At 32.2% G+C, this 121896-nt stretch overlaps 3 protein-coding genes across 5 annotated transcripts; 1 reads left to right on the top strand and 2 right to left on the bottom strand.

Annotated features, from left to right (window-relative positions):
- Nucleotides 1–1491: 1491 nt before the first annotated feature.
- Edc3 (Enhancer of mRNA-decapping protein 3) lies at nt 1492–12030 on the bottom strand. The gene is made up of 5 exons (XM_072523684.1): nt 11639–12030; nt 10384–10579; nt 7187–7449; nt 5306–5605; nt 1492–2129 (listed from the first exon to the last, which is right to left on the bottom strand). The coding sequence occupies exons 1-5, from the start codon at nt 11788–11790 to the stop codon at nt 1655–1657; spliced, it is 1386 nt and encodes a 461-aa protein (XP_072379785.1). The 5' UTR covers nt 11791–12030; the 3' UTR covers nt 1492–1654.
- Nucleotides 12031–16700: 4670 nt separating this feature from the next.
- Nucleotides 16701–55115, top strand: LOC140435024 (dynein axonemal assembly factor 10-like). Of its 2 annotated transcripts, XM_072523688.1 has the most exons (5): nt 16704–17061; nt 22004–22134; nt 25715–25932; nt 28586–28818; nt 50166–55115. In XM_072523688.1, exons 1-5 carry the CDS (start codon nt 16778–16780, stop codon nt 50371–50373), a joined length of 1074 nt encoding a protein of 357 aa, XP_072379789.1. In that variant the 5' UTR covers nt 16704–16777; the 3' UTR covers nt 50374–55115. The 2 variants fall into 2 exon arrangements, with proteins under 2 accessions (XP_072379790.1, XP_072379789.1); XM_072523689.1 differs by lacking the exon at nt 22004–22134 and having other exon boundaries at nt 16701–16988.
- Nucleotides 55116–57449: 2334 nt separating this feature from the next.
- On the bottom strand, nt 57450–113961 carry LOC140435021 (cytochrome P450 4V2-like). Of its 2 annotated transcripts, none has more exons than XM_072523682.1 (10): nt 113687–113961; nt 84145–84251; nt 83998–84091; nt 79145–79330; nt 79006–79075; nt 78563–78689; nt 78327–78461; nt 71898–72138; nt 69195–69371; nt 57450–57815 (listed from the first exon to the last, which is right to left on the bottom strand). In XM_072523682.1, exons 1-10 carry the CDS (start codon nt 113832–113834, stop codon nt 57643–57645), a joined length of 1458 nt encoding a protein of 485 aa, XP_072379783.1. In that variant the 5' UTR covers nt 113835–113961; the 3' UTR covers nt 57450–57642. The 2 variants fall into 2 exon arrangements, with proteins under 2 accessions (XP_072379783.1, XP_072379784.1); XM_072523683.1 differs by lacking the exon at nt 113687–113961 and adding an exon at nt 103510–103619.
- Nucleotides 113962–121896: the final 7935 nt, after the last annotated feature.

The following is a 121896-nucleotide window of genomic DNA, read 5'->3' as shown; positions in this document are numbered from 1 at the left end:
TAGATTATTTTAAAGTGTCTGAATGTTCAGTGGGTTTGTTTAATTGCTTTAATGCTTTTAAATAGAATCTATAAATAATCTTAATAGTTTTGAAGACTCGTAAGTTTTAATATCTAAATTAAATAATGCTTTAACATGATTATGATCAAGAAGTATTTTATTATTATAGGTTCACAACGCAAATTCCATGCTACAATGTAATTTACCCCACTAACCTCTAAATGACTACCACTAAATTTCGGTACCTCAACTGGCGGTAGACGAAACCCATTGAACTTGTGTATTTGACTACCCATTACATTGTCAAAATGTGAACTGTTTTTGGAAAACTCTGTATATAACCCGAGAAAGTTTAGATTGTAATCGTTTGCTTCTGGCCAATTCGCAATAAAAAGATTTCTAAAATTCTGCGCGTTCGTTATAATAAGTTTCTAATTCATCCTCATCAACTTAATCATCTAATTCTAACTGCGACTGCTCGTTCATTGCAAATCATTTAAAAAGTTTTTAAAATTGTTTAATTTGGTCTTTACTGTACCCCGTTTTTGTTATACAATATTTATTTGCTCTTCGATATTCGTCCTTACTAAAGTTGTAAATACAATTATTAAACTATTACTACAAATTAAGAAACGCAAAAACAAATTCGTATAATTTTTTTCAAACCAACGAAATCTAACAAGAACCACGAAGCAAGAATCAATCAAGCAATATTCACACAGAAAAGATTTTTATTTTTGGAGGAATAAATTCGGAAAAAAGGACTTATTCACTTTGGTTATTAGGTAAGCTCTGCTTAGCGGCGGTTGGATCTTCTCGTTACGCTTGCACTTAATAATTATTGGAACTGTCTGTTTTCGCGTACTAAATCACTTTAGTTTTAAAACGTTTATTTACGCCGATAACATCCGGCTCGAAGGATCACAATATTAGATAGCTAGTGGACTGTTTGTTCAACTTATTTATTCGTATTAAAACGCGTACGCTTTGAATTTAATTTTATTTGTACTTAACATTGAAATATATTACAATACAAATTTATTATCAAGAATATTTGATAATTATTCAATTCTCGTCAATCTATACATGACATTTGTCATCAAGCTTCGTATTTCATCAGTCGACTTTACATTATGAAATTTTCATGCCATGCAATATCTGTGCTAGACAAAAAATTAGAATCTGTTCTATTTTCATGCTATTTTGATGCAATTTATCGTCAAAATTCATGTTGCCAATATTACAAAATTTAAAGTTTAGGATAAAACTTAACCTAAACTAAACTTTATTGCGTAAGTGTAAATGTTATTTATTGGATGTAATAATTTAATTACATGTAAAGTTATCTATAGAATGTAAACGGGCAGTTTTTGAATACCTGAGGAAAACGACGTGCCAAGGTAGATATGTCAAAGGTAGATAAAACCGAGTGAATGATTTTTGTGGTTTTAAAATTAAAAATGTATTAACATGTAAATAAAAACACCATAGTTGAAATTTATATTTAATATTCTGCACAATATGATCAATCTTGTTCCATCTTTCAAAAGCGTAGTCAAATTTAGTAAAAAATAATAAATTGGAAGAAACAGGGATCAAGTGTAAATATAAAAAGGGATCAATAAATCCTTAAATTATACCAACATAAAAATGTTCAATCATCTTTAGGATGTAAAGGAATAACAAATTTTGGGCCGAATGGTGATTTGTACTTGATCCCTACTTCATTGAAAATATCCACAGGAAATCCCAAGTTACACAAATATAATTTGCCATTATTCGAAGAGTGTGGTAGAGGTAGTACTGGCAGCAATGAACATTTCGGGGTAATTCCTGGTGTTCCGACTGGGGGTGGGTCCAAAGCAAAAATAGGAGCTTTATTTTTATTTACCCAGTCCGACAGTAATGGATAGTGTTTAGGATTGTCAGCATCTTCACAAAGAGCTACTATTATCAGATCTGAAATAGGAGGCAAATCTGAGACGTTGTTAAGTACACGATTTCTGGTTAACATATAAAGTGAAAGTTCTTTTTTAATTATAGGCGCGTCCATAGATACTGTGAATACTATAGTTTGTACACCATGACTAGCCAATTGTCTTGCTGTATTCACTCCAATAGCTCCTTGCCTGAAACAATAAATAAGATATTAATTCCATTTACACATTTCGAATAGCGCAAAGGACATAACAGACATCAGACACTGTCTGATGAGGCCATGTGAAGTCGAGATGACGTCAAAACACATGTTGATTACCAATTCAAATACGAGAGATTGACGAATTGTGTTCCTACGACATACATTTATTTATAAGCTTATTAAGCTTTAATACAATAATTCCACTGTTACCTTTTTTAAAATAATATCCCACATACTGGCGGATAACTGCTCTAGTTCGTCGACTGGAAGAATTATCCCCTCGCTTCTTTAATTCGCCAATGATAAACAAATAAATATTTCTTTAATTTGCTTCATAATGAAAATTACACGATATTCACATGAGAATATTTTCATATCTATAGTTGAATATTCTCCTATTCGAGAAATTCGCAATAAAAAAGAGAGTTAGACATGGATGTTAACTTTTTCTAATGGTCTTAAGTTTATATGTAGAAAGAACATTCAGCAAAGAAATGAGGTATTGTAATATGGGAATTAAATTTTGAACGGCACATTTATTAATAGACGATATTACACTCAGGGCAGTATTATGACTTAAGCATATAAAATAAGTCGAGATAGAATTTTGTTCTAACAAACGAAAATGAAATGTCATCAATTTGAATGAATCGAATAAAATAAAACACAACTCAAGTAAAAGGGAATTACTCTTCGAATGTCTTCCACATAGTTCTTTTCGATGCACACAGTCCGCAAGTATTCATTAAAACAATATATTTCTGTACATAAACTGACAGTTATAGTGCAAGCTAAAGTGAAATGAGAAAACTTGCCATGTATAATTTGACATTTTTATATTTAGGAGACGGGGCGAGCGTCCAGTGTTTCATATGGGATGAAAAGGGGGAAAACGGGGTCGTACCGAAATTGCTACATGGATATTAATTTAAATACATCATATCTTACCCCGATACTAAACATGTCAAAATGATATCCCATAATTGCTGTGAATAACAGAAAAACTTTTGCTTTTTCTGCCATGTGTCCGTATGTTGTTAATTGTCAACCAAATTTAAAAACAATTGACCTTGTTTTTTGTACCTGGTCACTCAGAGATGGAATGCGATTCTGTTTATTCAAAAATTGAATTTAAGTTAAAAAATTTCCCTGTATACACCCTGGAAGGATGGGCACAAAGGCTTTCACGCACTAAGCCATGCCCGTTTGAAGTGACATACCTACTTCATCAAAACCAAAATGAAAAAGAAAATGAAGCAAAATATGAAGAGCAAACAATTAATGGAAATACTAATTTTAAATATATTGATGGTATAAAGTACCAGTATCGGAAAAATGAGAATAACTATGAAGACTAGCATTGACGGAAACTTCTTTATCTCTTGGAACCAAACACAAAAGAGGAAAACAAAATATAAACCCCGTTAAAGCATAAGAAGAAATGCTCCCAATAACGGATGCAAAGTCATGTAAAAAAATTTAATATCTAGGCCAATACCATTAACATCTACTACTGCCAGAGATTGCCCTCCAGAACCTGATGTAACTGAAGACAATGATAACGTTTCAAAATTTAAAACCTTTAATTTACCAGTATTTTACAACAATTGACGGTCATGACTGAATACTTGAGCTATCAACATAACGTAAAGTTCCATAATTAATGTATTGTGGCTATTTTTAACTTTTATGTTTTGTATCTAGTTACATTAATTTTTTAGTAACACCTAATTTCAAAAAAAATATCTTTAATAATATATTTAAATATAATTTCCCCATTTTATCCTACCACTTCAATTTTTAATTAAATGATTTGTAATAAACTTTTTTAAGAACATTAAAATTATTTTAATCTTACTCCTTTTCAATTACGAATATGAAGGTGTTAAAATTTGAATAATATAAACTGTTGAAAATGCCACATTCGCAATTTTGAAACATTGGACCAAAACATATCGTTGATTAATACAAAAAGCAAAGTAACGAATGCGATTTTTTGGAAAGAAAAAACGCTAAGCATTTCAATTTGTTATCAATCTGACAAGGGTTAAGCATTACATACAAAAAATATAAAAATTTTCTCATTTGTCAAGGAGTTGATTTTGGATTCTCTAAAAAAGAGTTATCTTGCTCTCCTGAAAAGTACCACTTTCACATTCAATAGTTGAAATTGGTAGGGGCGATATTTATAATTATGTATACTGTAAAAAAATGAAATTTTGCCCTAGGCTTTCAAGGCTTGTTGCGTGTTAAAATTAAAATTTTTGATGTACTATAAATATATGTACTTATAAGTCTGCAAATCTTCTACAGTTAATCAAAACTACATTTTTCTTTGCTTACAGCATACAGTATCTATTTTGTCACTCAAAAAGTCTCACATCTCAAATTTAAGTAACGTCCATCTAATTTACAAACCGTTGCACGTCATTATCTACGTCAGAGATCGAAGTTGACATAGTTGCCAAAGTATAAAAAAATCCTGAATCCATTTTAAATCAAATAGGTCACATAATTATTATTACACTCTTTACTACAACTATTTAAATTCTTACGTGACATTTTTGAAATAAAACACACTAATTTTGTTCTAAAAAGAACAGATTTTATTAAATAGGTAAAAATATAAAACAAGAGGTATTCACTTTAAAATAATAAAGTACAAAAAGTGTCAACACCGCAACTGCCAAATAAGTGTTACCAATTTATGCCAAAATTTTACCTTCGTTCGATTACAGTTACAGTGTGTTCCGAACAAATGTTCTTCATAAAAACGGTTTATAATGCATTTATACAAATTAAATGAAACATATTGTTGTCTATTTCTTTAAGTTAACATTAATAGAAATATTTAAATATTAGTTCTACGCGTATATAATAAAATATGTCTAGTGGCTGTAATGCCAGTGTACTCGGCAAAGTGATTCTAAAAAAGAACACACCTACCGCCTAAATATTTCGTGTTGGTATCATGTGACGTCACAGGCTATGACGCCGATGACGTGCAACGGTTTGTAAATTAGATGGACTGTATGTCTGTGATACAGCCATATTGAGAGATAAAACCAACAAATTTGAATTTCTTATGATGAATTTAATCCTACATACGAAATATTGTGTAAAAAAATTTAACAAATAAATGTTAAAGATATAAATGTTAATTACTTGTGAGGTCCACATAAAACAACAACCGTAGGCCATTGGTGTGTATTATGTGGATTCAGTCTATGTCCCCCTCCACATAATTGAATGGAGATCTCAGCAGCTGCTCTTCCTATAAGGTCTATTCTCTTTTCCCACGTAAGACCCACTCTTTCGGCCACTTCAAACAGTCTTTTCCTCAATGCTCTAGAAATGCTGGGTATTATTAGGCCATCATCTGTTACATATTCACAAAAATCTTGTTTTGGGACGGTTATTTGCCGATACGATGTTGGAATTGTTGAGATTATATTTTCGTCATGCCTGAAAATACAAAATTGTGAATTAACAATAAAATTGAAGGGATGGGTATATGAAATGACATTTAATTACACTTTGAGTAATCAAAAAGGCATCTCCTGGTTATCTAATTTCTTAAGTTTCTAAATCTTTCACTTACTTTATAAATACATTTATAAATATGTAATGTAGATAATTTACTACATTAATTGTGAAATGAGTCACAATTTAAGTCGGAAATTAATTTTATTGACATTTCGACTTTCACTTCAGAAATCCAATATGTTGCTAAGAAAATTTGCTAGCATTAACCATATTTATAAACAATGTAGATGATCTGTATAAAAAAATATAAGACACATAAATAGTATTTTTGTTTTATTAATTTTTGTCCATTATGTTGGTACGAAAATTTGCTAACATAAAACATACAATTGCCATTTTTTTTAGCCAAGTTTCTATTTTAATTAGGTTTTCTTGTAAATTTTTTGATACTGTGAATAGAGTGAAATTAGTTAGTATTGCGGTGTCAATAAGTCCTAGTACGCTTCCTTGTGGAACACCTGCTTTGATAGGGTGGAGCTGAGTGTATTTGTCGTGCTGCTTTAACATGAAGTATCTATCTGATAGGTAGAAGTTTAGGAGTGCAAAGAAGGGATATGACAATTGTTTCTTTCTTATCGAAGGCTTAACTGACGTCTATATAGGAAGGCTGTTGAGAGGTAGGATTTACTTTCCAGCACGAAGGAGATTTTTTTTACTATTCTGTGCACCTGCTCGATTATCCCATGCTTAAGCCTGAAGCAGAATTGATGGTCGGGAATAAGTTTAGTTTCTTTAAGATTGGAATCAAGAATATTTATGTATCTTGATTATATTCAGGAGTAGGGTAAATATTATTTTGTAAGATAATGAGTTACAACAAAAGGCAACAAAATTATGTACAAAATAAAAAAGAGATGGAAACATTACTACTGATAGAACCAAAATCCTTGAGGTTATCGAATCCTTTTATCGCGAAATATATGAAAGCACCGAAGAAAGGCAAGATCAGCCCCTGCTCAAAATCACAAACCAGGAATCAGAATTAATGCCAGAAATAACTCCATACGAAATCAAAACATCACTTTTAGAAATGAAAAATAACAAATCCCCTGGCGATGACGGAGTAGTGATCGAAGCGATCAAACTAGGTGGAAATAAAATTATCCAGGCTTTGGCCAAGCTTTTCACTGAATGCATCTACCAAGGAAAAACTCCTTTTCAATGGAATAATGCATAATGCAATAATTTATTACACAACAGAATAAAGAAGTAGAAGGGAAACTTAAAAATGTTCATCAACACAATAATTATGCTGGAAAAAAATTACAAAAATATTTAAATGTTAAAGAAAGTATCATGCCAAATTTGTCTGCAAATTCAAGCTAGTTATTGATCTTCTAACATTTTTTGTCTCAACACCTTGCGTGTTAAAATGTGCATAGGGAAAACGTTTGGAACAACCAATACAGTAAATATCACTGAATGATAATCTCAATATATTTTCATCATGGAAAACAAAACAGAAAATGATTAAAAATACATATCATTTTATATACATACCTGTACTTAGTAGGTTTTCTAGCATCAATATGTTTTACCACATCTGGTTTTTGGGCGTTAATTTCATCCCAAATAGCTTGTTTATTGAACAATGCCAAATTTTTCTCAAAATCGAAGTCTTTACCGATATTGCTCTGCTCCATAGGAGAACCAAAACACTCTTCATCCCTCCAACCCTTTGTCCACTTTCTATTGTTCTTTTCTTTTTTATTAGGAGTACTGTTTTTAAAAGAATTACTTACTGGCTCATGAGTTTGTTTTATCTGTTGAACATAACAGAAAAATACTGTATATAATAAATTAGCAAAAAATGCAAAAAACATGTTTGAGTACAAAATCAAGAAAAAAGCTGTCACCATAATGCATTTATCAAATTTAGCCTTTCTATAATAATGTTTATTCAATTGACATTTTATTGATACCCATTTGAAGCTAGTATTATAATAGAACCAGTTCTCATATGAGTTCATCTCCTGTTATAACAACCTCTACAATTGGTTGTCATTACATATGACGTTAAAATCAGTGTCCCTTTCGTAGGTATTTCAGCTGAAAACTGTTTTGGGTCTTATTTTTTTTTTGTACACAATTGCTCCCATTTTTAATAGTCTTGATAACGTACGAAACATCAATTCTTTAAAAAGACTACATTTTCAATCAGCAATAATAGGTACTGACCGACATGATTTTTGTAGCACAATTTAACCTATGATTTTGACATACGTTTTGACAATACGTTTCTAATAATTCCACCATTCCCGGTAAAGTTCTGATGAGAAAAAAGGAGAATAAACAGTTAGTGGATGGCCCTTGGCAGCAGTAGCTATGCTAAGGGTTGCTGCCATTAAATGTTAAGCAACGCCTTAATCGACAGATGTTGATGATACTAACAAATTGTACTTGTCATTGGATGAGTGAAGGCGAGTTTCCTGTATTTTAAATCTGGATCCCACAGACTAAAGTATGGCAACCTTAACAGAAAAATCCCGGGTCTCCCAGGTTAGGGATTGGTCATAGTTTCTACCCAATAAAAAATCTTCTGTTACGAGTACTTAAAGAAAAGAAACCGGAATAATTGAATTACGACTACTACACCAGCAAAAATATATGAGTTAACGATTGCGACATGTAATATCCGATCCCTATAAAAACTAAAAGATCGCCAAAATCTGATAAGTGAGCTAGACAAGTATAAAATGCATGTAAAAACCCTGCAAGAAATTAGATGAGTCCGGATTGGCACTATAGAAAAAGGTATATAATAATTTATAGTTAGATGATACAGTTACGAACTGGCTTAATAGTAAATAAAAAAATAAAACCCCATATAAGAGACTAACGTGCGATAAACCCTAGAATGTGTATAATGAACCTGAAACTAAAAGGGGCATTTTTAAATTACAGCTTCTTAATATGCATACTCTTGCAGAAAAAATAAGAAGAGGTTAAGGAACAGTTTTATGATGACATCAAAATTATTTATGGGGACCTCAAAGCAAAAATTAGAAAACAGCAACAATTCTTACTGACCATCAGTACCCACAATCTTCTAACAACCTAGTAACTTCTTTCTATGGACATTGTCAGTACATGCTTCCTGTGAAAACTTAATCATAAGGGAGTATGAAAAAAACGAAAAGTATCAAAATAAACAGAATGCAAAATATAAAAGAAAATATAAACAAAAAAATAGAAAATTGACAAAACAAGAATACCCAAACAAATAATGAGAAACATTTAAAAGCAGTATTCAAGAATTAAACATTACTTTGATGAAGAATGTTGTAATATAACAGAAATGTAGAATAATGCATACCGACGATTCCAATAAGGACATATGACGTGACAAACAGAACAAGAATATAGGATGCTGAGAATGAAAGATAAAAAAATACAACACAGTCCTTTCGTATTAAGGAGAATTTGGATGCTGTCAGTAAGAAGCATGGTGAAAAATTCCATCAAGACATAAGGACAGTGGAAATTCGGTGCCAATGACGATGTAATGCCACCAGTTTTTGGTTTTCAAAGAGAGAAGATTTGTGTGTGCTTTTTCAGGTTTTCTAGCGTTTTAACTCCTGGTAGGGTCTATTTGAATTTGTGACAACCAGCCGTAAGTCGGTTAAACTAATTCGTTAATATGTTTGTTTCTTTGGCAGCGTCGTGATTTAAACTGTGTTTCAGATATCCTAATCAGATTAGATAAATCTGAAACGAAAATATGAAACACTAGTTCACGAAAAGGATGTCAATACAGGGAAAAAAAACTTTGAGTAATTGAATGAATAATTTGACAAAATTAATCATTTAATTCTCTAAAACTGACAAAAAGGCAAAAAAGGAAAATGTTCAGATATTTAACACAGATTTTGAAAACATAATACAGATGTGGATAATACATAGTACATGAAGAAGCATTATATTAGTACTTGTTTACAAACAAAGGAGATGTTAATATACCTACAAATTACAGGGTCATAAAACTACTTGGTCATACCATGAAAAGACTACCCTGAGGTGAAGAGTTGCTGAGTGCAAGACCATGGAAGCAGTAGGAGATAAAGACGAAGGAGGTTCTGGTGTGAGACGCTTAGGCAGAACATGTCTGTGAAGGGGTATGACTCAAGGTACAAATTTATGGAGAAATATAATTAGGGAAGTCTGCATTGGGACAAAGACCAAAGAGAATAATAACGATGTAGTTGTAGAACATTACTTTGTATGTCTGTGTACAAATGTATCTGTGACAAAGTTATGTAGTACTCTAATATTTTATTTTGAAATATTTGAATGGTTTTTCTATTAATCTTACATATGTGTTCCCATAAAATTAAATTAAAACATAGTTATGCCCTTGACAAGCTTATTTCACTTATATAACGGTACAATATATTGATTATGAGAAGAAGGAGCTGAATGAAAAGTTTATTTACATTTCCCACCAACAGGAAAATAATTTGAACTGTTAAATAAATAATACTGTCAAATCATTGAATTAAATAAATATACAAAACATACATTAGTGAAACAAACATAACTCTATTCAGCCAGATCAAGAATTTGTAATACCATTTTAATATTTGTTATAAATGTTGAATTAGCTGAAAGTAGTGGTTTCAATAATGCATTAATAAGAATTTTGACTAGGAAATATATATATTCATCTTGTGCTTAAACTTATTCCAAGTCATAATTACCTCAATGTCTATTGGTTTCGACCTATTATTTAAACTAGTGCTTGCTGCAAATTTATTTCCAGAACTATGCGGTTCTGAAGTACTGTGTGTCCTTCCAGCTCTTTTGGCAATGGGTTTTGCTATAGTAATTGTACTGCGTTCATCCACATTATCCTTTTGTTTTTCAATTAATTTAAGATCTAATATACTGTTTGCCCTAAAATTATTGAAACATGTTAAAACAGGTAGTAAAGCAATTCATCGAAGGTTAATACAAATACAAACAATCTGTTAAGTTGTAATATTTTGATTTATGAGTTTCGTTACCCAGCTATGGTTTTGTACTACTAGTCTGTCCTGGGGTGGGGAAGGCAGGTGACAAAATTATGAAAAGTAAACAAACCAAATTTAGAACACCCTTAAAGCTCAACTTGGCTACATATAATGCTAGATCCCTAGCAACAGAAGAAATAATCATAGGGAGAGAAGCAGAAATGTCAAAAATAAAATGGCATGTGATAGGCGAGGCAAAACAACGAGAGACCAGATAATGACTGATGCAGATTCTGTCACCTAGAATCAGTTCAGTTTTGAAGTTATTAGACCTTTTAAAATGGTTTAGTCTAGAGGACCACAACAGATCTAAAAAGTTTGCAGTGGAATAGTCCAAAATCCACATCATTGAATCTACCTAATACATATTTAAAACCTTTTTGCTACTTTTTTAACATATGTGGGAAAGTTATTCATCAGTAATGTAATAAACGTTATATAGAAAGTCATTTAAAGTTAAACCTCATTTGCCTATGTGCAGTCTATTTAAAGTATTTTCACAAGTTCTGAATCATATGGAAATACTGCAAAATATCTACTTTAGAATAGAGAATTCCTGTGATCACATTTTGTGTTTGTGATGAAGCAGCAGTAGCTGATATATTATGTATAGGATATTCAGAGATCCATTGAGTTCATAGCTCAAGCTGGATCAAGTATGATGTAGCTATCAAATACACAACCTATGGAAAATAGAAAGACATATTTAGCAGAACAATGCTTAAGTATACAGAAAGTGAAACATAACGAAAAAGAACATCCATGCTTGCAATACAGAAAAACTTGAGAAGGTGAAAATCTAAAGCTGTCAGTATAATAATGAATAGTAACAAATATCATGAAATAAGCTGGATGCCTAGATCAGATTAGAAAGTACTTTACACTTATATTTCTATTAACAAATTCTTCAATAGTGTAGAACCACAAGATAAAGGTATTTTACCTGATTTTAACTTCATTCCGTTCACAAGGAAATCCGTTGCAAAATGCTTTTGTTAAGGTAATATGTGTTGTAGTTGCTGTAAAAATTTCTCCCTGATAAGTACTGTCGTCAGAACACTTAATAGAAACCATGTATCCAATCCACTGTGCCATTTTTTTATAAATACTTAGGCACAACAAATTTAGGTTTATCTTATTAAAGTTTAAGTATTGTACTTTGCAGCCTATATTTTACTATACTTTTTTTATTTCATTGAATGAGAATTCACTACACTCCTAGTAACAGCTGTTTTTACTATTATTGATATTGACATTTGACAATCTCAGCAGTGAAGTATGAAAAGAAAATAGGTACAGTGCAGTGTAGCAAAACTAAAATATGCTAAAGAAGCCAAAAAGCTAAATATAGAAATTTTATTATTATGTAGATGTTAAAAAATATATATACAATACAAGCAATTCAAGATAATTTAAAATAAAATGAAAATATTTTGTTTCTAAAATGAAAATTGAACATATTATTATTGAAAGTGATATTTTAAGAATCGATAAAAACAAAGTTTTGATCTATTCAGACTTTCTAAGTATTAAGACACAGAAGATATTCTGAGATTAAGGTACCCCTTATTAAAGGTAAACTTAATTCAAAGCGCTTCTTCTTCTTCTTCAGCTTTAAGTAATCCAGCTTTGGACATAGGCCTCCCCCAAATAAATCCAGTGTTTTCTATTTTGCGCCACTTGCTTCCAGTTGTGTCCTCCGATCTTCTTAATATCATCAGCCCATCTCATTTGTGGTCTTCCTCTGCTTCTTTTTCCTAACCATGGCCTCCACTGTTGTATTTCGTGGTTCCATCTCTTATCCTTTAGTCGGTCATTGTGTACTGCGAAGCTTCATTTTAATTTGGCAGCATGTTCTCCTGCGTCTTTTACTTTGGTTTTGTTTCTAATCCATTTGTTTGTTTTTTTTTGTTTATAAGTCTCACCCCGAGCATTGATCTTTCCATCGATCTTTGTGCTTTTACTATTTTATCCATATTAGACTTGGTGAGTGTCCACGTCTGTGAACCATACGTGAGTATAGGGAGGATACACTGATCATCAATTATGGTTTTCAAATATTGTTCTATTTTAGTGCTTTTCAAGATCCAACTCAGTTTTCCAAATCCTGCCCATATTAACCTTATTCTTCTGGTAATTTCGGCAGTTTGACATTCTTTGTTAACTTTCATTATTTGTCCCAGGTAGATATATTTGCTTACTGTTTCTAAATTTATGTCGCTCAACGTTATTTCTCTAATATTCGGTGTATTTGTCATTATTTTTGTTTTTTCCAAGTTCATCTTAAGACCTACTTTATCCGAAGCTTGAAATAGTTGCGTCATCATGGTGTGTAGTTCTTCGAAACTTGTAGCGAATATTACAATGTCATTAGCGTATCTCAAATGACTCAGTTTTCTTCCATCAACATTTATTCTTTTATCTGTCCAGTTAATGTCTTTGGACATGTCTTCCAGTCCAAGTGTGAATAGCTTTAATATCTCCCTGGCGAACTCCTCTGTTAATTGGTATAGCTTTGGTTTTCGCAGATATTACATCGGAGTACGCAGTGTCCAGTGCTTACTGTTTGATTGAACACCTATTAGGGGAAATGTGTATATCAATAATCTTTATTCCTTAAATTATCGAAACTGATAAACATTTTTAGCAAAAAATCTATAGAAAATTCACTTGGTCCTTATTCTTCCGAAAAAATGGCATATTGCTAATGGATAAATACCTAATAACAGCTACAAAATCATTGGCATAATTCGCAAATAATACGCTGAGTTCTTCTTGGAACATCTAATTATCATATTGACAGCTTGTAACGATAAGATTACTTTATCGTTACTGAGAAATTTAAAATAACTTAATTCTGCCTGTAAGGTATGCAACCAACTATACATGTAATCGTATTATCAATTGTTTATCAATTGGTCAAACTGCTTACCTGTCGCTTCCGCTTAGCTTGGAACTGACGGAAGCCGACGATTTTAAAAGTGTAAGACTCACTTGATATCGAACCATTGACCGAGGCAGAGAACGATTGGTTGATACTCCAGCGACCAACGCACGTGGCTCAAGTTATCAGAAAAGAAATTTAAGTTATTCAGAGGTGATATTAAGTTAAAGAAGGCGTTTTTTTTTTATATTAGAAGTTTTGGAAAAAGAAGATTTTGGTTCAATTGTTGAAATATTGTTGCGTTGGGTGAGTTTCATTTTAATTAAAGTACATCATTTTTTTTTTAACCATTATTAGTTTCATATTAAAATCATTTATTCAATAATTTTACCTTAATTATATTAGTCAAATCACGTTCAGAATTCTTTCTGTTAGAAATTCTCCTAAGTACACGTTCTCATCAATATCCAAGCAATTCGGTAATGTAAGGAGATCCTTCATTACTATTTGCCTATAATATATTCGTGATAAGTTAAATTTTAGTTCTTCAGTGAAATATTCATAGTAAATTCCCAACATTTTTTTTAAATACATAGTTTTCGATTAATTTTCCAAGGTCACAAAAAGTGTACGAAACCTTCACTAATTATCATCTTCTGACTAGTTTTTCTTGTCCTAACCGCCTTGTTGTTTACCAACTCTGAATAAAGCTAATGAGAGCTTCTTTGATTTTATTTTAGTCGTTGAAGGAAGAAAGAATATAAAGTCAATCCAATAAACATTATTTTGGATTTGGGGTAATAACTTTCAGTTGAGTTTAGTTTGGAGTTTTTTTTGGTTTTTCCCGAATATTGGAATAGCGGTTCAGTTTGGTGCTAGAACAGTGGGCTTACAGCTTTCACCCGAACGAGTCCCGGCGGCGTAAGGCGTCCGGAAGAAGAACCTTCTCGGCTTGAGAGTAGACAGGTTTTTTTTTACTGTTTGGTAATATCGTAAAAATAAGTTACTTAAATATTGCTTAAACTTTAGTGAGTGAACGAACCAAAACTTAAAAATAATCCTAGTCACTTTTCATAAATCATATTTGCGTATCATTATATATCTTACATTCAATTTTTTTCTTAACATCATTTGCTTATTTTTTTTGTGTCATTAAATATTTTAAATATATATATGTATTAGTAATAACAGGGTAGGAGTGGATTTTAATACACTTTGTAAGGTCATTTGTGCACAAAGGTCCATTTTGTATTTTTACAGCCCTACTGGTAACGTCACTGATTCATCTTGGATCTGTTCCTTTCTGAACAGACCAATTGAAATATATTTACAGGTTATCTGATTGGAATCAACTTAGAAATTGTCGAACTGATACATTGTGTTAAATATAGGGAAGGGTAATAATTGTTTTAATATATATAAATAGGTTGGTTGTAGTAAATTTTGTTTTAATTCATGAATAAAACTTCATAATAAAAGTTCCTACTTTTCTAGCATATTAGAGTGTGTAAATATATTGTAAATAGGGATCAATAGGGTTTTTGTATGATAGGGTATTTAAGTTAAATTGTATATTACGGTTGACAGGTTTTTCTATTTTATTATTATTAAATTGGGTTATAAGTAATAATCTGTTTTATTAAACAACCTTTTTTTTTAATAAAGTTATATCTAGTTACAGAAAACATAGTTAACAGCAGCAATAAAGTCACTAGGTGAAGTGTTTGTTAGACTAAGAGTCCAGTAAACATCTTCCCTGGCGCCCAAATCATTCTTCTCTCATATATTCCTGTTGTCAGTACTTACCCTTAGTTCGTTTTGGTTATTCTTATATTTCCTTAGTTAATATACATCTTTTCTATTCTTTACTGTTTTCTCAGGGCATGCAAATAGGCCTAACCCTACCTTGAGTATCAACTGGCCAGTCTCAAGCATACCCAGCTAGCCTAACTGCATTCAGTTTCAACTCTTATTTTAATTTAGTTTCAAACTTATCTTCACACTACTCTACAGATCTTATAACATCAGGGACATAGTCCCAAGGGATCTGCCTACTATATTTGTTACAGTAGCGCCCAAAGTGGAGAAATATCATTTTGTTACAAGCTGCCTAACAGCGACCGAGTCATAATAGCTGCATACGAGCGAACGGACAAAATGAATACTGCTAGGGCGCTGGCGCTGGTCCCTGCCTGTCGTAAGAGTCGTCTAATAAGAAGGAATGAGCGGTGTTAAGATGTCGTTTGAGACGTCGAATTAATAGCAACGAATGCAGGGCGCGACCTGTCTGACGTTTTTAGGTAACGCACAGTAACGTGGCCTTAACCGTGAGTCCATTAGACGCACTGGTTAACGGACTGCGTTCTTATTATCCGAAACGAGCCCACGTGGGACCACTCTACTTTCATTTCACATAACCTATGTGGGGAGAATTGCAAACTCAATACGGCCAGTCCCAAGTAGGATGTACCTCACTTTGGAGACTAGTGGTGGGCAGCAGGCTTCTCGGCAGTGACTTATCAAATGTGTGAAGTGGGCTGTTATACCCACCCGCGTTCACTTGTTTGCCCTCATAGAGATAACGGGCAGGTTTTCGTGTAGCAACAGAGGTATTGAGGAGAGGATGGAGCCCGACGCTTTGACAACGAGCTACCGTCATCTGAAGACGGACTCACAGGGCATTGGTTCTACCAGAATGGGATAGACTTCCTTCTGGGCGTTGGCTATATCCTTCATCCCCTGCTATACCCAAAATCGGTGCTTGTTGGGTTGTCAACATTCAGATATCTCCAGACTTTACAACCCGCGGGGAAATCTTCGTCAAAATTTATTCATTTTGACACGGATTCCTTGATGGCTATGAGATCTGTCTTTGCTTGGGTTTCCCAGGCTTCTAGGTCTGCGCCTAGGCCGGAAGATCGCGTAGTGTCTTAGTTGTTCTTGGAATGGAAATGCAATCCAAGTGATGACACCGCCTTCAAAACGATAACGATGCAAAAAATATGCCTCGTACTAAATACTTATATCCAGGGTTTTACATTTTGTACTGAAAAATCACGACAAGAAAATACCAAAGACCAAATAAATTATTTGGCGAAAGCTTGATCGAAAATCTCCATAACAACAAGTTTATTATATCAATATGTTGACTGATACCTATATTCCGTCCGTCATAATAACGCATTAACTATATTTTTAATGGAGGCTTTACAAAGACCTCAAATAATTTGTCATAATCAAAAAAATGTGGATTATTCAGTTCACGATGTTAAATGGATACCTTGTTCCGCTAAGTTCGTGACACTTGGAGGAAAATCGAATGGATCTGGGATTATTGAAGTATATTCGTTAACTAGTGAGAATGTTGAGAAAATACACGAGTTTGGCAAAAAAGAACATTTTAAGTGTGGTACGTTTGAAGCATCGAGTTTAAGAAATAGACATTTAGCTACAGGTGATTTCTCTGGGAGATTACAAGTGTGGTAATGTACTTATATATTTTTCTATAGTTTGTATCGTATATTAAACGAATTTATCAGAAATTTGTTACGTCAACTTGAATTTCTTCTCTTAATTGTAACTATGAATAAAAACAAATAATTCGATGATTCCTGCTTTTGGGATTATTTTAAGATCATCAATCTATTGAATTAGTAATTTTCCTACACTACGTTTGTTTTCTCTAGGTCTCTACACCTGATTTACCTGACCTGATGTTAAAAGAGCCTTTGCTGAACGTCTACGTTCCGGCCGTTGCTTTAACTAACTAACTAATCGCTTTAACTACCTGTCGAGTCCTTAATACAGTTTATGCATCCAGTCAACACTGAGAAATATATGTAGACAATACGACTTATAGTTAAGAAAACGAAACTTAAAATAGGACAAAACCTCTCAAAATTTTCGGAAAAGACTGATTTGAATAAAAATTTGGGAATAAGTTCAACTTACCCTTTACTTTAAAATCTATATTAAGCGGATGGGCGCTTTTTATTTTTTAAGGTTGAACTACCCCTCATTGCCAAAATAAATAAAAAAGTTTAAAAAGTGTGAAATTTGGTTTAGATGAATTAAATAATGATTGTTTGATACTCTAACTATAATTGTTGATTATTTCAACCCTTTCAAAATTTATTTTTAATGGTGAAAATTACCCTTGATTGCCCTCATAAAAAAAGGTTAAGGAGGCTAAAATTTGAATCGAATGATTTAGGTAATAATAGTTTGATATTCTTAATATAATTTCTAAGTATTTCAACCCTTCAAAATTTATTTTTTAAGGATGAAAACTACCCTTTATTCCGAACTCTTCAAAAAAGTTTATAAGTAGGTATATAAGTATATAACAGTGAAATTTGGTCAAGAAGAATTGAATATTATAATTTTTTGGTACTCCAAGTATAATTTTTAAAATGTCAACCCTTTTTTAGGGTTGAAAATTTACTTACACCAGTAAACACATCAGCAGATGTGTCTCAACTTTCACCTGGTGCTGCAGTCGTAGCTTGGTCGGGCCTAAAATTTACGGATACACGCATACACAAACATATTCTTCTTATTTAAGTTCCATCTTCTATCAAAGGTTGGAAATCATCATGGCTATGCTGACTCTGTTGACTGCCGCTCTAAAAAGTTCTGTACTACTGCATTCAAACCATTCCCTTAAGTTCCCTTAAGTTCTTAAGCCAGGATATTCTTCGTCATTATTCACAAACATGTATATATAGGTATTCGTATGTGTTCTATGGTTCCATGGGTCGAGTATGAATAAATGTATGTATATAAGTTTCTAATGTACAGAATCCAATAACCTCGATAACTTATATTATTATGCTTTCAATTGGATTTCTGTTTTTTCCAAAAAAATTTATTTTTTTTAACCATAACTTTTTTATTTTTTAACTTAAAAAGTTTTAATATCCACAAGAAAACTAAGTTCCTGTAGCTGGCTGTATAAAATGTATCACAAAAAATTTATTAAAATCCTTTATAAAAGGTATATAATTAAAAAACCCAATTGGGCTATATCAAAACAACAAAACTTTTCGGAATCCATATTCCATCATCAGTGTCTAGGTGTACATGTATTGAGCCACTAAATGTGTATAGTTACTAGTGGTAACTCTAACATCTTAACATATAAGATCTCATAATGTAAAATAAATTTAAACCAATAACTTTTAACGGGTTTTTACCCAGATTTAGTGGCCCAATACATGAACACCTAGACACTGATGATGGAATATGGATTCCGAAAACTTTTTGTTGTTTTGATATAGCCTGATTGGGTTTTTTAATTATATACCTTTTATAAAGGATTTTAATAAATTTTTTAAAAAGTTTTGCAAAAATGCATTTTGTAGGTTTTTACAAGAGCGAAAAGGCTATTTATATTTAATCCTTTCAAAACCTCAAGTTTCAAAAAGGAGTGACCTTAAAAGGGTCGGTAAAGGTAGTTTTTGCATAGTAGTACAAGATTTAATTCTTAATATTTCACTCAATTTTTGCCGTACAAAAAATTTTCGCAAATCAAATTCTTCGAAATTAAGAAACTACTTTATTTATTTTATTTATAAACTTTTTTTGTATCTCTATTGCTAATCTTTCTATTTTGAAGAAAAGGGCATTTTTACCAAACTACAAAAATTAGTTATTCACTTTTAATTTCAGTTTTTTTAAAACTTATTATTCAGAAGTCAGTCAAACTTCAAAACATAAGTAAAGAAGATTGAACAAGGCCAACGGCTAATTTGGATAATGATGGGGGGCTGTTTCTGCTCACTTTCTCGCTGTAAAAAATAGGGAATGATTTTGTTTTCATCATGTCACTAAATTTTTGTGCTAGAAACTTTTTTTCGAAACACCAAAGTTTAGCATTCGACGAAGAAGAGCTAACCTATAATAAAGTATAGCTCGGTTATTATTCATCATCATCATCATATGCGTCCACTGCTGGACATAGGTCTCCCTCAGCTCTTTCTATCTGTCTCTGTCTTGTGCGGCTTTCATCCAGTTATTGCTGACACGCTTCTGGTTTTCAGTCCATCTAGTTGGAGGGCGGGGTCTGCTTCGTATTGCTTCTTATCTTGGTCTCCACCCGAAAATACGTTTTGTTCATCGGTTGTCTGATAATCTTGTGACGTGTCCTGCCCAATTCTATTTTAGCGACGCGATTTTTTCGATGATGTCTGTTGTTTTTGTTCTACGACGTATTTCTTCGTTTGGGATTCGGTCTCTCAGAGAGACACCCAACATCTGGCGCTCCATAACCGTCTGAGTCACGCGAATCTTATTCACTGCCTTTTTTGTGAGTGTTAATGTAACTCCATAAGTGAGTACAGGTAACACACATGGGTCAAAGATTTTCCTTTTGTTTTTCCGATTTCCGATTTAAATACATAGTTTAATCTACCAAACGCTGTTCAGGCTAATCCTATATCACGTGGGAGCTCACATGTCTGGTTATCTCTGCCCAACCGAATTTCATGTCTTAAGTACTTATACGATGTAGTCTGCACAATATACCCTAACACTATTATTGCATCATCCATATGATCGGCTATAAGGATGATGTTATCTGCAAATGTCAAATGACTGAGCTTCTCTCCGCTTATGTTGATACCATTCTTGTTCAGATGTGCCTTCTTACAAGTATGTTGGATAGAAGAATAGCTTGGGAGAGACTGTGTCTCCTTGCCGTACTCCTCGCTGTATACAGAATTTATTTGTTTCTTGTTCAGATAGTCTTACGCTAGCTGTGGCATTTTGCTAAATATATTTGATTGTTAGTGTAGCAATAGTCTATTTATTCAGCATTCTGTCAATGCTTTTAACATTTTCTGATGGCTTATGGTATCGAATACTTTCTCGTAGTCGACAAATATTAGTGCCAATGATTTGTTGTATCATGCAGACTTCTCTATCAGGTTCTTTATCACTAGTAAGTGGTCGTTAGTGATGTATCCCTATCTAAATCCAGCTTGTTCTCTAGGGTGATAGAAGTCTAATTTGGTGTCCAGTCTTTTTTTGATAATTCTTGTGAAAAGTTTATAAATGTGTAAAAGCAAACTGATAGGACGGTAGTTTTTTAAATCTGTTGTGTCTCCTTGCTTGTGTAATAAACTAATGACTGCATTGTTCCATTGAGAAGGAGTTTTTCCTTTGTAGATGCATTCGGTGAAAAGCTTGGCCAAAGCCTGGATAATTTTATTTCCACCTAGTTTGACTTCGATCACTACTCCGTCATCGCCAGGGGATTTGTTATTTTTCATTTCTAAAAGTGATGTTTTAATTTCGTATGGAGTTATTTCTGGCATTAATTCTGATCCCTGGTTTGTGATTTTGGGCAGGGGCTGATCTTGCCTTTCGTCGGTGCTTTCATATACTTCGCGTTAAAATTATTCGATAACCTCAAGGATTTTGGTTCTATCAGTAGTAATGTTTTCATCTCTTTTTTATTTTGTACATAATTTTGTTGCCTGTGTTGTTCGTATTCCGCCTCAAAACTTTCAAACTTTTGTTTTCTTGAATTATTTTAATAATATCTCTTGTATTATTTTCTCTTACGTCTTTTTGGTTTGACCGGTGGATATCGTTATTTAATTTCTTCATTCTTGTGTAGTTGGAGCCATATTTTTCCGTCAGCTGTCTTCTTATACCTATTAGCTCTTTGGTATTTTGGTTTAGTTTTTCTTTATGGGTCAGAACGGTCGAGCAGCACTCTCTTTCCGTTTCTTTTAGAGCCTTTGTGATATCTTCCATTTCATCTTGCAAGTCTTGTATATGTCTGGTTAGTGTATCTTCATACAGGTCGTTGTTTTCTGAGGGAATCCGTTCGGTTATTATAAGTCTTAAAAAATTAAAATAAATCTATTGTGTTTATTTTTTTGAAAGGTACATTTTTGTTGATTACAGTTTTTTTTGATAAAACAAATAATTTTTGAGATATTAGCAGAAAACTGATTGAAAACATTGATTTTTTCGACATATAAAACTAAAAACCTCGATAGCGAATAAATCGAAAACTGGTAATTTTATCAAAACAATAGATACAGAATTTTTTGCTTAGAATTAATTTTTCTACCAATTTTTGTGGTCAAAATATAATAAAAAAAATTACACCCCCGAGATGGAGTGGCAAATACCCTCATGGTAAAATTGCCTTTCGGCATCATATAGATTTTGATCCTTGGACTATCCACTCCATATTCTCAAATTTTCAAGTAAATCGATCTTTTCCCCCTAAAAAATTGTGAGGGAAAAACCTTCGTTTCCTGGACTATACGCTTCGAGTCACCACTCTCTAATTAGCTCTGTAGAGCTCATCATCCCTCAAAACAGAGGGAGATTATATTTATTTTTGTATCCAAATGTACATGTAAGACGGTTTTTATAATTTATTATTAATTATGAAAAATGTTTTAGGGATTTGGAGGATCCTATTTGGCCAGTATATAAAAGCACTGCTCATACCGCTATCATAAATTCCATTGACGGTGTGGCAGGAACAAGTTCTGGATGTGGTGCACCAGAAATAGTGACGGGCTCTAGAGATGGTATGAATTTAAAAGCTTTGCAATATAGGTGAAAATATACCAGAGATATTGTTAGGTGGTACAAATAAAAATCTCTAAGAATTTTTCTCAAATATATATCTCACATATATTTGTCTTCAGATTATTTTGACCTCCATGAGTTTAACACTTTCTGCAGATATTTCAATTGAGGCATCGAGAGGACAAGGACGATAAGTGGCATTTTTGAAGTTTTTAAGTTGAGTGTAGAGTCGTGTTATGGAAGCCATACACGTTAGGGTTTGCATGATGGTTTTAACCTTGCATGCATAACCGACAGGTATAAAAGAGAAAAAACAAAACAGGCAATAGAGGCAAAACAGGCAATAATAAGAACATGATAGTTTTGAAGAGGAGCGTACAAAAAGGGAAAATAGAAATTAACAAACTGAGAAACAGAACTGGAGAAGAAACAACGAACAGAGATGAAATATTAAGAATAGTCGAAGAGTTCTACACAGAGTTATATAGATCAAGAAAAAAAGATAACAATACGGAACCTCCAATTACACTAAAAACTGGGGTATTAAACCAAGGATCAGATTTAATGCCCGATATAACAAAATCAGAAATCAAAGAAGCTTTGAAGAAAATGAAAAATAATCGAACCCCGGGTGAAAATGGAATAGTATCAGAAGCACTAAAAATTGGAGGGGATGTATTACTTGAAAAAATTAAACAACTTTTCAATATCTGCCTTCACAGCGCCAATATTCCAACAGACTGGAATAACGCTACTATGATTCTATTACACAAAGCAGGAGACAAAGCAAATTTAGAGAATTACAGACCGATTAGCCTCCTCAGTCATATATATATATATATATATATATATATATATATATATATATATATATATATATATATATATATATATATATATATATATATAAGTTGTTTACGCGAATACTAGTTAAGAGAATGGAAAGAAAATTAGAGACTTATCAACCAAGGGAACAGGCAGGATTCCGAAAAAGTTACGGAACAAATGACCATCTACAAAATATAAAAACCCTAATAGAGAAATAGAGAAATTAGTGGAATAAACCTCTAGTTCTAATATTTATCGATTTTCACAAAGCCTTTGACACAGTTGAGCTAAGCAAAATATCACAGGCGCTTAAAGAATGCAGGCTAGATTATAGATATACTAAATTATTATACAAAATATACCTGCAGGCAACAACCACTGTCAGATTACATACTAACAGTAATCGCATAAAAATAGAACGGGGGGTTAGACAAGGAGACCCAATGTCACCTAAACTTTTTAATACGGTGCTATAACATGCTTTTAAGAGTTTGGATTGGATGACAAAGGGAATAAAAATAGATGGAGAATATCTAAACAACTTACGTTTAGCCGATGATATACTTACCCGATGATATACGTACAGGAACTCGTTGTGGCTACAGAAAATGTAGGTTTAAATATAAATATCTCGAAAACAAAAATCATGACCAATTTGGTACCCAACCAGAACATGAGTATTGGTGGGAAAGAAATAGAACTCGTAGATAGATATAAATAACTGGGACACGAAATTATGATTGGCAGGGATAACCAGACTCATGAACTGAAGAGAAGAATCGGCCTTGGGTGGGCAGCATTTGGAAAACTGAGAGAAACTTTTAAAAGTGAGCTGCCCACATGCCTAAAGAGAAAGGTATTTGATCAGTGCGTCCTCCCAGTCTTGACGTACGGAGCAGAAACACTTACCTTAACAAAAGCAGCAGCTACCAAACTGAGAGTCACGCAGAGAAGAATGGAGCGGTCCATGTTAGGAATAAGTCTGCGAGACAGAATAACCAACGAAGACATCAGGAGAAGAACCGGAGTGACTGACATCATCGAGAAGATAGCCAGACTAAAATGGAGATGGGCAGGGCACATAGCCAGAATGACAGATGGGCGATGGACAAAGAGGTTATTCGAATGGAGGCCAAGGGAAGACAAGAGAAGCGTCGGTCGACCACCTACAAGATGGACTGACGATTTAAGAAGACTCAATAAAAACTGGATAACTGGGGTTGGAAACATGAGGAAGAGGCCTATGTTCAGCAGTCGACTCTTGAGGCTGGATGATGATAACCGAGTTCCATATTACACATACATGTTAGGGTTTGCATGCACAGTTTTGCCATTAACTCTTCTGTTAAGCTACGTGACGGTGTGTTCAGGACGCCTACGGTACTTTGTGCGATATATACCTACCAAACTACAATGGACGACAACGATGTGATAGCTGTACTTGACTTAAGACTTATTCTTTAGAAAAGAAAAAAAATAGAGACCGCACTGAATTGTCTAAACGCTGGTTATTAAAAAGAAAACATTTCTCCCATGTAAATTTAATAAATGAATTGAGATTTAAACCAACAGATTACAAAAATTATTTACGAATGGATGAAAAATTTTATTTAAAACTATTATCATTGTCTATTATCTTTGATTACTCCGTTAATACAAAGACAAGATACTGTTATGAGGAAAGCAATATCAGCACATGAGAGACTAGCAGTAACATTAAGATTTCTTGCAAAAGGAAGAATATACGAGTGTCTCAAATATTCTGCTATTATATCACCTCAGTCTTTGGGCCGAATAATACCTGAAACATGTGATGCTATGAGAACTATGGCAGGCAAGCTCGCTGGACGCCACACACGCTAGGATATGCTCGCAGGCAAGCAAAACCGAGCGGCATAAAATATGAATTTTCATATTTGCTCGGTTGCATGTATTATACACTGATAACTGTACAGTTTTATCACATACACGCTAGAGCTTGCCTGTCGGTTATGCATGCAAGGTTAAAACTATCATGCAAACCCTAACGTGTATGGCCTCCATTAGACATGTAATTTTTGTATATCCTGCTGTGTATCACTTTTAAAACCATCTTAATTAAATGACTCATCAGGTTAATTATTCTGTAGTCTTCGCATGTTTTTTTTTATATAGTTAGGAAGATCGAATTTAACGAGCATTGTGTAATTTACCAGTTTTAAAGCTTTTGTTAAAACGACAGTATAAGCTAAGTGTGTTTGTTTATCTTCCTTCTTGACTATGGTTTGAACCATTTTGGTTTTTTAGAGAGGTTTAGCATATTTGTTATTTTGTTTGGAAGCTTTCTTAAACCAATCTTCTCATAGGTCGAGTGTCGAGTTTTCCTATTTCCCCAAAAAGGACTAGGTTATGCCCTTAATTTTGTTTTCCTTTCTTTTAGCACGTGCAGTTTTAGCAGTTTTCCATCCTAGATCTATAGGACGTGAGTACGTCCCAAAGCTCACCGTTGTGTCTTTCAAAACACCTGAGCGCCGGCTTGCAAGGTGAACATACTTGTACCTAGAACTCTTTTTTCTCTTTTTTAATCCCCCCACTTCCCATCCTGACAAGTTTCGTTACAACTGTCCATACTAAAGTGATCTAAAATATGCTAAAACGAATAATCAAAAATAGCATTAAGTTCCATATAATCGAGTACGTGAGTAATACGAAAACTACTAAATGATCAAAAATATATTCTTTTATTTAAAATCAATTTATTTGTGTTTACAGGTACCGTTATGGTGTGGGATGTAAGACAAAAAGATACCCCTGTAGCTAAATTCGTACCATCAGCAGAAGCGTCTGCAAGAGATTGTTGGTCAGTAGCATTTGGCAACTCATACAATAATGAAGAAAGGGTTGTTGCTGCGGGATACGATAACGGAGATATTAAACTGTTCGATCTAAAAACTATGTCATTGCGTTGGTCTAAGTGTCTTAAAAATGGTGTAAGTATAATGTACATAGTAGCCATATTCTCTTCTTCCCCTCCTCTTCCTGTAATTCTTGCCCCCAGAAAATAACATACACTATAAAATAAAGTTGTACAGTAGGCGGTTCTGCAGACTATACAGTAATTTTATTATTTATAAATTATTTTAATTACACGAGTAATTTTAATAAATACGTGGTGAATCTTTTGATTATTCAAATAAACAGCTAATTTAAATTAACACAAAAAAAATTTTAGGAATTACATAAAACCGTTGTTAGTTAATATCCTAAGTATATATTTTAAAAAATTAAAAAAGTTTACCTACAAACGTTATACAAAAGGTTGTATAACGGACCTCGCCCGTCGTGTAAATGGACTCTTCCAACCGTTATAACTGTTACCAACCTTACCAAAATGCTTCTAAATAGGCTATTTCGTAATGCTACTTTCGTGACGCCGTGTCGTGGCGCTCGCCTCCACATTTTACTGTAGAGAAAAAGTAATACAACGTCAGTATATAAGCTTCGCTTTAAAAACGCGACAAAAAATAGCCAGAAAACTGCAGAAGTATAAACTTGTTAAATCTTTATTATCATCATCAACATGTGCGCGTTCACTGCTAGACATAGGTCTCCCTCAGATATTTTCATCTGTCTCTCTCCATCCATCTAAATCCAGTTACTGCTAACACTCTTCAGATCATCAGTCCGCCTGGTTGGTGGGCGGCTTCTGTTCGTTAGTGCTTCTTGTCTTAGCCTCCACTAGACAATACGTTTTGTCTATCGGCGCTCAGATAATCTAGTAACGTGTTCTATTAAATTCCGTTTTAGCGATGTGATGTTTTCGATAGCTTCTGCTGTTTTTGTTCTATGACGTATTTCTTCGTTTTGGATTCGGTCTCTCAAATAAACACCTAACATCTGGTACTCCATAGTCCTCTGAGTCAAACGAATATTGTTTACTATCTTTTCTCGTAATCTTTTTTATCTTTTTTGTAAGTGTTAATGTTTTCGCTCCATAGTGAGCATAGGTAACGCACACTGGTCAAAGATTTTAGTTGCCGAACTAAAATTCGGCAAGAACGGATAAATTAGAGGATAAGCTTAGTACAACAAGTTTTTTACTGAATAATCGTGTAAAGATACAGTATTCGTTATAAACCAAATTAGCGAGAAATCATTAGAGCATAATAGACCAGTGTTTCTATGTCTCATCGACTCAAACAACTATTCGACAGAGTCAGACTCAAAGATTTCTTTTGTTTGATAGAGAAGTTCCCTTGGATATAATACAAACTATTGAAGACATGTACGAAAACTACATAAATACCTACATAGGCAATGGAATACGACAAAAGAACTCATTAAGCTCTATGCTCTCTAATGTAATCGTCGATGAAGTCATCAAAAGTGACAACAAAGGTAGAGGATACAGAATGGACAATAAATAAATCAGAATACTCTATTATGTAGACAACACAATATTGATAACCCAAGGTGAAGGCACTCTACAATGGCTAGTTCGTATATTCAATACAAAAGCAAAAGTATTTAAGCTGCTATATTATACAAACTTTTAGGTTGTACAAAAAAAAACATCTGTAAAGATTATTGTATTGTCTGCATATCTAAAATCATTCAAACGTTCTTCGTTTATCAAAACGAACTCGCGAAAACTGAGCATCGAGGTCGTGTACGACAAGCACGGGCTTGATGGCTAGGCCTATCGATCGCCCAGTCGGCAAGGAGACCAAAACTTGTTTTGCCAAATTGACGACTGTGTGACCGAGCACACAACAGCCGAACAGGGGGCCGACAGTTTGCTGTCGACCCCCTGATCGGACACACATTTTTCTAGGGTCACAGAGCCCAAAGTAAAGCCATAATAAACTCAGTAAAGTAAATAGGGAGAAAAGCTACACTAAGCTACCCCTACAGATAGGTGGCCTAACCACAAGTCATGGAAAACGGAGGGTGTTTCTTTTCCCAAATCGCCCGACGTAACAGTTCAAGCCTCCTCTGCGTATGTCAGACGTAGAGGAGGGGTGGTGGAAAAACCTGGGGGTCAGATAGGTACCGAGCCAAAATGACTTGCTCTTTTGGAACGAGACCGGTCTGATCTTCGGACATGGGGGTCCCACTGTCCAGCAGTGGTACACTCATGTTCCATAGGGGTTGGGATGAACTCATGTGTGTGTGTGTGTGTTTATCAAAACGCTTTCATCGATGTCTTCCTGGGCTGCTTTAAATAACTTTTTACAGTTGATAATTATAAGGTAATTATCCTAAAATCTTTGCAATCGATGTGAGTGGTCAGTGCTTCTTTATATAGATATTATTTTATCGTATTCTATTATATGCTTCCTGGTAGTTGATGAAATATGTCATAGTTCTGCAGCGTTTTAACAGAACTTGTGTACTAAAAAGTGTTTCCTTTTTACCTAAAACATCCCTAAAACCAAACCGTGCGTGTATTAGTTGCTCTTCGCATTTTCTATAGATTCTGTTATAAATTACTTTTGAAAAATTTTTGAGTAAATAAAGTAGTAGCTAAAAGCTAATGCTTTTATATTCCTTACACTTTTTTGCTTTAGGTTTCTTCGGTAGAGTAACAAATTTCTTGTAGTTTTGCTTTAGATAATAATATTCCTTTTTATTTCTTTACAGGTGGTTGGAATTCAATTTGATCGAAAAAATATTGCCATGAATAAACTGGTCGCAACAACATTGGAATCTAAGATATTCTGTTATGATGTTAAGACTAAACACCATAAGAAAGGATTTGCTTGCGTGACAGAGAAAGCTCACTCTTCCACAGTGTGGACCGTTAAGCATTTGCCTCAAAATAGAGATATATTTATGACGACAGGTGGGGCTGGCAGTTTATGCTTATGGAAATAGTAAGTATCAAGTCATGTCTTATTTTTTTTTCAAACTTGTTCACAGTGTCCCTCCATTGCCGTCCTTCATTTTATCAATCTAAGTGTATTTTCCGCTTGTAATTCTTTTTATTTGATACTATTTAGTATTTGATTTTGAAGTGCCATTTTCTAATTACATATTTTGGTTAAGACACATCGAAAAGTATTTAACATTTTAACTGAGATTTAACATAAACTATTTAAATTTAAATTCACAGTGCCGAACATAAAATTAGGATTACCCCGTAATTTTAAGGTATTTTAGAAATTTTGATTTGTTTTGGTTGTAACATAGTTGACTAAGGGCCAGCGCCCACGGCGCAACTGTTTTAAAACGACGATCAGAAACCGATTGCCCTAGCAATTTTTTGTGGTCTCGGCAGCGTTAAAGCTAGGACATTCACTCACGAGGAAATCCGGCTTAAACTAGTTTCCAATTAGTCTAAAACCGTTTTCATTCGAGCCTCCTCCCGTAGTCATAGTTGCGCTGCAATTTGTTGTAGTATGTTGTAACCATCCTGCAAGGAAAAATATTTGGAAAACGAGGTCCAGGAAGAAGAAGAATATCTTCTTTAAAAAAACTCAGAATCTGGTTCAATACAACATCTGTGCAGCTTTTCCGCGCTGCTGCAGATAAGATAAAGATTGCCATGATGATCGCCAACATTCGTAACTGATAGGCACATCAAGAAGAAGAAGAATGTTATAACCCGAACATTTGGGAAACATTTTAGGATATAAATATTATTAAGATTAGTAAAATTATACGAAAGTTAAAGGCTCGGGCACACAGAACGCGATCTGTTGCTGCGGCTGTCAGCAATATATGACCGAGGCCGACGGGCGATCTACTTGTATTACACAATATAGCATCATCCCAGTCACATAAAGAGCGATCTGTCGCAGCAAGCCAGTCTTTAGGCGACTGCACAATTGCCCGGGAACGGCTACGAGAACGGAAACGGAAACGGAAAAAAGTTAACCCCTACGTAAATGAATGTTTAGATGCACAATAACCGAGAACGAGAAGCTGTCCGGTAACGTAAACGGGAAAGTTGCCCATGTTTCAACTTTCTCGTTCCCGTTGTATTCCCGGAACCAATCAGAAAGCAGTATTTAAAATACTGTCAAATGCCAAATAAAAATTTGTTTACATTGTGAGTGACCATTTTATAACCTAACCCTCTTGTTTATAAATATTTGAATGGTATGCTTTTTATCTTTATGCTTTATCAAAAACGAAAATATTAAAATCTCGTCCTCATTAAATAAATCCATATTTTCAGTTACGAGATATCCTCTTTTAATAAAATTAGAAAAAGATTGTTCCACAAAATTTATTTTGAGAAAAAAAAAATAATTTACAGCACAGGTGACAGTGACACAAAAATTTAAATATTCGTAGCACAAAACACCTTGTTTACCCTTAATTGTGAATCTACTAATGCTTTCATTTTCCGTTCTCGTTCCCGTTTCTGGTCAATTGTGCAGCCGCCTTTTATCGCTTTGCCGGGCGATACAATTGTATAAAATTACAGATTAGACTGGTCAAAAATTTTGTTTACAGCCGGAAAAATAAAAGTTTACCCATAAAGCATCATATCAATCACTTATTTTGTATTTGCTCTCTTTTTCAATAAAATACAAATGTTTGTTGTCAAAAAGACTAGAAGAATCAGTCTATATAAAAAAATCCCTCTCGGGGCTGTGGAACCTTCTATCTAATTAGCCTTCTTCGGCCCATCTTTGGACATAGGCCTCCCAAATCCTTTTCCATTCTTCTCTGTCTATTGCTATAGTCATCCACCTAGAGCCCACGTGCTTCTTGATATCATCTGCCCATCTCATTTGGGGCCTTCATCTGCTTCGTTTATATTCCCACGGTCTCCAACTTATAAGAATTTTGTTCCATCGGTCTTCTTTTTGTCTTATATTGTGTCCGGCAAATCTCCATTTCAATTTTGCAACTTCTTGTCTAAGATCCTCACTTTTGTTTTCTCTCTTATCCACTCGTTTCTCTTTTTATCCATTAGTCTTATGTGCAAGATTTGTCTTTCCATTGCTCTTTGGGTTTTTATGATTTTGTCCATGTTTGCTTTTGTAAATGTCAACGTTTGGGAACCATAAACGAGAACAGGAAGTACGCGTTGATTGTATACTTTGGTTTTAAGATGCTGTGGATATTTTTTGTTTTTAAGAATGTAGCTTAGTTTGCCAAATGCCGCCCATGCCAGTCTAACTCGTCTTTTTATCTCTGCTGTTTGGTTTTCTTTGTTAAGTTTTATACTTTGACCCAGATATATATATATATATATATATATATATATATATATATATATATATATATATATATATATATATATATATATATATATATATATATATAATCCTGAACTTGTTCTATTTCATCTTGTCCGATCCTCATTGTGATGTCTTCATCTGTATTTGTTATGATTTTGGTCTTGCTTTAATTCATATTAAGGCCTATCTTTCCAGCTTCTACGTCCAGTTCTTTCATCATTTCAGATAATTCTTCTTTTTTATCGGTTATCAATGTGCTGTCATCAGCGTACCTTAGATGGTTCAAGCGTTATCCACAAATTTTTATACCTTTTTCTTCCCATTCTAATCTTTTAAAAATATCTTCCAGAGCCTGATTGAAAAGTTTCGATGATATTGTGTCACCCTGTCTCACGCCTCTATTTATTTGTATAGATTTTGTTCCTTCATATACTTTAATTGTTGTTTTGGCTTCCTTATATATATTGGCTATTAGTTCCGTATATCTGTGGTTAATTCTGCTGTTAATCAAAGAACTTTTCACTGCCCAATGTTCGACACTGTGCAAAGCATTTTTGAAATCTATGAACGCTATATATAGAGGAATGTGGTATTCATTTGCTCGTTCTATAAGTATTTTCATACTTAGTAAATGGTCACTTGTACTGAATCCCTTTATAAAACCAGCTTGTTCTTTCGACTGGTATCCGTCGAATTTTGTTGTCAATCTATTGGTTAAAATTTTTGTTAGGAGTTTATACATTACATTGAGGAGTGTTATAGGACGGTAGTTTTTTTATATCTGCTTTATCCCCTTTCTTGTGTAGGATAATGGTTACGGATTCCTTCCAGTTGTTTGGGATTCTTTTTTCTTTTAATATTTTGTTAAAAAGGGAATGTAGAGTATTAATTACCACTTTTCCACCATATTTCAGCATCTCTGCAGTTATTCCATCTTTTCCAGGCGATTTGTTATTTTTCATTTCTTTCAATGCCTTCTTTATTTCTGATCTGCTTATTTCTGGCTGCAGCTCTGAGTTGTGTGACGATTAGGGTTTATAGAAAATAATTTATAAGTTATATACTACATAATATTAGATATTTGGTTGTTTTAAATAAGTTATATACTAGAGAATTTAATAAAAATATATTTATGTGAGGGCATTTTTAAGAAATTAGCATATAATAATTGTAAAAATATAATAGAAAAATATAATAAATTGTAAAATAATAGATTTAAGTGAGCCATGTGCCTAGGCAACCAACTATACATACTCCAAGTGTCAAATTAAGAATCATAATACGAATATAAGTGGGGTTATTATAATAATATATTGTTTGAAATGTGTATTTTATTAAATTAGAGTGTTAGTTACTAATTTAATTATATATTCTGATCTGAAAAGCCTAAATGTAAACAAAATTATTAATAGAAAAGAATGGAATTCTCTGGATCTCCGGAGATGGCCATGTTTGCGAAATGGTTTGTTCCAGAAAATTCAGACATGTATTAAATAGAACTGAATAGAACATGATATCTTACGAGATGGTTCTAGAATGTCCAAAAGATATAAATACCCGTGATTTGGAGTCAAGATGGCAGTTTTGGGAAGTTTTTAGCAGTTTTTAGTCTGAAGTCAAGCAGTTTTTAAGTTTTTTAGTCAGAAGGGAGTTTTTGAAAGTTTTTAGTCAGAAAAGTTTTAGATAGTGCAGTCAGAAGAGTTTTTAGGCAGTTTTGGAAGTTTTTAGTCAGAAGTCAAGCAGTTTATTATGAAAGTTAGTTGGAGTCAGTGAATCAAGTACAAATAGTCAAAATGTTTAATATAGTGAGTTGAATGAAGATTAAAAATTATGCATATAATTTAATGCACATTTATAATTATACACAAATAATTATTGAAGATAAAAAAGGTATATTGGAAGAAATTAAATTATATTATGGTTGGAGATTAGTATAAATCAACTTATAATAATTGGATATTGGTATATTGAAAAGAAGAATAAATATAAATGCTGTTTGCTGGTTTGGTTGGTGGTGTATACATGCTGGTGAAGAAAACTATATCTTAAATTGGTAGAAGCTGATAATTGGAAAAAGAAATTTCACAAAAACAAGGATAACCGAAGTACGAAGACTCTCAGTGGTGATTAGAATCTATATACTTAGTGGAAAATAGTTCATTTAGGCATTCAGTGAAAGAAAGGTACAAAATTTTGTTAATATAATTTAGTTAGTGTCATAACAATTTCAATTTTGAAGATAGTTTGTTTAAATTTTAGATTGTCTATAGAATTTAATTAGTTTTATAAGAATATCAGTTTAAAGATAGTTTATTTTAAATTTACATTGACTAGGTTAGATATATATGTGTGTTTCATAATAGTTATAATAAAGATAATTTAAAAAAGTACTTACAAGCTAATTCTTTGAGAACCGCGATAAAAACCCTATATATTATATTATTAAAAATACTCATTGCTCATCATTCAAACAAAAAACACATCATAACAATTTGGCGCCCAACGTGGGGCTCTCTATTTAAAAGAATTAGTTTGGGAAGATAAGTGCTCTCATATAATTAAAATAATTATCAGTAGAAAGAAAAAATTATAGATTTTATTTTTAATTATATTTGAACAAGTAAAGTCTCAAAATGAATTCAGAAAGAGAGGAAAATGTCAATATGGCAGCTTTGATGTCATTAATGATGCAGATGAACAAGACAATGGAAGAGAATTCAAAAGAAATCAAAGAAGACATGAAAAAAATGGAACAGAAAATGGAAGAGAATTCAAAAGAAATCAAAGAAGACATAAAAAAATTGGAAGAGAATTCAAAAGAAGTCAAAGAAGACATGAAAAAAATAGAACAGAAATTGGAAGAGAATTATAGAAAATTAGAAAAGAAAATAGAAGATAATAATAATAAAATTGTAAAACAAATGGATAAAAAACTTGAAGCTGCAGAGAAAAAAGTAGCAAATGAAATAAAAATTATACGGAAGGACTACAAGAAAAGGATAGAAAATGAGAGGACAGAAGTAAAGAGGATTATTCAAGATAATAAGATAGATATAGAACAGAAAATAGAGTTACAGAAATGTAACTTAGAAGTAAAAATTAACGAAGACAGGAGAAACACAGAAGAAAAATTAGATGATATACAACAAAATATCCAAATAAATAATAATCAAATAAGAAATGTGGAACAGAGAATAGATGATATTTCACAAATGAGAGACATAGGGAGACCTTACTTAAATTTAACAAATGAGACTGGGATTAAATTCTCTGGTAATATAAAAAATTTGCATCCTAGAGTATACATAAATAGTTTAAAACATAAATTAAGATTTGTGAATAATATTAATGATATTAAAGATTATATTAGAATGACATTAAATGACAATGCAGCAACTTGGTTTGCTAGTATTGAAAATGATTTAGATAACTTTCAAACATTTGAAAATAAATTTTTAAATTATTATTGGGGTGAATTAGAGCAAGCAAAGTTTAGAGAAATTCTATATTTTGGAAAGTATAATCAAAATTTAAAATCAAATATGGTAGATTATGCATTGAAATTGATAACAGTTGCAAAATGTTTAGAACCACCACTTAGAGAGGATGAAACAGTCTTAAATGTATCTAGACATTTTGATGCTGATGTTGTGCAAACCGTAACTGTACAAAATATTCAAACAATAGATAGTTTTATTAATTTTATTCAAAGAATACAAAGAGGCAATATGACAAGTAATAATAACAACAGAAAAAACAATAATAACTTTCAATATAATAAAAATGATATTCAACAATATAGACAATCATATAACATTAATACTAGGTATGGTAATAATTTACAAAATTTTAATAATAATAACAGTAATCCAAATAGACAGAACTTTAATAATAATACTAGTTATAATAGACAAAATTTTAATAATAATACTAATTATAATAGACAACATTTTAATGACAGTACTAATAATAATAGACAAGATTTTAATACTAGAAGAAATACAGAGCGACCTAACTATAACAGACAGGTAAATTGTGTTCGAAGGAATAGAAGCTGTGAAGACAGGGAACAAAATAGTACAAGGCAGGAAAATGTGAGTAGAAGTCATAGTAGGGAAAGACATAGGACATCAGATCCAAGTGGTCAGATACAATCTGACAATTCTAATAATCAAAATTTTGTGCAGTAAACTTTCTGAATTACAAGTTAGGCCATTGCTATTATGAAAAACCTTCTGAATTTATTTCTTTAGATGAAGAGAAAATTATTGAATCTATTAATTTAATTTATATAAATGCTTTGGCCAAAAATAAAATGATTAAGATTATGATAGATACTGGTTCAGAAAGTACTTTAGTCTCGGAGAATTTTATTTTTAATACATTAAAACTATCAGATATAATAAAGATTCCAAAAATTAAAATTATTGGTGCAAATAATAAGAAGTTGGGTGAAATTGATAAACTAGCCAATTTTAAAATTAATATTCTTAATAAAGAAATTAATATGCAAGGATTTATTGTCAAGGATTTATGTGTTGATATATTAATGGGAAATGATGAATTGGAAAAGAAGAAAGTAAAGATAGATTTTGAAGAAAAAATGGTAACTTTGGAAGGGCAAATAATTAAATTTATGCAGAAAGATGAGGTGGAAGAAGGAATAAGAGTTGATAGGATATTATTAAAAGAAAATAATGATGTTTATGAAGAAGAAATGTATTTTGATGAGAGGGATATGTCCCAAAAGAATGTAAAGAATAATTATTGTAGTGAATATTTAAGGAATGGAAATTTTAAGCAGATGGATGCCTACGAGGCGGAGTGCGTAAAATTGGAAGCAAGGAATAATGAGTACATAATGAAGAATAATGTTATTTGTAAAGAAGAAGATATGATGAAAGTTTTAAATTGCCCTGAAGAATATAAATCAATAGTCATTTCCATATTGCAGCAACACAAGGGACTTGTCAATAAAGAAAATAGAATTGCACAAAATTATATCCATAGTATAAAAGTTAAAGAAGAAAAAGATTTTAAAACAAAATCATACCCAATACCATATAAATACAGAGAAGAAGTAAACAAAACAATTAATAATATGTTAGAAGATGGAATCATTGAGAAGGCAGACACACATTTTATTAACCCCATAGTAGTAGTACGAAAAAGATCAGGTGAAATCAGGTTATGTTTGGATGCAAGGAATATTAACAAGATTACTGAAAAGCAATTTGAAGCACCAATGAGTATAGATGGAATATTAGGAAGAATTACAGGAATGTCATTTTTCACTAAAATCGATTTACAGCATAGTTTCTGGTTAATACCTCTAGAAAGAAAAAGTAGACAGTATACAGGATTTCAGATAGATGGAGTAGTATATCAATTCAAAGTAGTACCATTTGGACTTCAATCATCTTGCAGTGCTCTATGTAGATGTCTTCATGATATTTTGGATCAATATGAACATTTTGTAATTCACTACATTGATGATATATTAATTTTTTCTAAAACGGCTGAAGATCATGAGAAACACCTAAAAATTATAATAAATAGATTAGACAAAGTTGGACTAAAAATAAATCAAGAAAAATGTACATTTTTTCAAAAAGAAGTCATATATCTAGGTTATAAACTTAACACTAAGGGAATCGAAATGGATCCAGAACGGACACAAGTCATTCAGGAATATAAAACACCACACAATTTAAGAACTTTAAGAGGATTTATTGGAATAATTAATTATTATAAAAGGATGATACCAGATCTAAGTATAAAAGAAATTCCATTACTTGAACTACTGAGAAAAGGTGTAAAATGGAGATGGGATCAGAGAAGAGAACTAGCATTCCAAGAAATTAAAAACATTTTTCTGTCAAAGTTGAAAATATACTATCCTGACTATACACAGCCATTCATACTAAGAACAGATGCATCAATAGAGAGATTATCAGGGGTATTATTACAAATACATGATGGGGTCGAATACCCAATACAATTCATTTCAAGAATCACAAAGCCACATGAAAAGGGTTACTCAGTTTCAGAATTAGAACTAGCAAGTATAATACACTGTGTCACAAAATTAAGATTTTATTTGTTGGGTAATGAATTTACAATAGAAACAGATCACCAAGCTTTAACGTCTATATTAAATAACAAATATGGAAACAGTAGAATACATCGGTGGAGTCTAATACTTAGTGAATACTGCTTTGAAATCAAATACATTTCTGGAAAATCCAATATAGTGGCAGATGCTTTATCAAGGTTAGAAAATACACCACAAAAAGGGCAGCGCACAATAAAAATTGGATTAAATCAATTAGTAGAAAGTACTGGATTATATTCTAAAGAAGAAATTATAAGAGATCAGATCAATTTGAGTGAAAAACAAAAAGTCCTTAGGAAAGATGGGGTATATTATAAAATAATAAATGGCATAGAAGTATATGTAATAACTAGAACTTTAGCAAAGAAAATATTGAAAAATTTACATAACAGTTATATGCATATTGGTTCAAGAAAGCTATGGATGCTATTTAGGGACAATTATTTTGCAAAGAATGACATAAGTATAGCAAAAGAAATTACTACCCAATGCCCAATATGTCAACTAAACAAAGAAAAGAATTTCAAAAACCAGAACACATATAAATCTAATGTTGTATATGAAAAACTAAATACAGTTTCCATGGATTTTATTTCAAATTTAGTTCTCAGTCCAACAGGAAAAAAGCATATACTAGTGATAGTTGATTTATATACAAAATTTATTAAACTATATCCCTGCTCTAGAACAAATGTTAAAACATTAAAATTATATATTAATCAATTTTTCGAAGAAATAGGACCATTTAGAAATTGCATAATAGATAATGCTACATATTTTAACAACCAAAAATTTCAGACATTTTGTGAGAAAAAGGGAATCAACATTCATTTTACAAGTATCAGACATCCTCAGGCAAATCCTGCAGAAAGATATATTAAAGAAGTTATAAAATATTTAAGGATACTGTGTCAAAATCAACACGAAACTTGGCAGCAACATATACCACAAGTAGAGTATTTTTTAAATAATACACATAATTTGAATACAGAAGAAGTACCAGAATATTTAATGTTTGGCCATATAGGAAACAGAAAGTGGATTAGTGAATATAATCAGGATATGTTAGAACAAGTAATGCAGAAAGTGAATAACCGAATTAGGAGGAAAGCTGAAAAATATATCAGAAGACAAAATCGAAATATAAAAAAACCAATCACATTTCAAAAAGGAGACCTAGTGTTAATTCGTTCACTTAGAAAAAGTAATGTTAAAGAAAACCGTTGTAAGAAATTACAACCAATGTTTGAAGGTCCATATACAATTGAAAATCAGAATGGACTAAATAGTTATGTGTTAATAGATGCAGAGAACAGACTAAGAGGCATATTTCATATCAACGACATTTTTCAATATCATGAAGAGATTGAATAATGATTTCTATACCTTTAACACAAATATAATAACACTAATAACTTACTGATATATCCATTTTATTCAATAGACTTGATTTGTTAAATGGTAGATGGTAGATTTCATTATTTTGAATAAATTTGACATCATACTTGTTGAATTTTGTACATATGGAAATTGTTTGATACCCTAAAAATCATAATTTGGGGTTCGATACTAGAATTGCTATAAAAATGTCTTTCTAATATAATAAAGTGGAAAAACTTACCAATTTATATTGATGAAAGTTATTTTGAATGGAAATAATTCCTAGATTTTGTCTATAAATAAACAGAACACAATATCCATTATATTTTTAATTAAGGTTATATTTTATTCTCTCCATTTGACATGACAGTTTGACCATAGAATAGCCGAACTGTGCTCCGTTGTTCTCTGCTTTGACATAGACAGCGAACAGGGATGTATTTAACACACTTTAAATAATAAAAAAAAATTGAATTATTAATTTATTAAATTTAATAAGGTATGAGAAAATTAATATTTAAAAAAATAATAAGTAAATTATTTATTTTAAATATTATTTTTGGGGTATTGTGACGATTAGGGTTTATAGAAAATAATTTATAAGTTATATACTACATAATATTAGATATTTGGTTGTTTTAAATAAGTTATATACTAGAGAATTTAATAAAAATATATTTATGTGAGGGCATTTTTAAGAAATTAGCATATAATAATTGTAAAAATATAATAGAAAAATATAATAAATTGTAAAATAATAGATTTAAGTGAGCCATGTGCCTAGGCAACCAACTATACATACTCCAAGTGTCAAATTAAGAATCATAATACGAATATAAGTGGGGTTATTATAATAATATATTGTTTGAAATGTGTATTTTATTAAATTAGAGTGTTAGTTACTAATTTAATTATATATTCTGATCTGAAAAGCCTAAATGTAAACAAAATTATTAATAGAAAAGAATGGAATTCTCTGGATCTCCGGAGATGGCCATGTTTGCGAAATGGTTTGTTCCAGAAAATTCAGACATGTATTAAATAGAACTGAATAGAACATGATATCTTACGAGATGGTTCTAGAATGTCCAAAAGATATAAATACCCGTGATTTGGAGTCAAGATGGCAGTTTTGGGAAGTTTTTAGCAGTTTTTAGTCTGAAGTCAAGCAGTTTTTAAGTTTTTTAGTCAGAAGGGAGTTTTTGAAAGTTTTTAGTCAGAAAAGTTTTAGATAGTGCAGTCAGAAGAGTTTTTAGGCAGTTTTGGAAGTTTTTAGTCAGAAGTCAAGCAGTTTATTATGAAAGTTAGTTGGAGTCAGTGAATCAAGTACAAATAGTCAAAATGTTTAATATAGTGAGTTGAATGAAGATTAAAAATTATGCATATAATTTAATGCACATTTATAATTATACACAAATAATTATTGAAGATAAAAAAGGTATATTGGAAGAAATTAAATTATATTATGGTTGGAGATTAGTATAAATCAACTTATAATAATTGGATATTGGTATATTGAAAAGAAGAATAAATATAAATGCTGTTTGCTGGTTTGGTTGGTGGTGTATACATGCTGGTGAAGAAAACTATATCTTAAATTGGTAGAAGCTGATAATTGGAAAAAGAAATTTCACAAAAACAAGGATAACCGAAGTACGAAGACTCTCAGTGGTGATTAGAATCTATATACTTAGTGGAAAATAGTTCATTTAGGCATTCAGTGAAAGAAAGGTACAAAATTTTGTTAATATAATTTAGTTAGTGTCATAACAATTTCAATTTTGAAGATAGTTTGTTTAAATTTTAGATTGTCTATAGAATTTAATTAGTTTTATAAGAATATCAGTTTAAAGATAGTTTATTTTAAATTTACATTGACTAGGTTAGATATATATGTGTGTTTCATAATAGTTATAATAAAGATAATTTAAAAAAGTACTTACAAGCTAATTCTTTGAGAACCGCGATAAAAACCCTATATATTATATTATTAAAAATACTCATTGCTCATCATTCAAACAAAAAACACATCATAACAATTTGGCGCCCAACGTGGGGCTCTCTATTTAAAAGAATTAGTTTGGGAAGATAAGTGCTCTCATATAATTAAAATAATTATCAGTAGAAAGAAAAAATTATAGATTTTATTTTTAATTATATTTGAACAAGTAAAGTCTCAAAATGAATTCAGAAAGAGAGGAAAATGTCAATATGGCAGCTTTGATGTCATTAATGATGCAGATGAACAAGACAATGGAAGAGAATTCAAAAGAAATCAAAGAAGACATGAAAAAAATGGAACAGAAAATGGAAGAGAATTCAAAAGAAATCAAAGAAGACATAAAAAAATTGGAAGAGAATTCAAAAGAAGTCAAAGAAGACATGAAAAAAATAGAACAGAAATTGGAAGAGAATTATAGAAAATTAGAAAAGAAAATAGAAGATAATAATAATAAAATTGTAAAACAAATGGATAAAAAACTTGAAGCTGCAGAGAAAAAAGTAGCAAATGAAATAAAAATTATACGGAAGGACTACAAGAAAAGGATAGAAAATGAGAGGACAGAAGTAAAGAGGATTATTCAAGATAATAAGATAGATATAGAACAGAAAATAGAGTTACAGAAATGTAACTTAGAAGTAAAAATTAACGAAGACAGGAGAAACACAGAAGAAAAATTAGATGATATACAACAAAATATCCAAATAAATAATAATCAAATAAGAAATGTGGAACAGAGAATAGATGATATTTCACAAATGAGAGACATAGGGAGACCTTACTTAAATTTAACAAATGAGACTGGGATTAAATTCTCTGGTAATATAAAAAATTTGCATCCTAGAGTATACATAAATAGTTTAAAACATAAATTAAGATTTGTGAATAATATTAATGATATTAAAGATTATATTAGAATGACATTAAATGACAATGCAGCAACTTGGTTTGCTAGTATTGAAAATGATTTAGATAACTTTCAAACATTTGAAAATAAATTTTTAAATTATTATTGGGGTGAATTAGAGCAAGCAAAGTTTAGAGAAATTCTATATTTTGGAAAGTATAATCAAAATTTAAAATCAAATATGGTAGATTATGCATTGAAATTGATAACAGTTGCAAAATGTTTAGAACCACCACTTAGAGAGGATGAAACAGTCTTAAATGTATCTAGACATTTTGATGCTGATGTTGTGCAAACCGTAACTGTACAAAATATTCAAACAATAGATAGTTTTATTAATTTTATTCAAAGAATACAAAGAGGCAATATGACAAGTAATAATAACAACAGAAAAAACAATAATAACTTTCAATATAATAAAAATGATATTCAACAATATAGACAATCATATAACATTAATACTAGGTATGGTAATAATTTACAAAATTTTAATAATAATAACAGTAATCCAAATAGACAGAACTTTAATAATAATACTAGTTATAATAGACAAAATTTTAATAATAATACTAATTATAATAGACAACATTTTAATGACAGTACTAATAATAATAGACAAGATTTTAATACTAGAAGAAATACAGAGCGACCTAACTATAACAGACAGGTAAATTGTGTTCGAAGGAATAGAAGCTGTGAAGACAGGGAACAAAATAGTACAAGGCAGGAAAATGTGAGTAGAAGTCATAGTAGGGAAAGACATAGGACATCAGATCCAAGTGGTCAGATACAATCTGACAATTCTAATAATCAAAATTTTGTGCAGTAAACTTTCTGAATTACAAGTTAGGCCATTGCTATTATGAAAAACCTTCTGAATTTATTTCTTTAGATGAAGAGAAAATTATTGAATCTATTAATTTAATTTATATAAATGCTTTGGCCAAAAATAAAATGATTAAGATTATGATAGATACTGGTTCAGAAAGTACTTTAGTCTCGGAGAATTTTATTTTTAATACATTAAAACTATCAGATATAATAAAGATTCCAAAAATTAAAATTATTGGTGCAAATAATAAGAAGTTGGGTGAAATTGATAAACTAGCCAATTTTAAAATTAATATTCTTAATAAAGAAATTAATATGCAAGGATTTATTGTCAAGGATTTATGTGTTGATATATTAATGGGAAATGATGAATTGGAAAAGAAGAAAGTAAAGATAGATTTTGAAGAAAAAATGGTAACTTTGGAAGGGCAAATAATTAAATTTATGCAGAAAGATGAGGTGGAAGAAGGAATAAGAGTTGATAGGATATTATTAAAAGAAAATAATGATGTTTATGAAGAAGAAATGTATTTTGATGAGAGGGATATGTCCCAAAAGAATGTAAAGAATAATTATTGTAGTGAATATTTAAGGAATGGAAATTTTAAGCAGATGGATGCCTACGAGGCGGAGTGCGTAAAATTGGAAGCAAGGAATAATGAGTACATAATGAAGAATAATGTTATTTGTAAAGAAGAAGATATGATGAAAGTTTTAAATTGCCCTGAAGAATATAAATCAATAGTCATTTCCATATTGCAGCAACACAAGGGACTTGTCAATAAAGAAAATAGAATTGCACAAAATTATATCCATAGTATAAAAGTTAAAGAAGAAAAAGATTTTAAAACAAAATCATACCCAATACCATATAAATACAGAGAAGAAGTAAACAAAACAATTAATAATATGTTAGAAGATGGAATCATTGAGAAGGCAGACACACATTTTATTAACCCCATAGTAGTAGTACGAAAAAGATCAGGTGAAATCAGGTTATGTTTGGATGCAAGGAATATTAACAAGATTACTGAAAAGCAATTTGAAGCACCAATGAGTATAGATGGAATATTAGGAAGAATTACAGGAATGTCATTTTTCACTAAAATCGATTTACAGCATAGTTTCTGGTTAATACCTCTAGAAAGAAAAAGTAGACAGTATACAGGATTTCAGATAGATGGAGTAGTATATCAATTCAAAGTAGTACCATTTGGACTTCAATCATCTTGCAGTGCTCTATGTAGATGTCTTCATGATATTTTGGATCAATATGAACATTTTGTAATTCACTACATTGATGATATATTAATTTTTTCTAAAACGGCTGAAGATCATGAGAAACACCTAAAAATTATAATAAATAGATTAGACAAAGTTGGACTAAAAATAAATCAAGAAAAATGTACATTTTTTCAAAAAGAAGTCATATATCTAGGTTATAAACTTAACACTAAGGGAATCGAAATGGATCCAGAACGGACACAAGTCATTCAGGAATATAAAACACCACACAATTTAAGAACTTTAAGAGGATTTATTGGAATAATTAATTATTATAAAAGGATGATACCAGATCTAAGTATAAAAGAAATTCCATTACTTGAACTACTGAGAAAAGGTGTAAAATGGAGATGGGATCAGAGAAGAGAACTAGCATTCCAAGAAATTAAAAACATTTTTCTGTCAAAGTTGAAAATATACTATCCTGACTATACACAGCCATTCATACTAAGAACAGATGCATCAATAGAGAGATTATCAGGGGTATTATTACAAATACATGATGGGGTCGAATACCCAATACAATTCATTTCAAGAATCACAAAGCCACATGAAAAGGGTTACTCAGTTTCAGAATTAGAACTAGCAAGTATAATACACTGTGTCACAAAATTAAGATTTTATTTGTTGGGTAATGAATTTACAATAGAAACAGATCACCAAGCTTTAACGTCTATATTAAATAACAAATATGGAAACAGTAGAATACATCGGTGGAGTCTAATACTTAGTGAATACTGCTTTGAAATCAAATACATTTCTGGAAAATCCAATATAGTGGCAGATGCTTTATCAAGGTTAGAAAATACACCACAAAAAGGGCAGCGCACAATAAAAATTGGATTAAATCAATTAGTAGAAAGTACTGGATTATATTCTAAAGAAGAAATTATAAGAGATCAGATCAATTTGAGTGAAAAACAAAAAGTCCTTAGGAAAGATGGGGTATATTATAAAATAATAAATGGCATAGAAGTATATGTAATAACTAGAACTTTAGCAAAGAAAATATTGAAAAATTTACATAACAGTTATATGCATATTGGTTCAAGAAAGCTATGGATGCTATTTAGGGACAATTATTTTGCAAAGAATGACATAAGTATAGCAAAAGAAATTACTACCCAATGCCCAATATGTCAACTAAACAAAGAAAAGAATTTCAAAAACCAGAACACATATAAATCTAATGTTGTATATGAAAAACTAAATACAGTTTCCATGGATTTTATTTCAAATTTAGTTCTCAGTCCAACAGGAAAAAAGCATATACTAGTGATAGTTGATTTATATACAAAATTTATTAAACTATATCCCTGCTCTAGAACAAATGTTAAAACATTAAAATTATATATTAATCAATTTTTCGAAGAAATAGGACCATTTAGAAATTGCATAATAGATAATGCTACATATTTTAACAACCAAAAATTTCAGACATTTTGTGAGAAAAAGGGAATCAACATTCATTTTACAAGTATCAGACATCCTCAGGCAAATCCTGCAGAAAGATATATTAAAGAAGTTATAAAATATTTAAGGATACTGTGTCAAAATCAACACGAAACTTGGCAGCAACATATACCACAAGTAGAGTATTTTTTAAATAATACACATAATTTGAATACAGAAGAAGTACCAGAATATTTAATGTTTGGCCATATAGGAAACAGAAAGTGGATTAGTGAATATAATCAGGATATGTTAGAACAAGTAATGCAGAAAGTGAATAACCGAATTAGGAGGAAAGCTGAAAAATATATCAGAAGACAAAATCGAAATATAAAAAAACCAATCACATTTCAAAAAGGAGACCTAGTGTTAATTCGTTCACTTAGAAAAAGTAATGTTAAAGAAAACCGTTGTAAGAAATTACAACCAATGTTTGAAGGTCCATATACAATTGAAAATCAGAATGGACTAAATAGTTATGTGTTAATAGATGCAGAGAACAGACTAAGAGGCATATTTCATATCAACGACATTTTTCAATATCATGAAGAGATTGAATAATGATTTCTATACCTTTAACACAAATATAATAACACTAATAACTTACTGATATATCCATTTTATTCAATAGACTTGATTTGTTAAATGGTAGATGGTAGATTTCATTATTTTGAATAAATTTGACATCATACTTGTTGAATTTTGTACATATGGAAATTGTTTGATACCCTAAAAATCATAATTTGGGGTTCGATACTAGAATTGCTATAAAAATGTCTTTCTAATATAATAAAGTGGAAAAACTTACCAATTTATATTGATGAAAGTTATTTTGAATGGAAATAATTCCTAGATTTTGTCTATAAATAAACAGAACACAATATCCATTATATTTTTAATTAAGGTTATATTTTATTCTCTCCATTTGACATGACAGTTTGACCATAGAATAGCCGAACTGTGCTCCGTTGTTCTCTGCTTTGACATAGACAGCGAACAGGGATGTATTTAACACACTTTAAATAATAAAAAAAAATTGAATTATTAATTTATTAAATTTAATAAGGTATGAGAAAATTAATATTTAAAAAAATAATAAGTAAATTATTTATTTTAAATATTATTTTTGGGGTATTGTGACGATTAGGGTTTATAGAAAATAATTTATAAGTTATATACTACATAATATTAGATATTTGGTTGTTTTAAATAAGTTATATACTAGAGAATTTAATAAAAATATATTTATGTGAGGGCATTTTTAAGAAATTAGCATATAATAATTGTAAAAATATAATAGAAAAATATAATAAATTGTAAAATAATAGATTTAAGTGAGCCATGTGCCTAGGCAACCAACTATACATACTCCAAGTGTCAAATTAAGAATCATAATACGAATATAAGTGGGGTTATTATAATAATATATTGTTTGAAATGTGTATTTTATTAAATTAGAGTGTTAGTTACTAATTTAATTATATATTCTGATCTGAAAAGCCTAAATGTAAACAAAATTATTAATAGAAAAGAATGGAATTCTCTGGATCTCCGGAGATGGCCATGTTTGCGAAATGGTTTGTTCCAGAAAATTCAGACATGTATTAAATAGAACTGAATAGAACATGATATCTTACGAGATGGTTCTAGAATGTCCAAAAGATATAAATACCCGTGATTTGGAGTCAAGATGGCAGTTTTGGGAAGTTTTTAGCAGTTTTTAGTCTGAAGTCAAGCAGTTTTTAAGTTTTTTAGTCAGAAGGGAGTTTTTGAAAGTTTTTAGTCAGAAAAGTTTTAGATAGTGCAGTCAGAAGAGTTTTTAGGCAGTTTTGGAAGTTTTTAGTCAGAAGTCAAGCAGTTTATTATGAAAGTTAGTTGGAGTCAGTGAATCAAGTACAAATAGTCAAAATGTTTAATATAGTGAGTTGAATGAAGATTAAAAATTATGCATATAATTTAATGCACATTTATAATTATACACAAATAATTATTGAAGATAAAAAAGGTATATTGGAAGAAATTAAATTATATTATGGTTGGAGATTAGTATAAATCAACTTATAATAATTGGATATTGGTATATTGAAAAGAAGAATAAATATAAATGCTGTTTGCTGGTTTGGTTGGTGGTGTATACATGCTGGTGAAGAAAACTATATCTTAAATTGGTAGAAGCTGATAATTGGAAAAAGAAATTTCACAAAAACAAGGATAACCGAAGTACGAAGACTCTCAGTGGTGATTAGAATCTATATACTTAGTGGAAAATAGTTCATTTAGGCATTCAGTGAAAGAAAGGTACAAAATTTTGTTAATATAATTTAGTTAGTGTCATAACAATTTCAATTTTGAAGATAGTTTGTTTAAATTTTAGATTGTCTATAGAATTTAATTAGTTTTATAAGAATATCAGTTTAAAGATAGTTTATTTTAAATTTACATTGACTAGGTTAGATATATATGTGTGTTTCATAATAGTTATAATAAAGATAATTTAAAAAAGTACTTACAAGCTAATTCTTTGAGAACCGCGATAAAAACCCTATATATTATATTATTAAAAATACTCATTGCTCATCATTCAAACAAAAAACACATCATAACAGTTGACATGTTTTATTTTAGCCTTAAGTTGGTTTTTAATTTCTTCTGGTGGTTCCTTTTTTGTTTTATATAATTCTGAGTAGAAATTTTTTCTTCTTCTTTCTTCCATGTTTAATGGAAGAAAGGTATGGGGATCTAACAGGCTATGGAAAAACGGCGATGGTTACTTGGAGAAACATTAAGGTACCAGCTGCAGTGTGTGACCTGACATTACCTTGCTGGAAAATGGGGTTTTTTAGTTCTCGTAGATAGGGCATTGTAACAGATTCCAGGCATTATAAATCTAACCTATGGCATTCATACTTTTTTCTGGAAATATTTAATTTCATATGCTATGACACTTCAACCTATAAATCCTCTTTCTCTGACTCTTCGGCGACCCTGTCTTTGGTAATCGTTGATCCACAACATAGATCTGACACTAAATACGACCCGAATCGATTCCTTATTCCACTCGTCCTTGGTACCACTGCAATGTCATTCGGTTAACGGCAAGATGAGACATGGTCTTGAATTGAAGACCAAAGTTTTCAAGTAAATGGATCTTATATCGAGTTGTTGCCTTATAGCAACCAGCCATTCATTGCCAATTGATCTAGTGGGCTCAACGAATCACTAAGAGCATAGTTTTTAGCTCACATTTCCTATTATTCGTTCCCTTTTAAATTCACTTAATTGCTGATAATTATTGAACACGGAGCATAGACCAATAATGTTTTGATGGCAGTAGCAAGAATAAAACTCATCATAAAGGCCAAACTTTTAAACAATAGAAATAATAGATAGTATTTTTTTTAATAAAAACAATAAATAACATATAAGAACTGCTGCTAAATTCCTCTTCAGATTGTTACAAAATTTTAATGATTTAATGGTAACAGTTAATTAATAAAAAAATATTAAGACATATTTAGATGTAGGTACTAGATGGTTACAAACTGTTTATGAGAGTAATAACTAACAGGTTAACGTCGAAGCTCGATAGCTATCAACCGGTAGAGCAGACAGGATTCCGAAAAGGTTACAGTACAGCGGATCATCTTCTTACAGTCAGAACTCTAATAGAGAAAGCCAATGAATATCACTTGAACTTATATATTGGCTTCGTTGATAATGAAAAGGCATTCGACTCCATAGAACTTTGGGCAATAGAGAGAGCTATGAACAACTGCAGGATAGACTCCCGATACAGAATGCTCATACACAATATTTACAAGAAAGCTACAATGAAAATACAAATTGATGCCAAAACCAAAGCTATACCAATCAACAGAGAAGTTCGCCAGGGAGATATTATCTCACCAAAACTATTCAAACTTGGACTTGAAGACGTGTTCAGACATTAACTGGGCAGATAAGGGAGTAAATGTTGATGGAAGAAAACTGAGTCATTTAAGATACGCTGATGACATTGTAATATTCGCTACAAGTTTCAAAGAACTACAGACCATGATGACGCTATTTCAAGCTTCGGAAAAAGTAGGTCTTAAGATGAACTTGGAAAAAAACAAAAATAATGACAAATACACCGAACATTCCCGAAATAACATTGAACGACATAAATTTAGAAACAGTAAGCGAATACATCTACCTGGGACAGATAATGAAAATTAACAAAGAAAATCAAACTGCCGAAATTACCAGAAGAATAAGGTTAGCGTAGGCAGGATTTGGAAAACTGAGTTGAATCTTGAAAAGCACTCAAATAGAACAGTATTTGAAAACCAGAATTTACGATCGGTGTATCCTCCCTATACTCACGTATGGTTCACAGACGTGGACACTCACCAAGTCCAATATGGATAAGATAGTAAAAGCACAAAGAGCGATGGAAAGATCAATGCTAGGGGTGAGACTTATAGACAAAAAAAAAAAACAAACAAATGGATTAGAAGCAAAACGAAAGTAAAAGACGCAGGAGAACATGCTGCCAAATTAAAATGGAGCTTCGCAGGACACAATGCCCGACTGAAGGATAAGAGATGGAACCACGAAATACAACAGTGGAGGCCATGGTTAGGAAAGAGAAGCAGAGGAAGACGACAAATGAGATGTGCTGATGATATTAAGAAGATCGGAGGCCACAACTGGAAGCAAGTGGCGCAAAATAGAAGACACTGGATTGATTTGGGGGAGGCCTATGTCCAAAGTTGAAATACTGAAGGCTGAAGAAGAAGAAGAACTAGATGGTTGCACTTGTTTAATGTTTCATTTTCTTACGTTCTTTATTTTTTACGTTCATGACAAAAACGAAACTTTATTATTGCATAAATAACAATTTATATAGACACACTCTTTCTATGTTAGTGCAAATTACAATCAGTAGTTAAGCCAAGTAAGCAAACACTTTTTGCACTTGTTGCATAAATAAAAATCGATATTAACACACTATCTCTCTATAATTTGTACAGATTATCACAGTTTTACTTAATCTATATTTTATTTTTTAGCACATATCCCGATAAGAGGGTAGAAAAGGATGCAGATGGAATACCTTACGGAATTCCAGGAGAGATATCTTGTTTACAAAATTCCACATTATCCGATCAGCCCATAACTTCTTTCGATTGGTGTGTCGATAAACAAGGATTAGCTGTTTGTTCTGCATTTGATCAAACTATTAGAGTATTAATAGTAACTAAACTTAACTTATATTAAAATATAGATATTCATTTTAAGATTACTTCACTTTATTTTATATATTACTAAGATCTGACCTTATCTGGCATCAGATCTCGCTCTATATTTTCAAGAGGAGGCAGGCCTATATAATGTTCTTCTTTTCAGTTTGTAATTTAGTAATTGTTCAGTTAGTCCCTTTTTACATAATATTGTGTTTATATGGTGTGTTTATTTTGTTGTGTATTCTTTTACTTTCTCATTAATCGAATAAATATTTATCTCTTGTCTGACACCTTCATTTCTCTGTCTATATAATCTTGTAATGTTTTTTAATGTCATTTTATTGGCGTATATTCTAGAGTAAGTCGTCAAAATTTCAACGAAACAGAAGATTTCTCCATTAAAAAAGGAGTAAGGCAAGGTTGTATACTGTCTCCAATGCTGTTCAATTTATACGTAGAAAAAGCCTTCGCAGAAGCAGTGGCAGACTCTAATAAGGGTATTAAAGTTAACGGCATATTTATTAATAACATCAGGTATGCCGATGATACAGCCATAGTGGCAGATAACATCGAAGATCTTCAATGCCTTTTAAATGATCTAACTCTTGCAAGTGAAGCTCGGAGTTTGAAAATAAATATCAAGAAGACAAAAACAATGCTTATAAGTAGAAATGATTACCCCAACGCAAATATATATGTCTCTGGAGAAGAAATCGAACAGGTCAGGCAATTTAAACGGTCTCGGGGTCCCAACCCTCGTTTGCTGAACGAGGGTTGGGACCCCGAGAATGAAATAAAGAGCAGAGTTGAACAAGCCAGCAATGCTTTTTTGAGGCTTCGTAAGTTTCTGACTGATCGCAAATTGGACCTTAATCTCCAATACAAGATGCTTAAGTGTTACGTGTGGCCTGTTCTCTTGTACGGAATGGAAGCATGGACGTTAAAGGCCAGTTCCATTAACAAACTTGAAGTGTTTGAAATGTGGTGCCTGCGTCGAATGCTTAAAATATCATGGACGGACAGGGTTAGAAATGAGGAAGTACTCAGAAGAGCGGGCTTACAGGATAGGGAACTTTTTAGTTATGTAAAAAGTAAGAAGACTGCAAACTTGGGACACACATTACGAGGAGAAAGATATACTTTTCAGCAACTGATACTCGAAGGGAAGATAGAGGGTAGGAGAGGTCTGGGACGTAAAAAAATGTCATGGCTGCGCTATATTCGACAATGGACAGGAATCCACAGCTATGAAATGCTTCGCAATGCTGTTAAAAACAGAAATATTTAATCCTGACTATTTAACATCTCACCTGACAAGACGATGTACGGTGGACAGCTACGCAGAAATGCACGGCACCTTAAGAAGAAGAAGAATATTCTAGAGTTACCTCTTTGCATCATTGTCCAGCTTTTAGATCCTTATAATAGAGTGCTGTCTCTAATTGAGGTCTCTAATGTCAATAGAAAAAGACATTTTAGAAGAAGACTTACTAAAATTTATTTTGGTACCGTAAAACGGAGTTACTTTGCACCATAGTTTTTAGTTTCATTTTCTTAGAGTGGATATAACGTTATTCGAAAGAAGATCTGAACTTTTTATTATAAATATCTATTCAACAGATCGTAATATAGCTCTTATTATAACCCATTGTTGGTCGGCCCAGTTTTTTGCATATAAACCTACCTACATTTATTAAAGAAGCCTAACGGGAAATAACATTGCTACATTTTAAATTAACAAACTTTATTATAAGTACAATAGTGAAAATACAAAGTTTGAATTTATCCCACCAGAATTTGTCGCATTCTGGAACAATGTAAAATCCTCGTTTGGAAATTTTCTTGGGAGGATTTATGGCGCCAATTACATTGTTCCACGAATACCATATTTCTTCGCGTCTTTTTTGCCATTTCCAAAACTTTAACGATTTTGACATGGCGTTGATCATCGCTCCGTCATTTTCTATTGCTGTTATGACTCCAGGGTAAACATGATTTTCATAGACAAATAAAACGTACTCACCAATATTTTTTTTAACATGATCTAATGCAGAGTTTTTAATTTTTTCGGCAATATTTGTTCCAAGAGAACCTGAGGCGAGTTTTTCATTAAATTTGCTTTCTTCTTCCATCTCTTGCAGCTCATTTATTTCAACATCTGATAAATCCCTGCCTAGTGGAAAGCGGTCGTCCAAAGCAATATCGTTCTCTGAATCATCTACGACTTCTGGCTAAATAGCTTGATGAAGTGTGGAAGTAGATGCTTCAGTTAGATCTTCTAAACTAATTTCAGAATGAGCAATACTTTGTCATGCTGGAACATTTATTTTCTTTTTCTTCCCCCGTGTCTTAAACTGGGTGGCTTTCTTTCTTTTATCTTCTAAATATCGAATGAAAGTGTTTTCGATATCTGACGAACTTGATTTATTATTATTTGTTGTATGACTATCAGTTATCACACTAGATTGCTGAGTTATTTTTAATCGCTCCAAGAGCGGTGTTATATCACAAGGAACAATACCACATTTCCTAAATCCCGACTTTAATATCTCATCGCTATTCTTTTGTATTTTTTCGATTAATGATCGTAAAAGCGTTGGAAAATGCTGTTTCTCAAGTACATTTGATCTACTTCCCACATGAGTTTCCTTATATTCAGATAAAATTTCAATCCAGGCCTTTTTCATTGGGGCAAATAATGCAACATCTAGCGGTTGTGTAACGTGGGTGCTATTCGGAGGCAAACATATAAAATGAATGTCGTGTTTTCCACACAAATCTAGGACTTCAACCTAAAACGACCTTCTTTCCCTGAATTTTTTTAAGCCTAGGCAATAGAATAGTGTTAAACCAATTTGCAAATGTCTGTGATTCGAACCAACCAGACGCAGTATTTGCATAACGCGTACCAGGGGGCCATTTTCAGTCCAGGTGTCCAACGTTTGCTTGGATTTGTTTGGATTTGTACACCACATAAGGAGGTAGCAGCTCACCAGCTGGATTTCCACACATCATAAGAGAAATGCTACTTTTTGAAAAGTTACAAATTCGTTCTGGATATTTAACCCCACGTTTAGTTAATACCTTTTTTTGCCGGGATCATGTGTTAAGTTCGTCTCGTCATAATTAAAAATAACATGTGGCTCCACACCAGTTAATGTTTGTTTTAAATTTTGTATGTATTCAGCCATTTGGTCTGCATTGAGTACTGCTCTACTTCTTTTTATGTTTGAGGCTATATTTGCAGTAGGGTCCTTATAACGACTTGAAAATGATTTGACCCAATCCATACCATGAGTATTATCCTTAAAGCAAGTTACTTTTTTTCCTTTGCGATTTAAATGAGTCTTGATTATTTGTCGTAATTCCATTCCAGTAACAGGAAATCCAGCATCACTAAAGCTATGAATGCATTGTACTAAGCACCTTTCCTCTTCATGAGAGAATATTTATGGGTATCCAGGTTTTCCAGCGTGTACTCCTTTTAATTTGTAAAAAATAGTTTTTCTTGGAATGTTAAAGGATTCAGCGGCAACTCTTGTACTCATTCCATCTTTTATTGCTGATAGACATGCTTTCAAATCTTCTTCTGAGTAGTCTGCATATTTGCGAGATCCCAGTTTCCTTTTATAACGTCTGGGCATTTCCTAAAAACCATTTTCCTATTAACCTTTTACTCTTTGGGATACTTTGCACCACTTGCAAATTGACGGTTAAGTGCACATGTAAACAATGTTTTTTTTGTTATTGATATCCTGATTTAAAACCGTTATTTTAACAACTAAAAATCGCAATCGATTGTGGTATATGCCATTAGACGTGTACTTACCAATTTGTGTCCGCTGGGACTGTCTGCACAGTATGATTTTGCAAAGTTAGAAAATAATAGATTTTCGAGGTTAATATTTCAACCGTTGCTGATAGATAACTGGCGACCGCAGACAATCTCACGCGTCTTACTCACGTATTGCGATGTTGCCTATGTGCTCTAGAGGTAGTACAAATATATAAACAAAATTGAGCGTAGGTTTACACAAAATAATATACTTTTACACGTTTGGTGCAAAGTTACCCTGCTCAGTGCAAAGTAACCCCGTTTTACGGTACTTTAAAATAAATCTTAAATTTTCTTAAATTTAAAACCTTTCATGGTTCCGCACCAAAATATTCTTTAGAGAGTTTTTGTAATGATGTGTGTAGAGATTATCCCTTACCGTTTTGAATGAGTCAAGTATGCAATACTTGGAAGTTCCCTTTTCGTAATAAATTAACTCTGGGCGCAATTAAGTTAAAATTATTGAGGATTTTCCCAAGGGAACCAACTGTAGACTTCTTTCTAAAAAAATATAACTGAGATCGTCTTTAAGCTACCACTCTCAAAATTTAATTAGTTTTTACCGAACTTATAAAAGAGATAGTAAGACTCAATTTCAAGTTAGTTCCGAGTTGTCGCTGAAATGTCGATGTAATGTCTAATTAATTTAATCTCGAGTTCTTTATTGGTGTCCTAATATTTGCAGCTTAGCACTGTTTAGTATTTCTTGTTTTCCTATTGTCAAATTATTATCTAACTTATTTATTCTCTTATTTATCTATTTGTTATATATCTACCTTTTATACATCTGTTTTGATCTATTATTACTCTATCAACTACATCATTACCCACCCCAATGAAGCTTCCGGATTGAGCAACGAAGCATTCTTAAAATTTTGTGTACGATTAGCTTTTTATCATCCACTCTTGTTAGCTTTTTCGTTACAAAATGAATACTTTATATGAACAACAATATATTGTAAACTTATAAGAAATAAAATATATAATGTGAATAAGGTGTTTTTTTATTAATAAAGCTTTAATCTTTTCGTAATTGGGACGGAGTAATAAATCAAAATTTTAAGGCAATTTACAGCAGGGGCGGCTTAAACCAAAATATGTTTTTGAATAGAGCCTGTCGTTAAAATGTAAATTTAAGACTTTTACCTGTGCAAACGGTATTGAGGAAATTTAACAATAGTTGACCCATATTAACAATAACCGTTTCTTATTTTAATTCCTTTTAAGACTTAAATTAACGACCTTCAGCAATGATGCAATGAGAAAGAGGTAAATTCTTTCCTAACATAATTTAGTTTAGTGAATGAGTACTTAATCTAATTTTATTTAACTCAACTCGGTACATATTTTGGTTAACCCTGTAAAAATAAATATTCGAATAATATATTGTTGTAAAGGCGATTAGGAGACCTTTCAAATGAGGTGTCCCGTGACCTCGGTTTTTATTAAAAAAACCGTCAATTACGTTATTACGCCAACATTGATGACGTAATATCCAACAAATATAGAGCAATTGATGGTTCTTCAAAAATTAAAATTGACGTGTTTTAAGATATTTTAACTAAGAACATAATTTTATTTAACCGTCTAGAAACAAATAAGCCAATGATACATCGTTGCATATGCGATTAAGAGACCTTTCAAACAAGGTGCTCGGCAGTGGCGTGCCCTGACATTTGAAGAAAGGGATGCAAATTAAAGGAAATTATAAAAATACTTACTAACCTTTTTACTTGTAGTGCAGCTCTATTCTTCTGTGATCCTTGGCAAACTCGTTAATGACAGACTCATAAAAACTGGGATTTTCAGACTTTCTTGTTCTTTCAGACAAGTTCTTTTTTAATTGATAAAATCGCTAAGTTAGCTAGCCTCTCGTCACTTGTGGAATTTCTGACAAAGTTTTTAATCCGCTTTAGTACAGAAAAACTTCGTTCTACAGACGCACTTGTAGCAGGTATTGCCATCACTAAGTCACATCATTTTCAAACCTCACTATATGCTTCATCCAGTTCAGTTTGTTTAAGAAATGTCAGCATTTTAGAACTAGTATCAGTTTGTACAGCGTATTGAGGAGAATAAAAAACGCACAGTTGGGAATACAGGGAATGAATGTCAAAAAAGTTTGCATGTTTTTTTAGACAATTAAAAGCCTCTTCCGGGAAACTACAGTTGGCATATTTATTGAAGTTCCATAACTCCACAAATCTTAACTCACAAAGGTTTTTAAATCTTTCTTTAAGCTGCTGGGAAATATTATCTATTATTTCACAAAAAAGTAGATATTTTTGTGTCGCCTACATCGTCAATTCTAATGCGTTTTCTCTTGGGTTCCATCTCTTCGAGGTCGCAAGCTTTTGCCACATGATATCAAATTGCTCCCTCTGTCTGTTGGACTTCGAATTCGTTAATTTTTTTAATACAAAATCCAATATCATTCGATTTAGTCTGCAATACATCAAATAAAATGTCTGTATAAGGAAATATTTCAGAAAATACTTGAAGCAAAAAATTAAAATCAAAATCTCGTTTGACTAATTCCAAATAACCTCTTGAGGAATTCACAGTTTTAGGATCCCAACGGTCTTTATGTTCCAAAATGCTTTCAAATAACTCCTATCACCTATTAGGAATTGCCGATATTAGGAAACTGTTTTTACTAACCTCCCATTGTAGTTCCATCTGGTGGGAGCTGCTCGAGGGAACCTTTTCTGAAGAATGACATCTAAAGCATGTGTCCTTTTGAACGATTTAAAAAAAAAGCAGCCATTCCGCTTAAGGTTTGGAAAAATACTTTGCAAGTCTTATTGAGTGCGACTGATTGCGCTAGAACTAAATTTAGCCTGTGTGCAAAGCAGTGCACAAAAATTGCATTTTGAAACCTCTCCTTAACTTTGGTTTGAAGTCCTTCCAGGTGCCCAGCCATTACAGCAGCTCCATCATAACTTTGAGCGACAAGTTTGGAACCACAGTCCAGTTCCTCAACTATATTACAAACATGTCTATATATACCTTCTGCCAATCTATCTGCAGTTATATCCAAAAATCCCCAAAATCGTTCTTGTATTTCATCATTATTTTTGATGTAACGCAGAACAACTGACAATTGACTCAAATTGACGATATCTGTAGTTTCAACTAGAACAATGGAAATAAATTGTGCTTCTTTTATTTCTTCTTTAATGATTTCTTAAAAAACATATTTTATCTTTAAATATTTGAATTATTACAAATCAATTTGAAATATGATTATGTAGTTTTAACTAATGATAATAAATTTTAGATTTTAGGGGATGCAATGCATCCCTTGCATCCATGGACCGCACGCCTCTGCTGTGAAATATTGAATTTATTCCATACTTTTGCGTCACACTGTATAAGATTACTGGTATACTAAGATACATAATAAAAAATATAAATTTATTAGTTTTAAATTAATACCAAAACCAAATTATTTATTTAATTAAACTGTCAAGCGAAAAACTGTCTTTTCCTTATTTGAACGGGAAAACATTCATCTTTCGGACGGACACTAATGTCAGTTTTCAGTTTTATATCTCCCAATTTACCTACTGATTCCATTTCGAAATTCTGAAGTATGGTTACTAATATTATTTTCAGCGCCATAACTGCAAAAGATTTGCCTAAAATAATAAAATGAATATTAAAATTTGTATTGTGACAATATTACTAAAATACTGGATTTTTATTCTTCATTTACCTCTTTCTAAAACTTGCAAAGCAGACAGATTGATAAATTAGTCGGCTAGGGAATCTATAATTTGCATTCCTCATGCCGTTCATCACGGTACAAATTCTTAGTGAATTTAGTTTCTGGTACTCGAAATCGAGTAAAGAACTAAAATAGAAAGACGGTATTAAATTTAATTTTGATGCAGGGCATCTGCAAGCCGCTTATACGTATTTCAACCTCTTTAGGTCTCATCAGAGCGACATCGGAGCAACTGCATATGTCTGTCTGATGAGACCTGAAGAGATTGAAATACGTATAAGCGTCTTGTATCGAAATTAAATCTAATACCGTCTTTCTATTTCATTTGTAAATTTAACAAAACCTCTGAAATTTAACAAAACATGCCATTACATTTTACTTATATATATTGTGACGATTAGGGTTTATAGAAAATAATTTATAAGTTATATACTACATAATATTAGATATTTGGTTGTTTTAAATAAGTTATATACTAGAGAATTTAATAAAAATATATTTATGTGAGGGCATTTTTAATAAATTAGCATAATAATTGTAAAAAGTTGTATTTTAATATTGTAAATATATATAAGTGAGCCATGTGCTTAGGCAACCAAAAATACTCTCGGAGATTGACAGATATTTATACTCTGAAGTGACGTTTAAAAATATTTACGAATATAAAGTGGGTTATAATAATATATTGTTTGAAATGTGTATTTTATTAAATTAGAATGTTAAGTTACTAATTTAATTATATATTCTGATCTGAAAAGCCTAAATGTAAACAAAATTATTAATAGAAAAGAATGGAATTCTCTGGATCTCCGGAGATGGCCATGTTTGCGAAATGGTTTGTTCCAGAAAATTCATACAAGTATGAAATAGAACAAAATTGGAACATGATCTCTTACGAGATGGTTCTAGAATGTCCAAAAGATATAAATACCCGTGATTTGGATTCAAGATGGCAGTTTTTAGCAGTTTTATCATGAAAGTTAGTTAGAAGATAGATACATTTACTTAGTGAAGTCAATTGTTCAGAAGTTTTTGGAAGTTTTTAGTCAGAAGTCAGGCCAGTTTATTATGAAAGTTATTAGACACATTTAGTGAAGTAAATTGTTCAGAATTTTCAAGAAGTCAGTCAGAAAAGTTTAGTAAGAAATATGAAAGATTATTTGGAGTCAGAGAATCAGGTACAAATAGTCAAATTGTTTAATATAGTGAGTTAAATGAAGATTAAAAATTATGCATATAATTAATGCACATTTATAATTATACACAAATAATTATTGAAGATTATAAAAGTATATTGGAAGAAATTAAATTATATTATGGTTGGAGATTAGTATAAATCAACTTATAATAATTGGATATTGGTATATTGAAAAGAAGAATAAATATAAATGCTGTTTGCTGGTTTGGTTGGTGGTGTATAAATGCTGGAGAAGAAAACTATATCTTAAATTGGTAGAAGCTGATAATTGAAAAAAGTAATTTCACAAAAAACAAGGATAACTGAAGTACGAAGACATTCAGTGGTGATTAGAATCTATATACTTAGTGGAAAACAGTTCATTTAGGCATTCAGTGAAAGAAAGGTACAAAATTTTGTTAATATAATTTAGTTAGTGTCATAACAATTTCAATTTTGAAGATAGTTTGTTTAAATTTTAGATTGTCTATAGAGTTTAATTAGTTTTATAAGAATATCAGTTTAAAGATAGTTTATTTTAAATTTACATTGACTAGGTTAGATATATATGTGTGTTTCATAATAGTTATAATAAAGATAATTTAAAAAAGTACTTACAAGCTAATTCTTTGAGAACCGCGATAAAAACCCTATATATTATATTATTAAAAATACTCATTGCTCATCATTCAAACAAAAAAACACATCATAACAATTTGGCACCCAACGCGGTGGCTCTCTATTTAAAAGAATTAGTTTGGGAAGATAAGTGCTCTCATATAATTAAATTACATATCAGTAAAAAAAAAATTATAGATTTTATTTTTAATTATATTTGAACAAGTAAAGTCTCAAAATGTCTCAAGGAAAGAAAGGTACAAGAAGCAAAAAGAATGAAGAAGATGTGGAAGTAGAAACACAACCTATACAAGAGGAGAGTTTAGTTCAAGTTCCACAAGATACTGCAGAAATGAATCCAGAAAGAGAGGAAAATGTCAATATGGCAGCTTTGATGTCATTAATGATGCAGATGAACAAGACAATGGAAGAGAATTCAAAAGAATTCAAAGAAGACATGAAAAAAATGGAACAGAAAATGGAAGAGAATACGAAAAAATTGGAAGAGAATTCAAAAGAAGTCAAAGAAGACATGAAAAAAATGGAACAGAAATTGGAAGAGAATTATAGAAAATTAGAAAAGAAAATAGAAGATAATAATAATAAAATTGTAAAACAAATGGATAAAAAACTTGAAGCTGCAGAGAAAAAAGTAGCAAATGAAATAAAAAGTATACGGAATGACTACAAGAAAAGGATAGACAATGAGAGGACAGAAGTAAAGAGGATTATTCAAGATAATAAGATAGATATAGAACAGAAAATAGAGTTACAGAAATGTAACTTAGAAGTAAAAATTAACGAAGACAGGAGAAACACAGAAGAAAAATTAGACGATATACAACAAAATATCCAAATAAATAGTAATCAAATAAGAAATGTGGAACAGAGAATAGATGATATTTCACAAATGAGAGACATAGGGAGACCTTACTTAAATTTAACAAATGAGACTGGGATTAAATTCTCTGGTAATATAAAAAATTTGCATCCTAGAGTATACATAAATAGTTTAAAACACAAATTAAGATTTGTGAATAATATTAATGATATTAAAGATTATATTAGAGTGACATTAAATGACAATGCAGCAACTTGGTTTGCTAGTATTGAAAATGATTTAGATAACTTTCAAACATTTGAAAATAAATTTTTAAATTATTATTGGGGTGAATTAGAGCAAGCAAAGTTTAGAGAAATTCTATATTTTGGAAAGTATAATCAAAATTTAAAATCAAATATGGTAGATTATGCATTGAAATTGATAACAGTTGCAAAATATTTAGAACCACCACTTAGAGAGGATGAAACAGTCTTAAATGTATCTAGACATTTTGATGCTGATGTTGTGCAAACCGTAACTGTACAAAATATTCAAACAATAGATAGTTTTATTAATTTTATTCAAAGAATACAAAGAGGCAATATGACAAGTAATAATAACAACAGAAAAAACAACAATACTTTTCAATATAATAAAAATGATAATCAACAATATAGACAATCATATAACAATAATACTAGGTATGGTGATAATTTACAAAATTTTAATAATACTAACACTAATCCAAATAGACAGAACTTTAATAATAATACTAGTTATAATAGACAAAATTTTAATAATAATACTAATTATAATAGACAACATTTTAATAACAGTACTAATAATAATAGACAAGATTTTAACAATAGAAGAAATACAGAACAACCTAACTATAACAGACAGGTAAATTGTGTTCGAAGGAATAGAAGCTGCGAAGACAGGGAACGAAGTAGTACAAGGCAGGAGAATGTGAGTAGAAGTCATAGTAGGGAAAGACATAGGACATCAGATCCAAGTGGTCAGATACAATCTGACAATTCTAATAATCAAAATTTTGTGCAGTAAACTTTCTGAATTACAAGTTAGGCCATTGCTATTATGAAAAACCTTCTGAATTTATTTCTTTAGATGAAGAGAAAATTATTGAATCTATTAATTTAATTTATATAAATGCTTTGGCCAAAAATAAAATGATTAAGATTATGATAGATACTGGTTCAGAAAGTACTTTAGTCTCGGAGAATTTTATTTTTAATACATTAAAACTATCAGATATAATAAAGATTCCAAAAATTAAAATTATTGGTGCAAATAATAAGAAGTTGGGTGAAATTGATAAACTAGCCAATTTTAAAATTAATATTCTTAATAAAGAAATTAATATGCAAGGATTTATTGTCAAGGATTTATGTGTTGATATATTAATGGGAAATGATGAATTGGAAAAGAAGAAAGTAAAGATAGATTTTGAAGAAAAAATGGTAACTTTGGAAGGGCAAATAATTAAATTTATGCAGAAAGATGAGGTAGAAGAAGGAATAAGAGTTGATAGGATATTATTAAAAGAAAATAATGATGTTTATGAAGAAGAAATGTATTTTGATGATAGGGAAATGTCCCAAAAGAATGTAAAGAATAATTATTGTAGTGAATATTTAAGGAATGGAAATTTTAAGCAGATGGATGCCTACGAGGCGGAGTGCGTAAAATTGGAAGCAAGGAATAATGAGTACATAATGAAGAATAATTTTATTTGTAAAGAAGAAGATATAATGAAAGTTTTAAATTGCCCTGAAGAATATAAATCAATAGTCATTTCCATATTGCAGCAACACAGGGGACTTGTCAATAAAGAAAATAGAATTGCACAAAATTATATCCATAGTATAAAAGTTAAAGAAGAAAAAGATTTTAAAACAAAATCATACCCAATACCATATAAATACAGAGAAGAAGTAAACAAAACAATTAATAATATGTTAGAAGATGGGATCATTGAGAAGGCAGACACACGTTTTATTAACCCCATAGTAGTAGTACGAAAAAGATCAGGTGAAATCAGGTTATGTTTGGATGCAAGGAATATTAACAAGATTACTGAAAAGCAATTTGAAGCACCAATGAGTATAGATGGAATATTAGGAAGAATTACAGGAATGTCATTTTTCACTAAAATCGATTTACAGCATAGTTTCTGGTTAATACCTCTAGAAAGAAAAAGTAGACAGTATACAGGATTTCAGATAGATGGAGTAGTATATCAATTCAAAGTAGTACCATTTGGACTTCAATCATCTTGCAGTGCTCTATGTAGATGTCTTCATGATATTTTGGATCAATATGAACATTTTGTAATTCACTACATTGATGATATCTTAATTTTTTCTAAAACGGCTGAAGATCATGAGAAACATCTAAAAATTATAATAAATAGATTAGACAAAGTGGGACTAAAAATAAATCAAGAAAAATGTACATTTTTTCAAAAAGAAGTCATATATCTAGGTTATAAACTTAACACTAAGGGAATCGAAATGGATCCAGAACGGACACAAGTCATTCAGGAATATAAAACACCACACAATTTAAGAACTTTAAGAGGATTTATTGGAATAATTAATTATTATAAAAGGATGATACCAGATCTAAGTATAAAAGAAATTCCATTACTTGAACTACTGAGAAAAGGTGTAAAATGGAGATGGGATCAGAGAAGAGAACTAGCATTCCAAGAAATTAAAAACATTTTTCTGTCAAATTTGAAAATATACTATCCTGACTATACACAGCCATTCATACTAAGAACAGATGCATCAATAGAGAGATTATCAGGGGTATTATTACAAATACATGATGGGGTCGAATACCCAATACAATTTATTTCAAGAATCACAAAGCCACATGAAAAGGGTTACTCAGTTTCAGAATTAGAACTAGCAAGTATAATACACTGTGTCACAAAATTAAGATTTTATTTGTTGGGTAATGAATTTACAATAGAAACAGATCACCAAGCTTTAACGTCTATATTAAAAAACAAATATGGAAACAGTAGAATACATCGGTGGAGTCTAATACTTAGTGAATACTGCTTTGAAATCAAATACATTTCTGGAAAATCCAATATAGTGGCAGATGCTTTATCAAGGTTAGAAAATACACCACAAAAAGGGCAGCGAACAATAAAAATTGGATTAAATCAATTAGTAGAAAGTACTGGATTATATTCTAAAGAAGAAATTATAAGAGATCAGATCAATTTGAGTGAAAAACAAAAAGTCCTTAGGAAAGATGGGGTATATTATAAAATAATAAATGGCATAGAAGTATATGTAATAACTAGAACTTTAGCAAAGAAAATATTGAAAAATTTACATAACAATTATATGCATATTGGTTCAAGAAAGCTATGGATGCTATTTAGGGACAATTATTTTGCAAAGAATGACATAAGTATAGCAAAAGAAATTACTACCCAATGCCCAATATGTCAACTAAACAAAGAAAAGAATTTCAAAAACCAGAACACATATAAATCTAATGTTGTATATGAAAAACTAAATACAGTTTCCATGGATTTTATTTCAAATTTAGTTCTCAGTCCAACAGAAAAAAAGCATATACTAGTGATAGTTGATTTATATACAAAATTTATTAAACTATATCCCTGCTCTAGAACAAATGTTAAAACATTAAAATTATATATTAATCAATTTTTCGAAGAAATAGGACCATTTAGAAATTGCATAATAGATAATGCTACATATTTTAACAACCAAAAATTTCAGACATTTTGTGAGAAAAAGGGAATCGACATTCATTTTACAAGTATCAGACATCCTCAGGCAAATCCTGCAGAAAGATATATTAAAGAAGTTATAAAATATTTAAGGATACTGTGCCAAAACCAACATGAAACTTGGCAGCAACATATACCACAAGTAGAATATTTTTTGAATAATACACATAATTTGAATACAGAGGAAGTACCAGAATATTTAATGTTTGGCCATATAGGAAACAGAAAGTGGATTAGTGAATATAATCAGGATATGTTAGAACAAGTAATGCAGAAAGTGAATAACCGAATTAGGAGGAAAGCTGAAAAATATATCAGAAGACAAAATCGAAATATAAAAAAACCAATCACATTTCAAAAAGGAGACCTAGTGTTAATTCGTTCACTTAGAAAAAGTAATGTTAAAGAAAACCGTTGTAAGAAATTACAACCAATGTTTGAAGGTCCATATACAATTGAAAATCAGAATGGACTAAATAGTTATGTGTTAATAGATGCAGAGAACAGACTAAGAGGCATATTTCATATCAACGACATTTTTCAATATCATGAAGAGATTGAATAATGATTTCTATACCTTTAACACAAATATAATAACACTAATAACTTACTGATAGATCCATTTCATAGATAGATGGTAGATTTCATTATTTTGAATCAATTTGACATCATACTTGTTGAATTTTGTACATATGGAAATTGTTTGATACCCTAAAAATCATAATTTGGGGTTAGATACTATAATTGCTATAAAAATGTCTTTCTAATATAATAAAGTGGAAAAACTTACCAATTTATATTGATGAAGTTATTTTGAATGGAAATAATTCCTAGATTTTGTCTATAAATAAACAGAACACCATATCTATTATATTTTAATTAAGGTTATATTTTATTCTCTGATATCGCATCCATTGCTCCATTTGACATGACAGTTTGACCATAGAATAGCCGAACTGTGATCCGTTGTTCTCTGCTTTGACATAGACAGCGAACAGGGATGTATTTAACACATTTTAAATAATAAAAAAAAAAAAAATTGAATTATTAATTTATTAAATTTAATAAGGTATGAGAAAATTAATATTTAAAAAAATAATAAGTAAATTATTTATTTTAAATATTATTTTTGGGGTATTGTGACGATTAGGGTTTATAGAAAATAATTTATAAGTTATATACTACATAATATTAGATATTTGGTTGTTTTAAATAAGTTATATACTAGAGAATTTAATAAAAATATATTTATGTGAGGGCATTTTTAATAAATTAGCATAATAATTGTAAAAAGTTGTATTTTAATATTGTAAATATATATAAGTGAGCCATGTGCTTAGGCAACCAAAAATACTCTCGGAGATTGACAGATATTTATACTCTGAAGTGACGTTTAAAAATATTTACGAATATAAAGTGGGTTATAATAATATATTGTTTGAAATGTGTATTTTATTAAATTAGAATGTTAAGTTACTAATTTAATTATATATTCTGATCTGAAAAGCCTAAATGTAAACAAAATTATTAATAGAAAAGAATGGAATTCTCTGGATCTCCGGAGATGGCCATGTTTGCGAAATGGTTTGTTCCAGAAAATTCATACAAGTATGAAATAGAACAAAATTGGAACATGATCTCTTACGAGATGGTTCTAGAATGTCCAAAAGATATAAATACCCGTGATTTGGATTCAAGATGGCAGTTTTTAGCAGTTTTATCATGAAAGTTAGTTAGAAGATAGATACATTTACTTAGTGAAGTCAATTGTTCAGAAGTTTTTGGAAGTTTTTAGTCAGAAGTCAGGCCAGTTTATTATGAAAGTTATTAGACACATTTAGTGAAGTAAATTGTTCAGAATTTTCAAGAAGTCAGTCAGAAAAGTTTAGTAAGAAATATGAAAGATTATTTGGAGTCAGAGAATCAGGTACAAATAGTCAAATTGTTTAATATAGTGAGTTAAATGAAGATTAAAAATTATGCATATAATTAATGCACATTTATAATTATACACAAATAATTATTGAAGATTATAAAAGTATATTGGAAGAAATTAAATTATATTATGGTTGGAGATTAGTATAAATCAACTTATAATAATTGGATATTGGTATATTGAAAAGAAGAATAAATATAAATGCTGTTTGCTGGTTTGGTTGGTGGTGTATAAATGCTGGAGAAGAAAACTATATCTTAAATTGGTAGAAGCTGATAATTGAAAAAAGTAATTTCACAAAAAACAAGGATAACTGAAGTACGAAGACATTCAGTGGTGATTAGAATCTATATACTTAGTGGAAAACAGTTCATTTAGGCATTCAGTGAAAGAAAGGTACAAAATTTTGTTAATATAATTTAGTTAGTGTCATAACAATTTCAATTTTGAAGATAGTTTGTTTAAATTTTAGATTGTCTATAGAGTTTAATTAGTTTTATAAGAATATCAGTTTAAAGATAGTTTATTTTAAATTTACATTGACTAGGTTAGATATATATGTGTGTTTCATAATAGTTATAATAAAGATAATTTAAAAAAGTACTTACAAGCTAATTCTTTGAGAACCGCGATAAAAACCCTATATATTATATTATTAAAAATACTCATTGCTCATCATTCAAACAAAAAAACACATCATAACAATATATATATATATATATATATATATATATATATATATATATATATATGTATATATATATGTATATATATATATATATATATATATATATATATATATATATATATATATATATATATATATTCAGGGATTCTACAGTATTCACTGCCTTCCCTCGCTCAATCGTTTCCATCTCTCTCTGTTGTCTCATTCTCCATCGGTTAGGCCTCTCTTACTCATGGCGTCATCTACTTTCTCCAGGATCTTCGGGGTCGTCCTCTTTTACTCCTTCCTATGGGGCTAAATTGGGTTATTCTCTTTATCTGCTGTCGCTAGTTCTTCTTACATGTCCATATAACTTTAGTCTTTTTTGTTCTATATATGTTAGTGTGTTTGTTTCTATTGATGTTCTTTGCTTTATTTCGTCATTACTTCTTTTATCCATTCTTGGTACTCTGCAGCAACTTCGCATGTCATAATACTTCGCACTAATGTTTTATAAATCTGTGTTTTTGTCTTCATATTTAGGTGTCTATCCCATCATACTGAGTTAAATTGTCGGATTGCTGTTCTTGTTTGTCCTAATCTTTGCTTAATTTTTTCCTCTGTTGTTGCCTTTTTCGTGATTGTAAACCCCAAGTATTTGAATTTATCCTTTCCTTTGATTGTTACCTTGTCGTCAATCTCTAGATTTTTACGTATTCTTTACTTGTAGATAGGTACTCTGTTTTCGCGAGGTTAATATCTAGGCCAGCCTTGGTATATTCTTCTTGTAGTTTCTTCATCATGTAACTGAGGTCTTCTTGGTCTTGTGCAATCACTACTATTGCTATTCCTACCATCATCCAATAGCTTCCGGTAAGCTTGGATTTGTAGTTCACCTAATTCGCCATCGAAGGGAAGTCTCCTGACTTCTTGTTGCTTCATACAGACGTCGCTAGTGGCAATATAATAAAGTTGAGAATAGCGCATAGTTAAGAGCATTTCATTTCAGTTTACGCTAACATACATAATTGTTCCTGATGAGAGCTGAATAGCTTAAAACATGCGTAGAACAATGGTGGAGTTTTAATGGAAAATAAAGTTGCTTGAATCATAAACTTTGATCCGCCGAGCCATACCAATCGTTACTTGCATGCTAACTCTCATCATCCCCCTTCACAAATTAATTCAGTCATTAATACTCTTGTATCCAGATCAATACGCCTTTCCGATGATGCAAGTAGATCCGCTGAGCTTTCTTGTTTAAAACAAGCCCTCATCCAAAATGGCTACCGCGAAAATCACATCAATAGGAGCATCCACAGACATCAATCTCCCACTCAATCTCAATCCAAAGACTCAGACCCTTATCATACGAAAGCGTTTCTTCCTTACATCAAAGGTGTCACTGACAAAATCGACAAAATTCTAAAATCAGGAGGAATAAAGACAATATATACCCCCCAACAAAAACTTACATCTTTTGTCCGATCAATCAAAGACAACATTCCACATGAACAACACAGAATGAAATTCCTTGTGCACACTGCCCCCGATCTTATATACAGTAATACGCCAAACAAATATGGGGAGGTACATACAACCATTTGGGTAGGTTTAAGGGAACAAAACCGCCATACAAATTTCACTGTTATTTTTTTTAAGATATTCCTGCCATAAGAATGCCACATGTCAATTTTCAATATAAAATCTTTAACAGTTTTCGATAAATTGGAAAAAATCAATTTTCATTTTGTAACTTTTTTTATGAGTACATTTGTAATAAGGTAAGTTAAGTTTAATCGAACTATTTTTTTATGACCTACCTTCTTGTTACATCCTGTATAACAAATACGTAATTTAAAAAATTGTTTCCAATTAATAAGTTCCTTTTCAAATTAAACTTAAACTTTTTATGTGTTCTCATTTTTTTCTACGCAGATAGCAAAATCGCCAAGTCTTAAGCTATATTAGATGAGTAGTAATTTTCTCTATCGTCTCTATTCAGATTATTATTCTTAGGACTAACCTAATAATTAAGACCCTATGTAAAGATAAAACCGATTAAAGGTTTAAATGCTTTTTTTTTGGTATTTCGGAATTTTTATTTTCTAGCAGCTCTTATTCTTTCGGTATAGATTAGGAATGAGTGTCGCTGAACTCAGTTTTCTCCTTCAGCACAGCTAATGCACATTTAATTCTAAGACCTTTTAATATTTGTATGATTATATAATGCAAGTACATAAAATAAAGAATAGATAACGTGTACTAACCAATACAACTTCTTGGTCCAGCACTGAAAGGCATGTATGCATATGGGTGTCTCGTTCTCGTTGCTTCAGGGAGAAAATGTTCTGGATAAAATTCATCAGGCTTTTCCCAATACCTTTTATCTCGATGAATATTGAATATTGATATTATTACGCTGCATTTTTCTGGAATCAAATATCCTAAAAAACAATATCCAAATTATTTAAAAGAAAAAAACTTCAAGAAAAAAATATGTACTATTTAGTTAATAACTCAACTTCTTGCAGTTTATCATCAGCTTCTTTATTGTATACGAGCTCCTTCCCATCATATCAGTTGGCCCAACTATGGAATTTGCAGTTTATGTCGATTACCATAAACAAATTATACTCTGCATGTTTTTATAAGTTCCCATATTAATTAATATGGCATTTTTATTAATATTTATTAAAAACATTACCCTTACGGTTTTTTATTTATTTTCAACAATAAAAAAGAATTCACTAAACCCTGGTTATGCATTCACTTATGTCAACATACGTTGATTTTTTCATAATTACGTTAAATCCAGAGGTAGCTATGGAAAAATGACATGAAAATAATAATATTGTCAGTTAATGTCAAATGTATTTTGTAGGATTTTGTAGTATAGTAAAACTTTTTGCCGTTTGTGGATTGTACAATGGGTCGAGGTAAAGTTATCGATGAGAAAATTTGTTCAATCAATATTAGGTTTTTTAATTTTGGAAAATCTAATTCGGAAATCGCGAATATGTTGCAACTGTTACGCTGTAGTGTAAGAAATATAGTCAGAAGATACAAAACTACAGGTGCGGTTGTCACAAAACCTAGAAATGTACGAAAAAGTAAAATAACCGAAGCAGATCGAAGGGCATTAAGACGCATTCTAATGAAAAATCGACAAGCAAATTATATGGAGTTAAGCGTTGTATAGAGTGACGTTATTGGAAGACACTTTTCTAGATCAATATGCGACCGAAAGGCCCACATATTGGGATTTGGTACTTACAAAGTAAGTTTTATAGTTGAAAAAATTCGTACGAATTGTTTTTAATAAATTGCATTTTATTTTAGGCTAAGGAAAAGCCACTTTTAACATTACAACAAAAGAAAAATAGACTTAGATGGTCAAAAGAGCATAAAGATTGGACTCAGTTGCAATGGAATTTAATACAATGAAAAATGAAGCTTTCCTTCCCAACTGCCTGAAGAGAAAAGTCAAATTTCCTGCATCTGTCATGATCTGGAGCAGCATATCGTCTAAAGGTGTGGGAAAGTTACATTTTATCGATAGGATTGTAAACACGGACAAATATTTGAATATTTTAGAAGAATCTCTTTTACCGATTATGGAAGACCGTGTAACATCTGCGGAAGATTTTGTCTTCCAACAGGACGGCGCAGGTTGTCATACTTCAAAAAAAATTTAAAATGGATTGAAGACCATGGCATGCTACTTCTGGAATGGGTTTCTAACAGTCCCGACTTGTCCTCGAATAGAGACTTTGTGGCGCAAAATGAAAAAACCTTTGAGAAAACATCCTGCCAGGTCCGTCAACGATTTGAACAAAAAATTTCAAGAAATATGGGATTCGTTTACATTAGAATTTTGTCAGAACTTGGTAAAAACTATGCCTCGAAGAATTGTGGATGTCATTAAAAATAAAGGGGACGTAACTCAGTGGTAAACTTTCATATTTCAATTTTTTTTGTTAATATTACATATTCTATGCGTTTTTTTTTAATTTATTATTATTCTGTTTAATCAATAGTTCATTAAACATTCATTACGTTATAAAATATTTTCTATAATTAGGATATTTAAAAATGTTCGATGCATTAAAACTTTTAAAATGTACGCTGCGCTTTTATTTTTGTTCTCTAAAATTTAATTTTCTTATCAATCTAACGTTGGACCAACTGATATGCAAAGGGGCTCGTAAATTGGTTGTATTTATAGTTTTAACCATTCTTTCTGAACGTTTAAAATTGACGCAAACCTTTTAAAGATAAACTGATTGAGATGAATGAATAATGGCATATAAAGTGTGTGTTACCAACAAGCGGTTCCTGCACTTCTCTTTATTAAATTTATTTTTGAACATTGTCTTTTACAACTTGCATTTGAATGAGGTAAGGTTAACACAGACAATGCAAAAGTCAATCAAATTAGGATTACCGCCAAAATGTTTTATTTGACACACTTTAAAAAATAATTCAACCCGATTAAAATTCCATTGGCATATTTTTGGAATATAATATATTCTATTGCTGAAGTTTTATCTATTTGTCATCGATCTTTTACACCGTTTGTAGGTTTTGCGGATTACAAATTTGCTCGTACAAAATCCTTTGGCATTTGTTACAGCTACTTTTATTTAGAAGATGTACCTTGCCAATGACCGGATTTGCAAGATCAATTCTTGTTTTTTACTTCCATACAAGCTGTAATCAAGAAACACCTGCATTTTTCGTAAAAATTCTGTTTCAATTCATCATCTAAAGCTACGCATACGAGTTAATGTTAAATATAACGTTGAAACAAAAATAGGATACAAAGTAATTTCCACAACTAACTCTCGGTTTAAAAAGATATCATTACTCTATAACGTGGTTATTATGGATTCACATATACGCGTGTTTCATCATTTCAAAACATATAATTAAATAAAATTAAAATTTAAGATTTTGAGTTTACTACTTACCTTCTAAATCAAATTCTCGTTCTGATTTCCGAACAATGAAACTAGCAATCGGAAACAAACGCATTACCTCTTTAAGTACCATATCAAAATAAACGAACTTCTCTAAATGATCTTCTTTAATTTCATGTTTTTCATCACCCACTATCTCATATATTTCTCGCACTGTTTTTTCTTGGATTTCAGGATACATTCCAAGAAGAAGTAAAGTAAAAGAAGCAATCGACGATACCGTATCTTCAGACTAAAAGCAATATTAACATAATAATATTACATGCTATAATTATTGCTTACCAAAATATATATAAGGACAGACTAAAAAGGCGAGAAAAGTAGGTATTCTGAAAAACTTTTCATAGACCTGAATTAAGTAGTACTTCCTTTTTCTCTTCGTACCTTGTACATTAATGAACGTTGGCTATCATATATTGTCTATCATAATTTCATTCACAACAGCTCTGGAGAATGACGACAAAGTTTGTTTAAACCACTCCCGTATGTTACAAAGCCATAATGTTTTTCTTCTACTGGAACCCCCTTTTTATATATCTTATAAACACCATAACGGAAAGCATGGAGTAAGGCACACATGGTTTTTGCAATTTTAGCTGTTCGGCAAGGAGTAATGGGCTACATGAAAAGTGCGCGAACCCACAATATACCTTAAACAACCTTAGGAAGGTACGTTAAGCTGGAGAGGAATCCTGAAGACATAATATATCCTAATTTAAGACAAAGAATAGTATTTTCGGAAGAAATAGAGTCAATGCTCGGCTATGGCAATCACTGCTTAGAAATAGAAAGAAGATTTTTTGGAATTACATAAATATACGTGCGTAAATTGGCACACAGCTTATGCAAAGCAAATATTTTAAAACATTTATTCAGCGTGGCCAAAGAAGTGCTGGAAAGAAATGGTTTGCTGGATTTCTTGCAAGGCACAAGGAATTATCATTAAGAATGCCTCAAGGAATATTCTATGCGCGTATTAAATCATTCACCAAAGAAACGTTGCAACAAATTGTTTTTGAATTATATGAGCTACTTTTATAAAAAATAAGTTAAAATTCAGCATGAATTTTCAATGGTGATGAAACCGGTCACACCATTGTGCAACATAAATATCAGAGAATTGTGGGGAAAAAAGGAAAAAAATAAATTGGTGCAATCACCTCAGTCTAACGCGGACCTTTGTTAACCATATATATTTGTTTTAGCATAACAGGCTAATATATACCGCCCTTTTTAATTTTCCCCTCAAAGAATATTAAAATGAAACTAATGGATAATACTCCGCCTGGATCTAAGTATGCGTGTCATGTATCTGGCTGGATTTAAGAAATTTTTGTTGATTGGCTCCGCAACTTTATTAACATAACAAAACCTAGCGTTGACGATCCAGTGGTTTTGATCCCTGATGGTCATTACTCTCATACAAAAAATTTGGAGGTAATAACTCGTAAGCTGTTATAAACTTAATAAATAACTAGCGGACCAACTCGACATCGACCGGAAGTAAAAATATTTTTATCAATAACTCAAAAACTATAAATGATAATTTCGTGAACTTACATTTTTGAACTCTACGTTGAATTCTCTATTGATTTGACTAATAAAAACGAAACCGGAAGTCGACCTCAAAACCGGAATGCAATTTTTAGTTCATCAAATGTCGACATGGATATCATTTAGCAGTTAATTTTGCATGCTGATCACGAATCCGGTGTCAGATTTGCTCTATTTTGACGTTTTATGCGCGGGTCACTTCCGGTGTCGGATCGCAACCGGAAGTACATATTTAGATTCGTCTCGACGAGACCTTTCGATCCATATATACATTGTGAGGTCTAAAACGTAAAGTAAATTTTAACTTCCGGTCATCTGAAAACCGGAAGTGAATTTTTGTACCAAAAGTATATCTTGACAATCTCATACGTAATACTAATAATATTCCGAAAAAATATTTTAATTATCTAATATGGTTTTTGAGTAAAGTGGTGGACAAGAAAAGGGCCTAGCGTTTTAGTATATAAGATAACTGTAGCGCGAGAAAACCATATACACATAATTCGACAGATAAAAGTCAGCTATTAGACGTGACATTTATGTCATCGTTCAAAACATATTACATGCAGGAGATCTCAAACTGGCTTAGGCTTAATTCAGTACATGTTGTAACGGGCTATCAAGTAGGGAAACTTTTTGGAAACGCTTATATAAAAAAATCTGCTACCATGGATACAGCAATTAATGGGCTTAAGAAAACTGAGATGTTTTTCCCCAACAAAAATGTATTCAGTGAATGTGATTTTGTCGCAGAAATGCATGAAACAGTTGAAGAAAGAGTAGAAGAATAAACAAATAATGAAGAAGCAGTGAAAGAAGAAACAGCCAATAAAGAAATAATAGGAGGCCAACCAGTAGAGGAAAAGCAATTTTATAAGAATGTACCAGAAGAAAAAAACTCCTGAAAAACAGTTTACTCCTGCAGATTTGATGCCTGTTCCAACAGCTTCTAAAAATGTTTTAAAAAGAGTACAAGAAGTGGCAATGCTGCCATTATAACAAGCACTCCATACAGAGATGAATTAGAGTGTAGTATTGAAAAAAGGAAATTACCTTCAACTTCTGGCGTTAAAATAAAGGTTAATAATTAAAAAAAACTAAATTTACCCAATAAATAAAGTAATTGTCAGTCGCCAAAGAAAAACCAAATATACGTAAAAGAGGATCCAGCATTATTCATCTCTAGATTCGGCCCCTGCAGTAGTGTATCAAGATTGAGATGTAGATGACCTGGTAGAAAACTTTGAAAGAGATGCCGTTTGTATTTTTTGCGAGACTCCATATTCTGAAGATGTCAGAGGCGAACAATGGGTGATGTGTCAGGGCTGTGTTATATGGGCTCGCGTTGAATCTTCTGGGTGTGAAAAAGATCGACATATTTGTGAATTTTGCTCTTATAAATATATAGTAATTATGTGTTATTCTTAAATAACTAGATTTTTAATTCATTTAAGAAAAATACCTTTTTGTTAGACGTATTTTTATATGTCATTTATATAAATAAATAGTTTTAATCCAAAAAAAACCCAAAATAATTAAATTTATTTTAAAATTTTACATCCTAAATGATACCCCATATTAGTATACCCTATGTCTCTAATATGGGGTAGAAAACCTTTTTTAAATACTGTCTATTTCTTTTTGTATATTTTTTAAGCTGTGTCTTTTTACTAAACGTTTAAAAAGTGTACAAAAAAATCTAAAATTGAAAAATATTGCTTAAAATTAAAAAAATCAAAAAAGTACCCCATATTAGGCGAGTTTCTTCTAGCATGTACTTTTTCAGAAAGTTGGCCACAAAAATCGATATGGTTGATACATTATTGCGTTTGAAAATAGTAGTTTGAACCACTGGGAGGTTTTGTTTACTTTAGCAGAAAGTTGTTTCCGAAGAGGAGAACTATTACTATCTGTTCTTAATCCTGTTTTTTCTGTTTTGATTACAGAGAATTTAAAAATATTAGTGGAGTTTTTGAATAAAATTGAGATTTTTCTGTTCTTTTGGAAGACTGTAATGATTTTTCTGTTTCGATTTTATTGTTATTTTAGAAACATTAGTTTGAGATTGAACTTTTTATCTGTTAAGAGTAGGATGTATCACGGCGCAGTGGTTAGTCCTTATTTATTCTTATTAGTGTTGGAACAAGCGAAATAACAGGGAAACTACAGAGTACATTCCACAGTGCTTAGTAGTGTTAGTAGGAAATGCTGAAAATGATTTAGAAAAACTAGAATAGTGGAGACAAGCTTTTGAGAAAAAAAGATTTGAAACTTAGTAGGACAAAAAAAAGGGTATTTGAAATATTCATTCTCAAACCGTTGTGAAAAATAATAGTTTTTCTAAAGTAACTAGGATCTCTATTACAGAGTAATGGGAAAATATATGGAGATATGTGCAGTAGAATTAGAACGGGATGAAAAAAGTGGAAGAAATTTGGAGGTGTTTTGTATAACAAAAAGCTTGCATTAAAACTGAAAGGAAAATTCTATAAAACTGGCATAAATAACCATGACGTATCGAACTAAATTAAGTTCGATATTGCAGTTGAAAATAAAGAGGAATAAATATCTCGTGAAAATCATAAGGGAATGAGAATGCTCAGATTTATGAAGGAAGTGACAAAAAAATGATGAAATTAAGAATTAGTATATTACAAGTTTAGGGGTGGCACAAATTGATGCCAAAATGGCATGTTCAACATCTAGATATTAATTACCCAATCCGAAGAACGACTAATTTTTAAGTTCCTGTAATATCCAAGATAGAAACTTATGGATAACTGTAATTATAGAAGCCTGGAAATCATGAACTGGATAGAATCTATGCTCAGGAATAAAGTGGTAAATATCAATATTCTTGGAGAGATTGTGTTGGCCCGGGTCAACAAAGGATGTCCACAGGAGGGAGTTCTGTCCCCACTGCTGTGGAATCTGGTGATGAACGGACTAATAGGAACTTTAAAGGCAAATGGTCATAAAACAATTGGATATGCGGATGACTTGGTAATCATCTCGCAAGTACAATGCATTAGTCATAAATTGCATGAAAGAGGCCCTAGAACTAGTGACACAGTAGACTTATAATAGATTGGGGGGCTAACTAAGTCCTCACAAATCCACCATAGTGACCTTCACGCGCAGATGGAAACTAGAGGGAAGTTGTAGTGACTCAGTGAAAGGAAGAGATAAAGTATCTTGGGGTTATACTAGACTCGAAACTTGCAATGTGGCAACCTGGAACTGGCAATTAAAAAAAATAACAAGCAGTGCAGTTACAACACTTGTGAGGGCCATGCGTATACATGGGAAGAAATAAGGATTAAAAGCTGACATGGTGCACTGGGTGTACACGATGTTGATCAATTACCTATGCAGCGACGATGTGATAGACTAAGATACATCAAACAGCTGGAAAAGCCAAACTCAGCCAGGTGCAAAGACTTGCGTGTGTAGGAATATGGTGGGAATACTGGTGCCATGCGTACGATTTTAACAGCACCTATGGAGGATCTACTAGTCCTGCCTACCTTGCATTTTATAATAAAAAGAGAAGCACGATTGGGAGCATACAGAATAAAATAATCACTGAAACTTTGCAATGAAAGAACATACCATATCAATATCACCATGACAAAGGACATTTTTAATGAAAAACGAGATTACATGACAAAAGAATACAATTTTAAGAATTCATATAGTATGTCTATGTCTATTCATATAGACAGAAATGTATGGAGAAACGAGGAGTACCATAACCAAGAGGGTAAGATCGGGTATACAGATAAATCCAAAACTACAGACGGTGTGGAAGTAGGTAGTAGGTAGAAACTTCTGGAATAGTGTGGGACTGCATTAAAGAAGTGAATAAACTGAGAGACCGAAACAAGATTGAGCTTTTCTGGGTACCAGCACATCGGGGCATCGAACTCAACGAAAAATCTGATTAACTTCAGATTAACTAATCAGATGTAACTTTAGTTGTACCAAAGTTTTCAATTTGTAGGGTTATATAGGACTGGACCAGAGTCATAAGCGATATTGGGAGAGAATTCCAAAACAAACACATCGAAAAATCTTCATTAGTGGACCATGTAGAAAAAGAACAGAGGAGCTGGTTTATATGAACAGGAACAAACTGTGAACAGTACCAGGAATGTTGACCGGGCATACACCAGTAACAGAATTCCCAAATAAAATAGGCATTGATAATGGATAACTTAACCGCAGACTCTGTGACACGAAACTAGAAACTGTAACACATATATTATGCAATTGCGAGGTACTGGACTGTAAAAGACAAAAACTATATGAGAAATCAAGGGAAGATCTTGGTATATTTAGGACACACCAAGCAAAATACCTATACAAACTTTTATAGCGTACACAAAGTCTAGACTGGGTGTAGGAAACAACCATGGACAGCAAACACAATAAGCTCCAGCTTCAGCGATTACGGTGATCTTTTGGATTAGATGGCCCAGGGAAAAAAATAATGGAAGCCAACCTAGCATAGTGTTAAAGGAAAAGACAATGATGATGATTTTTGAATTTTGGAACCAAAATATGCTATTTCTTCTTGAATCTATTTTCCTATGTAATTATATATTATACAGATTTAAAACATAACATAAAAAATATAATTTGTATATTTCACATTGTATGTCACAACTAATGAAGTTTGAGGTGTTTTAAAATAGGTTATAGGATGTATTTATTTATTTATGTTGTTCAAATCTTTATAGTTATGTCCATCAGTAGAATCCTTAGTATATAACTAAATTATTAGGAAACAATTTTAATAAAAAACAGAAGAGTATATATCACTAAAACTACAAAAGTTATAGACAATGTAAAACTATGACTTACTGCCGAAAATAAAGTTGTAAGATGATCTCTTAAGTCATTACGATTACAAAATCCTGTTTTTTCGTCACTCATCTCTCTTAGCTGATCAATAATTGGTACATATAGTCTAGTGTTAATAGATTTATTATCGATCACCTACAAAACATAAATTTTCACTTTTTTTGTGCTAATTACTCATAAGATGTGAAACTTGCATAGTACTTGCAACATAAGTGTTGTATAAAGAATTTAATTACCTGATCTATAAACTCATGGAAAACTTTCTTTCCATGTTCATGTTCTTTCCAGTATGGAGACAACTGAAATAGCATATCATTCTGTAGCCAAACTTTAACAATTCTAGCATGGACAATGATATAGAGTCTGCAAATATGAGTAAAATTAAAAATTTTTCAAAGTTTTTTAAATATAGAGGAATTCGAAATAGAAAGAACGCTTCTCTTAAGTTTTACTTTTCGTTATATTTCCTTGAAAAACCAACCCTAATTAATTGAGAGTCCTACATGAAGATTTCTGTTCTCAGAATTCTTAGTAAAGTCTGTCAGAGTGTCCTCAAAGAGATACTTTTAGAATTTACAATCACCATATTCTCTTTAATTTTCAATTCGGCTTCCGAGAAGGTTACTTAAAAATAAATACTTTGACTAAAGTTATCACACACTTTCTAATGATAGTTTACCTTTGTACAACGTTACACAGTTCGTCAAGTTCTCCAAATTGAGCTCTGGTAGTAACCCCTAAAATTGTTGCTAAAAATAGATCAGATTCAGTAGTCTTGAGTAGTAACTATTCCAAAAAGCCAATAAATAAATATTTACCATTTACTATATCAACCGAACATTTATGGATGTAATGTCCAATATCAAAGGTTGGTTGATTCAGTTGTTTACTTAGAATTTTAGTCAGTAACTTCGTTTGATCTAAAATTGGTTGGAAATATTGTAGAATGTTTCTCCTGGCAACTTTTGGAGAAATTAAACGTCTATCTGTCTTCCACTTCAAACCTGTAAAAAATTTTGAAAGTTACAACAAATATTTAGGAGTTCAAGTGGTAATAAATTAAGATTTATGTGAACATTTTTAGACTTTAACAGAGGTTTGACTTCTAAGCTCTGGACTCTGAATTACCAAGCAGACATTTGCTTAATATCTTCCATCAAGAGTAAGTGAAACATAATTAGGACAGTAAAATAAATAACCGACCAGTTTAAATACTAAACCATCTTTAGTTATGCAAGTTATGCAAATACATATTTTTAGACAAACAGCTTCTTAAGAGCCTACCATACCAGGTATCTAGAAGAAAATTCTTCTTCTTATTGTGCCGTCTTCTAACGAAGGTTGGCGATCACTTCTTTAAAGGCTTCGATATCTTTTCTAACGTAAAGTATCTGTTCAACACTGAGGTTGGTCCAATCTGATATTCCTCAGTCAAGATTTCTTCTGTTTTCTCAAGCCTTTTTTTCCCTCTACTCTTCCTTACTTGATGACGTTCATGAGAGAGTAGTTATCGTTTCTGTAATGTAAACATAGCAAGGAAATAAAGAAGGAAAAATTAAGGGATAATTAGCCTAGTAAAGAGTAATAATTATTTAAGTAATTATTATATATTCCAAATTAATAAAGAATAAATTCGACACAGTTTAACGTATACATTTCAAATTAAAAACAAAACAATTGACCCAGTTTAACACAAGCCTGAATGTTTAAAAAATTACGACACTTAGACCTTGTTGGAAATTAATACAAGGTACGAATTGTTAAACAAGTAATAAGAATTGAGCTGACTAAGAAGTTTTACATAGCGTGATCCAGTTTAACACATGGAATAGATGGCATAATCAGCGAAAACGTAGAAACAAATCTCCACTTCGGACGTGACAAAAGAATCTAAGGTACGAGTTGGCAATAGATAAAAACAAACAGAAGTGGGTCAAAAGTCCAGTAAGAGCGCGGCGCCCGAGAGTAGCCCACGCATCTGGAGACTCGAAAGTTCGCGATCTTGAATCCCTGTAGGACTGGAGGCCTATTCATTAGCTAGAGCCTAAATACGCGAAGGTAACTAAGATCTATATACTAACCCAAGGTATATCTAATGATACGGAATTGTCAGCCCTTTAATTCCTTGCTTTGTCTCTTCTCGTCTCCCTTCGCGCCTGATCGAAACATTATTGGTCATAACTGATATTTTGTAGTGTACAGTCTATTTAATACATTGTAAACTCGAAATTTGTTTTTTTTTTTGTTATTCTCGGCCGTTACAGGTAGAGACTAGAAGAGATACACATTTCCGCTTATGCAGTGCTCCGGCTTCTAACGTAAGCCCATAGCCTCTCACTCTTTGCAGGACCTGAGACCGAGAAGTCATTAATCCCCTTCCTTCCAAAAATCTCCCTACCCTCTTGTAAATCCGCGAGGGCGGAACCAGTCAGTCCAGACTAGTGGAACCAGTAAGCCTTGCCCCGCTCGCAGGGATAAGTATCCCCTAAGAATTGTAGATGCATTGATAAGGATATTGAGACAGACGTCTTCTACAATGGTGACAGCCTTTATTAGAGTGGTGACAATTTATTAGAGGGGTTTATTAGATTTATATTTACAGCATCAATCCTAAATTATTACAGTAGCCACCCTAAATTATTATATTTCGAAGTATGTGGCCCAGATACGATGTTTTTACGATAGATATATATTTTTGACCCTGCGCCGAAATTCAATTTCTTATTTTCTTATAACTCGCAAACAGAAAATTCGCAAATAAAATTTCGAATGGAGGGATTATCCTCAAGTTAGAGGAAATATTTTAGCTATGGTAGAGGTAAAAAATATTATAAAAAATTAATTTCGCTAACTTTATAACGCTACCATATTCGCAATCGTGACTTTATTGACAGCAGTTCTAAATAATGATTAGTCGATTTTCCGTACCATTGTCTTAGATTTTTCAGTCATGATGTTCTTCTACTAGGACCGCGTTTACCTTTCTTTCCCTGAATGATCGGATGTAAAAGTTCATATTTTTCAGGGAGTCTCATAATGCGAGCGAAGTATTCCATCTTGCACCGCTTTATTGTATTGAGCAGTTCTGTTGTTTGGTTCAGGCGTCCAAAGACCTCCTCATTTCTAGCTCGGTCTACCCAGTTTATTCGTCGTAGTCGTCTATATAGCCACATCTCAAAGGCTTCCAAGCGTTTAAGCATCGCCTCACTCAGGTTTCACCCTTCCAACCCTTCACTTCACTATTATTAATAAAAAAATTCTTTTTTTTACGTTTTTTAAAGAATTTAAAGATTATGACTTATCTCCTGTTTGCATCAAGATACTCAATTATAAATTAATAGTTACCACAATCATTAGATTATTAAAAATAAAACAACTAATTTTATCTGAGAAGTCAGTACAATTAGTAGATAATTTAAAATTAAAAATTAAATCGGCACCTGGAACTAATGGTTAAATAATTAAAAAAGAAAATGAAATATTTTTTGACAAAAATGAAGGTTTTTCGTTTTTATCTAATGTTGCTAATGTTTTGAATGTGACATTTCCGAGGAATTACAAATTGAGCCAGATTTATTCATCATCATCAGTGGCATTACAGCTCGTTATGAGCCAAAGCCTTCTTCAGAACAATCTTCCATTCGCCCCTGTCTCTGGCAACTCTTCTCCATGCTTCAACTCCGATGGATTTTAGATCATCCTCTATGTTATCTTGATACCTAAGTTTTGGTCTTCCTCTGGCTCGTCTTCCCACTGGCCTCTTAGGTCGAAAATTTTTCTGATCGTTGCATCTTCATCTCGCCTAATTACACGTCCTATCCATCGAATACGTGCTAATTTAATACATTTTACAACGTCAGGTTCCCCAAAACTTCTATATAACTCAAAGTTGTAGCGCCACAAACCCTGTTCTTGGATTCCTCCATATATTTTCCTTAGAATTTTTCTCTCGAAACGTTTAAGCAATTCTTGGTCGTTCTGTGTAAGTGACCACGTTTCAGACCCGTATGTTAACACTGGCCTTATTAGTGTTTTATATATGGTAACTTTAATTTTTCTGGGTAGTTTTGGGGCCATATGTTTCCTCAAGCCATAATAGCACTTAAAGGCAAGCACTATTCTTCTTTTAATTTCTTCGCTGACATTATTGTCTTTGGTCAGCAGCGAGCCCAGGTAGACGAAGGTGTCCACACCTTCCAGTTCCAGATCATCAATTAATAGTCTAGGTATCTGGTTGCCTGATCTAGTACAATACATATACTTGGTTTTCTGTGCGTTTATTTTTAATCCCATTCTAAGTGCAGACGCCCTTAGTGATCGAAATGCTTCGATCAGAGATTCTGTGGACCTAGCAATAATGTCTATGTCATCTGCATATCCGATCACTTGTACAGATTTATTAAAAATGGTGCCATTAGCTAAACGAAACATAACACGGATAGTGTTATGTGAACTGACATATATTCAGTTTTATCATTACCATAATAAATTTGTAGATCATAAGTATAACCACCATCCAAGCAGAGTTTGTATATTTTCACCCCGAACTTATATCTCCTGTTTTTGATATGTATCTAGCCATTTATGAATTCTAGCTTTTGGATCGTGACCACCTATATTCAACTTTTGATATGCGTATCGATTAGTTTCTTGCACAATCCACTCAATAATATCGTCATTCACAAATAGTTGAAAATAGTCAAGGTGAGTTTAATCATACATCTCAAAAAAACTCAGCTTTGATACCTGAGTCTTGAACACTGGATGTAATATTTTTTAAGTTCTGACCATCTACATTCTTCCATATTAAAGGTGTGTTATCATCAATCGCAATGTCATCGTCTTCTAAAGAGCTTTCATCATTTGGCAGTCGATATTGGGAAATAACATTTTCAATGGTATCGTCTACTGGTCTTGAATTTTGTGATGTTGAAGGTAAATTTTGTAAATTGCTTTGCATTTTTGGTCTTTTGCTTTCCGGAATACCTTGATTTGATAAAGAACTACTTATTTTGTCTTCATTATCTAATTCAAAATTTTTATCCCGAACACTATCATCATTGTCTTCGTCTGAAATAAACTCTTGCACTAGCTTTTGCAAACGCTTCTGCTCGTTTTCATACGACATATTGGGAACTGATACACACTACAACCTCGCCTACCGACAACTAAATAATAAGTATTGTAACACATAATGCATTCGTCTAGAGACTGTAACGCATAAGATAAACAAGCTACGACAGGTTTTTTCTTAGCTTATACGAGAAGCAAGTGTGCATCACATGGCTCCATGAATCCAAAAGTTATTTGTGGCCACGAGATGCATACATACTTTTCGCTTAAAATAATTATAAAAAGCAATAAAAATTTAAGATTTTGTACTCAAACTAAAGCATAACTATTAAAAATGCATATACTTTAAATCCGTTTAATATTTTGGCCCACATAACTTTTTTTTACTATGCATTATGGCGTTTAAGGTGTTCAGACAAATAATTCTCATAATTACATATGTTATATAAAGTGTTATTCAAATTATGCCGAAAATTTAGGGATTTACGTAATTATAGCACAGTGATGCTAAAACAGTTTAATAAACGTAAAAATTTAGAAAACATTGTTTTAATCTTTTATGTTTAAAAACTAAATTTTAATAGTTAAAATCTCATACCACTGGCAGTTATTAAACCTTTTCCATTGAATTCTTCCACAAATCTGTATACGTCACGATCTTTCGTAGTGAAATTATAAGATGACATTATTTTCTAAAACAGATAATATTTACTAAAAAGTAGTAATATATTATTTGGGGCGTTACCTGAGCCTGCTCAACCTCTGAAATAACCATAGAAAATTTTGGGCCAAACCATAATCTAAACGGACTGGGATATTTTCTACAAACTTCTGTTGATCGGTCCAGTAATTCTAAAACATATTTTTTAATCATTTGATTATAATTAAATACAGGGTAGTATAAAAGACTCATCATATATTTTATTAGGTTTTTAAAAATGAAAATAAGATAATATGGTACAAATTCCCACCTTACTGCAATGTACCAAGGTTTTTAACACCAAATTCCATTAATATGTATCGACTTAAAATTTTAAGGGTAAATAGAATATACCTTTACAAGCAATTTATATTAAAACTAACCTCAATAATAGTTTTAAAAATATATTTTAAGCAAGTAATGTTCTATGGAAGTTTTTTCGCAAAAATCAATACTTTTAGACTTATTCGTGATCGAAAATTTCAATTTTTCTTATGTTTTCAATTAATTTTTTACTAATCACTCACAAACTTTAGATTTTATTGAAACCATTTTCATCAATAAAATGTAGCCTACAAAAAATCAAATAGATTGGAAAGGAAGGAAAATATGATTAAAATAATGTCGATTTTCATTTTTTTTTCTAAATTTGTTTATCAATATAAAAGGTTATCGTGACAAGTCACACCGTTTGTCCAGTAGGGTAACTACGCCACTTAGGAAAGAAATCTGAACTACCAACATTTAACATCTTAATCATATTTTGTTCTTGAAACGATGTGTTTGATTTATTGCTAATTCATTCTACAAATTAATGATTCAAATATTATTAATCAGAAATTTTACTTCTTCTTCTTCAGCCTTAAGTAATCCAACTTTGGACATAGGCCTCCCCCAAATCAATCCAGTGTTTTCTATTTTGCGCCACTTGCTTCCAGTTGTGTCCTCAAATCTTCTTAATATCATCAGCCCATCTCATTTGTGGTCTTTCTCTGCTTCTCTTTCCTAACCATGGTCCCCATTGTATTTCGTGGTTCCCTCTTTTATCTTCTAGTGGGGCATTGTGTCTTGCGAAGCTCCATTTTAATTTGGCAGCATGTTCTTCTGCGTCTTTTACTTTGGTTTTCCTTCTAATCCATTTGTTTGTTTTTTTGTCTATAAGTCTCACTCCGAGCATTGACCTTTCAATCGCTCTTTGTGCCTTTACTATTTTATCCATATTAGACTTGGTGAGTGTCCACGTCTATGAAATATACGTGAGTATAGGGAAGATACATTGATCGTAAATCCTGGTTTTCAAATATTGTTCTATTTTTGTGCTTTTCAAGATCCAAAGTCAGTTTTCCAAATCCTGCCCACGCTAAACTTATTCTTCTGGTAATTTCGGCAGTTTGATTTTCTTTGTTAACTTTCATTATCTGTCCCAGGTAGATGTATTTGCTTACTGTTTGTAAATTTATGTCGTTCAACGTTATTTCTCTAATGTTCTGTGTATTTGTCATTATTTTTGTTTTTTTAAAGTTCATTTTTAGACCTACTTTTTCCGAAGCTTGAAATAGTTGGGTCATCATGGTCTGTAGTTCTTCGAAACTTGTAGCGAATATTACGATGTCATCAGCGTATCTCAAATGATTCAGTTTTTTTCCATTAACATTTATTCCTTTATCTGTCTCCTCTGTTGATTGGTATAGCTTTGGTTTTCGCATCTATTTGTATTTTTATTGTAGCTTTCTTGTAAATATTATGTATGAGCATTCTGTATCGCGAGTCTATCCTACAGTTGTTCATAGCTCTCTCTATTGCCCAAAGTTCTATGGAGTCAAATGCTTTTTTATAATCAACGAAGCCAATGTATAAGTTCAAGTGATATTCACTGGTTTTCTCTATAAGCGTTCTGACTGTGAGAAGATGATCCGCTGTACTAAAATCCTTTTGGAATCCTGCCTGCTCTACCGGTTGATAGCTATCTAGCTTCGACGTTAACCTGTTAGTTATTACTCTAATAAACAGTTTGTACATTTTGGACAGCAGGGAAATTGGCCTATAGTTCTTTAGATCTTCTTTGTCTCCTTGTTTGAAGAGAAGTATTGTAAAACTTTCATTCTAATCATCTGGGATTTCCCCTCTGTGAAGACATTCGTTGAAATTTTTTTTTAATTCTTCGAGAATAATTTGCTTCCCCCTTTCAAGATTTCTATAAGTATTACATCTGGGCCCGGAGCCTTATTGTTCTTTAGTTGTGCCATAGCTTGTTTTATTTCGAAGGATTCTACGATAGGGAGTATTTCTGAGTTATCATTCGTTATCTTTCTCTTAAGATCTTCCTTTGCAGTGTTATCTGGGTTCTTGTTTAAGGAATATAAATCACGGTAAAATGTTTGAGTAACTTTTAGGATTCCTTCTTTTCTCTTACTTCTTTTCCATCTTTATCCTTCAATGAGATTATTATAGGCTTTTCTAAGTTTGATCTTGAGCATTTCAGGCCTCGGTTCTTTTCTATTATTTTTTCTACCTTGTTTTTATTGTAGATCCTTAAATCTTCCTTTACTCCCTTCTTTATTTGTTAATTATTATTTGTCTTCCTTTAGGTACTAGAGAAATTTTACTACTCCACGGTAATTAATTTTTTCGCAAAATTGCTAAAAATATAGGTTACTGTAATTGTAAGGTAAGATCAATGACGTATAATATATATTTATTATTTGTCATTGGGTAAGATAAACATACACTAACTATAAAAATAAAATGACGTTTAACAACCGCCAACGTTTTACCAAAATAAAATAAAATTAAAACTAAATAATATTAAATAAAATTAAATCAAATTAAATAAAGATAAATAGAAATAAATAAAATTAAATAAAATTAAATAAAATTAAATAAAATTAAATAAAATTAAATAAAATTAAATAAAATTAAATAAAATTACATAAAATTAAATAAATTTAAATAAAATTAAATAAAATTAAATAAAATTAAATAAAATTAAATAAAATTACATAAAATTAAATAAATTTAAATAAAATTAAATAAAATTAAATAAAATTAAATAAAATTAAATAAAATTAAATAAAATTAAATAAAATTAAATAAAATTAAATAAAATTAAATAAAATTAAATAAAATTAAATACAATTAAATAAAATTAAATAAAATTAAATAAAATTAAATAAAATTAAATAAAATTAAATAAAATTAAATAAAATTAAATAAAATTAAATAAAATTAAATAAAATTAAATAAAATTAAATAAAATTAAATAAAATTAAATAAAATTAAATAAAATTAAATAAAATTAAATAAAATTAAATAAAATTAAATAAAATTAAATAAAATTAAATAAAATTAAATAAAATTAAATAAAATTAAATAAAATTAAATAAAATTAAGTAAAAGCTATACTTGTAAAAACGCTGCTATACCGTTTCTGCTTCATTTCCCATGTAAAATCGCATAAAAAAATGCTAAGGTTCATTCTGCTCATTTTTTAAGCGTTTTGTAGTGAGGGTGGAATAGTTCGTCGGACCGTGACGTGCGATACATTATTGGAAATGAGAGGGAGTAGCGAATATGTTAAGACAGAAAAAAACACATTGCGGCATTGCCAAGAGGGCAATACATCATATCTCCTTTGTTATTAGTACGATTGAAGCGTGTGATGCGTTAAATGAAAAGGAAAGACATAACGAATACATTAAGAAAGAAAAATCAAACAATGCTCGTACCAAAAGGGCACTACACAGTGTTTTCATTATTAATGGATGTATAGTTACATACGAGATGTCACGGGGCACTATGCATTAACATGAATCATCCTATGGCAAAACATGATCTTGCAGGATATTTTAAACGTAAGCATCACCAGTTATCCGTCCAATCACTTCTACAAGTGCGGTGTGTCCCTCCCAACTAATACCTCCCCAAAGCATTATGCTAGTACCTCCAAAACTAACGGTCTGGACAAGATTGCAGGTGGCGAATCCTTCTACAACTCTGCTGTAGACGTGGTTTCGACCATCAGCATTTTTCCAGTTGTCGATATTTCAATGAATATGTCTTCTTGCAAATTCTTCTTCTTCTTAAGGTGCCATGCATTTCTGCGTAGGCGTCCACCGTACATCGTCTTGTCAGGTGAGATGTTAAATATTCTGGAATAAATAATTCTGTTTTTAGCAGCATTGCGAAGCATTTCATAGCTGTGGATTCCTGTCCATTGTCGAATATTGCGCAGCCATGACATTTTTTTACGTCCGAGACCTCTCCTACCCTGTATTTTCCCTTCGAGTATCAGTTGCTGAAAAGTGTATCGTTCTCCTCGTATAATGTGTCCCAAGTATGCAGTCTTCTTACTTTTTACATAACTAAAAAGTTCCCTATCCTGTAAGCTCGCTCTTCTGAGTACTTCCTCATTTCTGACCCTGTCCGTCCATGATATTCTGAGCATTCGACGCAGGCACCACATTTCGAACACTTCAAGTTTGTTAATGGAACTGGCCTTTAACGTCCATGCTTCCATTCCGTACAGGAGAACAGGCCACACGTAACACTTAAGCATCTTGTATCGGAGGTTGAAGTCCAATTTGCGATCAGTCAGAAACTTACGAAGCCTCAAAAAAGCATTTCTGGCTTGTTCAACTCTGCTCTTTATTTCATTCTCGGGGTCCCATCCCTCATTCAGCAAACATCCCAAGTATTTGAATTGCCTGACTTGTTCGATTTCTTCTCCAGAGACATATATCTTTGCGTTGGGGTAATCATTTCTACTTATAATCATTGATTTTGTCTTCTTGATATTTATTTTCAAACCCCGAGCTTCACTTGCAAGAGTTAGATCATTCAAAAGGCATTGAAGATCTTCGATGTTATCTGCCACTATGGCTGTATCATCGGCATATCTGATGTTATTAATAAATATGCCGTAACTTTAATACCCTTATTAGAGTCTTCCACTGCTTCTGCGAAGGCTTTTTCTACGTATAAATTGAACAGCATTGGAGACAGTATACAACCTTGCCTTACTCCTTTTTTAATGGAGAAATCTTCTGTTTCGTTGGAATTTTGAAGACGTACTGTTGCTGTGTAATTCCAATACAGATTGGCAATGATTCTTATATCCTTTGCATCCAATCCCAACTCTTGTAGGTATTTTATCATCAATTCATGTTTTACATTATCGAATGCTTTCTCGTAATCGATGAAACAGATAAAAACATCCTTTCTTTGATCTAAACAATTCTGTATCAATGTATGCATACTAAAGATCGCTTCTCTCGTGCCAAGTCCATTTTTGAAACCAAACTGACTCCATCCACTGACCTCTTCACATTTCTTAAACAATCTAGTGTGAAGTATTCTCAGGAAAAGTTTCAAAAAGTGACTCATTAGGCTTATTAGTCGGTGGTCCTTGCAGAAGTTCGCACGTGGTGTTTTTGGTAGGGCGATAAATGTAGATCGAAGCCAATCTTTTGGAATCTGGCCCGTATCGTAGATGTCGTTAAAGAGCTTGACAATAATGTCTAGGTTTTCTTCATTAAGTAACTTGATTGTTTCTGCGTACATATCATCTGGTCCTGGGGTTTTGTTACTTTTTAATAGTTTGATAGCGTGTACAATTTTAGCTTTCAAAATACTTGGGCCATACAAATGGTCTCCCAGTTGTGGTGGTTTTTGTGTTCTGTCATCAATGAACAAATTGGCTGTGTACATTTTCCAAGTATTAAGTATATCGCTAGGGTCCGTTATTAATTCATTTTGGTCATTATGTATACCAGTGACTTGTTTTTTCTTGAAGACACCAGCAATTTCCTTAATTTTCTTGTGAAGATTGAAGCTGTCGCCGAGTTTATATAGGCTTTCAGCCTCGGCGCAAAGTGTAGTCATCCAGATCTCCTTCGCCGCTATAATTTCTTTACGAATTTGACTGTGTATATTTCGGTACCCTACTTCGTCCTGCCTGATCTTACACTGCCTGCGTTGTTCCATCATCTCTAATATTTCTTCTGTCATCCACTCATTCTTGGTAGTCGTTTTACTCTCGAGTAGAAAAGTGTTGTTCAACTCATCAAATGATTCTTTTATGGTGGTCCATGACCAAATTCTAAATATTCTAAATTCTAAAAATGCTTTATAATTTTGGAGAAGACGTGGAACTTTTGCAGGGCGTCTTGGCTTTAAGTTTGCTTCTTTTAATCTTCGTCTAACTGTTTTTGAACTCACATTAACTTGTGACATGAACTAATAAATGTCTGACATTTATTAGTTCATTTCTGTCAATGATCGATTTCTTGTAGAATTAAGAACCAAAAAATGGTCATCAATTACGGTTGTGCACCTTGGGCGTCCTTGACCAGACCTTCGTACAAAATTGCCTGTCTCATGGTACCTTTTTAAAATATTTGAAACTATAGATTTACTACTCCTGAGACTCCGTGCGATATTTTTTGTTTACAAACGGACGCAAATACGCTACCTCGTACAAAATTACAATCTGTGCTGCTTGGGCTTCATCGCAGTGTTGAATTGGTGGCATATTTGTTTTAAACTTACTTGAATCAAAACAATATTTAATTAAACTTAATAGATTAAACTAGAAATAACCGAATTACTATGGTTTTTCATTTACGTGAAGAAGGTTTTTTATAATAAAATGTACGAATGACACTAAACGTTGAATAAACGTCAAAAAGTTTCAAACCAATTGAGTACATCAGCCTACTATATGAGTAAAATCAGTAATCTAAAATTATTTTGAAATAATAGTAACTACAAAAAAAGAATTAAAAAATTTCAAAATATTCGATATTCGTGTCCATGAGTTTATTAAGTAAGAAAAGGAGACTACCAAAGGGTACTATACAGTATCTTCATTATTGATCGACGTATAGTGACATACGAGATATTATAGGGCACTATGAATACAAATAGATATAAGATAAGATACATTTTGATTTATTGACTTAAAGAAGGGCCTCAGGCTGAGTACAAAATAAACAACTGATCGAATCCTAACATGCGACATAGCAAATGTAAGGGGAGGATATAAAAAATATATTTAGATAGAAAAACAAATAGAGACTACCAAAAGGACACTAAACATAATCTTCGTTATTGATCAATATAGCGACATACGACATATCACATAATACTATGGATGATAACAGACCTATTTGCTTTATATATATATATATATATATATATATATATACATATATATATACATATATATATATATATATATATAGATCTAGCGGTTAATGTGGGCCCCGTACTAAAACGGTATTATACTAACTCCAGGAGAATATACACCGTGTATATTATTATCTGGGTAGCGCTTTATGTAGACTCCGACCATCACGTAGGATTAAATGAACTCCGTAATAGGGTAAAACACTTTTGGGATCCGTATGTATTCTTCCCCGTACACAACTAAACTCCTCCGATGTTGCCAATAATTTGATTAGTCGTAGATTTTTAAATTTTACAGCAGGTACATTTTGGAACTTGAAATTTATTTAAATATCAATCAATTTAGTCATCCCGAAATTTCACAAATACTTGGTTAATGTAGTTAAATATTTTATGGTGGTAATTTATATTACTTGCTTTAATTATTTTTAAACTTAAGTTAGTGTCTGTTATAAGCTTGGAAAAGGCAATTTTTATGTATTAGTATTTTTTTAATGCATTGACACTGAAAAATTTATTATATAAATGTACGTTCCGATGTTTCGATTGCTACGTTTTATAATGTACAATATTTGTTTCATAAAGTAGTAAAATTTAAATTATAATAATTTGTAAATCAATCTTAAAATTATAATTTTTTACTGTCTAATTTCAATATTTCAATTTTTAAATGTAGGGAATTCAATATCTTACTATAATACTTTAGTATGTAACTTGTAACAGATACTAAAATAATAAGGAGGCATAACACCTAATTTCGTTTTTAACTATAAATGTATCGTATAACGTAACGTAGCAATCAGTAGTGAGTCATTACTCAGATAAAATATTTCGGTGACTTTATGGTAATTTGATTATAGCCAACATATCTATTACAATTATTACATATATGTTCGGTTGTTTTAAAAAATACCTTGTCGCTTGTAAATTTTGTATCTTTCGTTATCAGGCATACGAGTATTTTATTTTTAATTTAGAAGTAAATGTATATATAATATTCTTTTTTCTGTCACTTATTTTAAATATGGTTCACTTATATTCTTCTTGCTTATTTATTTTTATTCGTAATACTTATAACGTAAGTAATAACGTACCCGTTGTTGCAAAAAGCAACAACGGGTACGAAAGATATCAGGTATCAGGGGTGGTATTTGTCAATCTAAATGCCGCCTACGACACATTAAATTAGAGGACATTTCTCCAAAAACTGTATGACAAACTGTAAACATCGTTTTATTCGCGTATATCTACAGAACAGAAGATTTTTCGTATCATTCAATGGTAATGTTACGTAAAAATATGAGTCATAGTTTTAACCTTTAAAACATGTTTTTATTCTAATCTGTTGTAGAGTTTACGAGAGGCCTCGATTTACCTGAGCGACCTTCCAGAACCAATGCGAGGGAAATCCAGTTCGCCTTTACCGTTTCGCCATCGAAGGTTTTGGATTTTTCGAGATAACGGCACTGGTATATAATAACGGAACTTTATTTGGAAGAGACAGTTAATTCGGACGACGCGCTCGCGATAAAATGTTACGTTCGCTTTTTAATAAATTATGTATGTTTAGTGAAAATAAATAAATATCAGTCATTGTGCTTTTTAATGAATTAAGATAAGAACAAGACATTATAAATTAAAGACTTAACAATTAATAAATTTCACAACAAATGGTGTCAGAGTGAGATCGAACATAAATTAGACTTATAATAATAATACAAGTGAATATAAAATAAATTGTGAAAATGGCTACGATTTATGAGCTGACAGTGACTAATTTAAGACGACATCTTGAAGACAGAGAATTAGCTTCTACCGGAAAAAAGGCTGAGTTAGTCCAACGACTAAAGAACGCTTTGCTAGAAGAAGGACTAGATCCAGAGACTTATATATTTGAAGATGCTGTCCTCTCGTCGATTTCGAAAGTTTCTTCTGATGTAGCCAAAGTTTCTGGTGATGTAGCCAAAGTTTCCGGCGATATCGCTTCGTTGGAAGACAAAGTTTCTAACGAGATTTCTTCGCTGGAAAGCAAAGTCTCTGCTAACATCTCTTCGGAAATCTCTAAAGTCACTTCTGAGATGTCTGCCCTCGACGATAGAATATCTTCGTTAAAAAATCAAGTTGCTGCCGATATGTTGGCCTTCGAAGAAAAGATGAAAGAAATGGAAAGGAAGATGGAGGAAACAGGGACAGCAGAGAGAGGTAACAATCCGATTACAGTGGAGATAAAAGAAGACGAGACGAAATGTAAGTTGGAGACACGGCCGAAATTTGAAGGAAGTGGAGGTTCTATTCATGTTAAAGTCCCAACTTTCGACGGAAAATCATCATGGAACAACTACATGAAACAGTTCGAATCAGCCGCAAGAGCAAATGGATGGTCTGAAAAAGAAAAGGCGGTAAACCTGACTATCGCTCTTCGAGGAGATGCCTTAGATGTGCTTCAGACCATAGCCGTAGAGGAGACCGATGATTTCGAACAACTGAAGAAGAGGTTAAATATGCGATATGGCCACGAACATTTGGAGCATGTATATCAGTCACAGCTTAAAAATCGTAGACAGAAGAAAGATGAGGCTCTTCAAGAATATGAGGTAGATATTGCCAGATTAGTACGATATGCTTATCCAACAGCTCCCGAAGACATGATGGAAAAATTGGCCGTTCAAACGTTTATTGATGGTCTTCGTGATCATGAAATGCAGAGAACACTACGATTAGCTCGTCACAAGACGCTGGTTGATGTCTTATCCGCCGCCCTCGAATACGAGTCAGCTACGCAGGCCTCTGGCGGGTACAGTAAAGTTAGGACTGTAAAAGAGGAAGGAGATGAAGATAAACTTGACCAGCTCTTTAATTTGATAAAAAGCATGACATGCAAGAAAACGAAGACCATAAAATCAAGAAACTCACCATCGGAAAAACCAGAACGAGTCGGCTTTAGGGGAGCAGCTTCGACCCGGAACTTTTCCAAAGACCCTCTTATACTAATAGCTTCTTTGAAATGTCGTGAAGATAGTGTATATGTAGACGGAGAAATAAATGGTAAAAGACATACGTTGTTGGTGGATACCGGAGCGACCAGAACCATTATACGCCCGACAGTTATAAACAGCCGAAAGAAACTGTTACCAACGAGGTTACGACTTCGGACCGCTACAGGTGAAAATGCCAACATTCATGGAGAAATCCAGGTACAATTGGGAATTGGGGCAGAAAAGTTTGTCCATACTGTTATAGTTGCTGACATCGAAGAGGATGTTATATTAGGAATGGACGTAATGAATATGCATGGATTCCAATTGGATTTTAAGAATAAGGTAATCAAAGTTGGCAACGAGGAGGTATTTCTCCATCCACATAATGACAACACTGTGCAAGCAGCCATTACAGAAGATACAGTCGTGCCTGCGAGAAGCGAAACGATCATAGTAGCGCGACTACAGGGAATTGTAGACGAAGGGAGACCTGTTATGATGGAGCCTTGGAACCACGACGATGAGGTTGGCCGTGGAATCATAATTGGAAAGGAATTGGTGACTTCGGCTAAAGAAATTCCTGTGAGACTTATCAATGTCAACGACTACCCAGTGACCATAAAGAAAGAGACAAAAGTAGGAACTTGTGTACCTGTGACATCCATAATCCGTCAGGCGACAACATCTGATAATTCCAACGACAAATTCGACCAAATGGTTGCAGTTGCAGGACAGTCTCTAAATCAGATGGAGAAAAGGAAATTAAGGGAATTTCTTCGGCAGTATCGTGATATTTTCGTACCGAAAGGAGGGAAGACGGGAAGAACTACCGTTGTTAAGCATAAAATTGATACTGGTAATGCTAAGCCAATTCGTCAAACAGCTCGACGATTACCACAGGCGAAAAGAGAGGAAGCTGAAACGATTGTTCAGGAAATGAAGAAAGACGGGGTGATAGAACCTTCTACGAGCCCATGGGTCTCTCCGGTGGTCCTGGTTAAGAAGAAAGACGGAACGACGAGGTTCTGTGTGGATTACCGTTTGCTGAACAACGTTACCAAGAAAGATAGTTATCCTCTGCCTCGGATCGATGACACATTGGACACATTGGCTGGAAGTAAATTGTTTTCTACTTTGGATTTGAAGTCTGGATACTGGCAGGTAGAAATGGACCCAGTCGATAAAGAAAAGACAGCCTTCACCACAGGATCTGGATTGTGGCAATTCAACGTTATGCCATTTGGACTTTGTAATGCTCCTGCGACATTTGAGAGGCTTATGGAAAATGTGTTGAGAGGGTTATCTTGGAAAACATGCCTGGTTTATTTAGATGACATAATCGTCTTGGGGGAGACATTCGAAGACCATTTGAGGAATTTAGAAAACGTTTTTAATCGACTTAAAGCTGCCCAATTGATGTTAAACCCCAAGAAGTGCCAGCTATTTCAAGGTAAAGTCAATTATCTGGGTCATATAGTCAGTAAAGAAGGAGTGGCCGTGGATAAGGGAAAAATCGATTCCATTAAGGAATGGCCAAAACCAACTGACAAACATCAAGTGAGAAGTTTTCTTGGACTATGTACTTACTACCGGAGGTTTATTAAGAAGTTTGCAGATATCGCTAAGCCATTAACGCGACTTACGGAGGAAGCAAGAGATTACCGCTGGGATACAGACTGCCAAAATGCCTTTGAGACCTTGAAAAAGCATTTAATAACAGCACCAATTTTAGGGTATCCACTGCCAGAAGGAGAGTTCATCTTAGATACAGATGCAAGTAATGTGGGAATTGGAGGAGTGCTGTCTCAGATTCAAGGAGGACAGGAACGAGTCCTCGGATATTTTAGTAAAGTTCTTTCAAAACCTGAGCGGAATTATTGCGTCACGAGAAGAGAACTTCTGGCAGTAGTGAAATCAGTAGAGCACTTCTATCAATACCTCTATGGAAGGAAGTTTTTAATCCGAACCGACCATGCCGCCCTTAAGTGGTTGATGCAGTTTAAGAATCCAGAGGGTCAGATAGCCAGGTGGATCGAACGACTCCAAGAATACGATTTTAAGATTGAGCACCGAGCCGGAGTTAGCCACAGAAACGCTGATTCTCTTTCCAGACGGCCATGCCCAGCAGAGTGTCCCCACTGCAACAAAACGGAATCCAAGGAAGCAGCAGTGCTAAGAACGACGATTGTCAACGACGACTGGACGCCTACTAAGATAAGGGAAGAACAAGAGAGAGATCCAGTTATACAGAAAATCCGAAAATGGAAAGAGGAAAACCGTCGACCACCTTGGCAGGAAATATCAAACCTATGCTCAGTAGTTAAGACGTATTGGGCCCAGTGGGACTCATTTATCATCGAAGATGGCTTGCTTAAACGAGTCCTGGAAAATGATGACGGTTCAGAGAAGAGAAGACAGTTGGTGATCCCAAAGAGCAGAATAGCCGAAGTACTTCGTCAGTTACACGACAGTCCATCGGGAGGGCATTTTGGTGTAAGGAAAACCCTTCAGCGAATTCGGGAACGGTTTTATTGGATGAACAGTTCCGACGACGTAAAAGACTGGTGTAAGAAATGTACTATTTGTGCTACGAGTAACGGGCCTCACCGAAAAAGGAGAGCTCCTATGAGACAATATAATGTTGGAAGCCCGTTTGAAAGAATAGCTTTGGACATTGCAGGGCCATTTCCAGAAAGTGAAAATGGGGGCAAGTACATGTTGGTAGTAATGGATTACTTCACTAAGTGGGTCGAGATTTACGCACTTCCAGACCAGAAGGCCGCCACCGTTGCAGATAAGTTGATCCAAGAATATATCAGCCGATTTGGAGTGCCTTTGGAGATCCATAGTGACCAAGGCAGGAACTTCGAAAGTGATCTATTCCAAGGAATATGTAATAGACTAGGCATGAAGAAAACAAGAACTACCGCGTATCATCCGCAATCGGATGGTATGGTAGAACGAATGAATAGGACAGTTGGCAAGTATTTGACAAAGATGGTGTCCGATCATCAGCGAGACTGGGACCAATACCTTCCGTTCTTCACAATGGCCTACAGATCTGCTGTTAACGAATCAACGGGCCAGACACCAGCCAGAGTCCTATTCGGACGCGAAATGCGACTACCTTGTGATCTAGAATTTGGGTGTCGACCTGGAGAAGATGTAGCAGGTGAAGATTATGTGATCGAATTACGAAGAAGAATGGACGATGTACATGAGTTGGTCCGTTCCCACCTTCAGATCGCTAGCGACCGAATGAAGAAACGGTACGATACACAAGCCGAAAAGGGTTGCTTTAAGAAGAACGACAAAGTATGGCTGTATAATCCCAAGAAGCGAAAAGGTTGTTCTCCCAAATTGCAGCAGTTTTGGGAAGGTCCATACCTCATCATGGAGAAGATCAACGATGTCATCTACCGAATAAGCAAGATTCCGAGGGGAAAGCCGATGATAGTACACCATAACCGGTTGGCATCTTTCGAAGGTGACCACGACGTAGATGAAGAAGTGGAAGTAAACCAAGTCCAAGATGTGTTTGACCTCACGTTTGAGGAATTCATGGGTGCCTATGGAGGTACCGGTAAAGCGAGACATGGTGTTACCACTGAAGAAAAGCAAGATCTACTCGAGCTCCCCGATGACTACTCGCTGGCCCTTACCATCCCGGCCAGTATCAAAGACGCACCAGGGTTGGCATCCGTCTTTCGAAGGAAGTTTGGTCGAGTTGCAGAACTTCAATGCCAAGTGCCAGCTCCCGGTAAAACCTTGAAACTCCAAGATGCATCACGTTACCTTTTCTACCTGGTAACAAAAGACACTGCCCGTGACCAACCTACCTACCGAGATGTATGGGAAGCCTTACTTCAATTGAGAGGGCACGTACTAGAGTCCGACGTGCAAAAGTTAGCCATGCCAAAGTTGGAGTGCCGCCAATTAGATTGGAGAGTTATCCGAAATATGGTGGAGGAGATCTTTAAAGACACCGAAGTCCAGGTGTTAGTCTGTTGCAATCCGCATAGTTACTGGTGCGGAGAGAAAACCGTCCCTTGTCATTTTTATACAACTGGAAGTTGTAAAAGAGGGTCCAGTTGCCGATACCAGCATACCGTTCCAGTTCTAGTCCCAACAAGGTTCCAGGAGGAACCATCTTTTGAGAGGGGGGCAATGTTACGTAAAAATATGAGTCATAGTTTTAACCTTTAAAACATGTTTTTATTCTAATCTGTTGTAGAGTTTACGAGAGGCCTCGATTTACCTGAGCGACCTTCCAGAACCAATGCGAGGGAAATCCAGTTCGCCTTTACCGTTTCGCCATCGAAGGTTTTGGATTTTTCGAGATAACGGCACTGGTATATAATAACGGAACTTTATTTGGAAGAGACAGTTAATTCGGACGACGCGCTCGCGATAAAATGTTACGTTCGCTTTTTAATAAATTATGTATGTTTAGTGAAAATAAATAAATATCAGTCATTGTGCTTTTTAATGAATTAAGATAAGAACAAGACATTATAAATTAAAGACTTAACAATTAATAAATTTCACAACAGTAATATGGAGAACGCAGACAAACGGTCTCGCTTGGGGTAGCGTAATGGCACCTACACTGTATTACATTTACACAAATGATCAACAGATACCAGTAGATACTAGGATTTTCATGTAGACCATACATTGCACAACCAAAAACTTTTGTTGCTGGAGTGGAAAAAAATCTAGTAGATGCCTTAAATATAATAAAAATGAACTACGATTTAATTTTAAGCCAAACCCCGAAAATCTTAGGAACGCTCCTTCAATTTTCCCAATACAGGCGCTTTCACAAAACTGAACATCCAATAGTGTGATGAAATCCTTGAACTCTGAATTTCCTATAAATACCTTGTAGATAGTTTATATCGTACGTTGTCAATCACAGAATCTTGTTTAAAACTAAAAGGCAAACTAAGGACCAGAAATAGTATGCTCCGCAAGCTTGTCAGCTAAAAATGGGGCGCACATCCTTTCACCCTTAAAACGTAAATGCTTGCACTTTTCTTCTTGCTTAACTGTCTTTTTCCTTTTATTCCGATATACTCTGTACGAGTACTAGAAACCAATTCGTTATGGATTTTTGCTTAGTTGAGGAGATATGTTGTGGAATGCAATTTTTAGATTCCCCATGTCTCTAATAACAAACAGTTTTATCAACGTCTGTTTTTCCTTGCAATTCTTAGAAGGCACAGATTAAAGCAAAATACTGAATTTGGTTTCAAAAATTAGTTTACGTTTTTTAACCAAGTTTGACATCTTGGCGTCTATGCATGTGTCTGATCTACCTTAAGCGATTTATTTTCCTAAACAATATATTTATAAGAGCTTTCTTTATTTAGTATGTGTTCTTATTCTATACGGATTTGTAGCAATATGATAATGAGGTTAAAAAAGTTTTCTTATTATTTTTCTTTCAAATATTCGGAGTTCTTCCTTATTTGTTTTAGTCATTATCCATGATTCGCATTCATGTATTAAAACAGGTCTTAAGTGAATTATGCTCTGTATTGAATTGCTTTCTTCTGTTGATTCGCTTGTATTTGGTTTTTATTTTGTTGATTTTAAGTAAAACATTTTTCGTGCTCTCTTCACTTTGTTGAAGATGTCGTTTGCGGAGAGAGTTTCTTATAAGATCAATATTATTAGCAGATGCTAGGACTGCTTTGTACCTTGAGCCATTAATGAATTGCATTTTAAATAGACGTTATTTCTATTTTAGTAAGCTGTTCATTAAATTTTTGAATATTTGAATCGAGAATCTGTATTTTATTCAACTGTTTTATAACACAGAGTTTCTTGGCGACTATCTTCATCTCTGTTTTTTTTTGTTTAGCGTATCATTATTTTTCTTCCTATGCCGTCCCCATTAACGGAGGTTGGCGACCACATTTCTAAAAGTATCTCTGTCTTTTGCAACGTGGAATAATTCGTCTACAGTCATGTTTGTCCAGTCACGAATATTTCGCAGCCATGACTTCCTCTTTCTACCTATTCCCTTTTTGCCATCGACTCTACCCTGCATGATGGCCTGCAGAAGACTTTATATTCCTTAGTATGTGTTCCAGGTATATCTAAAATTCAAAGGCTTGAAGCTTCCTAACTATTTGCGCTTTTACTGTCCATATTTCTACTCCGTACAATAGTTGAGACCAGACGTAACATTCAACAAACCTCAGTCTCAGCGCAGTATTAAGATTTTTGTCACAGAACAATTGCTTGAATTTTAAGAACGCTGCCCTTGCCATTTAGTCTTAGTCTGAATCTAATTCTTTGTTGATGTAAGCTCCCAGATATTTATTATTAAATTAGGGTATATATTCAGGTAGCTAACTGATGTAAATATAACCCACATAACACTTTTAAATCCAGAAGTCTAATACAAATCCCTAAAATCAGGATATATAAAACAGTGATTAAACCAGTGCTATTGACTGAAAATGCGACGAGAACGCTGACAAAACAATGTAAGTAAAACTTAGGTATTAATTAGATCAGGATTACTAGAAAAGCCATCAGATCTATTTTCCAACTTACAAAGGTCCGAATACTAACCAATACCGAACCGGAACTAATGCCAATGTCTAACAGATATATAAAGATAGCAACGTCATACAAGAGACTAAATCTCAACGCCAAAGTTACGCTGGCTACATCCAAAGGCTTTCTAATAACTGCATTGCCAAGTTAAACTGGGAGAATGCCCCGAGAGAAAAAATGCCCTTAGGACGTCCACGAATCAACAGGGGAGGTAACATATGGTCAGATTTAGGAATAATGGGACTACCTACCGCCCCATCATATTTATCAACACATGCCTGTACAACCAACTGCTATCCAACCTACAATCAATACTTATCTGTTGGGAACTATCAAATCCATTACATGTAGTCAAACAAAGTAGGCTTAAAAAAAGTTATCTTAGGAAAGGCACTACAGAAATATTGATATATATTTTTAAAACGTTATTTACGTGGCTAAGTTTTCAATAGGAATGAGGAGACAAAAAGCAGAAAATCCAATAGAACCTTGTTGCGTTCTGACTATACTATGACGATAACCTTTACAATATAAACAATACTTGGGGCAACTGTTTGTCTCAATTTTGTCATTCAGAATAATTATGTATGTATTTTTTAATTTGCTAATTTCCATAGATTCTAATTTCCATAGAATCTAAATATATCTTAAGGCCTTTATTTTAAATATACTTTTTTAGTAATGAAAATACGTAGATAGAACCTGGAATATACATTTAACCTTTAATCTCTGGGATAAATCCATCTCCTAAACAATGGCGCCGATATATTTAGTTAAAATTCTGTGCACTTTATTTTAACCGTTTATGTCCTTATCATTCATATATCAGTTGTGACCGATATTACAAATTCATTTACTTTTCACAAAGAGACTCCATATTAACTATACTTATTACTATACAAATCTGATTCGAAGTATCGTCTAAAAGTAACAGTGTGTAAAATTATTTTTAATGAAACGTTAATTAGCCATTTCTTATGGGGTTCAAAAGAAAAGCCTTTACGAAAATTTGAGTACAAATAAGACCACCGTAATCAGTTGTACCCTGGGTAATGAATAATTAATTAATCGGCTAATCAGAATCACCCGGTCAATATGATTTTTGTCAAATCGGTCCTTTTTAGGATCAATTATTCTAATAATGTCTATAAATATTAAGGGCATATCTAGAGATAAAGACACTTTACTTTACTTAACCTTATCAGACATATGCGCTTAGCACAAATGTGACGTATTTCTAGTGCAGAAAATACATAGAGGGCAAAAAATAGTGTATTTGGTATTAAGCTGATCGCTGAAAATCACATAATAAATGTAAAAGTGCTATCTCTGCCGGCAAAGAAGCAAAGAAAAACTTAAAATGAGAGAGGACAAAACCAGTCAGCTGAAGGAACCGTTTAACGATGTTGAGCTTGGATCCACTATCTACGTATATAATGAAGAATAGTACGGCACTGACTGAAGATCTGAGCACAAAGCTTATTATAAAATTTGGACCAAAAATACAACAGTTACTGATATCCAAAGTCTTCAGACAAACAAAGCAAAGACAAAGTTGTTGCCTTGCTTAAACCTGGCAAAAACTCCAACGACCACAAAAGCTATCGGTCAATATATTTATTTTGTCAGCTTTACAAAATACTGCTCAAGAGGTAAAACAGAAGAAAAACTCAAATTAAAAGACAAAAGTTGCTATAGACAGGAAAGATCATGTACGTCACCAATACTAAATCTTGCCCAACACAGCAAAGATGGGTACAAAAGATATTAGGTATGAGGAGTGGTATTTATCAATATAAGCAGCAATTTGCAGTTTTCATTCAACATCTAAGTTACGTTATGCCCTACTCTACGTCCTCTCTCTTGTATGTTAAAGAAATTTATTTAGTCATCTGGGAAAAATTTCTCAAACGATATTAATATTAAAAGGGACTTTAAAGAGCCAAAGCACGCTAAACCGTAAGGCGACTAAACCACACAAAATGGTTATTTGAGAAAAATTATAGCTCGTTCCAGAAAGAATTGTAAATATAACATTAATGTAGATTAAGAAGAAACGCTGAAGAAAAAAACAGTAGCGGTTAGCCTAAATAAAGAAAGACAAAAAGATGTAATTTAATGTTTTGAAAAAATCTGATCCGAAGACTATATGAAAAACATTTCATAGTATAGACATCGAGCGCGGCGATGCCTTTGCCGTCTGGCGGCCTATATCGGAAACTTTTACTACCATTTGACTATTTGTGTACGATTTTGTGTATGGTTAAGTGGCACACCACGAAAAGTGTTTTTATTTTCTCTTTTGTTCAACAATTAAAATGTATTACTATACTTCTAGATGTTCCAATACAATAAAGGATAATAAACATAAAGCACAGGCTACAAAATTTTATTATTTTCTATGTGCTAGTTATTATAAACACATAAGCTATACTACAATTAAAAACTATGACCACTAGGAAAAAATACGGTAGACTATAAATTCATTTGTGCTTTAGCACTATAGTAAGAACAAGATAAAAATCTAAATTCCTACATAATTATATTAACGAGAAGTTAAAAAAACTTTTGTTCGTTATCAGTAATAGAAAGCGCATTTCAGAATATATTATGAAAAATGTTGTTGATATTACAATATCAGATGATAGGAATACAAAAATAAAAAACAACTTACCTTTTCAAAACAACAATCAATCACTTCATTTTATCACGAAAAATTTAAAAATTCCAATGTAATTGAACCCATTTTGTGAGCTATAGTTAGATTGATACTTATGTGGCAATTAGCTGTAAAGTCATTAGTCGTTTTCGCCGTATCATATTTTCCTGATATTTTTTGTAGGCAAGCGGTTTAGTTTGTGTAATATAATATCCCCAATTCGTCTCATAATATTTAGTTTTCAAAACAGATGTTACGCTAATTTGTTTAAATTTTTTAAAGCACTTTGCAGTACATTTGAAAATAAGTCGACAGTTTTCCTTGAAATCTCTGAGATTACTCCTTGTTAAATTAATTAGTTTCTTAGGTAAGCCTAGTTCTGCAATGGTATTTCATAGTTTTATTCTTATGATTATATCATGTGTTTGTTTAAAATCTATAAATAACTAGTTTAATGTTTTTTTTGTATTACCAACAATTCTCATTAACTGCCTAATAGTAAATAATTGATCAACAATTTATTAGTTTTTCTAATTCTACACTAATAGCCTCCTATTTGATAGTTCACCTATTCACTCAATCGTTCCAGGTGTATTAGAAAAAATACTGTATATCCTAATAATTAACAGATATATAGCTTATATATATATATCTTATATCGCAATAGTTTGTGCAGTACATTTTATTATCCCTTTTGTGTTTGGTATGCTTTTCAGGCCAAAAGGTAAATCTACCTAGGCCAAATCCTGAGACTTGACAAAGAGAACCAAAGTGCGGAAATTACTAGAAGAGCAAGACTAGCATGGGCAGGATTTGGAAAACTTAGTTGGATGCTTAAGAACCGCAAAATACCCCAATACTTGAGGAGCAAAGTGCTCAACCAATACATCCTTCCTATCATGACATATGGAATGCAAACCTAGACCCTAACCAAGGCAAACATGAATAAACTAGCCACAACAGAAAGAACAATGGAAAGAGCAATGTTAGGTATACGACTGTCAGATAAAAAGAGAAACCACTGGGTAAGATCCAAAACAAAAGTCGAGAACATAGCAACAAAAATTGCCAAACTTAAATGGAGCTTCGCGGGCCAGACTGCTAGACAAAAAGAACAACGTTGGAATACTACAATACAGCATTGGAGACCTTACGAAAGTAAACGACCAAGAGGAAGACCACAGATGAGATAGGTTGATGATATTAAAAGAATAGCCGGAACAAATTGGAAATATGTTGCTCAGGATAGAGACCGATGGAAGGAGTTGGGAGAGGCCTATGTCCAAACGTGGACGACACAAGGCTAAGAAGAAGAAGATGCTTTTCAGCAAGTTGGTACTTGCTCTTACTTCTAAATTGACAGAGCAGCTGTTTAACTGCCTGTACTGAACTTTCTTCTTCATTTTGCAAATATATATATGAAAACTAATAAAACTCTGGCTTACCGTTGATTAAAATATTGGATACCCTATACTATTGAATCAACGGAAATACTAAGATCACACGGGGAGAATATTATGGGTTATTAGTGGTTTCGTAATAATTTACACTGAAATTACTAACAAGAGAGTGCTCTCACTTCCACATGTTCAAATTGATATATAGTACCAACATATGCTAGTTATATACCATCAGTACTAATAAAATGGAAACTATCAAATTAATGTCAATTTTATTGAATAATCAAATCAATCGAAAATATATACCAAAACAACACAATAAAAGTAAAAGAAGAAGAAGAACTAACCGACCCTATTGAAGCTGGCAATGAGATAAGACAGGGAGATTCCCTGAGTCCGCTATTGTTCAACCAAATTATGGATGAAATAATAAAAAAGTAAGAAATAAAAGAGGATACCAAATGGGAGAAAAACAAATTAAAATAATCTGCTATGCAGACGACGCAATACTATTCTTTCAAAGTGAAGATGATTTACAACGTATGCTACACCAATTTCATATAACCGCCAGAAAATTTAACATGTTAATTTCTCCAAAAAAAAAGACAACATGCATGGTTATAACAGCAAGTTTACTAAGATCTTAATTGGAGCTGGAAGGTCAGCTAATAGAACAAGTGATGGAGTTTAAATATCTAGGTATCACATAATCTAGCTACGGAAAGCTCGAAACTGATGTGGAAGATCCACTGAATAGAGCAAACAGAGACGCGGGCTGCCTAAATGAAAAATATGAAGAAATAAAAATATCGGGAAAGAAACCAAAGGCAGAATTTACAAAACAGTTATCAGACCAACAATGACATACGCAGCAGAAACAAGACCTGACACAGGTCATAGAACACATAGAAGCAGCAGAGATAAAACACAAAAATTGATGGTAAGACACCATGGGACAGAGCTAGAAGTACAGATATACGACGTAGATGCAAGGTGGAGAACATCAAGAACTGGTTAAGAAATAGAAGAGTAGAATGAAACGATCATATAAGTCGAATGACAACAAATAGAGTATTAGAGACGGCAAGAGAAGGTTACCCAATAGGAAGACGATCAGTAGGAAGACCACGAAAACCATGGAACGGCAACTTACTGGAGGCACATTGAAAAACAGACAGAGTCATGTCTATATAAAAAGAAGAAGAAGAAGAAGAAGAAGAAAAAGATACACAGGATAAACATTAAAATAGCTGCAAGAAAGAGAAAATGAATCAGTCATATTATTGTAGAATAGCAGAGGACAGAGTGTTTAGAGAAAATAATGAATCAGTCATATTAATGTAGAATAGCAGAGGAGAGAGTATTTGTCATAGCCTTGGACAAGTGCCCAATTGAAAAAAGAACACAGGTCGTTCAAACAAGACGGAACTCTAGAAAGGAAATAGAATAGATTTAAAAAAATAATAAAAGCATAAACATGTCTTTTCCTACTCTTTTAATATTGAAAATACGCAAATAGAACCTTGAATTAAAATGTAACCTTTGATATCTGTGATAAACCCATCACCTGAACAATGGCGCCGATGTATAGAGTTGAAGTTTTTTACACTTATTTTAACTGTTTATTTTTTTATTATCTATATACCTATGAGTTGCGAACCATATCACAAACTTATTTATTTTCCACAAAGAGGCTCTTTAATACCTTAAATTATTACTATACAAATCTAATTCGAAATATCGTCAAAAAGTAATACACGGCATGTAAAATTTAAATTTTGAATAAAAAGTAAAACATTAGGCATTACTTATGGGGTTGAAAGAACGAGCCTTTACGAAAATTTAAGTACTAAGAAGACCACCACAATCGGGCATATCCAGGGTAATGATTAATTAATTAATCGGCTAATTCTTCAGTCACCCCTTTAATATGATTTTTGTCAAATTGGTCCTTTAATTTAAATTGCTAGTTGAAGCTAAATATTGCCAGCTTCAATAGGGTCGGTTAGTTCTTCTTCTACTTTTACTTTTATTGTGTTGTTTTGGTATATATTTTCGATTGTTTTGATTATTCAAAGAAATTGACATTAATTTGATAGTTTCTATTTTATTAGTACTGATGGTATATAACTAGCATCTGTTGGTACTATATATCAATTTGGACATGTGGAAGTGAGAGCACTCTCTTGTTAGTAATTTCAGTGTAAATTATGACGAAACCAGAAATAACCCATAATATTCTCCCCGTGTGATCTTAGTATTTCCGTTGATTCAATAGTATAGGGTATCCAATATTTTAATCAACGGCATGCCAGAGTTTTATTAGTTTTCATATATATATTTGCAAAATAAAGAAGAAAGTTCAGTACAGGCAGTTAAACAGCTGATCTGTCAATTTAGAAGTAAGAGCAAGTACCAACTTGCTAAAAAGCATCTTCTTCTTCTTCTTAGCCTTGTGTCGTTCACGTTTGGACATAGGCCTCTCTTAACTCCTTCCATCGGTCTCTATCCTGAGCAACATATTTCCAATTTGTTCCAGCTATTCTTTTAATATCATCAACCCATCTCATCTGTGGTCTTCCTCTTGGTCGTTTACTTTCGTAAGGTCTCCAATGTTGTATTGTAGTATTCCAACGTTGGTCTTTTTGTCTAGCAGTCTGACCCCGCGAAGCTCCATTTAAGTTTGGCAATTTAAATCCAGAAGTGTAATTCGAATCTCTAAAATCAGGATATTTTATATAAAATAGTGATCAAACCAGTGCTAATGTGTGGATACGTGACGAGAACGTATTAATTAGACCAGGATTGCTGGAAAAGCCAGCAGAGGTATTTTCCGACTTACAAGGTCAAACACATATATAAAGATAGCAACGTCGTACAAGAAACTAAATCTCAATGCTAAAGTTGCGCTGGCTTTATCCAAAGACTCTATAATTACTGCATTGCCAAGTTAAATTGGGAGGATGCCCCAAAAGAAAAAATGCCCTTAGGACTTCCACAAATGAAGGGGGAGGTAACATACGGTTAGATTTAGGAATAACGGGACTAACACCTGCTATCCTTCCTAAAATCAATACTTATCTGTTGTGGACTATCAAATCAATTGCATGTAATCAAACGAACTAGGCTTAAATAATTATCCTAGAAAAGGCACTTCAGAAATATTGACATAACTTTTATAAACGGAATTTACGTGGCTTTATTTTCAATAGGAATGAGGAGAAAAAAAAACAAGAAAAGGCAATAGAATCTTGTTGCGTTCGGACTATATGATGACGATGATCTTTATATAAGGTATAGGGAGAAAGAGAGAATAATGTTTATGTTCAATTTAGAACTCGCTGATTTTCACCCTTTTGAATTGGGTATGTATATGTATTACCATAGAAAATAAAAGCAAGAAAACTATAATTATGAAACGAAAAGAGTACGAAATGAAAAGATTATATAAATCCCTTATATTTACACAGACTGCTTTACAAAGGGTGAACGAATGAGCATAAAAACACAGCTGTTTTAAAAACTTAATATTATTAGACGAATTTAGAATCAATTTCACTCAAAATATGATATGCTAAAATATGATACGACAGGAAAAAAGGCAATGACTTTTACAGCTGATAGCTTATGAATATTGTCTCGTACTGTTATATAGCAATTTGTTGTCACATTTTAACCTGTTTATTTTCTTATTATCCATATATGTGTTGTAAACCGATATTACAAGCTCATTTCACAAAGAGACTATATATTAAGTACAGTTATTACTAAACAAATCTGACTCGAAATATCGTCTAAAAGTAACAGTATGTAAAATTTAAATTTTTATTGAAAAGTAAAAGATTAGTCATTTTATGAAGTTCATCGTGGAAGCCTTCACGAAATTTGAAGTAACAATAAGACCACCGCAATCGAGCGTACTCTGGGTAATGAATAATTGTTAAATCGGTTAATTCTTCAATCACCCGTTCAATATGATTTTTATCAATTCGGTCCTTTTTAGGACCAACTATTCTAATTATGTCTATAAATATTAAGGACATATCTATAGATAAAGACACTCTACTTTACTTAAGTGACGTATTTCTACTGCAGGAAGCAAATAGAGGGCTAAACCTAGGGTATTTGGTATTAAGCTGATCGCTGAAAATAACGAAATAAACATAATAAATGCCGGCAAAGAAAAACATAAAATGAGAGAGGACAAACAAGTCAGCTGAGGAAACCTTTCAACGATGTTGAATTTGGATCCACTATCCACGTATATTATGAACAATATTACGGCTCCTGACTGAGGATCTAAGCACAAAACTAATTATAAAATTTGGACAAAAAAATACAACAATGGCTAATATAAAAAGTGTGTAGACAAGCAAAGCAAAGACAAAGTTGTGGCCTTGCTTAAACCTGACAAAAACCCCAATGACCACAAAAGCTATCGGCCAATATATCTATTTATTTTTTCAGCTATACAAAATACTTCTGCATATGATCCTTAATATAAACCGATATTAGAAGAAAAACTTCAATTAAAAGATAAAAGTGGCAATATATGACAGGATAGATCATGTTCGTTACACATACTAAATCTTGCCCAACACAGCAAAGACCGCTGTATTATCCGCGTATGCCTACACAACAGAAGATTTTCCGTATCACTCAATGATAAGAATAGAAGATGAAGATGGAGAACGTAGTAGAACGGTCTTCCTTGGGGTACCGTAATGGCACCTACACTGTATAATATTTACACAACCCATACCAGTAAATACTAGGACTTTTATTTTGTAGACGATACATCTATTGTTGCACAACCAAAAAATTTTGTTGCTGAAGTGGAGAAAAATCTAAATATCATATCTTAAACACAATAAAAATAGATTATAAATTAATTTTAAGCCAAACCCTGGAAAAAGTCAGGCGGGCTCCTTCAATGTCCCTAACAGAGACGCTTTCACAAATATGAACATATACCTGAACCAATAGTGTCATGAAATCCTTAAACACACTTTGTAATTCACAGAACTTTGTTTAAAACTAAATGGAAAACTAGAACTAGAAAAATAATATTCTTCGCGAACTTGTCAGCTAAAAATGGGAAGCACATCCTTCCACTCTTAAAACGTAGACGCTTAAACTCTATGCTTCTGCTGCCGAATATACCTTGCTTGTATGGGTGATATCAATACATACTTAACACGTAGATTTAGCTATAAATTAGTCAGCCAAATTCAGCGGATATTAAGACTCACATCCATACATAAGCTCTACAATATCGTAGTTATCAATCCACATAATATCCGAAGATAAGTAGCTAGAGAACAAAAGAAACAAAGTCTAGATTCGTAACATCCACTCCACGAATAACAACCCATTTTATGACTAGAATCGAGGAATAACTAGCTAGACCAACACATCTGCAAGACATACAAAAAAAAAATAAGCTGCTTCTCGCCATCTGAACTCTCGAAAGGAACTTCCTTATGGTAGTTATCTTCCTTAAATCTGCAATGAGGACTCTTGCCTTCAAACACCGGTTAACCTGTGTGAATCTGGGGTGATACAAGATTCATTACACTTTCTTAGTTGACTTTGCCATTCCAATCGCTCTTTTCTGAAGGGACAAGGTTTATTTATTTGAACTAAACATGTAAAGTACAGTCAGTAAGCTATTACTTATATTGATCATTGCAAATTTGACACTAACTACACTTATATTGACTACATATTACCCCTAAATAGGAGATAAAACATTCAGTATGTAATATGGGTGTAAGTATGTAATATGGGTGAAGTGGTATAATTGTTGTTAGATAAATTAAGCATTCTTCTTTTTTTTGTGCACTACTATCTGTAGTACACAGATAAAACAAGAAATAAAATAATAAAAAATCTGTATAAAAGATATCATAAAACAATGGATAAAATAAAAGAAGTTCTTATCTATCGAATTCTTAAATAAAACGTATGAAGACATACTCACGTTAACAAAATACATTAGGAAATTTCCGCATGTGAAAAAAATCCAATTTGGTAACAAAATCCTTTTGTATCTATAAAGCTATTTTTAGAAAAGCACGTACCTACCAAAAACAGGTAGTTAATAGTATTCATATCTGTTACACAATGTAATGCGTTTGAATGATAACAAAAATAAGGAGTCCATATAAACCGTTCAGACTATACGCGAGAAGTATACAGCTTAATGGCAGAGTTGCCAAACTATCAGAGCTTACTTAAACCGATATACCTATGGTTCCAATATACAATGAAAAAGATCTGAACGACCCCTATAAGATATACACGTGAACTAAGCAATATACATTCATGATACAGGGGTACTTAAGGGCTCCACAAAATTTTTAAAAATTATGAAACTATACATGTTGACGAATCGACAGAGCCAATATTATGGAATGGTCAAGTGAGCTCCGTATATCGGTGTCGACTTGACCACGGAGCTCACTTGAACCTGAATTTTAACATGGGCGGAGTCCACTTTATGCCGTAGATATATATATATATATATATATATATATATATATATATATATATATATATATATATATATAAAGCTTAAGGTAAATATGACGTAAAATTGATGTATTGACCTAAGGAAGGCTTCTGACTGATTACAAAATAAACAACTAGCCTAATACTAACATATGACATAAGTACGACACATTAAATCAAACGACGTAAGACATATAGTACATATGATGTATATAGCGTGCCATCAATATATAGATATATATATATATATATATATATATATATATATATATATATATATATATATATATACAGGGTGTAGTAAAAAAACACAAATGAGGAGCACCAGATCATACTTTATATTTACTTGGATTATATGCAAAAAGTTTATTGCAATTTAATAGGTTTCGCCTAATAATTTTGTTATCATTTTTTTTAAATCGAAATTATTTAAAATCTCGCACAACAAAAACTAAACCATATAAAAATTTGCCAGTTTTTGACACATAAAAAGTTACTCTGCATATCCAACGATATTTTGTAAGCAAGAACTGTAGAAGAAAGAGCGAATCGACAACAAAAATATAAAACAATAAATAAAGCAGTTAAAAGAAATGCAAGAAAAAACAAAAGAAGGTGGGCTGAAGAACTGCCGCAACTGGCTGAAATAGTTGCACAACACAACATAACTAGAGAACTATACGAAATTACTAGACGACTAACAAAAAATGGAACCAACTGTTTAAACAATGTAAGATCCAAGACAGGCGAATTATTTACTACAACAAATGACCAAGTAGAGAGATAGAAGGAGCATGGAAGGAGTTTTTCGTGTTTTTTGGTGTTTTTCGTGATTTTCAGCATTTTTCGCGATCTTCGTGTTTTTCGGTGTTTCGTGATTTTCAGCATTTTTCTCGATTTTCGAGTTTTTCGGTGTTAATCGTGATTTTCAGAATTTTTTGCGATTTTCATGTTTTACGTGTTTTTCACCATTTTTCGTAATTTTTGAGTGTTTTTCATTTTTTATGTTTTTCGTGATTTTCAGCATTTTTCGCGATTTTCGAGGTTTTCGATGTTTTTCATAATTTTGAGCATTTTTCGGGATTTTCGAGTTTTACTGTGTTTTTCACGATTTATGGCGTTTTGCTTGATTTAAAGCATTTTTGTTTTTTGGCTAACTTCTATATAATTTAATTTTTGTTGTGCGAGATTTTAAAGAATTTCAATTTAAAACAAAATTTAGATTGTAAAATTATTCTTTAAAATCTATTGAATTAATTTTAATGATATTTGTTGAGCTGTTTAACTATATTATAGAGATTTTTTGAACGAATTATGAAGGTGTTAACTCCAATCTAAGTTATATTAATTTTGCATCAAGAGTAATAAATTAAATCATTTTAAGCCTATCGTATTCTACAGAAAATTTAATTAACGCTATTTTATTTTTTTACGATTTTTCTCCCAAATAAATAGTTTTAACGTTATGAGCAAATAATAAGTAGAAAAAACCTCAATGTTTTTAATCATTTTTTTATTAATATTCTCGACCTATTTGAGAGGCAAGTCAATTATTATTACTGAAGTTATCAAACAATTTTTTCTACAAAAATTAGAATGCCACCTCTCACATCCACCTCAAAAGAGATCCGCCCAGGTCTAACATGTATTTTTCACAAAAATTAGTTCCATAGCTGTAATTTATTAAATAACGTTTTTCTAATTACTATAACCTTTTGTAGCTATTGCTCTCCTACTCTCATCGACAAAATTATCTTGGAAAAAAAACAACTATGTTTTTTTTTTTCATTTCTGTCACTAACCTATTCTTTACATATAACGTTTTTTCGACCACTCCTTTAAATAACTGTTTTTTAATGAAAATTATAAATGTTTGCAACAACTTACCGCTGTCTTTACAAAAAAATGTTAGTCCTTTCCAATAATAGGTAAAGCTGGTGGTCCACTTAATTTCCACGATAAAAAATAAATTTTTCTGTTTGAATAAAAATAAAATAAAATCAGAAAAAATAAGATAGTAACCCCCCTTTTCTAATATGTATTTTTCACAAAAATGAGTTCCATATCTGTAATTTATTAAATAACGTTTTTCAAATTACTATAACCTTTTGTAGCTATTGCTCTCCTACTCTCATCGACAAAATTATCTTGGAAAAAAAACAACTATGTTTTTTTTTTCATTTCTGTCACTAACCTATTCTTTACATATAACGTTTTTTCGACCACTCCTTTAAATAACTGTTTTTTAATGAAAACTATAAATGTTTGCAACAACTTACCGCTGTCTTTACAAAAAAATGTTAGTCCATTTCCAATAATAGGTAAAGCTGGTGGTCCACTTAATTTCCACGATAAAAAGTAAATTTTTCTGTTTGAATAAAAATAAAATAAAACCAGAAAAAATAAGATAGTAACCAGTAAAATCATTTTAACCACAAACTCATTCAACTCAAGTTAAATGGATACTAATAAAAATAAATACCAGCAGAAACTACTACGACCATTACAACATGCATTATTTTACTCTATAAAAGGCAGTAGTATCATTACACGAATCTAGGTGACAAGAAATCATGTAAATGGAAGGCCATGACCTACGTATTTGAGCAATTTGTTCTGAAATCTTCCAGAACAGTATATAAAATTACATTTACTGTTTTGTTATCAAATAACTTAATTTATGCATTTATCAAGTATCATAATTTATAGACCAATCAACATATAAATATAGTTGAACATACTGACTTTTACAAAAAATAAATATTTAATAACTACTAATGCTGTAAACCGCAATAAAAATGTTTAAATAAAGATGAACTAGAGGAAATTAAATAAAAATAATAAGAAAGTAATAAGATATACATTAAGTACAAATACTTAAATATGACTAGACAATTGTTTTCCGGTATTTGTAGATGCTATATTTTAAAAGCCTTTGGTTTTGTTTCGCTGGAAAGGCCAAAGCCACCAGGTAGTTATTGTATAAGAGTATAAGATGTATAAGCTATTTAGAAAGTATAAGATAAAACCGCTATCATTTTCAAAGAAAGTTGTTAAGAAGCGATGCTTGGGTTTTTTTGATGTAAAATAAGAGGAGGGATATATGAATTTTCTGATTGGTTAGCGAGTTTGGAATGGGGATGAAAAAGAGTTAATGTTTGAAAGTTTGGAGTCGAAAAGATTATTATGTGATTGTCATCCGAACAGAAGCAGTTGACGTTTTGAGTAGTCAGTTAAGAAGCAAGTGCCAGTGGTTTTAGAAGTGGGTGACTGAAAGGTGCAACCAGAGATAGGTCAACATTGAGAAGTCGAATACCTCCTTGATTCTATAAAGTCCAAGTGAGCAAGTCACAAGAACTATAACTATTAAAAGTATTTGCAACACCAAGTAAAAAAAATACTTGGGTCTCAGGAGATTTTTAGTATATGAAAGAGAGGAGAGAATTTTGGAGTTTGTTTAACGAGTACTGGTAAAAGAGGCCTGCTCGTGTTTTGGAGAAAGAGTTGCTGGTATGCTGATAGTTTAATACTTAGAACGGAGAAGGCTTTGATTGAACATAATCAACAAGGGGGAGCTATTTTGGTCGAAAGGAGACATCGTCGTGTGTGAATTAAAAGGTCAGTCAATAATTTTTGTGTGACAGAAATTTTTTGTATTTTTCAAATAAAAGACTCTATACCATCAGAAGATAAAAAATTATCGCTATTTTAAAATACCATAAATTTTATAAAAGCTTTTTTTACATCATAGGATAATTATTAATATTGCTTAATAAATTTAATAAGTTTCTTTTTATAATATTCAGAATTTTTTTTTTTGAGTACAAAAACATATGAACAAAGATTCCAATATTTCAAAATTTTCATATTATTTCTTATGATAATAAAAGATATTTGTATTTGTTTATTTATGTTATTTCTATTTATTCCCTTTTCCTATTTTATTCTGATAAAGAACAACTAAGAGATACTGGAAGCCACGAGAAAAGATAAGTATAACCTAAGCTGATTTATTTTTTTTGTATAATAAAATGGCACCCTGAGATTGTTTTTTTTATCTATGATTTGCGACACTTAGATAATTAATTAAATAATTAATTAAAGTAATTAAATAAATAAAAGGTTAATGAAAAAGCAGATCATAGTAATATATATATATATATATATATATATATATATATATATATATATATAAATATATGCATAGAGATAAACCTCATTTAAATATAAATATAGCGAATATAAAATAACACAGTATCTTGTTATAAAACCAACACACTATTTTATTTAAATGCAAATTCTCTATACAAACACATCATTGATCTGGATCAGTAGGGTAATCAATTAAGTCTGGGGCAATTTCGAACAAAAATGTCAATTCTAAATCCTCTTATTCCTGCACACTCCACGCAAACACACTTAATTGTTTTCTTTAATGCAATTTGGCCAGTGACGAAGAGGCGATAAGGACAGTGGTGAGAAAGGTTGGATTTATATTTGAAGCTATTTTTGAAGTATGTGAATCAAACAAAAAATGAAATACTGTAAATATTACTTCTGTGTACTAACAAAAATAAAAATGAAAAAAATTAGTGAACTTATTGGAGAAAATCTGTAAGTAATTTTAATCTTATTAGATTCTTACTTCAAAACAAGTTCATATTATTTATATTACCTGATGTCATTAAACAACGAAAATGGATGATGTTGATAGTGCAGGGGCGTCGAGGCCCCAAACGTTATTGACATCAAATTAAACTTCTTCATATTCTGCAACGTTAATCAATTCAACTCCAAAATTCCCATCCAAGTAACAAGCTATTTTATATAATGCTCTGAAAAATGCAAAACTTGAGGAATATCTACTTGCACTGGGAAAATTTATAGAACTAAGATATATTATTTTTCAATCACGAATTTCACATCACCGTATTTGTATTTAACTAGCTAGTGAAGAATTAGTAGAAACTGTCATGAATGCTGACAACGGAAGAATAGCTATCAATCAACAAATAAATAATGCTCGACGCTTAATTACACCAAATAAAAGAGTACTGATCTCTAATGTTTGCCCTAGTATTTCTCAAACTTTCATAGAATCTGAACTTAAAAAGTCAGGCCTCAATTTATTAACTCCAATTAATTTTCGAAGACATACATTTATCTCTCCTTTGGAATAGGGATGGCGGTTTTTGACAAAACACCGGTTTTCGGTTATACCGGTTATTTTTGCTTACGGTTTAACCTGGCGGTTATAACTGGCCAAAAAAACCGGTTTTTCCAAAAACCGGGTTTCGGTTTTTTTTAATCCAATAGGTTACAAGTTTGCACTTTCAGTTTGCTTATGTATTTATAAAATAAGATAAAATTTAAATTATGGTTTTGTTTGGAATAATTACTTGAGAATAATAATTATGATTGGGCTCCAAAATAATACCTAACCTAATCCTAATTACCGGAAAAACCTAATAACCGGTTTTTACAATAAAAATAAAAAACCGGTTATAACCAGGACAAAAAAACAACCGATAAAACCGGTTATTGCGAAGTAAAAAAACCGGCTTTCGGTTAAAACCGGTAGGTTTTTCCCATCCCTACTTTGGAAGCTACATTAATTCCTCCCTCTATTGTCATAAACCACGATCAAACATCTTATCTTATTGTAAACAATCTGACCATTTTGTAGCAAATTGTTCATCCTGTACAAATCCAAATCAAAACTTAACAACAACAGTAATTACTCTTTAAATGGGAATAAGCCACAATTAAAGGTTAAAGTACGTTTATTGACGTTCCAATTTCCACTTCGGAAATCGTTCTCAAAATACAAACATTAGTAAATTAAACAAATTTTGTTTTTTTGTTGTTTAATAAAACAAATTTTCAAAAAAAAACAAAATTTGTTTAATTCACTAATGTTTGTATTTAAAAACGATTTCCGAAGTGGAAATTGAAACGTCAATAAACGTACTTTAACCTTTAATTGTGGCTTATTCTCATTTAAATAGTAATTACTTTAACATGCCACAAGAAAATAGCTTCAGAACAATATTAACAACAGTGTCAACTGCTACTATAAATTCAGTAGTTAATACTCTTCCACATGACATCCCGATCACATCAGCATCTTCAGCGAATTCTGTGTAACTGTCCTACAACTATTGCTGTTGATATTGCTGAGGCAACTGAGTTGGAAAAAATTTGTACTGCTAACTTTACACGCATTTTTTTAAAATTATTAGGGTTTATATGAACGTCTGTTATTTTCAACAGGCATTGTGCTCTCATATTGGTTCTATCGATGTTGTATGTGTATTCAATATCTTGCCACGATATTTGTTTAGAATCGGCAAACAACGTCAACTTTTTGTTAAGAAAATTATTTCTTAAACTCTTTAATAAGTGGGGTGTATCAAACACAGTGATATTTCTATTACAGGCTGATCCTTACATGCGCCTAACAGCTTAAATAAAGCTATATTATTATATGCTTGATCACACACTAACACTTTTGGTATATACCCAATATTTTGTAATTTTGAAACAACTTCAACTACAATGTTTTTTAAGTTGTGGCTATGTATTGGACCAACTATAATAAAATAACAAATCGGAATCTTTCAGTTATGTAGCAAGCCGCGCATCATGAAAACCAAACCTGTGTCGGCAAGTTTGTTTGTGCTCTCTAAAGCACCTTAATCTTAAAACCCTTTTATAATATCATTTAATTTATTGTACTCCAATTGTTTTTTTTTTTTAAATTTCATCAAACATTAACACACAAATTTTTTCCCACTCATCCATTGTCTCTGCTTCTTTCTTCAACTTGTCAATTAAGGAAGTGTTTAAACCAGTTCTTAATTTTATAACACGCAACCAAGTTTGAATTGTTTTTACTGAAGGTAATATAAAGTTAAGAGATCTAATTAAAAATTTGTAACAACTAGTTTTCATTATATTATTCTGGCCATTTCAATCTTTTTCATTGTAACTCCATTTTGAACAAGTTTTGTGTGAAAACTGCATATTAACAAAGTGTGCAGGTATTTGCTTTTATTTTCTAACAGTATCTGTAACATGAAGAATTTGGTTGCCGATTTTCTGTTTTTTGTTGTTATTTTACAAAGCTGACTGTTCTTCTGACGACACTTCTTCTTTAAAGCATTTACTAGATACTCCAATTTTTTACCTTCTCCGTCAATTCAGTTTCAAGTTTTGTGGGCAAATTAATTTCAAAACAGAAAATATCACTGAGACTACTACTTGATTACTTAGGCGATGGAGGTGACCTAACCATACAATCGCCACTTGTAGATCTTTTACGTTTCGTTCCGCAATAAACGTATTTGGAGCATACTGGTGATGTATCACCTAAAATAGGTAATCATTGAAATGTATGTGTAATTTTAATTAAAGCAAAACAAGCATCTCCATTATTTCTGGAGTGATACTAACAACTAATTCATATTTAAAAAAGTCTCTTTTGATTTAATTGTATAAAAAATATATAAATCACTCAATATCAACTGATTTTATACAAAATATATTTTAATAGTATTATTCTCTATGACAAAGCGCATTTCCTTACAATCCTCGACTATACCTTCTTCATTAACTACATCAATATTAACTGAATCACAAATATCACCCTTAACATCATTCCCAAGTTCTCAAACTACATGCACAGATACAAATATAACAACTACCAGTTATCAACAACACCTAATGTTTCACAACCTCATACATCAATCCCAAACTCTTCCTCAACATTTTCATGCCCTATCAATAGCATATCAATGGATATCACTGATACACTTGAAATAACTAATACACCTAGTAAAGAAGTAAATACAGCTAATCGCAGCCTTGATGAAATTTTAACCCCACCTTTACAAGAACCTAAAGAAAATTTTACAAAACCAATACAAAAACTTAAAAAATTCAAAACTATTGATAATTCTGAGACTATTGCTAACAGTATGGAACCCGTAAAAGATTTTATTACTAAGAAACTTATATCACAGATATTAAATTTTGAACAACTAACTGATTTTTTTGAAAATGCTTTAGGATCTTCAGATAAATTGAGTCTATCTAAAACTTATACAGAAGACACACATTAGACTTACTTAATTTGTTAAAAGAAATCTATCCCCACATTATATATATATATATATATATATATATATATATATATATATATATATATATATATATATATATAAAATGAAATCGCGATGTACTAAAATAATTAATTCAATTACTCGACAACTAAAACCTCAGCTCGATAGCGACTCCCCCATAGAACCTTCTACGTAAGCTCAGATTCAAGTCTATTCTACAATGGAATTTGAACGGTTATTATACCCGTTTAGAAATGTTACAATTAATAATTGCACAAAATTCTCCTTCTATAAATTTGTCTACAGGAAACTCATTTTAAAAATAACAAAATTCATAATTTGAGAAATTATACAAGCGTATCTAAAATTAGGCAAAATCAAGAACATGCCAGTGGTAGAATTTCAATTTTTATCGAGAATTTCTATTAATATTGCAGTATTCCTCTAATAACAAATCTAGAAGCTGTAGCGGTGTGCTTAGTAGGTGCACTAAAAGTTTTCATCTGCAGTCTTTACATCGCTTCTAATTCTGATCCAAGTATAGCAGACATTTCTAATCTTTTGTGTCAGATTCCTACACCTTGAATTATACTGGGAGATTTTAATGCACATAATTCATTATGAGGCTCAAAAAAATAATCTTAATTTAAATCTACTTAATGACGGCAGGAATACTCGGTATAAGGCAACAGAAGCAACAGGAGAGTTTTCAGCAATTGATTTGTCAATTTGTGAACCAAATTTACATTTAGTTTATCGTGGGACGCTATACCTGATCTATATGGAAGTAATCACTTTCCCCTCTTAGTTAACAATTTGTTGTACCATAAACACAACACACACATTACCAAATGGTCCTTAAATAAAGCCCAATGGACACTGTTCTCAACATTGATTTCTTCAGCAGCTATGAATCTTAGAGAAATGTTAGACTCATAACAAGATATTAACGAGAAAACATCATTTTTCAATAAAGTCATCATTGATGCAGCGAATAAATCCATTGGAAAAACAGCTTTTCGTCCAAAACATTCACCTGTACCGTGGTGTAATAGAATTCTTTAATAAGAAACGATTTGAAGAAAATAAAGGAACACCATTAATCAATGACACTTCACCAATAAACAATCCTATAAGCTTGACTGAATTTATTGAAACTCTTAACCCCGTTAGAAATACTAGTTCAGGACCAGATAATATACCTGTGCTTTCTCTACAGAACCTACCACTAGTAGGCCAAGAAGTATTATTGCAACTATTCAATTTTATATGGATCAATAAGGTATTCCCACACATATGGCACTCGTCAATCATAGTTCCAATACACAAACCAGGTAAACCTAAATTTGAAGCAGAATCCTATAGACTAATCTCTCTCACGAATGCAATGTGTAAGTTGCTAGAAAAGATCATTGCCAATCGACTCATGTGGTATATTGAACATAAACATCTTATTATACCCCAACAAAGTGGATTTAGGAAAAATAGATCAACATTAGATAACTTAATATCATTGGAATCAGAAATTCACGAAGAATTTATATGCAATCAAGAATATTTAGTCATATTCTTTTACGTAAAAAAGGCTTTTGATACAGTATGGCGCTATGATATTTTAACTACACTCCACAATTGGAAGATTCACGGTAACATGTTTGCTTTTATTTCAAACTTTCTACGTCAGCGATATTTCCAAGTTCGAATCAATAACCATTTGTCTGAATCTAAATTACAGAAAAATGGAATTCCACAGGGCTCGAATCTAAGCGTAGCGCTATTTTTAATTGCTATTAACAATGTTGTGCCGTACTGCAATGGCACAATTAAAACTTTTTTGTATGCTGGTGATCTGGTAATTCTAGCAAGAAATAAAAACATATCTGCTTATAATCGTATTGCTGCAGCTCTTAAATCGATAGACTAAGTGGTTGAAGCAAAATAAATAAAAAAAAAAAAATAAAATAAAAATGTTTCTTAAGAATTAGTTTATTATGGTTTATACACTTGGACGGTAGATAGGACCTACATATGGGCTAATGTATTGCGATATAACGCAATAAATATAATAAATTGTAGTTTTGTAACAAGATATACAAAGGTACCTATATTAAGATTTCTTTTTAGAAAATTTTGTCTTTTTTATATCTAATTTGATCTGTGTTACCGTTTTGAAAAGTGTTTATAAAATAATAAAAGATGGTGAATGTTCCGGCCGCGAAACCCCATAAAAAAGAATAGAAAGTTACACTTCCTTCTATACTAGTCGTTATACGTACACTGATAGGCGAGCGGTTTACCCCTATAAGCAGAGCATCAACCGACTAAAATTCTTTTTGCATTTCTAATGCACCAAACCTTTTTTATTC

This window comes from Diabrotica undecimpunctata, chromosome 2 (assembly GCF_040954645.1).
Source record: "Diabrotica undecimpunctata isolate CICGRU chromosome 2, icDiaUnde3, whole genome shotgun sequence".
NCBI classification, from domain to species: domain Eukaryota; kingdom Metazoa; phylum Arthropoda; class Insecta; order Coleoptera; family Chrysomelidae; genus Diabrotica; species Diabrotica undecimpunctata.
The sequence above is the reverse complement of the archived record's forward strand: the minus strand, read 5'-3'. Positions and strand labels throughout refer to the sequence as shown.

Bases quoted from the DNA above. Each gene is read 5' to 3' on its own strand.
- LOC140435021 (XM_072523682.1), bottom strand. From the start codon at position 113,834: ATGATTTTACTGGTTACTATCTTATTTTTTCTGGTTTTATTTTATTTT. The intron at 84,092-84,144 runs GTAACGCCCCAA...TATCTGTTTTAG, and splicing joins CAGAGGTTGAGCAGGCTCAG to AAAATAATGTCATCTTATAA. The intron at 78,462-78,562 runs GTAATTAAATTC...TATGTTTTGTAG, and splicing joins TCCATGAGTTTATAGATCAG to GTGATCGATAATAAATCTAT.
- LOC140435024 (XM_072523688.1), top strand. From the start codon at position 16,778: ATGGAGGCTTTACAAAGACCTCAAATAATTTGTCATAATCAAAAAAAT. The intron at 22,135-25,714 runs GTATGAATTTAA...TTGTGTTTACAG, and splicing joins AGTGACGGGCTCTAGAGATG to GTACCGTTATGGTGTGGGAT. The intron at 28,819-50,165 runs GTAAGTATCAAG...TTTATTTTTTAG, and splicing joins AGTTTATGCTTATGGAAATA to CACATATCCCGATAAGAGGG.
- Edc3 (XM_072523684.1), bottom strand. From the start codon at position 11,790: ATGGCACAGTGGATTGGATACATGGTTTCTATTAAGTGTTCTGACGAC. The intron at 7,450-10,383 runs GTAATTATGACT...TATGTTCAACAG, and splicing joins CGAAACCAATAGACATTGAG to ATAAAACAAACTCATGAGCC. The intron at 5,606-7,186 runs GTATGTATATAA...TTGTATTTTCAG, and splicing joins AGAAAACCTACTAAGTACAG to GCATGACGAAAATATAATCT.